Source organism: Phocoena sinus, chromosome 4 (assembly GCF_008692025.1).
Source record: "Phocoena sinus isolate mPhoSin1 chromosome 4, mPhoSin1.pri, whole genome shotgun sequence".
Lineage (NCBI taxonomy): Eukaryota > Metazoa > Chordata > Mammalia > Artiodactyla > Phocoenidae > Phocoena > Phocoena sinus.
Window position 1 is genome coordinate 58,044,480 of NC_045766.1, and position 144,179 is coordinate 58,188,658.

At 36.9% G+C, this 144,179-nt stretch overlaps 2 protein-coding genes and 1 long non-coding RNA gene across 5 annotated transcripts; 1 reads left to right on the forward strand and 2 right to left on the reverse strand.

Moving 5' to 3' along the window:
• Positions 1-35,059: 35,059 nt before the first annotated feature.
• LOC116752969 lies at positions 35,060-56,453 on the reverse strand. The gene is made up of 3 exons (XR_004349659.1): positions 56,394-56,453; positions 54,864-54,977; positions 35,060-35,208 (listed from the first exon to the last, which is right to left on the reverse strand). It is a non-coding gene; the product is annotated as an uncharacterized LOC116752969 (long non-coding RNA).
• Positions 56,454-56,515: 62 nt separating this feature from the next.
• Positions 56,516-66,544, forward strand: TTC14 (tetratricopeptide repeat domain 14). Of its 3 annotated transcripts, XM_032630243.1 has the most exons (13): positions 56,721-56,855; positions 57,167-57,296; positions 57,404-57,457; positions 57,557-57,756; positions 58,912-58,996; positions 59,095-59,224; positions 59,545-59,700; positions 60,066-60,137; positions 60,543-60,662; positions 60,767-60,889; positions 63,274-63,391; positions 64,319-64,428; positions 65,246-66,539. In XM_032630243.1, the coding sequence occupies exons 4-13, from the start codon at positions 57,571-57,573 to the stop codon at positions 66,159-66,161; spliced, it is 2,016 nt and encodes a 671-aa protein (XP_032486134.1). In that variant the 5' UTR covers positions 56,721-56,855; positions 57,167-57,296; positions 57,404-57,457; positions 57,557-57,570; the 3' UTR covers positions 66,162-66,539. The 3 variants fall into 3 exon arrangements, 2 of the variants coding, with proteins under 2 accessions (XP_032486133.1, XP_032486134.1); XM_032630242.1 differs by lacking the exon at positions 57,167-57,296 and having other exon boundaries at positions 56,516-56,855; positions 57,333-57,457; positions 65,246-66,544; XR_004349658.1 differs by lacking the exons at positions 57,167-57,296; positions 65,246-66,539 and having other exon boundaries at positions 56,555-56,855; positions 57,333-57,457; positions 63,274-63,893; positions 64,319-64,374.
• Positions 66,545-66,692: 148 nt separating this feature from the next.
• CCDC39 (coiled-coil domain containing 39) lies at positions 66,693-116,364 on the reverse strand. The gene is made up of 20 exons (XM_032630245.1): positions 116,256-116,364; positions 110,017-110,136; positions 108,206-108,352; positions 106,520-106,678; positions 105,654-105,746; positions 105,228-105,356; positions 102,024-102,215; positions 99,321-99,424; positions 98,864-98,996; positions 95,419-95,613; positions 94,178-94,342; positions 91,507-91,644; positions 89,475-89,683; positions 77,487-77,610; positions 72,903-73,062; positions 72,375-72,481; positions 71,552-71,692; positions 71,226-71,405; positions 71,002-71,087; positions 66,693-69,899 (listed from the first exon to the last, which is right to left on the reverse strand). The coding sequence occupies exons 1-20, from the start codon at positions 116,343-116,345 to the stop codon at positions 69,746-69,748; spliced, it is 2,826 nt and encodes a 941-aa protein (XP_032486136.1). The 5' UTR covers positions 116,346-116,364; the 3' UTR covers positions 66,693-69,745.
• Between the last annotated feature and the right edge of the window lie 27,815 nt (positions 116,365-144,179).

Below are 144,179 nucleotides of genomic sequence, written 5' to 3' on the forward strand. Positions count from 1 at the left end.
TATATACAGCTTGCCAACAAACACATGAAAGGATGCTCAACATCACTAATCATTAGAGAAATGCAAATCAAAACTACAATGAGGTATCTCCTCACCCCTGTCAGAATGGCCATCATCAAAAAATCTACAAAGAATAAATGTTGGAGAGGGTGTGGAGAAAAGGGAACCCTCTTGCACTGTTGGTGGGAATGTAAATTGATACAGCCACTATGGAGAACAGTATGGAGGTTCCTTAAAAAACTAAAAATAGAACTACCATATGACCCAGCAATCCCACTACTGGGCATATACCCTGAGAAAACCATAGTCAAAAACAGTCATGTACCACAATGTTCGTTGCAGCTTTATTTAAAATAGCCAGGACATGGAAGCAACGTAAGTGTCCATCGACAGATGAATGGATAAAGAAGATGTAGCACATATATACTATGGAATATTACTCAGCCATAAAAAGAAACAAAATTGTGTTATTTGTAGTGAGGTGGATGGACCTAGAGACTGTCATACAGAGAGAAGTAAGTCATAAAGAGAAAAACATAATCATATGCTAACACATATATATGGACTCTAAAAATAATTTTTTAAGTGGTTCTGATGAACCTAGGGACAGGACAGGAATAAAGACGCAAACGTCGCGAATGGACTGAGGACACGGGTAGGGGGAAGGGTAAGCTGGGACGATGTGAGAAAGTGGCATGGACATATATACACTAGCAAATGTAAAACAGATAGCTAATGGGGAGCAGACACATAGCACCCAGAGATTAGCTTGTTGCTTTGTGAGCACCTAGAGGGGTGGGATAGGGTGGGTGGGAGGAAGATGTAAGAGGGAGGAGATAATGGGGATATGTGTATACATATAGCTGATTCACTTTGTTATACAGCAGAAAATAACACACCACTGTAAAGCAATTATACTCCAATAAAGATGTTAAAGTAAATAAATAAATAAATACTCAAAGCTGGAAAGAACAAAAAAAAAGCCACAAGGAGGTATCTCCTGACTCCAGTCAGAACGGCCATCATTAAAAAGTCTATAAATAATAAATGCTAGAGAAGGTGTGGAAAAAAGGGAACCCTCCGACACTGTTCGTAGGAGTGTAAACTGTTGTAGCTACTATGGAAAACGGTATGGAGGTTCCTTAAAAAACTAAAAATAGAGTTACTGTATGATCCAGCAATCCCACTCCTGGACATATATCCAGAGAAAACTAATTCGAAAAGATACATGCACCCCAATGTTCATAGCTGCACTATTTACAGTAGCAAAGACAAGGAAGCAACCTAAATGTCCATTGATGGATGGATAAAGAAGATGTCATAGATATATATAGATATAGAGATATATAGAGATATATAAAATGGAATGTTACCCATAAAAATGAAATAATACCACTTGCAGCTACATGGATGGACCCAGAGATTATCATGCTAAGTGAGGCAAATCAGAGAAAGACATATATCATATGATATCACTTATATGTGGAATCTAAAATATGATACAAATGAACCTACTTAACAAAACAGAAACAGACGGGCAGACATAGAAAACAAACTTATGGTTACCAAAGGGGGAAGGAGATGGTGCAGAGATAAATTAGGAGTTTGGGATTAGCATATACAAATTACTCTATATAAAATAGATAAACAACAAGGTCCTACTGTATAGCACAGGCAACTATATTCAATATCTTGTAATAAACTGTAATGGAAAAGAAAAAAATGCAAGAAGGAGAGATACCAAAAGTTTAACAGTGGTACCTGTCCTTGAAGTGCTTACACTTGAACTGGTAGATACATTGAGTTGGTAAATACGTTATTTAAATCTTTTTAGCAATATGTAAGTAATATGCGATACATTACTAAATTACTTGCATATTACAGCAACATGCGAGTAATATGCTGAAGCAGAGAGGCATGACCAACTAATCATCTCTGTACAGGGAATTTCTTTTGAACTAAATCTAGAAGAATAAGTCATTTTCCAGATGGAGAACTAGTAGAAAGGCATTCTTGGAAGAAATTAAAGCAAAGCCACTGAGTTGTTTGTATCCCTGGAATACAGTTCAAGGGCTGAATATTCAATTTTTGTCTGTTGAATACACTAATGAGTTATAAAAAATAATTCATTCTCTCTCACTGTCCTTTGTCTCCCATATTTTAGTCACTACAAGTCTACTATTAAAACATAATGATATATTACAAATTTCAAAAGTGACTAATTTTCTATCTATATCTTAGGATGTTGCTTCCTAAAATCATCTTGGAATTCTTTAATTTCATTAGTAATTGATCAATAATTTATTAAATAGTTAAAGTGAGCTAATTCTGGAGACCTTCCAGAGAGCCAATCATCACCTCTTAAGAGTATTAACTCTTTTCCTTGCTTTATATCCTAAGAAACAGCTGATATTTCGACAAAGAGCCCTTTATCTACTCACCAACTATAAATCAAAAGAATGACTATAATTGATTTTGGACACCTTTTCTTCAAAAAAAAAAACCTACCACAAGGTGATCTTTGATACAATAGGCTTTTTTTAAAAAAGATTCATTTGCTGCTGTTTATTCTTAATAAAGCGATATGTTGGCAAGGCAGATTGCAAAATTTGTATTTAAAAAATCTCCACAGTTACTTAATTCCTGAGTCATTATTTATCTTTTTAACATTCATAAAGACTGAAGTCCATCATCCTTTGTCAGCAATTATGAGATAGAACGATTAGATGGAAACAATTTTTTCTAATACAATGATATTTGACAAGAAAAATGACTACTGAAAGGAAAAGCAAGGGATACAATATCAGCTAAGGCAAGATTGAAATCGTAGATGGGAACTTAATTTCAAAGAGATATTTATTTATTATTAAAATAACAGCAACTAAAAACTTCTCTTTCTAGCCATTTTACTTACTAGATACTCTAAACAGTCCTCTATATTAAAACAAGCAAAATGTTGCAGATAATGCATAGGGCTCCCGACAAGGTAAATCTAACAGAAGATCCCTACATAAATCTGGATCCCCACAGAGTCATACCCTTTGAGCCCCTGTAAGGGTGAATAGAAATAAAGAGGCATTTCTGTTAGTGTTTGGGGTAGTTCTGTCACCAAAAAGTACCTTTTAATAATGAAAGTTATTTTTAATTGTGAAATGCCCAACCTCTGTCCTAAAGAGCAGAGGTGGTCTTAATGCTTTAAAGACACACCCATGCCAAGGGAAGACCAAATGGTACATTGCAGGAATGGAGGTTTCACAGTAGAGATGACTGCTGAGAAAACTGAGTGGTCACATGCCTATGGATAGTTACCCGTGAAGACTCAAAAGACTCTCCACTATTGAAATCAGTATTAAAAATGCAATCTGTGATTTAGTTGGAAGAAAAAAACAACTGTCTTATGAAATCAATGGGGTTCATTTAAATTGTGTTGGTTTTGTATTTTTGTTTGTATTTGATTTGCAGTATTTTTATTTTTACATAAGTCTTGGACATCTAAAGGGTTTATACTTAGTTTTACGGTTGTACATATTTTAAGAGGTTTTCTTTCTTAATCTTTTTTTCCTCCAAAAGAGATATATACATTCTTTGATAGAATATAGAATGTAGGTTTGATAAGAACTGGCTTACCATTTGATTTCTTGTGTTAGTCCACCTACAGTGTGGACCTGTCACTTTGGCCAGAGTGTGCCATGGCAATTATGGTGGCCATTACAACTTGTGAAAGTTGTCTTATATTTCAATCTCTATGAACCTGTTGAAATGGTTCTGCCCTGAGGCAGAAATCTGCCTCAAGTGAATTAGGTTGAACTATGTGAAATTGCCAGTCTTATAAGTCAAAATCAGCCATTTGTAAGCATTTTCTTGTCATACAACTTAATATATACATGCTCAAGTTTCTTCTCCTTCAAGAAGAGCCTGAGCTAAACCAGTATGGAGGCATCATAATAGAAACCTCTTAACAGGCAACTGACCCTCCTTGATACTATCCTGGTTTTGGCCAATGTCATTCAGTCAATCAGAAATTAAAAGTAAAGGCTTTTTCTTTATATAAAAATAATATATTTAAAAAAGCAGGGCTTCCCTGGTGGCGCAGTGGTTGAGAGTCTGCCTGCCGATGCAGGGGACACGGGTTCGTGCCCCGGTCCGGGAAGATCCCACATACTGCGGTGCAGCTGGGCCTGTGAGCCATGGCCGCTGAGTCTGCGCGTCCAGAGCCTGTGCTCCGCAACGGGAGAGGCCACAACAGTGAGAGGCCCGAGTACCGAGGTAAAAAAAAAAAAAAAGCAACTTGGACATTGATCAAGGAGACTCTCTTCTTAAAAGACCAGAAATTAATCAATCAGGTTTTTGTATAAAACAATACAAAAAAGATTCAGAACTTCCAGGAACAGATATCAGTCAGAACAGTTTTTCAATAAAGTCCTCTTTATTTTCTATTCACTACAATACTAAGAAATAATCAAATATTACCCACACTGTTTCCTCAACCCTTTCTTGTGAGGGTCCTTTCCTTTTATTGTTTCAAATTTCCCAGCAGTAAGAACCCCCACCCACATCTAATTGTAAGATGGGAGGACAAAGAAGGGTCTGTCCACAGTTACTGCTTCCTTAGAGCTGAGGTGATCTGTCTCCCTGTTTCATACCAAACATGATTGTTAGTGACAATATCCAAGTGCCACTTTTCTGGTCTCATTTGAGACACTGAAATGTACATTCCAATCTCCTCCAACAGAAATATTTCAAAATAACAAGCATGACAAAATCCTCATGATACAGGGCAAGATATGAAGAAATATAAGGAACACCTCAAGTTCTTGTTACTCCCATGTTTAATGTTTTTAATTTATCTTTTGGGAAGGAAACATCCCAAATCTTGTATACAGAAACTTTATGTCCACTTTGTTCCCAGATAAAGGAAGGATTACCCTGTGACAAATGGCCAGTGAAGCCTGGCCTCAGAGACATGATATTCCACAACTTCCCTGTCATGGCACCAAAGGGCTGAGGCTAAGAAAGAGAATACATATTCACAGAAGAAAAAATGTGATATATCGGATCTATGAAAAAGAGCTGAGTAAAATTATAATAAATGATAAAATATTCCTGGAGTTCTGTGATAGAAAACTCATTCCTTTTTCATTCATTCAACTAATGTTTACAAGAATCTATTTTATGTAAGGTATTGTATTAATACAAATAATCAACATTCACTGAGTACTTATTATGTGCCAGGTACTATACTAGCTATTTTATATACATTATTTCAAAATTATTATGAATAGATATTCTTATTATCCCAACTTTACAGAAGAAAAATAGGAAGCTAAAGAGGTTAAATAACAAGTTCATAAGTGGCTGTGCTGGGATTTGAACTTATAACTGACCCTGTTTTCTTTCTACTACACCATACGAACCACTTAAAAACATTTGAAACTTGAAGGGATATAAATATGTAGAGTGCCTAACAATGCACAAATCAATATTCTGTTAAAATAAATATGAATCATTCTTAAGTTAGTCACCAAAATTTCATTTGGGGTCAAAAGCATAAATATTAAAGTACTTATTCTGTTGATAGCGGTATCTCCCAATCTCATCTGTAGCACCTGCCAACAGCCAACATCACAGTGAATTTTACAGGAGTAACTGAAAAACTATTATTTCATTGACCAGTGTGGAAATTTCCCGCTGGTTCCTCTGTTAGAGGAGTTACCCCTCAAATGAAAAATGCCTAGAGTCTGCATAATATCCAAGACTGGGTTCTCTCCCATGTGTTTGCCAAACAATAGCCAGGAGTTGCAGCTGGGAGACCTACTCAGTTCTCCCTCATTTTGACTTCCATGGTGGTGGACTAGAGCATGATCATTTCATAAAAACATTTGATTATTAATTTAGTTATACAATAATCTCTTACTGAGTACCTATTAATGCAATCCATGTTACAGGGACATTTGTTCAAAGAAAATGTAACCAATAATAGTTTACATATCTATCTTGAGCAAATATGGCATGTTTAGGACCCTTCTATGATTCAATTTGCATACATGCACTAAGGAAGACATGTGGAGAGAATGTATACCTACTTCCCAGTCCTCTAAATACATCAGACCTTTAACAGGAAGGACACGGGCCTTTTTCACCATTTTTTATCCCTAACCCCATGCGTATATGCCTTGCATATTGTTGGTGCTAAAATAATAATAATGTTTATTATTAGAATAAATGAACTCTATATTCTTTCAAATCCTTTGGCAGCACCCATAAAAAAATAGCAGCAGCCTGTGGGTCAGAGGCTCTGGTTCTAGTCCTGACAATATGCCAAACCCACCATCTGACTTTTTAAACAAGCCACAGCAACTGACTGCTTCCATGAGAGTAAGTGGAACTGAACGGACAGCTAGGATGTTAAGAAATGGTACCAGATGCTCCTTAGTATAACACTAGCAGATTTCAGCTCATTTCTGAAAATAATTGCTTTAGAATGAGCCTTCCACCAGAGAGCTCATGATGAACAAGCAGAATTTTGGAAGTGATGCTGGAAAGTACTTGTGGTACTAGGAACTGTGGAGAAGATGACCTAGGAACTGTGGAGAAGATGAAAAACTCTGAGACCCTGCTGTCAGAATGGGCTCAGGAGTTCCAGTAGGAATGGACTAATTGGTCCCACTTACTGGGCCTACACTAGGAGATAAAACTGACTCTGGGCAGAGAAAGGAAACACAATCATCAAGATGCACCAAGTATCCTGGGAAGTGAGATAGGTGGGTTAGATGGAAGCTTCCAGAAGTAACCACTTTGGGCCCTCCTTATGAGAGCTTGCTTAGATGGAGTCTGTGACAGCATTATACTTAATTGAAGTCTGCAGGCGAGTAAAGTCTGTAGGCTGGGTTTGGGAGAAGAAAGTCAGACTCTAGAGTCAGTAACTACAAATGGCACACGAGTTCAAGGCAGGACACAGCAAGGTTGGACTAATATTGAGTCTGATAATCACAAAATTTCCCAAGAAGAGCTCTTAAAAACACCCTGCTGCTCACTCCTTATATCAGTCCTTGAATTCTGTGAAACTGATGACTGCTTTTTGCTCAGAGAAAATCCATTTATTTGATTCTATTTTTACCTTTTTCCTCAACTCCTAAACTATCTATGGCCAATATTTTTCAAACAGTTCTGTGGATGACTCCTTTGAATAAGACTCAATGAACACAATCAAAAATGGTTACAAGATCACTCAGATCTTACATTAGTGGTCCAGTGATCAGCACAGATCCAAAGATAATCTGGTCTCCTCTTTTCATTGCCCACGCAAAGCACTAAGGTGAAGGGAAGTTGAATGACTTCCTTAACATAGTACAACCTGTTAGAGGTCACATGAGGACTAGAATCCATGTCATGAACATGCCTAGTTCAGTGCTTTGTTCCCTAAACAGTGCTCGTTCTATTATAATGTGAACACATGCAGCTTTCCTTACTTACTGTTCTATCTTGCACAAGACTTCATGAAATTATATTCTTATCAGACTATATTTCCCAAATAGCTTGCTTAGTAAATCTCTCTTACTGAAGTGAATATCTTATTTGTTGGACTTCTATGTCTTGCCTTTCACTGCTAAGAACAAAACAAAACAAAAACTGCAGTGCCCAATAGGTTATACATCTCTGACAGCATATGGCTCAAAAATTGTCAGATACAATTTATGTATGGTAGTCACTGTTAATAATCAATGATGACATTACAAAAATCTTTAAGTGGTTTTATTGATAGGGATATTAAATTTGATAGGATAGGAGAAACTAAGAAATTCAGATTAAAATAAAGGCAGAGATATAAAAAACAGTGAAAATTACACAAGTAGGCATCCCAGTTCAGCCACTAATTAATTCTGTAACCTCAGTGAACTCATTTAACCTCTGTAGTCCAGATTCCTCATAAGAAGGAGAAGAAGAAGAAGAAGGAAAAGGGGGGAGAGGGACAGTAAGGGGGGTGAGGGGAGGGGGAAAGGGAGCAGTTGGAACTAAATAACCCAAAAGATTCCTGGATTTAAATAAAGCCTCCAGAGCTCCATGTAGGTGTACTCCAATTCTGATAAAAACAGGGTCTAGGATATAAGCATGGCTTACATATATAAAAGTCTGTGTGATAATAATAGCTAAGTTAGAGAATAATAACCATATGTCAGGCATTTGTCTAAGGGCTATAAATATATGTGAATTCATGGAATAATTGTCACAGAAACTCAATGAGATAAGCACCATTATTTTCATCCTTATTTTCCAGATTAGGAAACTGAGGCATAGAGATTAAGTAATTTGCCAATGTCATACATATAGTGAGTGGTAGAATCAGGGTTTGAACCCAGCCTGGCTCCAGTGTCGTGCACTTAAAACACTGTTATACTGCCCCCTTACGATGGGTGAAGTGATAGGTTTGGGTGGCTGATGATGACAGATTAAGAGATTTTGGATGGTCTTTTAAGGCAAAATGGATAACTTTTAATTATAGCATCCCGCCTGGGGCAGTTTTCTTAGACAGTTTATAGTAGTAATACACCAATATTCATCCAGTTTCTCAGATTAAAAATCAAAGAATAATTCTTGATTTTTGCCTTTCTCTTACTCCAAAAGTCATTAGCAAGTCCTCTTAGGTCTACCATCAAAACAAATCTCGAACCCAACCATTTCTCACTACTATAGTGCTACCACTTGGTGCATCTTCATCTTCACCTTGACCTATAGTGTTGCAATTACCTCCTGAATCACCTCCCTGCTTTTACACTTACCCTTCTGCAGTTTAATCTCCACATAGCATGCTGAGTAATCATTTTTAAAACACAGATCACATCATTCCTGGATTCGAAACCCTCCTATGGCTTCCCATTGTATTTAGAATAAAATCTAAACTCCTTATTAAGGCCTAACTCTACATGATCTGGCCTTCATGCACTTGTTATCCACTTTTTTTTCCTTTTTTTAGAAACAACAGAAATTTATTTCTCACAGTTCTGGAGGCTGGAAGTCTAGGATCATAGTACTGGCAGATTCGGTGTTTGGTGAAGGCTTCCTGGTTCATAGATTATCCACTTCTTTTTTATGGAATATATTTTGCTATCTGAATAAACTTCCTGAAGTCTTTGAACTTCTCCTGTGATGTTCTGGACTTTTTTCCCACCAAAATATAACAGCTATGTATTTATTGGAAGAGAGTTAACTCATTAGCATTAAACACTAAGATAATTACTATATTAAAATCCCATGCCATGTGGAGATGCAGAAATGAAAGCTGCCCCCTGCTTCCTTTGCTCTTCACAATCTATGGAAACTTCCTAGACTGCTCTGAGAATTCTTTTTTTTTTTTAAGTGACAAAGAATACCTGCTCAGCAGGTTTTTACTCTCTAGGTATTGTCTATTCACCATTACAAATAATAAGTTGTTGGCTAAGACTGATGTTTGTCAATTCAGATAGAAACTTTGGAATAATTAATGATACCATTTATTTTTAAAACCTGTGGTAAGTTAGTGGCAAACGTACATAGTGTATGGAAAGGAAAAGTTGCTGCTTCCCAGAACCTGATTTCCTCATCATGGGAAATCAAATAGGTCAAACACAGCTAACACACAAAAGTGAAAAAAGAAGCCCTTGTTTCTAGTGATAGTTCAGGGAAGTGCTCTTGAAGATTCCATTCACATGTTCTGAAAGCATTAATTTCTCCGTTAAACATCTATGGAAGTAATGACTATCTAGTGATTTAAAAGACCATAAAATGGATATGATCCATTTTCTTTTCATTAAATAGCCCACTGCGACATCCATGATTTGACCTCCACATGTACAGACAATAATAAAACTAAAAATTTCTAAATTGGTTGATTTCTTAGCTCAGTCATAGGAGTTGAAACAAGTTAGCTCTCAATATCCAAAAAAGCATTAAGAGCAACAACCTTTTTTATGTGCTAACTAGGACTGTGCATTTAGTTCTCTAGAAACAGATTTGAAGTTGTATCCTCTGCTAACCTTCTACTAAGATTAGATCCACACATTTTAAACTCTATTTGGAGCATAGATTACAGTTTCTGTGGCTGTCATTAAAATAAACAGCACCAAAGCAAAATATAATCACAATGAACCGAGGAATTAATGTGAAATACTAAGTAATTCATTCAAAGGATAAGTTAGTTTCCTTGCTGTTAGCTTCAAAGATTGTAGATAATAAACTAAACCTATAAGCAAATTGAAATAAAGGGAGTAAACATAACTCTTGAGACTGATTTAGGTCACTTTACAACTACTTCATATCTCTCCCAGAAGATAAAAGAGACTGAACTGTTGATATCCTAACCAGGCATGATATTAAAAATATTTTACAACCAATATTGTATTAGCACTGACCTAGTAGAATAGACTCCATCCTGCCAGAATGAGGAAGTAGTGTCTTTGAGGGCCCCTTTTGTGGCAGGCATCAACCATTTAGTTGCTGATTTGGGGGAAGTCTGGTAGGTTCTGGGGGAGAGCCTAGGGTCAAGCCAGCAGGGATGAGGGTAGGGCCACTAAAGGAGCTTGAAGTATAGGCTCATTACTAATCAGTAAAAAAGTATTTTATATTTTTAACCCCTGGAAGAGCCATACAATGCATACCAATTGAACATTACCCTTAATACTGCCATGAGCTTTGGGTAATTGAAGAAGGGAAGGGGGGAGCAATGAACATATTGAGGCATGGGATAGATGGACTCCAGGATAGACATTTACAACCAGCCTCATGTTTATATTTCTAGATAGAAATAACAAGAGGAACAGGGTAAATGGCTGGACTTTGTCTCCTGTGGACACTTTAAGATAACAGTAATGGCAGGGGAGAGAGGGGTTAAGCCCTGCTTAGGTAAAAGATCAAGATGTCATATATTTCTCATCCTTGGGGTCATGGAGAGCTGGACTGCTCATGCACAGAAAGGCTCCTGGGGGGTCAAAAAGGAAGGGGATGCCAGACCATAAGTTTTGCTAACTTCCCAAAGGCCCTTGTGCTGAAATCCACCTTGGCTAAAGGATGCATGCACGTATTGGGAAGGGCCCTGAGTCAAAGAACATAGCAAGACAATTGGCCAGAGGAAAACAAAGACCCAGAAGACTGCCCCCTTATAAAGGATTTAAAGGTGTGACTTTCCCTTTCCCAAAGGTGTGACTTTCTCTGAGCTTACTCATGCATCTGTCAGGATGTACTCCACTTTTCTAATAAACACCTTACTTTCCTCTCTGTCTCTGTCTCCTTGTCAACATTTTTTTGAAGACAGACAAGAACTGGTGCCCAGACTCTAGCCCATGGTGTAGTGGTTAGGATTCAAGGCTCTCATCACCTCGACCAGGGTTCAATCCCTGGTCTTGTTTCCAGCTGTGCTCACTACTGTCTCCTGAAATCAATATCAGTCCTTCTAAAATATTTTTTTTATCTTGCTATTTCTCTTCCCTTAGTGAGATCCTACTCATCCATCAGAACTCAATTCAAATGTCACTTATAAAGTCAAAAGCTCCCTCCCAATTCCCCTCCCTCCTGTCCTCATTCTCCCCTCACTATAATTATATATGTGTGTAAATGGGTATTTGCTCCATGTCTCTTTCTCACATTAGACCAAAGCCCTGAGGGGTCTAAGGCCTTGACTTACACCTTGTCCTTTGGCTCACCATTTTCTTCCTAGCGATTAGAAAAATACTAGAGGGGGGACCTTCAAGATGTCAGAAGAGTAAGACGTGAAGATCACCTTCCTCCCCACAAATACATCTACATGTAGAACACCTCCTACAGAATACCTACTGAATACTGGCAGAAGATCTCACACTTCCCCAAAGGCAAGAAACTCCCAACGTAACTGTGTAGGGCAAAAGAAAAAAACAGAGACAAAATAATAGGGACGGGACCTGCACCTCTGGGAGGGACCTGTGAAGGTGAAAAATTTTCCACAAACTAGGAAGCCCCTTCACTGGTGGACGGGGGGGTGGGTGGGGGGGAGGCTTTGGAGCCGCGGAGGAGAGCATGGCAACAGGGGTGCAGAGGGCAAAGTGGAGAGATTCCCGCACAGAGGATCAGTGCTGACCAGCACTCACCAGACTGAGAGGCTTCTCTGCTCACCAGCCAGGGCAGGTGGGGGCTGGGAGCTGAGGCTCCAGCTTTGGAGGTCAGAGCCCAGGGAGAGGACTGGGGTTGGCTGTGTGAACAAAGCCTGGAGGGGACTAGTGCACCACAGCTAGATGGGAGGGAGTCCGGGAAAAAGCCTGGACCTGCCTAAGAGGCAAGAGACCATTGTTTCAGGGTGCACGAGGAGAGCGGATTCAGAGCACTGCCTAAACGAGCTCCAGAGATGGGCACGAGCCTCAGCTATCAGCACGGACACCAGAGACAGGCATGAAACACTAAGTCTGCTGCTGCAGCCACCAAGAAGCCTGTGTGCAAGCACAGGTCACTATCCACACCTCCCCTCCCGGAAGCCTGTGCAGCCCACCACTGGCAGGGTCCCGTGATCGAGGGACAACTTCCCCGGGAGAACACACAGCATGCCTCAGGCTGTTGCAATGTCACGCGGGCCTCTGCAGCCACAGGTTCACCCGCATTCTGTACCCCTCCCTCCCCCAGGCCTGAGTGAGCCAGAGCCCCCCTAATCAGTTGCTACTTTAACCCCATCCTGTCGGGGGAGGGGAGGGACAGATGCCCTCAGGTGACCTACACTCAGAGGCAGGACCAAATCCAAACTTGAACCCCAGGAGCTCTGTGAACAAAGAAGAGAAAGGGAAGTTTCTCCGTGCAGGCTCAGGAACAGTGGATTAAATCTCCACAATGAACTTGAGGTACCCTGCATCTGTGGAATACCTGAATAGACAACAAATCATCCCAAAATTGAAGCAGTGGACTTTGGGAGCAACTGTAGACTTGGAGTTTGCTTTCTGCACTGAATTTGTTTCTGGTTGTATGTTTATCTTAGTTTAGCATTTAGAGCTTACTATCATTGGTAGACTTGTTTACTGATTTGGTTGCTCTCCTCCTTTATTTTATTGTTTTTCTTTTATATATGTATTTTTTTTCCTTTTTCTCCTTTTGTGAGTGTGTATGTGTATCCTTCTTTGTGTGATTTTGTCTGTATAGTTTGCTTTTACCAATTGTCCTAGGGCTCAGTCCGTGTTGTTGTTGTTTTTTTTTTTGTATAGTTTTTAGCGCTTGTCATTGGTGGATTGGTGTTTAGGTTTGGTTGCTCTCTTCTTTCTCTCTTTCTTTTTCTTTATTACTTTAAAAAAATTTTTTTATTTTAATAACTTTATTTTACTTCTTTCTTCTTCCCTCCCTTCCTCCCTCCCTCTCTGCCTACCTACCTTCCTTTCTTTCTTTCTTTTTCTCCCTTTTCTTCTGAGCCATATGGCAGACAGGGTCTTGGTGCTCCAGCCAGGTGTCAGGCCTAAGCCTCTGAGGTAGGAGAGCCGAGTTGAGGACATTGGTTCAACAGAGACCTCCTGGCTCCGCATAACATCAAACGGCAAAAGCTGTCCCAGAGATCTCCATCTCAATGCTAAGACCCAACTCCACTCAATAACCAGCAGGCTACAGTGCTGGACACCCTATGCCAAACAACAAGCAAGACAGGAACACAACCCCACTCTTTATCAGAGAGGCTGCCTAAAATCATAATAAGGTCACAGATACTCCAAAACACACCACCATAAGTGGTATTGCCCACCAGAAAGACAAGTTCCAGCCTCATCCACCAGAATACAGGCACCAGTTCCCTCCACAAGGAAGCCTATGCAACCAACTGAACAAACCTTACCACTGGGGGAAGACACCATAAACAACGGGAACTGAGAACCTGCAGCCTGTGAAAAGGAGACCCCAAACATAGTAAGTTAAGCAAAATGAGAAGACAGAGAAATACACAGCAGATGAAGGAGCAAGGTAAAAACACACCAGACCAAACAAATGAAGAGGAAATAGGCAGTCTACCTGAAAAAGAATTCAGAGTAATGATAGTAAAGATGATCCAAAATCTTGGAAACAGAATGGAGAAAATACAAGAAACGTTTAACAAGGACCTAGAAGAACTAAAGAACAAACAATGATGAACAACACAATAAATGAAATTAAAATCTCTAGAAGGAATCAATACCAGAATAACTGAGGCAGAAGAACTGATAAGTGACCTGGAAGATTAAATAGTGTAAATAACTACCACAGAACAGAATAAAGAAAAAAGAATGAAAAGAATTGAGGACACTCTCAGAGACCTCTGGGACAACATTAAATGCAACAACATTCAAATTATAGGGGTCCCAGAAGAAGAAGAGAAAAAGAAAGGGCTGGAGAAAATATTTGAAGAGATTGTAGTTGAAAACTTGCCTAACATGGCAAAGGAAATAGTCAATCAAGTCCAGGAAGCACAGAGAGTCCCAACAGGATAAATCCAAGGAAAAACACGCCAAGACACATATTAATCAAACTATCAAAAATTAAATATAAAGAAAAAATATTAAAAGCAGCATGGGAAAAATAACATACAAGGGAATCCCCATAAGGTTAACAGCTGATCTTTCAGCATAAACTCTGCAAGCCAGAAGGGAGTGACAGGACATATTTAAAGTGATGAAATGGAAAAACCTACAACCAAGATTACTCTACCCAGCAAGGATCTCATTCGGATTTGACAGAGTCATTAAAACCTTTACAGACAAGCAAAAGCTAAGAGAATTCAGCACCACCAAACCAGCTTTACAACAAATGCTAAAGGAACTTTTCTAGGCAGGAAACACAAGAGAAGGAAAAGACCTATAAAAAAAAACACTTAAGAAAATGTTAATAGGAACATACATATCGATAACCACCTTAAATGTAAATGGATTAAATGCTCCAACCAAAAGACATAGACTGGCTGAATGGATACAAAAGCAAGACCCATATATATGCTGTCTACAAGAGACCCACTTCAGACCTAGGGACACATACAAACTGAAAGTGAGGAGATGGAAAAAGATATTCCATGCAAATGGAAATCAAAAGAAACCTGGAGTAGGAATTCTCATATCAGACAAAATAGACTTTAAAATAAAAACTATTACAAGAGACAAAGAAGGACCTTACATAATGATCAAGGGATTAATCCAAGAATATAAAACAATTGTAAATATTTATGCACCCAACATAGGAACACCTCAATATATAAGGCAAATGTTAACAGCCATAAAAGAGGAAATCAACAGTAACACAATCATAGTAGGGGACTTTAACACCCCACTTTCACCAATGGATAGATCATCCAAAATGAAAGTAAATAAGGAAACACAAGCTTTAAATGATACATTCAACAGGATGGACTTAATTGATATTTATAGGACATTCCATCCAAAAACAACAGAATACACTTTCTTCTCAAGTGCTCATGGAACATTCTCCAGGATAGACCATATCTTGGGTCACAAATCAAACCTTGCTTGGTAAATTTAAGAAAATTGAAATTGTACCAAGTATGTATCAATTGTATCAAGCATCAATAGTATCAAGTATCAAACAAGTGACAATGAAAACATGACAACCCAAAACCTATGGGACGCAGCAGAAGCAGTTCTAAGAGGGAAGTTTATAGCAATACAATCCTACCTCAAGAGACAAGAAACATCTCAAAGGAACAACCTAACCTTACACCAAAAGCAATTAGGGACAGAAGAACAAAAAAAAACCAAAGTTAGCAGAAGGAAAGAAATCATAAAGATCAGATCAGAAATAAATGAAAAAGAAACAAAGGAAATGATAGCAAAGATCAATAAAACTAAAAGCTAGTTCTTGGAGAAGATAAACGAAATTGATAAACCTTTAGGCAGACTCATCAAGGAAAAAAGGGAGAAGACTCAAATCAATAGAATTAGACATGAAACAGAGGAAGTAACAACTGACACTGCAGAAATACAAAGGATCATGAGAGATTACCACAAGCAACTATATGCCAATAAAGTGGACAACCTGGATGAAATGGACAAATTCTTAGAAAAGCACAACCTTCCGAGACTGAACCAGGAAGAAATAGAAAATACAAACAGACCAAGCACAAGAACTGAAATTGAGACTGTGATTAAAACTCTTCCAACAAACAAAAGCCCAGAACCAGATGGCTTCACAGGCGAATTTTATTAAACATTTAAAGAAGAGCTAACACCTATCCTTCTCAAACTCTTCCACAATATAGCAGAGGGAGGAACACTGCCAAACTCATTCTACAAGGCCACCATCACCCTGATACCAAAACCAAAGATGTCACAAAGAAAGAAAACTACAGGTCAATATCACTGATGAACATAGATGCAAAAATCCTCAACAAACTACTAGCAAACAGAATCCAACAGCATATTAAAAGGATCATACACCATGATCAAGTGTAAACCCCCAGGAATGCAAGGATTCTTCAATATATGCAAATCAATCAATGTGATACACCACATTAACAAATTGAAGGAGAAAAACCATATGATCATCTCAATAGATGCAGAAAAAGCTTTCAACAAAATTCAACACCCACTGATGATAAAAACCCTGCAGAAAGTAGGCATAGAGGGAACTTACCTCAACAAAATAAATGCCATATATGACAAACCCACAGCCAACATCGTCCTCAATGGTGAAAAACTGAAACCATTTCCTCTACGATCAGGAACAAGACAAGGTTGCCCACTCTCACCAATGTCATTCAACATAGTTTTGGAAGTTTTAGCCACAGCAATCACAGAAGAAAAAGAAATAAAAGGAATCCAAATCAGAAAAGAGGAAGTAAAACTGTCACTGTTTGCAGATGACATGATACTATACATAGAGAATCCTAAAGATGTTACCAGGAAACTACTAGGACTAATCAATGAATTTGGTAAAGTAGAAGGATACAAAATTAATGCACAGAAATCTTTTGCATTCCTATACACTAATGATGAAAAATCTGAAAGAGAAATTAAGGAAACACTCCCATGTACCACTGCAACAAGAAGAATAAAATACCTAGGAATAAACCTACCTAAGGAGACAAAAGTCTTGTATGCAGATAATTATAAGACACTGATGAAAGAAATTAAAGATGATACAAACAGATGCAGAGATATACCATGTTCTGGGACTGGAAGAATCAACATTGTGAAAATGACTATACTACCCAAAGCAATCTACAGATTCAATGCAATCCCTATCAAACTACCAATGGCATTTTTCACAGAACTAGAACAAAAAATTTCACAATTTGGTTAGAAACATAAAAGACCCAAATAGCCAAAGCAATCTTGAGAAAGAAAAATGGACCTGGAGGAAACATGCTCCTGGACTTCAGAGACACTATGATACTGGCACAAAACCAGAAACATAGATCAATGGAACAGGATAGAAAGCCGAGAGGTAAACTCATGCACATATGGTCATCTTATCTTTGATAAAAGAGGCAAAAATATACAATGGAGAAAAGACAGCCTCCTCAGTAAGTGGTGCTGGGATACCTGGAGAGCTACATGTAAAAGAATGAAATTAGAACACTTCCTAACACCATACACAAAAATAAACTCATAATGGATTAAAGACTTAAGTGTAAGGCCAGACACTATAAAATTCTTAGAGGAAAAGACAGGCAGACACTCTATGACATAAATCATAGCAAGATCCTTTTTGACCCACCTCCTAGAGAAATGGAAATAAAAACAAAAGTAAACAAATGGGTAAAGAAACTTAAAAGCTTTTGCACAGTAAAGGAAACCATAAACAAGACGAAAAGACAACCCTCAGAATGGGAGAAAATTTTTGCAAATGAAGCAACTGACAAAGGATTAATCTCCAAAATATACAAGCAGCTCATGCAGCTCCATATCAAAAAAACAAACAACCCAATCCAAAAATGGGCAGAAGACCTAAATAGACATTTCTCCAAAGAAGATATACAGCTTGCCAACAAACACATGAAAGGATGCTCAATATCACTAATCATTAGAGAAATGCAAATCAAAACTACAGTGAGGTATTGCCTCACACCTGTCAGAATGGCCATCATCAAAAAATCTACAAACAGTAAATGCTGGAGAGGGTTTGAAGAAAATGGAACCCTCTTTCACTGTTGGTGGGAATGTAAATTGATACAGCCACTATAGAGAACTGTATGGAGGTTCCTTAAAAAACTGAAAATAGAACTACCATATGACCCAGCAATCCCACTACTGGGCATATACCCTGAGAAAACCATAATTCAAGAAGAGTCATGTACCACAATGTTCATTGCAGCTCTATTTACAATAGCCAGGACATGGAAGCAACCTAAGTGTCCATCAACAGGTGAATGGATAAAGAAGATGTGGCACATATACAATGGAATATTACTCAGCCATAAAAAGAAACGAAATTGAGTTATTTGTAGTGAGGTGGATGGACCTAGAGACTCATACAGTGTGAAGTAAGTCAGAAAGAGAAAAACAAATACCATATGCTAACACATATATATGGAATCTAAAAAAAAAAAAAAGGTTCTGAAGAACCTAGCGGCAGGACAGGAATCAAGATGCAGATGTAGAGAATGGACTTGAGGACACGTGGATGGAGAAGGGTAAGCTGGGATGAAGTGAAAGAGTGGCATGGACATATATACACTACCAAATATAAAACAGATAGCTAGTGGGACGCAGCTGCATATCACAGGGAGATCAGCTTGGTGCTTTGTGTCCACCTAGAGGGGTGGTATAGGGAGGGTGGGAGAGAGATGCAAGAGCGAGGAGATATGGGAATACATCTATAAGTACAGCTGATTCCCTTCATTATAAAGAAGAAAATAACACACCATTATAAAGCAATTATATTCCAATATAGATGTTAAAAAAAGATAATTGATAAAATAAATATTAGAGCAACAGGAAAAGAGAGATTTGGTCATAAAATGAGGTTAGCTAAAATTTAATAAGGTGTGCCAGGCTCTTTATGAAAGTTTTAGATTTAATAAAGGTGTTAAAACTATGGAAAATATATATATATAGTAGCTGAAATCTAAAAAAAAGAAAAATACTAGATACATATTAAATATTTTTTAATAAACAAATGAATGGAGAAGTTAGTTTGATTTTAAAATGTTACATAACATACAAGGCCAATTACTGTCTACTCACAATAAAGGAGAAAGTTGTGCAAGTAGAAAAAGAAAACGATAAAAATAGATAATATTTACTGAGTTCTTACTATGAGATAATCACTGTGTTACAAATACTATCTTATTTAATTTTCCTAAAACCCTATGCGGTAAGCACTATTTTCACTGTCCTCATTTTGTAGATGAGGGAACAAAGGCTTAGAGTAAATTGCTGAATTTGAGAGCTAGTAAGTGGTAGACCAGACTTTTAAGCCAGGCCTATCAAATACCAGAGACCAAATTAATCTCCATACATTTGGTTTCCCCATGTTTAATCCATGTGACATAGGCCCCCTTCCTTTTGGGTGAATGAACCAGCAAGTATTGTACTTCTGTGCTTCTGTACTGGATTGGATTAAGTATGCATAAGAACCAAAGTAACGCACTGTAAGAGAGATAACTTGACAAGAAAAACTGCCACAGACTTATTCTGTATCTATTTGATGAGCAGATGGTGTGCTTCTGAGAAATATCAGGATATATGAAAGAAAACATTTAGGCAACTGATGTTTATGTGGGTGCAATTTTCTGGCTACAGCAGATGCCTATTGCTTCCTGACATCTGCCCTATTCCACTCTGAGTACAAAAAAGTATAGCTGACAAAGTTGAATAGACTGTGGCTTTGTATATCAGTAAATTGTACTTACTGGTCCTATAAGGCATCATTTAACCAAGAATTCAGAAGTTGAAATTGATCTCTCAGGTACTATGGCACAGTAGAAAGAACATAGACTGTGAAATCAAACAAGCCTGAGCTCATAATTCTGCGCCTGTCATTTACATGCTGTATAACCTTGACCAATGTTTTTAACTTCACAGAGCTTATGTTTCATTATCAGTAAAATAATACAGTATTGCATAGCCTGCTAGTTGCTGCATGATTCAAACAGGAATAAAGTGTCTGACAAACAGTAGGCACTTAACAAATGCTAGCTATATATCCAAATCAAACCAAAGTCTGGCATAGTTAATATAAAGGTTAATTTAATGTAGCAACTTGGAGGGTGTTTTTGAATGAGATTAACTTTTAAATCAATCAATTTTGAGTAAACAGATTACTTATGTGGGTGGGTGAGCATCATCCAATCAGTTGAAGGCCTGGATAGAACAAAAAGATTGCCTCCCCAAGCAAAAAGGAATTATCTAGCAGACTGCCTTCTGACTTCATTTGTACCACTGGCTCTCCTGGGTCTCCAGCCTGCCAGCCCTTCAGATTTTGGACTCACTAGCCTAAATAATCATATGAGCCAATTTCTTCTCTCTCTCTCTCTCTCTCTCTCTCTCTCTCTCTCTCTCTCTCTATATATATATATATATATATATATCAGCCAAGTTGACACAAAATTAACCATCACAAACACTTTGGGTCATTATTCTGGGGATCATATTTCTAAGACCTTTTAAGAAAACTTGTAAATTTGAAGACTGGTGATGCTGCTAATAGAGGGTCATGTAAACTGTTACAGTCTAGGCCAGGAAACTTTTTCTGTAAAGGGCCAGATAGTAATATTTTAGGCTTTCCAGGTCATAAGGTCTCGGTCACAACTATTCAGATAATACATAATGAAAAAGCATGGCTGAGTCCCAATTAATCTTTATTTATGGACACTGAAATTTGAACTTCACGTAATTTTCACATATCACAAAAGATATTTCATTTTCTTTTATTTTATTTTTCAACCATTTAAAATGTAAAATCTGAGACTTCCCTCATGGTCCAATGGTTAAGAATCCACCTTCCAATGCAGGGGACGCAGGTTCAATCCCTGGTGGGGGAACTAAGATCCCACACGCCGTGGGGCAACTAAGCCCACATGCTCTAGAGTCCGCGCGTACCACAACTAGAGAGAAGCCTGTGCACCACAATAAAGAGCCTGCAAGCTGCAACTAAGACCCGATGCAGCCAAATTAATTAATTAATTAATTAATATTTTAAAAAATAATTAAATAAAATGTAAAATCTACCCTTAGCTCCTGGGCCATACAGAAACAGGTTGCAATTTGCTAACCCTTGGTCTAGGCTGATAATTCTTAAACAGTTGTCTTTGGTACCTTGGGAGTTGCAGTCTTCTTCCTGATGGTATGTGATTCAAAATTGTGAGTTCCTGCTTTGGTTGGTATAGGCTGAATAAATGACATGAAATGCTGCAGACTTACTGTTATGTATGTGTGAGCCTACTTACTAGTAGCCTACTAATAACTTATTAAACATTATTTATATTTATTATAAAAAACTAAAACTGATCCAATACTAGAATTTTCCCCACCTCTTAGCCTTTTTAGCTTTTACAAGGATTATATGTTATATCACCCAAATTACCTCACAGACATTGTACAACATCATAACCATAACACACTGTACTTTTACTCCATACCACTTACCATAATTGTAATTAATTTCTTTAATTAAAGTATGTCACTCCCACTAGACTATTAGCTCTGTAAGATCAGTGGTCATGTCTATTTTTTTCACCACTATGTACCCAGTCCATAGCATAACTGGAAAATTGTAGGTGTTTGGTATATATTTGTGGGCTGAATGAACAAAATGAATTGCTTCTGGTCGTTAACTGTTTCAATTCTTATTTTTTAATTATAAAGAACTTTTCATTTAGCTTTAACATTATCAATCCAGTTTGTTAATGGTTGTTTACCCTACTGCTCCTAATGATGTTATGCTTATACTAACAGTATTTTGGGTCTATAATTTTGAACTGACAGGTCTTAAGACAAGAATGAAATGTGGTTCTAATATAAGTCATTCACACTTGCACTGTTAAACAGTTATATGAAATTCACTCCTGAGGGGACGGGGTGAAGGATAGAAGAGGGTAAGTTTAACAAGGACACTTTATTATTAGCTACAAGTTCTTATTCCAATGGAAAATGGTCAAAAGGTTTGAAAGCCTTTGTATTTGCAAGAAATGTACTTTGTGGATGATCTCTTTTAGTCTACACCCTTTGGTTCAGGGACGTTTAACTTCTAGATATTCTTGCTTCTTCTCTACCTCAAGGCTAGACTTTCAGAACGTTTCTGCTAAGCCTCACCTCAGCTCCACTCGGGGTAATGCAACTTTTACTAGCTTGTTTCCAAGACAAGATGTGAGAAGGAAGGAGCTCTCCCAGCTCATGATAATGCTTCGAGGTCATTAGCCCTCCGTGTGCTTTGTTTTTACAAACATGCAGGTGCAAAATGGAACCCCAGGGATGATGGTGCCAACCTCCAGGTCTTAAAATACAGGGCTAATGTGAGACATAAGAAAGACTTCCTTGGAAAACAGGACCATTGATGTGTACTCAACAGCTTTAGATACAGTTTTGGTCTATTTAACCTCAATATTTCTAGCATTTAAGCAAGAAAGATCCAATTCCAACGACTCTTATTTTAAACTATTTCACTAAAGGCAGCATTAAGGCAATTTAGGTAAAAACAAAATGTAAACAAAACAAGGAAAAAGAATGTTAATTACTTTAGGGAAATGTGTAAACTTCCTCTTCATTGAATGCTCAATGGTTATTTGTTCTAATTGCTCTTTGGTGAGTATTTATTGTGCACACTGGCAAGCTGCTCATTAGAACTGCTGATTCAAAGATAAGAGGAAAACTGCAAAACTACCAAAAAGTTCACCAGATCCTGAAATCCTTTATGCCCTTAACTCCTTTGGCAGCCTCTGCACAGTTGTCAAGGAATCTAAAGACCCAGTACTGCCAACCCCCAACCTGATACTCTGATATGTACTCAGAATTTAACCTGCAAGTTCTACACAGATTGACCCAATTTGCAAAGTTGAAAAAGGTGGCTAAATTGTTTCTGACACTATAACAAGTCCTTGAAAAAAGATAATCTTGTCAAGCTGTGACGTCTAGTTATGTCAAAAAGAAAACAAAGGGCTTCCCTGGTGGCGCAGTGGTTGAGAGTCCGCCTGCCGATGCAGGGGACACGGGTTCGTGCCCCAGTCCGGCAAGATCCCACATGCCATGGAGCGGCTGGGCCCATGAGCCATGGCCGCCGAGCCTGCGCGTCCGGAGCCTGTGCTATGCAACGGGAGAGGCCACAACAGTGAGAGGCCCGCGTACCGCAAAAAAAAAAAAAAACACAGAAGAAAACAAAAACTTGGAAAGGAAGCTTTTTTTGTGTGTGTGGAAGTGTTTGTAAAGGAGAGAGCTTTAGCTTCCAGAGAACTGCTTAGATTTAAAGTGTCTTTCTTTCTTTCTTTTTAATTTTTTTTGAGAAAAAACAGTCTAGTACTGGCAAAAAAAATCTGTTTTGCCTTCCATCTTTGGCCTAACTTACACAAGTTAACATCTCTCAGAGAGCCCCTTTCCACCTATCCAGATCCTACCTGTTCTTCCAATTCCAGCTGAAGTCCTTCCCCTTGCAAATTCTGCCTGAGTCAGTTTCCAAATGCATCAGCCCATATCGACTCCCTTTTTCTCTAAAGCATCATTGTCTCCACCACTTATTATATCTTTTGTTTCTTGGTTGCTTTACTTTTATTGAACTGTTCCTCTTCTCCATAATCAAAGAATTAACTCCAGGAAAGCTAGAAGAGTGCTTTATCTCCATTCAAACTAGGAGAGGGATGTTATGAGGAGCTACTGGTAGGGTGTTGTGACAGCACTAACACAGACTGGGGGGTTTGGAAAGACTACCCAGAGGAGATACCACAAAGCAACATTCTCTCATTCCTAGGGCTCTGCTTAACCCAATGATCCAGCCAAAGCTCTGGCTCTCTTTATCTTCCTTCTGACTATATTTACCTCTCTTTTTGAAAGCACATACACTTTATACTCAATCCTTTTGGTTCTGCTTCAACTGTAAGTCTTTCTTCGTTTCTTTCTCATAAGGGCAGAAAGGGCTGAGCTAGAAACAAATCTGCTTCCAATTTAATGGGTACTCTGATGTATTTTTATTTTTCTCTTATACCTCTGTATTATGTATGCTGTGGTGCTACTGCATATGGATTGGTTCCAGGTCACTGGTTGGCAAACCTGTACTCTAGTTCCAGAGTGGTATTTCACTTTCAGACTTCACTGTCTGTTGAGCAAGTATGTTATTTGTGTCAGGACAGAAGATAAATAAATAATATTGCAGCAGACATTCACCCAGGGATTATTGTGTTCTGCAAGGTAGTGGTAGTATTATATGCACTCTATGAGTAGGTGGCTAAGGATAAAGAAACTTTATATATCTAAAAAGCATAGAAATAAACTTACAGGGTTCTTTTTCTAAATTAGAAAAGGGGCTTTCTCCTTCAAACAGATATCTGTATACCAATGTTCATAGCAGCATTATTTACAAGAGTCAAAAGGTGGATGCAACCCAAGTGTCCATCAACAGATGAATAAACAAAATGTGGCATATACACACAATGAAATATTATTCAGTCTTAAAAAGAAAAGAAATTCTGGCACATGCTACAACATAGACGAATCTTCAAGATATTATGCTAAGTGAAATAAGCCATTCACTAAAGGACAAATATTGTACAATTCCACTATATGAAGGACCTAGAGTAGTCAAATTCATAGAGACAGAAAGTAGAATGGTGGTTGCCAGGGGCTGGAAGGGAAGCAGGAATGGGGAGTTAGTGTTTAATGGGTATATAGTTTCAGTTGGGGAAGATGAAAAAGTTATGGATATGTAAGGTAGTAGTGACTGCAAAACAATGTGAATGTACCTAATGCCACAGAACTTTACATGTAAAAATGGTTAAAATGGTAAATTTTATGTTATGCATATTTTACCACAATAAAAAGGGGGGACTTTCTCAATAATACTTCTCTCTTCCTCAAAAGTAACAAAAAGATGAAAGCGAAACTAAAGATGGATTCTGCCCATCTCTTCACTTGGCTAACCCCAGCCTAGCTGTTCCAATAATGAGTTATACAAATAAGACTTACCTGATTGTTTTCTTTTTAAGGTGTTAAAAAAAAAGATATCTAGAGGAAATACACATTTTAATATCATTTTAAAACTTTTCTTTAAATCACTTAACCTTCACATACCAGGTAGATTTTTACTTATTCTGCCCCTAGATGTTTCCCATACCTTTTGATATCTGAAATTCCATGTATAGGGACATAAAAATTGTATTCTACAATAGAAAATAGGAATTAATATGCACAGACAACTTAGGAAAGGGAACACATTTTCTTCAATTAACTAAGCCAGAGCTGCTGACAGTATGATCTTATGGCGTCTTGCATTACAACAACTAGAGAACCTATTAACATTCTTATCCTAAGCATACTGAATCAGCATCTTTGGGCTGATGACTTGTAACCTGCATTTTAAATTAGCTCCTCTAAGTTAAATTAATGTACACTGAAGTTTGAGAACCACTAAACTAACACAAAAGTAAATAATACCAGTTATATCTCCTTAGACAAACAGGAAAAGATGATAGACAGGTGGGAATCCGATCAGAGGGCAGAAACATGAGACTGTATAAACCGAAATCAAAATTACAATGTCTTTGCCTGTACTCGCTGATTCTTTAACTAAGATAGACAACATCGGGATGATGCCACAGATTTAAATACCAGAACAACAAAGAAGCAAAAAGTTTCATGGAGAGGTACACTGAAGGGAACAATTTGTCTTTGTGAAGTGTTTTGTAGAACTTGAAGTGTGTAAAAATTAATAAAACAGAAACCTCAACTAAAATAGAGTCAGAAGGCCAGACAATAGCAGAGCACAACAGGAAGAAGAAAGACTTCCTCTTCTTGCCAGGCAAGAAGTCAGCCAATGAATGACTGTCACAACTCAGCCAATGAACAGCCACTATACTTTGAGCCCTCAATTCCTCCGATGTACTCATTGTTTACTACAGCCCTCCCGACTTCCGTTTCCCACTGTTTGAAAGCATTCTCTCCTTGCTGTGTGGAGATTTGCACCGTGGTTCCCCACAACTGTAGACCCTGAATTGCAATTCTTTGTTGATTCCCAAATAAACCCGTTTTTGCTGAAGAAATATCTGGCAGTCTATTTGTTTTAGGTCAACATGTTTCAATGGTAGGAACAGGAACAGGGCACAGTCCCTAGGCATTTTCGTCTTTGACCAGCCAGTCCAAACTCAGATAGAACTTTGCATTATTATATAGTGTTTACATTTTATTTGAATTCTTATGTAACTTCTATCCAGGGCCACCCAAAGATCTTTATGCTTTGCTTCCTTGAAGTTTTCTGTCTCACATCTTTGAGAATTGTTGAGTGTCTTCCTGGGGCCAAAAAATACCATATATGTAGAAAGTGTCAAAGGAATTGAAAGAATGCATGAAATGGTTTTTATCTTTCTAGGAACAATATTTCTGTTAAACAAAAAAAAGAGAGGGGGAAGGAGGGCTTAAAATCCAAAGCAACAAAATATTAAATAGTTTAAAATACTGTCAGTAATGCAAAAGCCTTAGTATTCAGTCTTTTTCACAGTCCCAATATGTATCCTATAAAGAGGATTTCAGAACATTGAGACTGCAATATGTTTCATAGTCAATGTGGTTTGAGTGATAAGGCTCATTTCTCTCCTCTTCAACTTTTCTAATGTCTATACTATGCCTTCACTCTGTCTTTTCTGCCTGTATGTCTACATTTAACTCTTTACCTCCAAATAAAGAATGCTGCCCCTGATTGTAACCATATAAGAACAGTTCCTTTCTTTAAATTGTAGTTTCATTGATGAGATAAAATGATATCTGTTAGCATTTTTTTTTTAAAGTACTGTGAATAAATCACTTCGGAGCAATTATCTAGGAAATGGTCATCATTACTCCCCACCCAATCCCTTGGTGTTTCATACCCATGCCACATTCCCAGGTACTCTGGGTTCAGAAAGAAGCAGCTGCCTGAGCATGATGTGAGGACATCCATCTGTGGCACCAGACAGAAGGAATGGATACATGGGAATCCATTAGGAAGAAAGAGCTTTCAGTTCTTTCTGGCTGAATTGATAGGAGAGGCTAGAGAGAGGGGAAAGAGTCCAACTTAATCAGAGGTTTCAAGCTGGGAAATAAAGAGAATCATGACACCACCAGCAGAAATAGAAAAGACAAGAACTGGTTTTGAGAGCAAAATGATGCATTTTCTTTGAGGTAGAATTTTAAAACTGATGACTGGATGTTCAAATAGAAATGTCTAGCAGATAACTGCAGATACAATATTGCAGCTAAAGACAGGGGGCAGGCCCAGAGAGGGTGATTTGATCATTTTCGTTTTTGCAGTGGTTATGGCATTATGATGAATGAAACACCTCAAGAGAAGGAGCGAAGAAAGACGAGCAGAGCATATGGATGGACATTTAAGGTATGAAGAAGAAGAGAAGCCAGTGAAAGGGACAAGAGAACAGAGATCAAAGAAACTGGATAAGAACTATACTGACTCAGAGTTATAGAGGTCAAGGGAGAAAGAATATCAAGAAAGCAGGGATCCCCATTGCGGGAAACACAAGAAAAAAGACCAATGAGAATGGGAACCAAGAAAAAAAATTAGGTTTAGAAATTCAGAGGCTATTAATGAGCCAGATTTTAGGGTAATGAGGAAGTGGGCAAGACGGGTGATGGCACTGACCAATAGAAAGATAATATGCATCACATATATAATTTAAAATTTTGTAGTAGCCACATTTTTAAAAAGGTAAAAAGAAATAAATGAAATTAGTTTTAATAATATATCTTGTTTAACCCAATTTCAAAATTTAAATTGGGGGGCTTCCCTGATGGCGCAGTGGTTGAGACTCTGCCTGCCGATGCAGGGGACATGGGTTCGTGCCCCGGTCCGGGAAGATCCCACATGCCGCGGAGTGGCTGGGCCCGTGAGCCATGGCCTCTGAGCCTGCGCATCCGGAGCCTGTGCTCCGCAACGGGGGAGGCCACAGCAGTGGCCCGCGTACCGCAAAAAAAAAAAAAATTTAAATTGGAAAATTTCAATCTGTAGTTAATATAAAAATTATTGAGAATTTTACATTCTTTTTATCTTTTTCCATCTTCAAAATTTAGTGTGTATTTTACACGTTGCATCACATCTCAATTTGGTTGCTATATTTCAAGTGCTTAATAGCCACATATGAATAGTGGCTTCCTTATTGGACAACTCAGAGTCAGACAATGTAAATATGCCCCATGTAACACAGTGAAGACAGGAATGGGTTATGGAAGCCAGTAACCAAAATTCCAAGTGGGGATAAGGTATCCTAAATGGATTATCTGAACCTCAGATGAGAAGTGGGATGACAGTGGCTGATAAAGGTCCTAGAAATGACATTTGGGAGCTAGAAACCCACCTCCGTCATGTTCAATACACTAGGAGGAGAATGAGAAATGAGGATGAGTTCACTGTAAGGGTTTAAGGGGAAGGTAGTCCTATCAGGAGAGAGTCATATTTGAGTTATGTTGAAGGGAATATTTGATTATGAGGAACAGCAGTGTGGAAATAAAGATCAGCCAAATTAAGACAAGCAAAGGCTATTATTCAGAGCTTGCTATAGAAAACGAGTTAGCCACTGCTACTTGCATTTTGGCTGAGACTCAAAGCAGGCAAAGGAGTGGGGAAAGCTTTGTAGTAGAAAAAGGGGAAGGCTTCAGGTATGCCTTGAATGGAGGCTGTTGGCATGGGGAGGTTGTAGGCTGGCTAACTAGAAGTGGGGCATCCTATGTGATTCGTTAGAGGTACATATTTGGCTTTTTCTGGTTGGTCCTAAATTGGAATCAGGGGCAAAAATTAGGGAAGCTATCAATTATTAATCAAGTTCTGGGCATTCTGGGCAGATTGTAACAGGGGTTATTGTTTGGTTGTGGTTTTTTTGTTTTTTTGCTTTTTACTAGTTACAGCCCCTGACTTCCTACCAGTCTGATTTATAGCAAACTGGCTTCCTGGGCTGCTTACTATAGATAATGAGTCAGTTTCCTGGGCAGGTTGCTGCAAATTGTGGGTCAGAGATCTATTCATATATATGGTCTGGCCATCATCCATTTGTATATTCAGTCTCTCAGTAGCCTTGCTTCTGTTATTCATTGTAAGACTGTACTTTTGAATTTAGTGTAGCTCAGGAATGTCACATGTTAGAAGTCAAAAGACCTGAGTCATAATCTCCATTCTTTCACAATTAGTAGTGTGACCCCAAACTCATCATTAACCTTTCTGTACCTCAAATTTTCTCATCCAAAACTGAAGAGAAATCAAAAGTTTTCAGCTGCAGAAAATACAAAAGGAAGGCAGAAAGCAAAAAGGAAGACGCCAACCACAGAGCAGAGAAAACTAACAACGCTTCAATATAAATTAAATATAATTAAACAAGAAATTGTAGATATAAAAAATATTAAAACTGAGTCTAGAAATGAACAAGGAACAGAGAAATGTGAAGTCATAGTTAGCCAAACAATGGGAAAAATTGGGGGAAAAAAAGTACCTCAACAATTAAAACTAAATTACAAGATGTCTATGCACCAACACAGGCAATAGGTGAGAATCAAAGAATGGCATCTGAAACTCATAAACAAAACAGAAGCTTAAGTAAGAAAAAGTGGTACTAAGGGCATTATATAAAGAAAATTATTAGAATTAGTATAAAGGTAACCACTGAATAAAAATACAAACCTTCCTACGTACCAAAAGCAATATAGAGAAAGAACAAAGAAAACATAATATAATGTGAATGTCAGAGACCAAAATTATCAATGACATTAACAAATTCAAACTCATATATTAAAAGAAAAAGTTACATTAGCTTACAGGGTAAAAACCAATGCTATACCATATATAAGAGAAATCCCTATAAGTTATTCAGAAAGCTTAAATATAAAGAGATGGGGGGCTTCCCTGGTGGCGCAGTGGTTGAGAGTCCGCCTGCCGATGCAGGGGACACGGGTTCGTGCCCCGGTGTGGGAGGATCCCACATGCCGCGGAGCGGCTGGGCCCGTGAGCCATGGCCACTGAGCCTGCGCGTCCGGAGCCTGTTGCTCCGCAACGGGAGAGGCCACAACAGTGAGAGGCCCGCGTACCGCAAAAAAAAAAAAAAAAAAAAAAATATAAAGAGATGGGCAAAGGTACACACACACACACACACACAAAAAGCAAACAAAAAGAAGGAAGGAGTTGTGATCTTAATATCTGACAAGCTAGAATTCAGTACCTTAAGCATTAAAAAAAGTGACAATAAAGGACATGTCATTATGTAAAAAAATACGAATATATAATAGTTTTGAATATTTATGCACCAAATTTCATAGCAATCACTTTATAAAGCAGAAACTACAAGAGCTGTAAGGAGAAATAGCCAGAAGCACACAGTAATGCACAATTTTAATATATCACTCTTAGTCCAAGAGGAGTTGACAAAAAATAAAGATATAGAAGCCCTAAACAACATAAGCAATAAAGTATGTGAATATACATCAGACTTTGCATCCCAAATACTGATGCATTTTCTTTTCAAGAGCACATAAACATTCATGAAGATAGACAATATATTATGGTCCAAAGAAAATCTCAATGAGTTTAGCAAAGTAGAATGATACAAAAATAATTTTCTCATATAAAAAATATAGAAATTAATAGCAAAATTAAAACATAAATAGGCCTTTCTATCTAAAGTTAAATAACTCTCTATTAGACAACTCTCAAGGCAAAGGGGAACTGAAATTTCAGAATTATTTGTAAAAATAATGGAAATGATGACACTATTTGTCAGTATTAATGAATGAAGATCAGAGAAAAAAATCATAGCCTAGAACAAACGTATGGACACCAAGGGGGGAAAGTGGAGGGGGTGGTGGTGGTGGGATGACTTGGGAGATTGGGATTAACGTATATACACTAATATATATAAAATAGATAAGAATAAGAACCTGCTGTATAAAAAATAAATTCAATAAAATTCAAAATAAATAAAATGTCCTTTTACATTAAAAAAAAAATCATGGCCTTAAATGGTTATACAGAAAAAAATGAAAGGATGACAATAAATAAATAACCACTTGAATTAACAGAAAGACATTCCTTGTTCTTAAATAGGACTTATTTAATATCACAAAGGTGTCAATTCTTCACAAATATATAAAAATTTTACTGGGGAGCAGTCAAAAATAAACAGAAAACAGAAAAAATTGGAATATTAAAAATAATGGCAAAAAGGGACTTCCCTGGTGGTCCAGTGGTTAAGACTTCGCCTTCCAAGGCAGGGGGTGCGGGTTCAATCCCTGGTCGGGGAGCTAAGATCCCATATGCCTCGCGGCCAAAAAACCAAAACATAAAACAGAAGCAATATTGTAACAAATTCAATAAAGACTTTAAAAATGGTCCACCTCAAAAAAAATTTTAAAAAACAAGGCAAAAATAATGAGTTATAAACAGAAAAAAGATTTAATTAAAAAGCTAAAATGTTGGTTTTTTGGAAATATTAGTAAAATACAGAATCCACTAGCTAATTAATCAAGCAAAAAAAACCCACAAATATACAAAATAAGAAATGACAAGTAAACAACCATAAAAACAGGAATTTTTTTTAAAAATCATGAGAGTTTGCATGGTACAACTCTGCTAATAAATTGTAACACCTAGATGAAATATATACATTCAGAATATTAACCCTGGTGTATATAAAATGTCAAACAAACTAATTTTCATAAAAGAAATAGAGACAGTTTTTCAAAACACTAGCCCACCAAAAGCACAAAGCCAAAATGGTTTCACGAGGGAATTCTAGCAAACCTCCAAAGATCAGATTATCCCAATGCTTCTATGTTCCAAAACACAGAGGGGAAAAATATCTGCCTACTCTCCTCCTAAATACCTTTTTAACTATGATCCATGCCCACTACCATTGCCTGAGCTCATAATCTTTTGCCTGGATGCTCCATTCCTTTTCCCTCTATTTTTTTCCTGCAATCTGATGCAGGAGTGTTACTTTTTTGAAAATGCAGGAGTGTTACTTTTTTGAAAATGAAAATATGATTACAATTTTATTTACTTTCCCAACTTAAATGTACTGGTAATTGAAGTCGTAGGTGTGAAAATTACAATGGGGAAAATTCTGCTATCATCTTAAACATGCTCTGTCTAATAAATCTGATTATTGATATAGTTTTTGGGTATGTGGGGCTTAAGGGGCCTTTGGTATATCCAGGTTGTTTCTTTGGAAGACGTTATGGAATTGAAAAGATAAGACAGCTGAAGATGGAATTCTAGATAATATATCAAAGGAAACTAAAGAAAAGTTGAGACAGATCTTCCCAGTGATTTTGTGGGGTAGTCAGATAAGTAACCACCTTCATTTTGAGAACCTTGTCTCAGGATATTTAGTCAAGGTCATATAACTAGCATATGATGTAGCCAGAACTAAAGCCCAGATTACCACCATAGCCAGCAGTCTGCACACACTGCCTTTCTTCATCTAATAGTCCTCAGCAAGTCTGTCCTTTGAAATGTAAAGGCTTCTTATACTGCCTAGTGTCGATAGCTCACTTCTCTTAAATTTTATTCTCCTTAAAAGCAGGAACCATATTTTATTGTACCCTTTAATCAACAAGGGTGCCCAGCACAGTGAAGCACTAATTCATGCTATAGAACTCTTGGGTATTATTAACTATTATTATAACACATATTTTCTTAAATCTGTTAGATTTCTGTGGAGATTGGTACATACTTTTAAAGCAGTTGTGCTGTTGAAAATGTCAAACAATAATCAGTATTGAGGCTGCAAAGAACAAACAGCTTTGGAGTCTTAAGAATTGCAATTTGGGAGACACAGATTCGGATGAAACTGAAAGACTGCTCCGAAGAAGAGAATCAGTCAGGAGTTTAAAAAGACAAAAGCCACAAGGTTGTTAACTTGCGAGAGAATTGTGATTGACTCTGATGCAAGTCAGGGGATATTTGTGCTTAAGGAATCATGAGTTGTTTTAGGGTAAGGATTCAATAAGCAGATAGGTTGTCACAAGTTATTTTAGGGTACATGACGGATAAGTATCTTGAGTAGGACAATAAGTGTTCAAAAGGTGAGATTCCATCTGGGCTGAGATGCACATAAGTCACACTTCCTCAATGGTCTCCCAGCTCCATTTTAGAAAGCTCTCTTAGCAATACTGACTCCATTCTGATTTTCCTTTCACAAAAGAGACTGAGAGGAAATGTGTTACATGTAAAACATTGTACACATAGCAAGCTTATGGCTTAGATATTTTTTCCTTAGGTCGGGGCAATTTCAAATATTTTGTTCCATTATCACCATAAACAGATGTTATAGTTTGAAAAAATATAGCAACCATATACTTATTATTAGTTTGAACTGCTGTCCAGTGTAAAATTTGTGCTGTAAGTGAAGAGTCAGGAAAACCTAGATGAGGTGGAAAGTATCTTGAGTGACTTAGTAAAGTGTTCTCAACTTAAAAGTATAAATAATATTTTGCTTCATCTTGACTACTGAATATACTCCATACCCTCAGGTTAATAATGAATATCTACCTGCTATAACTCTATTATGTATATTCAGTATGGTTAATTCTTTTAACACTTTATCACTAAAAAAGCTCATCAGTGCTCATCATTCAGACTAACTGAAGAAAAGGCTAATGTGGTAAAAAGTTTAAAAGATAAATTACATTAAAGTAAACTTACTACTTAAAATACATGCAGTAATTATATGATACCTAGTTGAGAAATTACTTCAATGAATAATTTGAAATTGGCATATTTACAGCTATGTCCTTCTGAAGTATATAAAGACCCATGGAAGGTTTGTTCTCCTGAGTAGTTTTTAACATAAACCTGTTAGTTTTATTAATATTGTTAATTTTCTCAGGAAACCCTTTTTACATAGATGGTACAAAAAAAATTAAAGCAAATAATCACAGGATATAAAGTCAATGAATGTAAATGAATGCTTTACTTGCATATAGATTGCTGCCATTTAATTTGGTGTGCATTTCTAGATTATTTCTTTTTTCATTTATTCACAGAAACTCAAGTAGCCCTCTTTTTAGACCTGCAGAAGTGAAAATGTAAGTTTGTGAGAGCATTGTGATGCATGCTTAGAGCTACTATGGATAACAAAGAAGAATCCCACCATGGTTGCACTAAAAGGTAGTTTCTGGGAGTGACAGACTGGAAAAGAATCCAAAATCTTAAAGTAAGTCCTAGCTCATACAGATGCCAACAGACCTCAGTTCCCTTTACCAAAGACTTCCTTTAATGCATTGCAAAAAGTCTAAAGCCTTGCTGTGATATTCAATTGAGCATTCACCACCAAGCAATAAATTATTCAAATGGCAAGTCTGATTATGTCTTTTAAAACTACCTCATTTTCCTCTATTTTGAAGACCAAATGGAGTATGTAGCACTCAGGTTCTGGCAGAAAGAGATGGCTCTGGATTAGCCTCAAACTGGATAACTGAGGAGAATTTAATAGAGAGACTACAAAAGTATGGGAAAGGTTACAGGAAATCAATTAAGCATAATGCTTTAATCCAGGACTAGCACTTGTAGGGAGGTACTACTCCCCTACATCAGATGGTGTGAAGGGAGAAAAAAACTACTCAAACCTGGAGAGAGAAGGACACTTGACAGGATCTACAGCCTCTGCAAGAAGGACCTGCCAACCCATTCGTATCTACCAGTGAGAGCCCCTAGGAATAAATGGGGAATAATTGCCCTGACTTCAGTCTCCAGAGAGACTTCCATTGGCTGAACACAACCAGAAACCAGAGGGCAACAGAACTCTTTGATGCAATTCAGATAGGTTAGTCCCCTGGGGCACAGAGAGGGTGGAGAAGAGTAGAGAGTGAATTTGGAGGGCAAATGGAAAATATCCAATATAGTACTCTTTTGGAGGTAATATAAAATCTAACTCAAGGTTATCTAAGCAAACAAAAGTATTTATTGACTTAAGTATCTGAAAACTATAGAGGTAGCTCTATCTTCAGGCCCAGCTTCACCCAGCATTTCAAAGGACGTCATTGGGATTCAGCATCTTTCCATCTCTCAGCTCTGTTCTCTCATGTGTAGACTTTATTCGAAGTGTCAAGATATCTGATAGCAGTTTCAGGTTGAAGTCCAGAAAAAATACTAAAAGAATAATAAAATAAAATAAAAATAATAAAGTAAAAAACACAAGGTCCTTTCAACAGTTTAATCAGAATTCCTGGGCTTAACTCTCAGTGGACTAAATCAAGTCACCTGCCCATTCCTAAACCAATCAATTTAATCAGAGGAATGAAACATGATGATTGGCCTATACTGAATCACATGCCTATTCTTAGACTCAGTTGTTTAGGCCACACAAAGCCCAAGGACAGAGGGTGGGGAAAAAGTGGGTACTGTTACCAAAATTAGGAAAAATGGATGTTAGGTAGCCAAAAGAAAACAAATGACCACTGAGGCCTATTTGGTAATCTAATTCACTTCTCAGCTCTAATTATCATGATGTTCAGGAATATATGAATCTACCAGTTTAGGCTGACCACATAGCATTAGAAAAATATGGTAAAAACTTCCACCTTTCTTCCAATTTCCACATTTTATGCCAATGAAGCCATGACACACTTATTCATATATATATATATTTATATGAACATATATGTAGATACTGCTATCTATGTATGTATATAAAACTTCTCATCTTGCAATAATTTGATTTGTTGTGCTATTAAACATAAATATAAATATATTAGCTTTCTAGATCTATAAGTAGTGTGTACAACATGAGCATTCTTTTTAGGTCACCAATTCTTGAAAAAAAGGGAGACATTTCTTTTTTAGTTGTTAGTGTCACTTCTTTCCAAACTATTGGCATAGAAGGATGAATTAATGAGTCAATATGGTGTTTGTTTTTTTTTTAATTTATTTGTTTATTCATTTTTGGCTGCGTTGGGTCTTCGTTGCTGCGTGCAGGCTTTCTCCAGTTGCACCAAGCAGGAGCTACTCTTCATTGCGGCACAAGGGCTCCTCACTGCAGTGGCTTCTCTTGTTGTGGAGCACAGGCTCTAGGCACATGGGCTTCAGTAGTTGTGGCACACGGGCTTAGTTGCTCCGCGGCATGTGGGATCTACCAGGACCAGGGCTCGAACCTGTGTCCCCTGCACTGGCAGGCAGATTCTTAACCACTGTGCCACCAGGGAAGTCCCAATTTGGTGTTAATAATGATAAAATTATACTTTGAGGTATTTTTTCTTTGAAAAGGAAGTATTTTTATTTTCAAACATAAATCACACTATCACAGAAATTTAAAGCTGGAAAGGCCTGGATTATTTTAGAAACTGAGAACCAACAAAGTTCAAGTGACCTAAAAACTAGATAACATTTTAAAATCAAATCTTGAAGAAATGAAAGTCTATGTCCCAGGGAAATTATAGTATGATGAGGTAATATTAGTAGAGCTTCTATATTTTAGCCAGGGACACTACATGAACTTGCAATCCACAGTAAATTTAACCATGTGAGTGGCAAGGGACTACTAAGGCTGAGCCTAGATGTATATTCCTCTTAAATCATCCTGTTTTAAGGAAGAAAAGCTTTAACCAGGTAGACACAGGATTTAGTTCTTTCAGATCACATTTATAGGGTAAATGGAGTTTTTTTTTATTGCAGCTGTGTATTTGCTGATAAGACAAAGCAAAGAATGCAAGTACTTAATCATCACATCTCGAAAATGATACAGAAAATCATCTATTTTTAGCTTTCTACTGTGCCCTTTTACCTTTCCTCTCAATAATGTACCTACATATTAGTTTTTAAATTGCTTATCTACACAAAGCACATTAACTTCTCATAGGTTTATAGGCTGGCTTCACATTTATTCCTCTACAGAAATGAGCACATCTCTAAAATTATCCAGTGACAAATCTAAAGCTAGATGATTAGAAAAGCAACTGGGGAGCAGGAAATCATTTTTTTAGCCTGCTTGACAAAAAACTAAGATGTACCAAAACGAAAACTCATTCCTATTTAAGATTACTTTCCCTTTGTCCTCTTCCTTTACCCTGGTTGTTGCTGAGCTGGGGAACTTAAATATGCCACTATGACATCTGGGTAGAAGGGTTATCCACTTTGTATTTTAATTGGTCTCCTTTTTGGAAACTGGTATCCTTGGAGATGTTTCACCACTGTGTTGTTGATAATCCATTGGGATGTGGCAGCGTCCTCTTCTTATCTTCTCCCATCTCCCTGGGATTCTTCTCACCCAGGCTGAAAGACTGGTAAACCTCCTGCAAGTCTGCTGGGTGTTTCTTTCTCACCTGTATTCTGGGCCCTTTCTTTCTTGTGGACACAGAGAAATTCACTGTTTTTTCATATACCTCTTAGACCACAAAGGTTCTATGGCTGTCAGCAGGCACTTGCTGTGATATACCATCTCTTCAGAATTCTCTGTTCCATTGCCCTCCAGTTGTCATAGTGTGGTGAACCTCAGCAAACCTACCAAAGTCCCAGAAAGCAAGGGTGATTCATAGAGAGTAAACCCATCGGAGGAGGACAGGGAGAAGGATTTACCACCATTCTCTCCTCTCCTTATACTTGCCCCAGAATTCATTCCAAGGGAATTCATTTCATTTACATAGAAAATGACAAAGCTCCCTTTTCTTGCCTCTATCTCCATTACCATTACAAATCTTTATATATATTTATAATAACTGCTTAAAGCGTCCTTGTCTGTTAATTCCATCATCTCTGTCATTTCTTGGTCTGGTTCTATCGATGGATTTTTTCACCTGGCTACGGGTCACATTTTCATGATTTTCCACATGTCTAGCAATTTTTGATGAATGTTGAATATGATGAATTTTATTGTTGAGTAGTTTTTGTGTTTCATTAAAGGGAATTGAGTTTTGTTCTGGTAGGCAATTAATTTACAGGCATACCTTGTTTTACTGCATTTCACTTTATTGTGCTTCACAGATACTATGGTTTGTTACAACTCTGCATTGTCAGATGATGGGAAGCATTTTTTCAGCAATAAAGCTTTTTTTTTTTTTTTTTTTTTTTTTGCGGTACGCGGACCTCTCATGGTTGTGGCCTCTCCCGCTGCGGAGCACAGGCTCCAGACGTGCAGGCTCAGCAGCCATGGCTCACGGGCCCAGCCGCTCCGCGGCATGTGGGATCTTCCCGGACCGGGGCACGAATCTGTGTCCCCTGCATCGGCAGGCGGACTCTCAACCACTGCACCACCAGGGAAGCCCAATAAAGCATTTTTTAATTAAGGTATGTATGTGGTTTTTTAAGAGTTTTTTTAGATTTCACACTTAATAGACTGCCGTATAGTATAAACATAACTTTTACATGCACTGGGAAACCCCAAAATGCATGTGACTCAATTTATTGTGATATTCACTTTAGTGCAGTGGTCTAGAATGGAATCCACAATATCTCCGAGGTATGCCTGTACCTGAAGAGTAATATGATCATTTTGCAGCTTCTATTTCAACTTTATTAAGGTGGGTCTAGAACAGATTTTACTCTAGGGATAGTTTTAGCCCTTCTTCTTAGGAGTAAAACTAATGGTATAGCCCTTTGGGGATCTCTATTGAATTCCCTGAGTGTGAACAGGCCCTTCCACCCTAGTTGGTCAGAATTCAAACATCTCCCAATGCTGTGAAACTCTGATGGATTTTCAGCTTACAGCTTTCCTATAGTTGTTCCCTCCCTGGTAGGCATTTATCTGGTCTCACCCCATATATGTACGGCTTAATATTCAAATACTCAAAGGGACATCCATGCAAATTTCTGGAGTTCTTACCCTGCTTAGCTCCTTTCTTTTTGGTCCTCTCCTCCATAAATTAACTTTCTTAAGCCTCTCTAACTCTGATATTTGCTCCCTCAGTTTAGCAAGGCCGCCATGTTTTGTCTGGGTTCCACCTCTATGCACCACTGTCTACGAAGTGCCTCCAGCCAGAAAACTGGGCAATTGTAGGGCTTATCTAGCTTGATTTCCTTCTCTCAGACACTGTAGTCTTGCACTGCCTGCTGTATAATGTCTGAAAACAGTTGTTTCATATATGTTTTCACGTTTTCTTTTTTTTAGTTCTTTATTGCATAAGCGTTAGTCTGGTACCAATTAATCAGTCATAGCTGTAATACAAGTCAAGGCTTTTGATTTTCTCCATTGATACTATTATTGACAATCCCTAATATAATGGATATCCTTCTATGTAGGTGTCAACTGAGAAGAGGATCACCATTTAATCATTTATACCAGGAAAAAAATCAATTAATAATTCATAAATCATACTATCAAAACATCTCAAATTTCTACAGGTATGTAAACTAGATTGTATAGTCAAATTTTATTACCACTGTAATGACTATAATTCAGATACTTCACGTAGGGAGATCAGCTAGAAGATTTATTCATAAAAGAGGACAAAAGAGAAGTTACTGGAAGAGAAGAAGAAGACGGGAACTAAAAATGACTTCCTGGAGAACAAAGGAAAAGCAATTTCCTAGAGAACAAAGGAGAGATTAAGTTCTCTTCTTTTCTAATAAAACTGAAAAGTTTCAGAATTTAATAATACAGGACTCTGCAGTCAATGACAGGATAGGGAACTGGTGTTTGCTCACTTCATGGCCTTGGGAGAATAAAATATAATCCATTGAAAGAGTGCAAGTAGAGGCCCAAGTGACGAAGATCTAAGAGGATTTTCATGGTTCTCTCAGAGACTGAAGATGTGATAAGTTCAGGCTAGCCTTAGAGAAGTGTATCACATGCCAAAGGTGAGTATGGGTCTTGCATGGAACTGAAATGAACACTTACGACAGAGTTTCAGGAAAACTGGGAGGGTATACAATCTAAATGGGCAAGCATGCCAAAAAGTCTCACACATGAGCTCAAGGTTTGAAAAAAGACAAATAGGAAAACAGGCTGTAAATAATGAGATTGCCCAGAAAATTTCAGCATTGACATGCTATTAATCCATTTAGTAGCAATATTTCTTGTATAAAATGTATTTTTTTTAATAATTTTATTTATTTGTCTTTGGCTGTGTTGGGTCTTTGTTGCTGAGTGCGGGCTTTCTCTAGCTGTAGTGAGCGGGGGGCTACTCTTCGTTGTGGTGCACGGGCTTCTCATTGTGGTGGCTTCTCTTGTTGCAGAGCACGAGCTCTAGGCGTGCAGACTTCAGTAGTTGTGGCACGCGGGCTCAGTAGTTGTGGCTCGCGAGCTCTAGAGCACAGGCTCAGTATTTGAGGCACACGGGCTTAGTTGCTCCACGACATGTGGGGATCTTCCCGGACCTGGGCTTGAACCCGTGTCCCCTGCATTGGCTGATGGATTCTTAACAACTGCGCCACCAGGGAAGCCCTAAAGATATGACTGTGTTTCTGTTTTGTAATTTAGTGCACATGTAGCCATTTTTAGATTCCACCTATAAGTGATATCTTATGATAAGTCTCTTTTTCTGTCTGACTTGTGTCACTTAGAATGATAGTACCTAAGTCCACCCAAGTTGCTGCAACTGGCCTGATTTCATTGATTTCATGGCTGAGTAATATTCCATTGTACATAAGTACCACATCTTCTTTATCCATTTTTTCCTTCCAAGGACATCTAGGTTGTATCCAAGTCAAGACTCTTGTAAACAGAGCAGCACTAAACGTTGGGGTACCTGTGTCCTGTCGATTTTTGGTTTTCCCAATATATATGCCCATGAGTGGAAGTGCCGTATGCTCTGTAGCTCTGTTTTTTAGATTTTTGGGGAAACACAATACACTTCTCCAGAGTGGCCGTTGGCAATTTACATTCCCAGCATCAGTGTAACAGGGCTCCCTTTTCTCCATGCCCTGACCTCCACTTCTGGTTTTTACTCTTCGTGGGAATGGCCATTCTGACTGGTGGGAAGTGATACCTCTTTGTAGTGTTGATTTGCATTGCCTGCCTGTGCGTCATTGGCAAAGTTCAGCCGCTTTTCATGTGCTTTAATGGCAAGTCCAATCTACCTCTTGAAATCCCTTTCCTGCAATTCTGCCTTGCTTACAAGTCCTTTTCGATGACATACCTCAAGACATTTTTCGTTGATAGGTATCATTTACAACCCTGCAGGTTTGTGAATTGTAGTGTCCCGAGCTCCATTTTTCAACTTGTTTTTTTTGGGAACTGGCCACAAAACAGCATGTTTGCTTCAAGCCCTATTCTGGTTACGGGGGCAAGCTGAGCCCTTGGTCAATTCCTCTTCCTGATTGGAAATTAGAGTGTCATGTGCCTGTCCAAACACCTAGGGCTTGTCTCTCATTGGTTACCCCCTTCCGCTTCATGCTCCGGACAAATTCCAAACTGTATGAAAAAGGATGTTGAAGGTGCTGACTTCCCCAAGTGGGGAGATTGTAAGGCAAGAGGCTGGAGGGGGGAACCCGACCACCCGGAGATGAGGAGATGAGGTGCCTTTTCCAAATTCTTCCCGATCAGACAGTGTACCATCCTCTAGGTGTCCCATGCATGTTTTAGCTGTAGGAAGGGTCCCCTGCACCTGGAGATTTGGGACCCATGGAATGGGGACCAGGCAGTATTACTCTTAAGGGGCTGCATTTGCTGGCCCATCCTCACCAAGCCTCTCAGCCCCATGAGTGTCCAGCCTTAGGTCCCATCCAGCTGTGGGTCTAGATGTGGTCAGTCCAGGTTGCATCACAGCCCCTGAACAAATTCTGTAAGAATTTCTGTCTTTTTTTTCTTTTTTTTGTATTTTATTTTTATAACGGTGTGTAGCTGATTTTCAATGCTGTGTTTCTTGCTGCTGTACATCCACTTGATTCACTTACAGAGAGACATCAATAAATTCTTTTTCAGATTCTTACTACTCTTATTTTTAAAATAATTTTATTTATTATCTTTGGCCGTGTTGGGTCTTTGTTGCTGTGCACGAGCTTTCTCTAGTTGTGGCAAGCAGGGGCTACTCTTTGTTGTGGTGCACGGGCTTCTCATTGCAGTGGCTCCCTTTGTTGCAGAGCACGGGCTCTAGGCATGCGGGCTTCAATAGTTGTGGCTCGCGAGCTCTAGAGTGCAGGCTCAGTATTTGGGGTGCATGGGCTTAGTTGCTGTGTGGCATGTGGGATCTTCCTGGACCAGGGCACAAACCCGTGCCCCCTGCATTGGCTGGTGGATTCTTAACCACTGCGTCACCAGGGAAGCCCCATAAAATGTATTTTTGTTTAGTCATTTTTAATAAAACCTATCATAAGAACACTTGCTCAAAATTCAACACTCTCTCTCTCCATGAACACTGGGAAAGGGGGCTATGTCAACTCAGACTATTCCATAAAATAAATTTCGTAGTAAATGGTATAAAAATTTCACCAATTCAGTTCTTATTCCACTAATTCCAAGGATCCTACAGATACTCGTTTGTTATATAGTTCAGGAAATGAGTTATCCTTAATTTGGCCAGAAATAAGAGCCAACGGCAAAGGCTTGGAAACATTTTAATTATACAGAGATAATCAACATAATGATATGTGTTATTGTAAAATTATACTATACTATTGTGAATTTTATTCTTCTTTACACTTGTTTATTCTTTACTCTTGTTAAATTTTAACAAGAGTACTAGTGCTTTTATTCTGTATAACTGATAAAAGCTATAGAAATAATTCACTTTTCTTTCATATCCAGAATTATAGAATTAAGGAAGATTCATCAGGATGAAAGCAAAATATCAGCAATAACCATTCATGCTACCTTTTTCAATTATGATGTTTCTGTGACTTGTTCACCACTGAATTCCCAGCACCTAGAGGTGCTTGGCACAAGTAGATATTCAGTAAACACTAGGTGAATGAATGAATGAATTACAACTCTTACATTCATACTAGTCACCACGATGCCAATAATGAATACAATAAATTATTTCAATACAAAAATGAATACAATAAAATCTGGACCAACAGCTAATGAAAGGTCTAAGTGTCACAGAAAAATAACAACAAAAACAAAACCAAAACTTTCCTAACAGGATGATGCTTGGTTTTGTTTATTATTGCTGGGGAAGGGGTTGAAATATGGCCACAGAAATGGGCATGAGACAGTTAACAGTAAATCCTTAGCTTGTTACAATTAGGAGAGATGTTTTATAGCTTAAAAACGGAAGTCACCTGGGGTCAATGATTCATGCAAAAGGCAGAAAATTTTTTACTCAATGCTCAACATGGAAGTTATTTTGCAGAAATCACCAGGCTGGATAAGAAATCTCCTTATGTTCTAGATATTAGAAATAGTAAAATAAAAGCATTACTAGCTTAGATGTTTTGTTGATAAAGGCCCTTAACTGAAATTAAAGCAATTTCAAGCCAAAGGATAGTGAAATGTCTACAATTCATACTATAACTCTGATATAAGTAAGACATAATGATTCAACTCAGAAAGACACTGGGCATGGACAAGTGTAGAGCCCAGTAGTTTGAACAATGCAGAATTTCTATGTTTATTTTAACATATTTATTGGGAGCATAATTGCTTTATAATGTTGTGTTTCTGCTGTACAACAAACTGAATCAGCTATATGTATAAATATATGCCCATATCCCTTCTTTCTTGCATCTCCCTCCCACGCTCCCTATCCCACCCCTCTAGGTGGTCACAAAGCACCGAACTGATCTCCCTGTGCTATGTAGCTGCTTCCCACTAGCTATCTATTTTACATTTGGTAGTGTATATATGTCAATGCTACTCTCTCACTTCGTCCCAGCTCACCCTTCCCCATCACCATGTCCTCAAGTCCATTCTCTACATCTGCATCTTTATTCCTATTCTGCCCCTAGGTTCATCAGAACCTCTTTTTTTGTTTTTTTTTAGATTCCATATATATGTGTTAGCATATGGTATTTGTTTTTTCTTTCTGATTTACTTCACTCTGTATGACAGACTAGGTCGGTCCACCTCACTGCAAATAACTCAATTTTGTTCCTTTTTATGGCTGAGTAATATTCCATTGTATATATGTACCACATCTTCTTTATCCATTCATCTGTCGATGGACACATAGGTTGCTTCCATGTCCTGGCTATTGTAAATAGTGCTGCAATGAACATTGTGGTACAAGACCCTTTCTGAATTATGGTTTTCTCAGGATATATGCCCAAGAGTGGGATTGCTGGGTTGTATGGTAGTTCTATTTTTCGTTTCTTAAGGAACCTCCGTACTATTCTCCATAGTGGCTGCATCAATTTACATTCCCACCAACAGTGAAAGAGGGTTCCCTTTTATCCACACCCTCTCCATTTATTGTTTGTAGATTTTTGGATGATGGCCACTCTGACTGGTGTGCGGTGATACCTCATTGTAGTTTTGATTTGCATTTCTCTAATGATTAGTGATGTTGAGCATACTTTCATGTGGTTGTTGGCAATCTGTATATCTTCTTTGGAGAAATGTCTATTTAGGTCTTCTGCCCATTTTTGGATTGGGTTGTTTGTTTTTCTGATATTGAGCTACATGAGCTGCCTGTATATTTCGGAGATTAATCCTTTGTCAGTTGCTTCGTTTGCAAATATTTTCTCCCATTCTGAGGGTTGTCTTTTCATCTTTTTTATGGTTTCCTTTGCTGTGCAAAAGCATTTAAGTTTCATTAGGTCCCACTTGTTTATTTTTGGTTTTATTTCCATTTGTCTAGGAGGTGGGTCAAAAAGAATCTTGCTGTGATTAATATCATAGAGTGTTCTATGTTTTCCTCCAAGAGTTTTTAAAATATCTGGCCTTACATTCAGGTCTTTAATCCATTTTGAGTTTATTTTTGGTTATGGTGTTAGGGAGTTTTCTAATTTCATTCTTTGACATGTAGCTGTCCAGTTTTCCCAGCACCACTTATTGAAGAGGCTGTCTTTTCTCCACTGTATACTCTTGCTTCCTTTATCAAAAATAAGGTGACCATATCTGCATGGGTTTATCTCTGGGCTTTCTATCCTGTTCCATCGATCTATATTTCTGTTTTTGTGCCAGGACCATACAGTTTTCATTAGTGAAGCTTTGTAGTATAGTCTAAGTCAAGGAGCCTGATTCCTCCAGCTCCGTTTTTCTTTCTCAAGATTGCTTTGGCTATTTGGGTTCTTTTGTGTTTCCAAACAAATTGTGGAATTTTTTGTTCTAGTTCTGTGAAAAATGCCATTGGTAGTTTGATAGGGACTGCACTGAATCGGAGATTGCTTTGGGTAGTATAGGCATTTTCACAATCTTGATTCTCCCAATCCAAGAACGTGGTATATCTCTGCATCTGTTTGTATCATTTTTAATTTCTTGCATCAGTGTCTTAGGGTTTTCTCCATGCAGGTCTTTGGTCTCCTTTGGTAGGTTTATTCCTACTTATTTTATTCTCATGTTCCAATGGTAAATGGGAGTGTTTCCTTGATTTCTCTTTCAGGTTTTTCATCATTAGTGTATAGGTATGCAAGAGATTCCTGTGCATTAATTTTGTATCCTGCTACTTTACCAAATTCATTGATTAGCTCTAGTAGTTTTCTAGTAGCATCTTTAGGATTCTTTATGTATAGTATCATGTCATCTGCAAACAGTGACAGCTTTACTTCTTCTTTTCAAATTTGGATTCCTTTTATTTCTTTTTCTTCTGTGATTGCTGTGGCTAGGACTTCCAAAACTATGTTGAATAACATTGGTGAGAGTGGGCAACCTTGTCTTGTTCCTGATCGTAGAGGAAATGGTTTGTTTTTCACCATTGAGAATGATGTAGGCTGTGGGTTTGTCATATATGGCCTTTATTATGTTCAGGTAAGTTACCTCTATGCTTACTTTCTGGAGGGCTTTTATCAATGGGTGTTGAATTTTGTCGAAAAATTTTTCTGCATCTATCGAGATGATCATATGGTTTTTCCCCTTAAGTTTGTTAATATGCTGTAGCACATTGATTTGCATATATTGAAGAATCCTTGCATTCCTGGAATAAACTCCACTTGTTCATGGTGTATGATCCTTTTAATGTGCTGCTGGATTCTGCTTGCTAGTATTTTGTTGTGGATTTTTGCATCTATGTTCATCAGAGATACTGGCCTGTAGCTTTCTTTCTTTGTGACATCTTTGCCTGGTTTTAGTATCAGCGTGATGCTGGCCCCATAGAATGAGTTTGGGAGTGTTCCTCCCTCTGCTATATTTTGGGAGAGTTTGAGAAGGATAGGTGTAAGCTCTTCTCTAAATGTTTGATGGAATTCGCCTGTAAAGCCATCTGGCCCTGGGCTTTTTATTGTTGTTGGAAGAGTTTTAATCACAGTTTCAATTTCAGTGCTTGTGATTGGTCTGTTTATATTTTCTAGTTCTTCCTGGTTCAGTCGGAGAAGGTTGTGCTTTTCCAAGAATTTGTCCACTTCTTCCAGGTTGTCCATTTTATTGGCATATAGTTGCTTGTAGTAATCCCTCATGATTCTTTGTATTTCTGCAGGGTCAGTTATTACTTCTCCGTTCTCATTTCTAATTCTGTTGATTTGAGTCTTCTCCCTTTTTTGCTTGATGAGTCTGGGTAGTAGTTTATCAATTTTGTTTACCTTCTCAAAGAACCAGCTTTTAGTTCTACTGATCTTTGCTATTGTTTCCTTCATTTCTTTTCATTTATTTCTGATCTGCTCTTTATGATTTCTTTCCTTCTGCTAACTTTGGGTTTTTTTGTTCTTCTTTCTCTAATTGCTTTAGGTGCAAAGTTAGGTTGGTCATTTGATATTTTTCTTGTTTTCTGAGGCAGGATTGTTTTGCTCTAAACTCCCCTCTTAGAGCTACATCCCATAGGTTTTGGGGTCATAGTGTTTTCATTGCATTTGTTTCTATTTCTTTTTTTGATTTTCTCTTTGATTTCTTCAGTGACCTCCTGGTTGTTTAGTAGCGTAAGAATTCTTTAGCCTCCATGTGTTTGTATTTTTTACAGTTTTTTTCCGGTAATTGATATCTAGTCTCATAGCATTGTGGTCGGAAAAGATACTTGATACGATTACGATTTTCTTAAATTTACCAAGGCTTGATTTGTGACCCAAGATACGATCTATCCTAGAGAATGTGCCATGAGTACTTGAGAAGAAAGTGTATTCTATTGTTTTTGGATGCAACGTCCCATAAATATCAATTAAGTCCATCTTGTTTAATGTGTCATTTAAATCTTGTTTTTCCTTATTTTCATTTTGGATGATCTGTCCATCCATGAATGTGGGGTGTTACAGTTCCCTACTATGATTGTGTTACTGTCGATTTCCCCTTTTATGGCTATTAGCATTTGCCTTATGTATTGAGGTGCTCCTATTTTGGATGCAAAAATATTTATAGTTGTTATATCTTCTTCTTGGAATGATCCCTTGATCATTATGTAGTGTCCTTCTTTTTCTCTTGTCATAGTCTTTAAAGTCTATTTTGTCTGATATGAGAATTGCTACTCCACTTTCTTTTGATTTCCATTTGCATGGAGTATCTTTTCCCATCCCCTCACTTTCAGTCTGTATGTGTCCCTAGGTCTGAAGTGGTCTCTTGTAGACAGCATATATACGAGTCTTGTTTTTGTATACATTAAGCCAGTCTGTGTTTTGGTTGGAGCATTTAATCCATTTACATTTAAAGTAATTATCAATATGTATGTTCCTATTACCATTTTCTTAATTGTTTTGTGTTTGTTATTGTAGGTCTTTTCCTTCTCTTGTGTTTCCTGCCAAGAGAAGTTCCTTTAGCATTTGTTGTAAAGCTGGTTTGGTGGTACTGAATTCTCTTAACCTTTGCTTATCTGTAAAGGTTTTAATGTCTCTGTCGAATCAGAATGAGATCCTTGCTGGGTAGAGTAATCTTGGTTGTAGGTTTTTCCCTTTCATTACTTTAAATATGTCCTGCCTCTCACTTATGGCTTGCAGAGTTTCTGCCGAAAGATCAGCTGTTAACCTTATGGGGATTCCACTGTATGTTATTTGTTTCTTTTTCCTTTCTGCTTTTAACATTTTTTCTTTGTATTTAATTTCTGATAGTTTGATTAATATGTGTCTTGGCATGTTTCTTTTGGATTTCTCCTGTATGGGACTCTCTGCACTTCCTGGACTTGATTGACTATTTCCTTTCCCATGTTAGGAAAGTTTCCAACTGTAATCTCTTCAAATATTTTCTCAGACCCTTTCTTTTTCTCTTTTTCTTCTAGGACCTCTATAATTTGAATGTTGGTGTGTTTAATGTTGTCCCAGAGGTCTCTGAGACTGTCCTCAATTCTCTTCGTTCTTTTTTCTTTATTCGATGCTGAGTTTCTAACCATTCCCTATCCCTTCAGCTGTTCTTCACATAACATGGTCTGTAGCTGCTTTGCCATCATGGGGTTGTACTATTCCAATTAAGCATCATTGTCTTAAAATGTGGCACTGAAGTACAACACATTTGTGATAGTTATTTCGTGTCAATTTGGCTGGGCCATGGTGCCTGTATATGTAGCCAAACATTCTGGATATTTCTGTGAGGGTGCTTTGTGATGAAATTAACATTTAAGTTGGTGGATTTTTTTTTTTTTTTTTTAAGTTTTATTTATGGCTGTGCTGGGCCTTCGTTTCTGTGCGAGGGCTTTCTCTAGTTGCGGCAAGTGGGGGCCACTCCTCATTGCGGTGCGCGGGCCTCTCATTATTGTGGCCTCTCTTGTTGCGGAGCACAGGCTCCAGACGTGCAGGCTCAGTAGTTGTGGCTCACGGGCCCAGTTGCTCCGCGGCATGTGGGATCCTCCCAGACCAGGGCCCGAACCCGTGTCCCCTGCAATGGCAGGCAGATTCTCAACCACTGCACCACCAGGGAAGCCCCCTAAGTTGGTGGATTTTTGAGTAAAACAGAATGCCCTCCATAATGTGGGTGGGCCTCATCCAATCAGCTGAAGGCCAGACAAACACTGTAGACTGACCTCCCTCAAGCAAGAGCGAATTCTGCCAGCAGAGAATTCTGCCTTCAGACTTGAACTACAGCATCAGCTCTCCTGCCAGCCCACCCTGCATATTTTGGACTTGTCAGACGCCATAATCACGTAAGCCAATTCCTTAAAATAAATCACTTTCTATATATATACACACATCCTAGTGTTTCTGTTTCTCTGGAGAACCCTAATATAACACGCATGCAGATATTTGTCCTATATGCACAGAATACTGCAGAGCGATTATTCCTAGTCACACCTCAGAGAGGGCAGTCCTTAATCACAGATACAATGAAATCAACAAAGATTAATACAAGATAAAAGACAATAACCAAATGTAAACCAGGGAGAAGAAAAATATAAAGGGAGGAAGAAAGAAAATTACATTTGCTTTTTTAGTTATCATACCAAGTAACTCATAATTGAGCAAAAGGAGAAAAGAACTCCTTTGAAGGTTTTTTAAAAAATGAACCCATCTGCTTCTGGAGTATCCAGTTACCATGCTCCCTTCACCCGTCCAGAAAACACTTTTATTCCATGTTGAACCAATAATATGAACCACTTTTTTGGAATACCACCTTTTGTCTGCTGCTATAATTTCCAGATGACATGTTTTGCTTGCCGTAACTACCTCCCAAGGCAAAAGGTGGTCCCATGGCCCAGAATTGGAAATTATTTCCAGGTCCCCTTCAGCAACCAGGTTAATTTAGCCTTGCTCAGCCATATATGTGACATATATGACATACTATGTCTCATCCCTTACTCTGAGTGTGATATCTGCATGTAAATATTTGTATATTGTCATTCATTCATATGTGCCAGGCACTGAGCTAGCTATTTAGTACACAGTCATGAACAAGATAGATATGGCCCTGTCCTCATGGACTTATATTTTAGTGGGTAAGACAAATAATCGGTAAGAAAATAAACTATGATAACTGTTATGATGGAAATAAATGGAGTGCTGTGAGACAGAAGAAGTCTCCTTCAAACTAAGACCTGAATATTTAAAAAAACAAAATAAAGAAAAGTTAGGGAAGAGCATTTCAAAAACAGCAAGTACAAAAGCTCTGAACTGGGAAAAACTTGGGAGTGTTTAGAAAATATCAGAAAATCCATGTGGTTGAGTCCCGATGATGATAGAAAGGATTGAAAATGAGGTAGGATACGTAGGCAGAGACCGGATCATAAAGGGTTTCATAGTGAAATTTATTAGGGCAATGGAACACTCCTGAACTTGGAAACCAGATTACTTTCTCAAAAAGTGAAACCAGGAAGAATCAAAGCACAATGAACAAGAATCACCACTTGTGAAAGTGGTTACAAGCAGAAAAGAAAGTGTGTGTATGGCTGGAAAATTTGAAAAATATACAATTTCAGAGAGACTACAGTATAGACATAGAGAACAATGAGTAGAATATGATAATAACTTAAGCTGAAACATAATCAATGATATTGAACCCTGCCTGAAGAAGTAATCTGCTAACAAGTCTGAGATATTCCTTAAAGGTACCTCTCCAGTCATGGCAGAGCAGGGAGAAATGGGGGAGGTGTTAATAGATTGCTGAATATCTTCCTGTCAATTGTTCCAACAAAGATAGTTCTGTTGTTACCTGTTTTGTACATTGGGCTTCCATTTCAAAAAAGGTTAAAAAAAATCTTTGAAAACTGCTTCAAAAACAGAAACTATAATTACATATATATAAAATGACATATATGGAGAATATAACTAATGTATATTATATATATGGAGACTATAACTATAAATATGTGTATATATATATATATATATATATGAGGCAGGAAGAGAGAGAGAGAGAGGGAGAGAAAGACAGGGAGAGAAGGAAAGAGAAAGAGGGTGGGGGAGAGAGAAAGAGGGAGAGACAGAGGGGGTTCCTAGGTGAGCAGAATATCAGACAGCCTTAGCAGAAATACTCATATAGAGGAAATAAATGCATAAGACTACATAGTTTGATGGGATTAGTCATTAACATCACCCAACAGCCTGCTTTTGCTCTGATTCCAGGCTCACAAACAAACTTCTACTGACAAGAGCTGGCTTCTCATGGGAGAATATATTGATACTCCATGAGTTTCTGGTGCACATGACATTTATATTTCACCATTAAACATCATCAATGAGGTTTCTAAATCAGCGTCTAATTAATTTCTGCACTTGAAAAACAGGATCCCCCAGTGCAATGACTACCTCATGGAACTGTCACACTCAGGTTTCCTGAGAGTGACCAACCAATGTCTGTGACTTCTGTGGCTGGTCTCTTTTCTATCCACAACCAATTGGAACTAGAGAAACTCATCCATTTAAAGGGACTATCCACAGTAGGAACCCACACTTACCAGCAATGCAATACGATAGGAAAAGAACTTCCTACCTTCTTCATAGAAAAAGAAGCATAGTGGCTTAAAGACAGATATGCAGTTTTAGCACTTGGACTGTTTTTATCACAGACAGAGAATGTTAAAGGTTAGATCTGAAAGTTCATTGTGTCCAACCCCTGAGTTTTAAAGGTGACAAGAGAGGCTTGGGAGATTAGATGGTCTGCTCCCAAAATACAACCAGGACTCCTGGGCTAAACTGTTCCCCCTATGATAACTCCCTACATCGTGGTAATAGTTGCTCACACTCTTAATCTTCTTGCAGCCATTAAAACTTTGTATTCTCATTCTATGCAATCATGGGTAAACTTTAAAAAGAAATTATGTTTTCCAAGAAATCAAAGATAGCCTTCTATAAAACTTTTTCCTTTCCATTAAGAGCAATAGGTATTTAGTTAACTCCAGCCTATATGGCAGCCAAAACTTTTATAATGAAAGTCATAATACCTTTCTGCTTAAAACCCTGAAACAACTCCTATTCCACAAAGAGTGAAAGCCAGTTCTTCCAATAGCCTACAAATCCTGCACCTCCATTCTCACCCTGTTCCTGCCACACTGTCTTGCTTGCTGTTCCCAATATACTAAGTACTCACCTGCCTTAGGACCTCTGTGCTGGCTGTTCCCTCTGCCTGGAACGTTTTTCTTCCAAATAAGCTGAATGACTAATTCCTTCATCTCCTTCAAGTCTTTGCTCAGATGTCATCTTCTCAATGAGACCTGCCCTGACCATTCTATTTAAAAGTACTACACCCAACCCTCTTCACTTCCAATGCCCCTAACCCTGACTTTCTTCTTTTTCTATAGGATTTAACACCGTCTAACATTTACTTATTATGTTTATTGCTCATTGTCTGTCTCTTTCCACCAGAATGTAAGCTCCATGAAGGCAGGAATCTTGGTGTATTTTTCCACTATTATATCCCTAACATTTGAAAGAGTGCCTAACCCTCAACAAATATTTGCTGGATGAATTAATTCATTCAATTAATTGCATTTGGAAATTTGACCACTTTATGTCTACCAATAATAAAATGTCATATCTAAAGTGAGTAGGATCAGAGTTGAATCTTTACCCAGATAGGCTGGCTCTTCCAATGGATTCCATTAAGGAGGGAAATATACTAACGCAATAATACATTTCTAGTCTCTGAAATTCTTCTTTGGTGTTGCCATCAATAAAATGAAAAGGAGTTACTGTTTAATAATTAAAAGATGATCACGGACTTGAGGATATGGGGAGGGGGAAGGGTGAGTTTTGACAGGGCGAGAGAGAGTCATGGACATATACACACTAACAAACGTAGTAAGGTAGATAGCTAGGGGGAAGCAGCCGCAAGGCACAGGGATATAAGCTCGGGGCTTTGGGACAGCCTGGAGGGGTGGGAGGGGGAGAGTGGGAGGGAGGGAGACGCAAGAGGGAAGACACATGGGAGCACATGTATATGTATAGCTGATTCACTTTGTTATAAATCAGAAACTAACACACCATTGTAAAGCAATTATACCCCAATAAAGATGTTAAAAAATAAATAAATAAATAAATAAATAAAAGATGATCACAACAAGGATTTACTGTATAGCACATGGAACTATATTCAATATCTTGTAAAAACCTATAATGGAAAAGAATCTCAAGCTGTACACCTGAAACTAACACAATATTGTAAACCAACTATAGTTTAATAAATAAAATAAATTTTTTAAAAAAGATGATCAGGGAATTCCCTGGAGGTCCAGTGGTTACGACTCTGCACTCTCCCTGCCAAGGACACGGGTTCAGTCCCTGGTCGGGGACCTAAAATCCCACAAGCTGCTCAGTGGGGCCAAAAAGAAAAAAATTAATAAAAAGATGATCAACTACTCTTTTTCAAAGAAACACCCAAATGCATTAAAAATGAGTATCAAACCAACCCAGAATGTATTGACAAGGAATACTATTTATTTAGCATCAATTAAGCTGTCAATTTTTCTTGGTGATAACCTTGACATGTTCTCTTGCACAGTATTCTGAGCAACTGCCACAAAATGAGAATCTAAGAAGTGTGTGTGTGTGTGTGTGTGTGTGTGCACGTATCTTTATAAGCAGTCATGACAAAGTACCTGAGAGTAAGCATACTGACCTATCTATTCCATGCAAGTATTCTACACATCTTTCAACTGGTTTGTTTTTTCAACAATCATGATGGATTTTTTCTTAAATATCCTCATTCATTTCCAAGTCCTTTTTGTAAACAAACATGGATAAATAGCTGGCTGAGAATAGCAATGCAGGTGGCCACTGTGTATGGTCAAGCACTGCACATCTCTGCAAGTGCCATGTGTATTGTACATGGATTATGATGTAAATGCACCAGTACCACCACCACCACCCTTCCCTGGAGTTGTGCAGTATTCACCCATGGGTCTGTTCAATCTAACCAGCCCAGACTGGAACTAAAACCAATGATCTTTCCTCTTGGAGAAAGTAATTCAAAATGACTGAGCTAATCAATCCTAGACATTGATATATGAACTGATTTACATTAAAATAATATCCTCAAAACATTTACCAGTAATTAAAAAATGGAGAAGGTGTTAGAGACACAGCTATCTTAAAATGACTTTATATGATAGGTCACAGTTTCCCATCCCTGAATCTTTGTTTAATTGGCAGTTGGTTTTCTGGTAAAGGGTAGAAAATCTGATACACATAATGATCTTAGAGCACACTCAAGTGGATAAATACTAGACTAGCAATGTTTTCCTTAGAGATGTCTTGGTCTGTGATAGAAAAAAATGAAAAGAGAAGGTGGTGGAAACAAAGATTACTGAATGAATGAAGATGTACCAGCCCTCATCACAAGGGCTTGTAGTTTAAATTATTTCTTTAATAACGAGGATGGATTTTTGGCTGGTCTAGCCATACTTTCCATTTAGTCTTCTTCACTCTTTCTTGAGTCAATTTGGGGGACTTTGAATAGAAGTTTGGGATTTTTTTGGGAGAGGGTGTTTAGTTTTTTTTTTTTTTTTTGGCTGTGCCGCAAGGCATGTAGGATCTTAGTTCCCTGACCAGGGATCAAATCCGTGTCCTCTGCAGTGGAAGCTCAGAGTCTTACCACTGGACTGCCAGGGAAGTCCCTCGAATAGAACTTAGAATAGAACAAAGCTACCTTATATGGTAACAAAGCTGTAATCTAAACCTCTTGCACCTCGTACTTATGAATGAAACCAAGTGGCCTCGTTATAGGAAAAATACCTGAAACGACACACTTAAACAACCAAAATGTCCATAACTAAAATATCCCTACCTAACTCAATTTCAATCTTGCAGTCTCCAGAAAGCATTTTGCTTTTTCACATCTCTACTCCTTTAATCCTATTGCTCCCTCATCCTGAAGGGCACATACTTGCCTCCTCCTCTTCTCTCTTACCTTCATCAGTTCCCACTACCTCATCTCCGAGAAAAAAAAAGGGGAACTAAGCAGACACATAGCAGGTATCCACAAAAACAGTACTTACCACTGTGCCATATTTGTTTCTTCTTATGTCTACTCCTCCATTGAACTGTGTGCCAGGCAAGAACCAGGGTTTTTTTGTTTTGTTTTGTTCTGTTTATCTTTATATCTCCAGGGCCTAGAGAGCATTTGTTAAAAGATGTACATATATGTTTATTTAGAAATGGAATTTGACATCACAGTAAAAATAGGCCCAGGGTGAAGACACCAAAGATATGATTGTCTTGAATGCCCTGCCCTCTCTTACCTCCCATATACCCACTTAATCACTCGTACTGCTTAATGTGGAAAAATTACTTGGAAAATATTTTTTAAATACTTTTAACAGTCAAACCAGTAACCAAAAAACTTAAATCAAGAAGTGAAAATAAAAGTGTCTTCTTTCTATGTCCACCTTGAGAAGTTCCATCTGTGGGACTGGTTTCTCCAAGATAAGAAGCAAAACTAGTTCCTCACTTTCTCTCCTCACTCCCTCCAGTCCTACCTCAAAGATCACATACCCTGTCCCCTTTAAAGTCAAAGGTACCTATCCCAGCAGAAAATGAATTCAAATACACCTGTAATTGTAAACCAAAATAGTGTGAAGGCATTCACTATACTCTGGCTGGGTGGGGAGACAACGAAAGGCAAACTAATCTCCCCAAATATGCAAAGCTGCAGAAGGTGACAGAATAACTGCTATTTATTTTTGTTCAGGAGGAGTAGGCTAAACTACACAACTTAAATAATACAGACTTTAATATATTGTAATAAAACAAAGCCACATTATTTCAATATTAAAGTTAGACCTTCTATATGATAAAAAATACTTCAGCAACTCTGTCAGTGAAGATCTATTCCGTCGTAGGTTGAAATTCAAACTAGCCTTTTGCCAGCTGGTGATATTGAGCAAATATATTGAGAGTCTCTGGGCCTGTTTCCTCAATCTCCAAAATGAGAGTACGATGAGGTACAGTGGTTAGGTTACCAAGTCAGTAAGTAAGGTGGGGGGGGAGGAGGGGAGCCTGTCACAATTACCTTTGAAAAATCACTTTAATTACGCCTAAGTATAGCATATTGACTTTAGTGTACACACTATACAGTAAACCTTATGGGCACTAAATTTTGAGAAACCACTTAAACTGAAGAAATAAAAAAGAATGTATATATGCGTACATGTAGGCATTAAGGCCATTCTGGTTTTAACTCTAAAAGCACTAATAGTGAACAGGGTATGGCTAGAGAACACAGCTCCAGAGTTTAGTAAATGTTAGTGTCCTGCCTTTCTTCTGCCCTTTAGCCTACCAGGAAATCTCCCAGAGCAGTCGTTTTAACGTGATTATGCCTGAGGCGCAGGTAGTGACTTATGCAGCGAATACTTCGAGGGAAGAAACTTTGTAACCCGTTTCGAGTTCTCCTCCTAACACTCGCACTTTGAAGTGCCTCGCTAAATAAGAGGATGAATTATTATCTACCACAGATTAGAGCTCGGGCCATTTCAATGTACTAATACCTCGGAAATTTTACAAAGCAAACTTGCTACACACATCACTACCTCAAATCCGCAGTCTTCCCTTAGCTCCAGAAAAGCTTGGCCCAATCCTTTCGGCTTCCGTAACCTCGCTCAATTTCGCGAGACTAAGGCTGAGCTCCGCGAGACTAAGGCTGAGCTCCGGCACTGCCGCTGGGGGCGGCTCCAGAACACTTCCGGGAGGCTCCTGTGGGGAAGTGTCTGGGTGTCTGCTTCCGGCGGCTTCCTGGCTGCTTCCTCAGCCTGCCGGACCATCGGGCTGAAGTAGTGGGCACGGGACGGCGGGCTGGCAACCCCCGGTCGTTGGGCCCGTCAGTCTCTAGCCATGGACCGGGACCTTATGCGGCAGTCACTGAATTTCCACGGGCCGTCATTGCTCTCCCTGCTCAGGAGCGAACAGCAGGACAATCCGCACTTCCGGAGCCTACTGGGGTCGGTGGTCGAGCCTGCCCGGGGCCCGCCGCCCCAGCAGCAGTTACAGGGCAGGTAATGGTTCAGCGGCGCCGCTGCGAGACGGGGGAGGGGAGGCAGCTGCGGGCTCCACTACCGCAGTCGGGCGGCTGAGTCCTGAAGGAGCAGAGCCGAGGCCGTGAGCCCGTGAGAACTGCGGCGCTAGTTCCGAGGGCAGGATGGAGGAGGGTGCCCACTCCTGGTGTGAGGGCAATGCAGGATGCGGGCTGAACTTTTTAAATCTGGTACTGCACTACCAGAGGCGCGGATTCTTTAGCTAAAATCCCTTGGGCTTGTGTATCTGCCGCGGCTGTCTCTTTTTAAGTTTCCGCGCCCTCCACCTACAGACCGGCGAATGAGGGAATCCTTGGTTAAAACTTTTTTTCGGAGGATGTACGGCCAAGAGCTTAGGACGGACCCGATTGGGCGATGAAAAAGCACTGAGCAGAAGCTTGGACTTACTGAAAGGTTTTGCAGGTAAACCAGTTTTCATAAATTTTGTTTCTTTTTAAGAAAAGAGAAGAAAGTTGAAAACATTGAAATACAAAAATTCATTTCCAAAAAGGCGGATCTGCTTTTTGCAGTTTCCTGGAAATCAGATGCACCTACAACTTCTGAAGTTAATGAAGACGATGAAGGTGAGTTTAATCGTAAAGTCGTTTGATTGCGGTTTGGTTTAACAGCACTTCAGATGAACACAAAACTATTGTTAGTAATTTTGTTAATTATTTTTTCAGAACGTTATGCAGTCATGCCACCTTTAGAGCAATTCATGGAGATACCTAGTATGGACCGGAGAGAGCTCTTTTTTCGAGATATTGAGCGTGGTGATATAGTGATTGGAAGAATTAGTTCCATTCGGGAATTTGGGTTTTTCATGGTGTTGATTTGTTTAGGCAGTGGCATTATGAGAGATATATCCCACTTAGAAATCACAGTAAGTTATTCACTTTTCAGTTATTTGATTGTTTCTGTTTTGGATAAAATGTCATCTCAATGCAAAACTTATGTCTTTGCATCCAGTTGTAATTAAGTGTACCCTACAGACATAGTTTTGAGAATTAATTAATTAAATAAATATTAAGTAAAAAGTATAAATATAAAGCACCTTTTTTTTAAAAAAATAATCAGCAGTAATAGAGTTACTTACAGTTTCTGGCACCATTTCTAGTTTTGGGGGGTTTTGCTCCCTTTGGGTGGCAGGGGTGGAGTCCTTTTTTAAACACTCAAAGAGATATCAGTGGAGATGGTGAGATTGATTAGTAGACTGGGGTTATTTCTTCTAGTTGAACATGTCTTTAATTATTTAGTATTAGATACTTGTATGTGGATAATTTAGAAACAAATTCTTATTTATTCAATATGCATTTACAATAATTAAATTAAGTGGTTTGTACATTATAATAAGATGCTTTGCCCAAGGTGAATAGACCTAAATTTGAAATAGTATGTCACTTTAATTTAAAAAGTTAGATATTTACTGTGTGTTAAGGCAGGTAAGAAAGGGAAGAAAAGCAGAAGGTATCACAAACTGGATAACAGACCTAAACTTTGAAGAATTCACATTTCATTTTCTTTGGAACTCAGAGGCGCGGATTCTTTAGCTAAAATCCCTTGGACTTGTGTATCTGCCGCGGCTGTCCCTTTTTAAGTTTCTGCGCCCTCCACCTACAGACAGGGGAATGAGGGAATCCTTGGTTAAAACTTTTTTTCGGAGGATGTATGGCCAAGAGCTTAGGACAGACCCAATTGGGCAATGAAGCCGGTCTACTTTCTGGACAAGCTTTTAGTTTTATATTTAACAAGCACAAAATAATTTTTTGTTTCATCATCCATACTTATATGTGGTTTCTAAAACTAATTGCAAATTTCATGAGATTTTAGTTTTTGACCTGAACCAGAAAACTTGTTTTATTATGTTTAGGCACAGAAATTATTAAAGTCCTTATTTAAATTTAGACTCTAGGGTGCTAGTTGTTTTCTTAATGTTCCTGTCAACTATTAGCTGTTTATACTGAACAGCTAGAATAAAAGAAGACACTTCTCACCAAAGAATAGAATGTCTGGTGTTTTACAATACTTCTCATTGCAGGCTCTATGTCCACTAAGAGACGTGCCTTCTCTCAGTAACCATGGGGATCCTTTATCATATTACCAAACTGGTGACCTCGTTCGAGGTAATCAGTTTCATCATATTAATAAAAAAGTAACAGTTGTCATATTTATGTTAGTTTGCATTGCCTTGTTAATCAACTCAATTTTCTTATTTTTTAAGCTGGAATCAAGGATATTGACAGATATCATGAAAAGCTTGCTGTATCTCTATATAGCTCATCTCTTCCACCACACCTATCTGGTATTAAATTAGGTGTAATTAGTTCCGAAGAACTTCCTTTGTACTACAGGTAATTTATCCACATTGTCTCAACAAGTTAATTGGAAAACAATTTCTTTGCTAAAAAATAACAAATTTTGCCCAACTTCTAACAAAGTAGAATTGTAGTTTCTCTTATTTCAAAATATGCTAATTTTATTTTTATAACCCTTAAATTTCTTCAAACTTGGCAAAAGGAACCAAGTCATTATTGCCACACCTTCATGTACAAAAATGGTCTGAGTATTTAAATCCCATGTGATAATGTTATTTCCTTAATTAAAATGGGACATGCTAATCATGTTAATCATTTTTATATTTTTGTTGTGACTTTTTTTTTTTTTTTTTAAGGAGAAGCGTTGAACTAAATAGCAATTCTTCAGAATCCTATGAGAATATCATGCAGAGTTCTTTGGGATTTGTTAATCCAGGAGTAGTTGAATTCCTTTTAGGAAAACTAGGAATAGATGAATCTAATCCACCATCTTTAATGCGAGGCCTGCAAAGGTATAGTAAATCAGTATTATTATATTAAGTGGTGAGGTCAGTGGTGCTGAAGTCAAAAGCTGCATAACTGAAGAAAATACTCAGTTATCCTAAGCTTGCTGCCAATGTTTGAATGAACTAGGTGATCCCCTCTTTTTGGAATGGAGTCTTTTATCAGTGATAGATGTGTGCCATGTGACCAGATGCAGAAAAAGATGCAGAAAAAAATAATATTTAACAATAATAGTCATTCCTGAGAGTTCAAGAATTTTGCTTTGTAAATAAAATACAAATTTCTTGCTTGGGATTCAGTCTTTATCTGTCAGGTGGAGAGATATAGTTACCTTAAAAAGTATTTACAGTTTGACTTTTATTTTCTTTAATAGCAAAAATTTCTCTGAAGACGATTTTGCTTCTGCATTAAGAAAGAAGCAGTCTGCATCTTGGGCTTTAAAATGGTATGAAGACTGTCTTTCAACACTTGCATTAGTCTAAAAGGTTAGGTTAAGGCAAGCATGCTTATGTCATCTTTAAGACCAAATTTGTTTATAAATGAATTTAAATGATACCTTTTTGACATTAGCTTTTTTAAAGGTGTAAATGGTGTTATGTTGTAAACTTTAAAGATTTAAGTTTTAGCCAATATTTTTAATTTTTTTAAAAAGGAATTCGTATATCGATATCTGGATTTCATAAGTATTTGTTATGAAATTATCCAAAGACAATACTTCTTAGTTATATTGAGAATATCAAAGACTAAATATTAACCAAATTTGATTTGCTTTAAAATTTTATTCGTGCTGACATTTTGTTTGGATATTCTGTGAAATATTTTTATGTATGCTTTACAAACACCTTTTTAGTGTGAAGATTGGAGTTGACTATTTTAAGGTTGGACGCCATGTGGATGCTATGAATGAATACAATAAGGCTCTGGAGATAGATAAACAAAATGTGGAAGCTTTGGTAGCTCGTGGAGCATTGTAAGTGGATAATAGGTTTTAAGGAATATTTACAAGGTAAATGTGTATAAGATTTATGAATAGCTCACAAAATAAATTCCTCTAATTTTGTCTCATATCTATAGATATGCAACAAAAGGAAGTCTGAACAAAGCAATAGAAGATTTTGAGCTTGCATTGGAAAACTGTCCAACTCACAGGAATGCAAGAAAATACCTCTGCCAGACCCTTGTAGAAAGAGGAGGGCAGTAAGTGTCAGATTTTGTTAAACAGCAGAGATCTAATATTCAACCAGCTACTATAAAATCTTGAACTTAACATAAGGAAATAGCATCTCTAACTCAGTTCAGACACTCTTAGTTTCAATTTTGGTTGAAAATGTTTTTTAAATATAGTCCTCTATACATTTTCTAGTTCTTTTTTTCCTTATTACTTAGGTTCTTTAAGATTGGAGATATTTTAGTGTCTTGACTTCACTTTTCTGAATATTTTCATTACACAGAAATATAAATGTAGATACAAGAAATTAGGTAAATATTCTTTTCCTGGACATACACTAGAAGTTTTTGTTTAATAGACAGAAATTTCTAATTCATTTCATCATTTTAGTAATTATAATGCCAGAAATATAAGTTGAGAACTCTATAGTTAATTGTGAATTAGATTTCACTATCGTATTCAGCTTATTGCTCTACTTTGTCCAGTGAAATCCACAAAACTTAGATTAAACGAAGAGCAAAACATTAAGAACAAATCCTATAACCTATCTTACTGTCCTGAGATACTGGCATAATACTTGGCATAGTAGTTTTATCATAAATATTTAGTGACTAATAGACTAGTCTAATTTATAAAATATTTTGAAGAAACATAATACTTTAAATATAAATAATTTGCTAACAGTCTGCTTTAATAATTAAAGACCAGTTTATGATTAAAAGCATTTTTTTTGCTGTTAATTTTTTAAATAGAATCATCTCTTTTCTGATTCATGAATTTGCCTGATCGTTCCAGTTTGTATGATCATTCCAGAACTCCATATAAATGAAATTTTGTAATATTTGTTTTTAACTGATAACGAACTTCTAGTTGGACCCAAGTGTTTGGAGCAGCTTTTTACTTTCTCACTAGGTACATAAGCTAGTACCTACTTAAATGTGGTTGTCTCATTTTTCACATATTGGTGATTTTTAGATCAGTGAATGACAACACCATCTATTCCATCATCCAGGCCAAAAATGTTGATCGTCTTTGGTCCCTTACTCCCCTCATCCAGTCTGACACAAGTGATTCCATTGAACCCACTGGTTTTTAAATTTGTTTTATAGTAGTTACTTTTTCCTACTTTCCAAAACCTGAAAATATTTTGCAAAACCCTTTCACTGCTGTGTATCTAAACTTTCTAATTCTCATTTTTCACAACATAGACTTGTGAACATCATCTAATAATTATCCTGTCTACAGGCTGGTTGGGTTATACACGTATGCCTTGGTATTTCCAACTTTAGCAGTGAATTTTCTGGGAAAATTTTTCTGTAGAAAGGAAAGTTCTTCATAAATTACTAGGAAAAGCCAGCCTATATAATTCTGTACTAAAGCTCAAGATCATAGTAAATTTACAGAGGATATCAGTTGATCATGTGTTTTCACGTATTATACTAAAATGCCAATGCTTGACCTACAGTATGGCTTTAGTTATCAGTAATAGATTCCTATTCGTATTTTTGTTTGTTTAATTAAGATGTAATTAACACATAACTTTATATTAGTTTCAGGTTATGTGCATTAATGTGATTAGATATATGTAAATATCATGAAGTACTGACCACAGTAAGTCTGGTTAACTTCCATCATTGTACATAGTTAAATTTTTTTTTCTTGTGATGAGAACTTTAAGATGTACTCTTTGCAACTTTCAAATATACAATATAGTATTAACTATAATCACCATGATGTACATTACATCCCCAGGACTTTTATCTTATAACTGGAAGTTTATAAGATAAATCACTTTCACCTACTTTGCCCCCACCCCCCCCCCACCCCCACGTCTGGCAACCACCAATCTGTTCTCTGTATCTTTGAGTTCAGTTTTTCTGATTTGTTTTATGTGGTTTTATATTGTCTTTTTACCAAAAAAAAAAAAAAATAGCTGTAAAAGCACAATATTTAAGTATTGTTCAATTTGAAAATAATTTGCTGGGCTTCCCTGGTGGCTCGGTGATTAAGAATCCACCTGCCAATGCAGGGGACATGGGTTCAAGCCCTGGTCCAGGAAGATCCCACATGCCGCAGAGCAACTAAGCGCCACAACTACTGAACCTGCACTCTAGAGCCTGCGAGCCTAGAGCCCGTGCTCTGCAACAACAGAAGCCACCGCGATGAGAAGCCCGTGCACGGCAACAAAGAGTAGCCCCTGCTCACCACAACTAGAGAAAGCCCGACACAGCAATGAAGACCCAACACAGTCAAAAGTAAAATAAATAAATTAATTTATTTAAAAAAAGAAAATAATTTGCTGAACGTGGCTTTTCCCCTAATAAATTCTCTCATATACGCCTCTGCCCTATATGCATATTTGAGGACTTCTAATTTTTACCCGAAAAAAGCTAAATTTTCCTTTCTGATTTAGGTTAGAAGAAGAAGAAAAGTTTTTAAATGCTGAAAGTTACTATAAGAAAGCTTTGGCTTTGGATGAAACTTTTAAAGATGCAGAGGATGCTTTGCAGAAGCTTCATAAATATATGCAGGTGATTCTTTATTTCCTCTTAGAAATTTAATGAGATTTGAAATTAATGCCAAAACTTAACTTTTTTCTGGGGAAAACTATTCTAGATCATTTAAGTAAGGCATTATGAAAAGTTTTTTAGATAATAGCTTTTCTTAATTGGGTTTGACATTGCTTCATAGTTTTGTTAATAGTCAAAAGTAAAAATAGCCCTGTGAGAAAATTCCCATTGCCTAAATTTGGTATGTGGATTTGAGAACTGTCCTTGTAGTGAGCTTTCCTGGTGGTTACAGAATTCAGTATTGTTACTGTAATTGAGCCAATTTTTAAAAACCTTTTTGAGAAATATTTTAAACTGTCTTTTCCTGTAATACTGATGATGATGTTTTCTCATGCATTTTCTTCTGAATTGGACCATTGCTGCTGTGTCTGTGACATCTGGTGCTGCTCATCCCCATCCTCAAACTGGAAAATGATTTCTTATATAATCATGCATCCAACTGGGCTGTGCTATTTTTTAAATGGTTTGTATTTGAACATGGTGATTTCCCCCTCAATTCATCTTAATGGAATTTCTTTATTTGAATTTTATTTATAAAATTTGTGTCCTGTTTAAATTTTTAATGTTTTTTAATAATTTTTCATGTATTTTATTTTTTCCCTTTCTTGCACTCTGGGTCATGGGTTTCGATGCAATGGCTTCCCCTTTTTTCATGGAATACCAACTGCAATTGGTCCTCAATACTGTTCTGGCTGTTCCAATGATTAATGCCAAACACCTGTGTGATTAATTTTTATATGTAAAAAATATTTGTTTAATGCTGGATATATGGTGATTTGGGTATACCACATTTGGTTTCTGGTTGGGGGGTTGGTCTTTTGAAAACTGGGTTTTATATGTTCTGCTATTTTTAACGTGTGGTTTTTTCCGATATCTGGGTTGTAAAAGAAATCTTTGGAATTAAGAGAAAAACAAGCTGAAAAGGAAGAAAAGCAGAAAACAAGGAAAATAGAAACAAGTGCAGAAAAGTTACGTAAGCTTTTAAAAGAGGAGAAAAGGTAAACTATGATATTCAGTATTCTTAAACTTAAAGCAAGTACTGAGTTGAACCAAAGTGCCATGTGGGAGGTAAAGTAAGTAAAACATAAAAGTGTTTCAAGTTGTAATCAATGATTCTTAGCAAGTATGTATACCATAAATTTTTCTATAAAAGAGATAAAGCAAAGTGGAATGGAAGGCTAGAATTCTGCAAAAAAAAGAAAAATTTAATCTTAGAATTAAAATATGTAAGTCATTTTAATTATCTGTATTTTAGGGAGAAATTTTTTAGAACTAGAGCAGTAATTTTCAACTGGGAGCGGTTTTGTCCCCCAGAGGACATTTTTGGTTGTCATAACTGGTAGAGTGCTGTTGGCATCTAGAGGGTAGAGGTCAGGGATGCTGCTAAACTTTCTACAATGATGTAGGATTCCCCCACCACCACCCTACCCTCCCAGCAAAGAATTATTTGGCCAAAAATGTTAATAGTACTGAGGTGGAAAAACTATTAACTAGAGGTAGCCAAATATAAAACCTCAATTCTCTCCTTTATGTATTCATATGGTCTTAAATTTTTAAGGTAATATGGGAAATGTCACTGTGTCTTTCAGAAATGATGGATTTGCTTACAGTGACAACTGTCTACACACGTATTTTTTTCCAAAAGTCATGACATGGTAAAATTGGATCTTGTAGTAGCTAGGATTATTATTATAATTCCTTATCTAAGCCACAACTTTTATGAAAATCTTTAGAATAAAATAGAACTAAAATCTTTATGGATAATTAAACACTTTTATACTCAACATATCTGATGAGTTAACTACATTTTTTTAGGCTAAAGAAAAAAAGAAGAAAATCAACTTCTTCCTCTTCGAGTGTTTCTTCTGCTGATGAATCAGTTTCTTCTTCATCCTCTTCCTCTTCTGGTCACAAAAGGCATAAGAAACATAAGAGGAATCGCTCAGAGTCTTCTCGAAGTTCCAAAAGGCATTCAGCTAAGGCATCCTCAAATCAGGTAGATCAGAATAAGAAAGATGAGTGCTTCCCAGTTCCAGCCAATACTTCAGCATCTTTTCTTAACCAAAAACAAGAAGTGGAAAAACTACTGGAAAAGCAGGATAGGTTACCATATCAAAAGAAACAGGTAAAAGAAAAAGATAGATGCCCTCTTTCTTCATCTTCAGTTGAAATTCCGGATGATTTTGGAGGTAGGTCTGAAGATCCAAGAGATTTTTATAATAGCTATAAAACTCAGACAGGTAGTAGCAAAACAGAAAAGCCACATAAATCAGAAAGACATTTTTCCAGTAGAAGAGATTCCTCAGATTCCTTCTATAGGAATTCAGAGGACAAGATAAAAATTTATGGTTATAGAAGATTTGAGAAAGATACAGAAGGAAGAAAAGAACACTATAGAAGGTGGGAGCCAGGTTCCATGAGATATTCCACTTCACCAGCAAGCTCAGACTACTCTTGGAAGTCAGTTGAAAAATATAAAAAATACACTTATTCTGGATCACGTGATTTCAGTAGACATGAGCAAAGATATCAATTAAATAAAAATCAAGGAGAATATGAAAGAGAGGGTAATTATGAGGAGGATATTAAAACAGAGGTTCCAGAAGAGGGACTAAGTAGCAAAGAGCATTCAGAAAGTGGAGTTAAAAAAAATTTACCTCAAAATTTACTCAATATATTTAATCAGATAGCTGCATTTGAGAAAGAAAAAGGAAATAAGCCAAAAAATTAATATGCCAAGGGGATCAGCACCATTAACACTAAAGGCTTTTAATAAAAGGTTTTGGTCTTTTAGTAATAACAGTCCAGTGCAGAAATATCTGCTCCTGCGGTTATTTTATTTGTAGAGACTACAGAAATCAAGTGCTTTTTATAGCGATCCTCAAAGTATATTTGTTTCAGTTGTAGGTCCCCTTTTCATAGCTTGATTTTTTTCAGGTTTTTCTTGTGTTTGTTTATGTATAGTTATTTCTTACTCTGATGATTTAAACTTCTTCACCTGAAGATAACACTCTCAAAGTATTGTTTCTTCATTGTATTATGGTGTGTGAGAATTTCTTGGGTCCACCTTATCCTGCTGTTTGAGAGAATATTAAATTTGTGCAGTGAACACTTGGATCGTTTTTATCAAAACTTATTTCATTCTCTCCTCTGTTAAATTAAAAGCTCTTGACTTTTGAAACAAATATATTTGAATGTTTCATAAGTACCATTTTCATTTTTAAATATTAAGTTTTTTGCATAACTTTTATCTTAAAATGGTAGATTATCTGTCTTGTCTAATTGACCTCTAAACCCTGATTTAATTAAAATGGTTTATGTATCAGCTGTTTAACAGGTACCTTAGGAATAAAGCCATGAAAGTTGACTAGGGGCCCATTTTACTTCTCTTTTTCTCCCCCCTTCTTGCTAGCAATATAGCACTAAGAAATTTCTTTAAATATTGGCAAGACCCTAAGAGACTACATTCCAGGCAAAAATAGATCAGAGTAGGAAAGAGTTCTTTTAGCAAAAACAGCAGTGGCAAGTGAAACACACTATAAATCTGGTCTTCCACTACGGGAAAGGAAGTTAGGAAACTGTCCTAGTATTGCAGATGTCCAGTTGGGAAGGCACTGGGCCTGTTTCTGAATAGCCTAGAGCTGGCCTGCATTTCTGCTTTTCTTCCTTAACACCTCTCCTCTGATACCTCCTTTCTTAGAGTCTGAATAAATGACTAGGCTGACAGAGCCTGGGCTTAGAATAAATTTCAGCAACTAGAGCTGAAGAAGGAATGGACTTGGATCGTAAGGATCCTCCCCGAATTATTGAAAACAGTATAAATAGGGATAGAGATAGATATAAATAGAAGTCATAGGTGTTTATAATGGGCTTTAGAATCTTTCCAACTCATGATGACACTGGATGGGTGGATTGGAGGGTAGTGAGTATCCATCTACAAAGGTCTAAGTGACAGAGAATGATAGAGGAAGAAGACAGTCTTTGTTCTGTCTTGGAGTTTCTGCCAACAGTAAAATACCAAAAGTTAGTATAACTGGATGTGTACTATTTGTGACCTTCAGACTTCAGTGATGGGAGCCTAATGAAAAAGCTAAAATTTGTTTTGCAGTGGAACAGAAAAAGAAACTCTGGTCAAAAACAATAGGTAATGGCAGTAGAAATCAGTCAGTCACTTGGGCATTAGTCTTTGCACCAAGAAATTTATCTGAAAAGAGTCCCTAGTTCTGTGTATTAATAGTTCTGGTATCATCCCTATGTAATCCTACACAGTGGTGTTTTTAGAGTGGAAACTCTTGTGACATACTATGCCTTGACCTTTAGGAATTGCTAGCACAGCTTCAGGATTTTACACACACTTTATTTAATAAAATCTCTTTGAGCATCACTATCAACCAGCATTGTCATTTTCCAAAGCGTTTTTATGGCTTAATGTTACATTCAGTTACAAAAAATTAGGTTAGTATCTTATACAACAGCCTGCCTGAATTTAGAAATTCCATCTTCCCCAAAGCTTCTTTCCTGGGATATATTAAGCAGATTATATAAGACAATTTATAAGGATATATTGAGGAAACCCATCACAGAAAAAAAATATATTATTGGAGATTTACTTGTGAAGAATCCCTAGTGGTATCTTCAGCACTTTTTTTCCCTGAACATTATGTCTATAGTTTGTACGTACCCAGGCAGTATCTTGGTTTGCATAAGTAGATGACTTTCTAACACAGCAGGTGAATGTTAGGATAACTCTAGATTTGGAGATAATAGGGTTGATCCCTTGTTTCACCATTTAACATTATTACACTGAACTTGGAACTATTACTTTAAGAGTTAAATGTAGACTTGCATGCTGGCTTGAGAACCTAACCATTCCACAAATACTGTGCTAGGCTTTGGTTGGTGACTCAATAATAGGTAGAAGTTACTGTGCAATTCCGATGTATCAGGCCCTGTGCACTTTGTATATATTATCTGATTATTTCAATAAACTTTTGATATAGATAACTCTTACTGTCTTTATATTACAAATGAGGAAAAAAGCATAAAGTAACTTTCCCAAGGTCAGAGAACTATTAAGATACAATTCCTGCCTTCATAGAATACAGTGTTTAATATTTCAACTTCCAAGTAATTTACAAAGTAAAAAAGGGCAGAGAATGAGAACTCTGAACATTTGAAGTGACCATAAGGTCAATCAGTTTTTAGATCTTATAAATCTCACTTAGCAGAACAGTGTTTTATGAAACAATATTCAGCTTTTTACCCATCTTATTCATTGGACTTGGCTATGCCTTTTGCTGGCTATTACTAAAAATGATAAAATATTCTAGTGATCAGGAGAAACCACTACTGCCTTTCAGAAGGAATTGCAAGTGACAGTTCTAAACAATGACAATTGTCTGTATAACAAATATTTTTTTCCAAGGTTTGAAGGAGACAATACTCATTTAGGTACATAGATCCTGATATTTATTTGAAAACCAGTTTTATATCATAGTAATACTTCAGGAGTTCAAACTGTTGGGCACATGTTATGATAAAGTATTGACTGAAATAACATTCTTAATCTGGTAGTCTACCTTCACTGCAAATTTATGGAATTCCTATTACAAATCTAATTACGCATAGCTTTCTTTAAATTGTTTATTAAATCAAGGAAATCTTGAAAACACATTCTTGGTTGTATCTTGAGAGCAAAATCTTTAATGTGTTTGACTTCTTTCAAGATCAGAATGGACTACTTCCTAGAAATTTAAGCTGCACTTTTATTGATACAGTGGTTCTCTTTCCTATCAATTGTTTTCTTGGTGGGAGGGGGAGAGATAATGCCATTTTTTGACTAAAAATTTTTTAATTATACTAAAGGAAGAAACTGCAGTTTTCTTCCCCCAAAGTCTGGGAAGTATGTTTCTTTTAATAAAACCTAATTTCAGGATCTTCCAGGGTAAAAGAGATATAACAAACAAAATAACAGTGGAAAATATAACCCTATGCTTGTATAACACGTATCCTTGTTAAGAATCTGTTCTTACTGCTTTCCCTCTATGTGAAAAAAAATAGTAGGCAAAAAGTTAAGAAAATTAAACATTTCTTTGGCTTATTTGGACCCAAATAGCTTGAATTTTTTCTTTAACAGTTTTTATATTTTCCACTGGATAAAACTTTTGTCTGGTCATATTGTATTTCTAACACTATTTCAGTAGGGCTGTATATCAGTATAAGGCACCCAAAAGCATAGAGTGGGATATACTATTTTTAAATTATGAGATTTTTGGTTTTGTGTTTACAACTTGTTCAAAAGAGAGATTAAAATGTTTATTTGCTGCTCTTTTTGTTTTTACCATTACTGGAGCCACTGCTAGCACTAGTTGGTGTAGAAGTGCTGCCAGTTAGTGAAGAGGCTGGGAAGTTCAGCTCTAATACTTTAACTGAAGCCTGAGAAGCAGAAGTACTTGTACTCTTAGATGACCTAGAATAAAACCAGAATTACTGTAACTTAATTCAAAATTTTTATTTTAGTAGAGACCCCCTCATTAATGGCAAACGATGCCATAATCCCACAAGTAATTAAAGAGATCAAAAAAGATATACTATTAATAGTGCTAATAATTTTAAAAGCATCACCATTAGTAATATCAAGAAATTAGTTTAAAAAGGAAAAGCTGATAAAGTTTCAAACCAGTAGAAAAATAGTTTGACAAATATATTTCTATTGATACATGAAAAATGTTTTCAACTATAACCAATTTAGAGATAAAATCATTAGGTATTAAAAGTTTGCAAAAATCATTAAACAAAAGGTAACAAAAACAGGCATGGGAAGTTGGGTGCTGGCAAGAGTGATTAAAATGATAGGTTATATAATTTAAACCAAAAAGAAGAAAGTGAAGGGCCTATTGACAGGATAAAGTGGTGGTAACTATCCATACAACTGTAAATACTAAGATTTTTAAATATATATTTTTATGAAAGTACTGGGATGTTCAAGTGGCTGCTCACCGTGTTTACATAGAAAGTGTTTTTGTTTTGTTTTACTTAAACACTGTCTTAGGAAATCCTTTCATGACATCTCTTCACAGAGTATGAAAAGTAATATGGCTGCTGTGTTGACAAAATGTCTACTTGATGATAGAATTCTGTATAAAACTAAACTGCAGAAGTAAAGAATAATTTCCTTTTTAGCAAAATTAAGCAGCATAAATAAAATTCTGACTCCTGAAGATTTTACAATGGATTTTAATAATAAGTCTGTACAACCAAGTTGCCCTTTTATGGTTTAATAAATTCTCCCCATACTCAGGGATGACCATGCTAAACGTACCCTCCAGAATCTCACCCTGCTTTATCCTACTGAGATAGCTGCTAGTCACAAAGCACTTATGCCAAAATGAAAATAACACCAGACAGAAGTCAGAAGGAAAGAGTCCTGCCCTGCTGGCTGTTTTCTGTATATGTGACCCTGACACATGCCATAGCTGTGGCATGTGGAAGTAGCTGAGTTCACTTAGGATGGAAGCTGTAAGAGTTGTAGGTAAATAAGTAAGGAGACGGTGTTTTCTCCTTCCACTTACCTTGCTGATACCAGTGAAGTCTGGGAAGAAGATCTAGAACTGTGACGACTCCCTTTAGTACTAGCTGTAGGTAGTGCTAAACCACTCTGGAAGGATAGTCAATAGCAGTCAGTACCACTGCATTTTATAATATTTTTCATTAGACTTCACTTTATGATGAATACCATAAATTTTTTTCGTGAAATGTTTAAGAAATATATTTAACTAGAAGATACTCTTATTACCTGTTGAAAGTATGTTTGAAGGATAATACCAATCTCAGCATTTTCTTCTGTGATATCAACTAACATTTCATCAATGATCTTGTGAAGCTGTTTCACTTCACGAAGTTTGATATCTTGTTCTTCTAGTGTTTCATCTTTCGTGTCTTTCAAAAGACGGATTTCCTTGATGAGTTTTGCACACTGTTGGTCAACAGTAGTCAGTTACTATTTAAACCTGTTTTCTAGAACTTAATATTTTTTAATGGGTGAAGGAGGATTTGGGGTTACCATTTGGAACTCCAAAAAAATATAAATATGACAGGTCAGTTTTTAAAAGTTACCAATACCTGTTTAGTTACTCTCTCTAATTTTGGCTTCTGCTCCTCAGTTTCTCTCCTTAGTTGAAGTGTGTAAGCTTGCTTCTCTGATATTTTTTCTTTGACATTATTTGTTAAATGTTCTATAACTGCTAAAGTATTTTCCATGCTCTGCAGAAAATAAAGGTATTAACATACTTATTGGTTAGGATCAGAAATAACTTTTATAACTTGCCAAGTATTCATTTAATTTCGATTCATTTATTTTTGTATACAATGTACATTCTGTTGGTAGATAATAAGTATAATGGCTCTATGGATTAAGTTTTATATATAATTCCACTGGAAAGTATTTTTATGGTATTTGGGAGAAAAATAAACAATTCAAACAATGATTGTTGAAAGCATACAATTTTCAAAGATTCCTAATTCATATCACCTGTTCCTTCCACTTTATTAGTCAAAAAAAATCTAAATGTTTATAGAGCCTGCTTATTACCAAGCACGTTGTTTCCTTATCTTTCAGACTTTTAAGGAACAATCTTTAAGGTGATATTAAAGGATTTAAGTGAAATAAAGTTCATTAAATAAAAGGTTAGTGGATAGATCATAATTAGCTAGCTCTGATTCATCAGCTAATCAACAAGTAATTGTCAGGAGTCTAACCTACACTTTAGCCCTGGGATTTTAACTAATTTAGTTAATACTTCGATCACTTATTTTTTTTCTCATTTAAATGAGACATCTCTCACTATCTAATTCTCTAAAAAATTGTCTTTGTACAAGATAACAAGAAAGAATAATGATGGTTAACTTTTACTAAGGTCTTATTACTAAAGCCTGTAGAATTTACCTGGATATCTTCCTGTAGTTCTCTGATTTGTCTTTGTTTGTATCTGTGTTTTTCATCAACAGCTCTCTTTTGTTCTTCTAGTTGAATTTTTACCTCATACTCAGCACCTAGAATTTAAAGAATTTTTGCTCTAAATTTTTAACATGCTGTGTAGAAAGCAAGCTTAAAGTCTTACATAAGTTAAACTTTTAACTTTTTTTTATGAAAGGTTAAATTCCTTATGTCTAGTTGTTGAAAAACAGGACATGAAATAACTATTTTTATTTTGTCAGCATAGAGCAGCCAATATGCTGTTCTCTTCAGATTTGAAATTAATTCCCTAGAGAAGTGATATGCCATATCACTAGAAGTAATAATGGAAATAACACCTTAGCACTTATTTTAAAGGAGGGGGATTAGTTTTTCCAACTGAATCAAACATGATACACTTTTGTTTTCCTTGTCTCATAGTGTTCCTCTTTTGAAGGTAAATAATTCTACAGTTTTCATTGCATGTATATTTTTAAAGTTTTAATAATTCCTACATACTAGATGGAGTCACTTTCTTAAAAGATTGTTTGTAATTGTTGTTGCAGCTGTTCAGCACTTGCAAGGTGTTTCCTAGAGCATAGATTTCTTTTTCAGCTTTGTTGATCTTAGCATCCAAACTGTCACCTTCCCTTTGAAGTTCTTCTTTTTCTTGAGCAGCCTATGAAAAATGGAATAGATTGGTTAAAAGTATCATGGGGGAGAATGTCTGTTTTCAGGGCAGGAAATAGTTAACTCACAACAATACCAGTTTGCCGTGGGGCCTACATGCAGCACCAAGCATTTATTTCTTGCACCTGATTTAAAGTAAAAGACCAAATCCTCAAGGCCTTCCAAATATAGCACATAGGCTACAAAAGCATGATGGCAGTGTAGTAACCAACCAAAGCTTACATGAAAACTCTCCAACAAAAATGAACGAAAAGTTAAGCCGGTATAAACTTTACTGAGAAGATAAATAAGGTTAGCTAGAAGCGGTTTCAAACTAGATATTAAATAAAAAGAATGTATGTTTCTCACCTGAAAGCGGCTTGGCACACTTTCTCATTTTAAGTCTTAGTGGTAAAAGAGGTGAACAAAGTATACCCATAAAGTGTCACATATTTTTTAAAGGAAAAATACTGCATGATCCTACTTATATGAGGTACCTAGAGTAGTCAGATTCACAAAAACAAAGTAGATTGGTGGTTGCCAGGAGTTTTGGAGAGGGAGAAATGGGGAGTTATTGTTTAATGGGTACAGTTTCAGTTTTGAAAGATAAAAAAAGTTCTGGGGATGGCTCTTGTGTTGACTGCACAGCAATATGAATATACTTAGTACCACTGAACTGTACACTTAAAAATTATTAAAACAGCAAATTTTATGTATAATCACATTTTTAAAAGTTTTAATTAGATGATTGTGATAAATATGGCTAGAAAAAATGAAGTCTGTAAATTGCTGAAAACCAAAAATTCCTCAGTGAGTGAACATACCCAGTGACTTTTTCCAGCTTAACTGTCACTGAGCTAAGCCTTCTAGAGTTGTACCCAAACAGTTCCAAGGAACTGCAATTAAGGGTTGAGAGGGATAGCATGCATATATATTTAAAAGTGCCCCCGTGAAAAGATGCTCAGCATCACTAATCATTAGAGAAATGTAAATCAGAACTACAGTGAGGTACCACCTCACACCAGTCAGAATGGCCATCATCAAAAAGTCTAAAAATAACAAATGCTGGAGGGGGTTTGAAGAAAAGGGAACTCTCCTACACTGTTGCTGGTAATGTAAATTGGTACAGCCACTATGGAGACCAGTATGGAGGTTCCTTAAAAAACTAAAAATAGAGCTACCATATGATCCAGCAATCCCACTCCTGGGCATATACCCAGACAAAACTATAATTCAAAAAGATACATGCACCCCTATGTTCATAGCAGCAGTATTCACAATAGCCAAGACATGGAAACAACCTAAGTGTCCATCAACAGATGAAAGGATAAAGATGTGGTACATGTATACAATGGAATATTACTCAGCCATAAAAGAGAATAAAGCAATTTGCAACAACATGGATGGACCTAGAGATTATCATACTAAGTGAAGTAAGTCAGAAAGAGAAAGCTAAATATCATATCACATATATGTGGAATCTAAAATATGACACAGATGAGCATATCTATGAAACAGAAACAGACCCACAGATATAGAGAACAGACTTGTGGTTGCCAAGGGGGAGGGGAGTGGGGGACGGAAGGAGTGGGAGTTTGGGATTAGCAGATGCAAACTATTACATATAGGATGGATAAACAAAGTCCTACTGTATAACACAGGGAACTATATTCAATATCCTGTGATAAACCATAATAGTAAAGAATATTTGAAAAAGAATATATATATATAGCTGAATCACTTTGCTATACAGAAGAAATTAACACAACATTGTAAATCAACTATACTTCAATAAAATTTTTAAAAAGTGTCAAAACCCATTTTTAGTCAAAATCAACTAATAATTTCATTGGTAAATTTATTCAATCCCAAGTATCTATATTTAAACCAGAATGTGGTCACTGGAATTTTTTTTGGTAATGTTTTAATTCTTAACATTTTCAGTTGTTTTATTATGCTTCAAGATACGTTACACATTTTTATAGCAAATAGTACATAATAAAAAATTAAGCTTAGCAAAGAAAATAACGTTCTTAGGTAAATTACATCTAATTCTTTCAAGTTGAGTCTAGAATTAGCAAACATTTCATTCAAAATATAGTGTAGGGAGAAAGAGCTAGAATGAATCAAAACAGCTAGATTTTAGTTGTGGATTTCCTACTAGTAAGCTGAGTAACATTAAGTCATTTACTTCCCTACTCCAAGGTCAGTTTGTTTGTCAAATGAATGAGTTGAATTTGTTCATTTATACAAAATCCTGATCTAATTCCATAAATACCTTAGACTTCTAAACAGTGGTAAATAGAAAATCAGTCAGAGGTGTGCACTCCTGTAGAATCAGATAATCCCTGTAGGGCCCACTAGAAAATGCCAGGTCTTTGGTGTCACCATGCAGTGGCATCATTGTACACCCATTGATTGCTTTTGTCCATTTTCAGACCATGGATAATTTTTCTCAACATAAGCCAGATTGACTTCAGTTATAAAGAAAAGTTTCCATTTTACACATCTGGCACATGTGAAGTGTTATGAGTAAAACATTTAAATATGCTGACAACAAAAAATGTGAATAACTGTGTGGCAAGCTATGGACCCTGGAGGAAAGTGAAGTATGACATCAGGAAATTAAGAAGGGCAACTGATAGCCTTGATTAATTTCACATATTCACTATAGTGGCACAGAAGGAATACTCTTCCTCATAAAATTTGCCTGTTTTCCTGAGAAGTGGATACTTCATCATCATCATCATAACAGCAATAACGGTAATGATAGCTAATATTCACTGAGAGCTCATTTTGTTCCAGACACTGTTTAAGGGCTTTACATATATTTTCTCATTTACTTCTTAAAACAAAAGTAACAATATTACCCTAATATTTTAAGTGAGTAAACTAAGACCCCAAATGGTTAAATAACTTATTCAAGGTCACCTACCTAATCAGTGATAGAACCAAGGCATGGACAAAAGCACTCTAACACCAGTGCTTTTATGTAACTCATCAAAGCCCTTGTTGGTAGAGAAACTTAGCTGGAATTGCAACATCTATCTACTTCCCATCATTTAACAGACTAGAGCCTACAATTCACCCCTTGGGAACCTTCAAAACCTGAGAGGAGGAAAGTCCTGTTAATAGTGGGCAGAAGCCTCACATACTAATAAAGACTGATGAGTTATAAGAAGGGTTTGAGAGCTGGGACTCATTTCTCATATAGGTTGGGTGGAATTTCCTGAGGCAAAGTGGCAGACATATCACACAGTGTAGTAGGTTAGGGGCAGCCTTAAGGGCTACAGAAGGAAACTTAGAAGATTAAGTAGAAGTCCAAATGGAGGGTGCATCCACAAGGGCCATCCTCTAAAGATGTGAATTGGAGATCTCTTTCTCACTCCTATCCATGTATGATACAGGAAAAATGACCTAAAGTTACAATCTCCATTACTTCTTTGAACTGTTTAGAGTAACTTCCCAGACCTCTCTGCAAAGGAAATCACACCTGTTCAGGGTATTTTCTACAAGGGAAAGATGAATATAGCAGTAGTCAGGAAGGAAATTGCATCCAAGTCCTGATCACTTCTAAATTTCCCTTTAGGGTTACAAGGTACAGATAATCACGAGATGGCAGACAACTCTCAAAACATCAGAAAAAAACAGTAGATTCGGGCTTCCCTGGTGGCACAGTGGTTGAGAGTCCGCCTGCCGATGCAGGGGACATGGGTTCGTGCCCCGGTCTGGGAGGATCCCACATGCCACGGAGCGGCTGGGCCCGTGAGCCATGGCCGCTGAGCCTGCGTGTACAGAGCCTGTGCTCCGCAATGGGAGAGGCCACAACAGTGAGAGGCCCACATACCGGACCAAAAAAAAAAAAAAAAAACAGTAGATTCACCTGATCTGTTTGTCTCCCACCTAAAACGAAAGCAAAGGAACAGCCCTCTTCCTCTCTAGCTATCTGCCATACCAGGACAGCAATGATAAACTGGAGTGTAAGATTCAGAGGTGGTGTAGCTCTAGGTGACAATAAAGTCTAGGCTGTGGTCACATGAGTGCATGACTACAGTGAAGTAAAGCTTTGAGCCTGAGGTTTTGAACAGGTTGTCACAACATGTTAAGGACACCCAGAGTGACAGTGGGTCTTAGAGTAAAAGAGATTATGAACCTTGAATAAATGAAGGAAAAAGACATGACACAAATGATAGCAAAAAAACAGTGTCAGGGTGGTCCAGACCTCTCTTTGACCTCGTGTATAAAACTAATAATGCTTCAGTACCTCCATCTAGCAAATCATGTTTTATGACCTAATTAAGTGTAATAGCTACTGGAGTACTATGAAATTTGAAATTTCATGGCAAAAATAAATTTGCCATTTTGGTTTTTAACAAAGAGCTAAGAAAGAATGAATACTTCATTCTATCACAACTGTAAATCCATTAAGATTACCTTTATTACGTAATAGGCCTGCGTTTTCTCCTCTTCTCCCTCAGGAGGCAGCATAACAACAGTAAGAATTTCATATCTATTCTTCAGCTTATCAATTTTACTTAGCCGCTCATGAAACTCAGCACTAGTATGAAAAGGAAAAGAAAAATTAAACACTGAAAAACAATATACTTTTAAAGGACTACTGTTCTTACAGAAGACAGTTTTCTGTTACTACTGAACTCAAACAGTTTAAATATATTCTCACGTTGCAATTTTATAATTCAGTGTGAAGGGTCTCAGATTTCACCCAATTTGAAAGCTAACAAGTTAGCCCGCCACAGTTTCATGGATGCTGGCAAAAAAACACAAGATTTATGGGTCAGAGGAAAAGGCCTTTATCACTCATGGCACATACCAAGTAGCATGAGCTTCCTATTTGCATTAGTTCCCCTTGCTCCCAAAGTGCCATGCAGGTGAGGAGGAGCTCAAATGGATGCTGCACATACAGCAGGTTTATGTCACAACTGAAGAACCTCAAGCTTAGTTAATCCAAATATTTTATAATGGAAAATAAGCAAACATACCTAACCTTTGCTGCAGAGGGAGATACTATCTCTAGCTCCCAAGGCTGCTCACTATCCAAACATCTTTTAAAAGATGGTCCAGTGCAAATCAAAACCACAATGAGATGTCACCTCACACCCATGAGAATGGCTACTATCAAAAAGACAAAAAAAAAAACCAACAAAGTATTAGTGAGGAAGTGGAGAAACAGAACCTTTAACCACTATTAGTGGGACAGTAAAATGGTGCAAATGCTATGGAAAGTATGGCAGTTCCTCAAAAACTTAAAAATAGAAGAGCCATATGATCCAGCAATCCCACTTCTGGGTATATATCCTAAAGAATTTAAAGCGGGTTCTCAAAGAGATACCTGCACACCAATGTTCATATATTATTCACAAAAGCCAAGATGCGGAAGCAAGCCAAATGCCCATGGACAGACGAATGAATAAGATACATAAAATGGAATATTATTCAGCCTTAAAGAGGAAATTCTGTCACATGCTACATGGTGAACCTTGAGGACATTATGCTAAATGAAATAAACCAGTCACAAAGAGAAATACTACATGATTCCACTTATGTGAGGTATCTAAAGTAGTCAAATTCATACAGAAAGAATAGTGGCTACTAAGGGCTGGGGGAAGGGGGAAATGGGAAGGTAATATTTAATGGGTATAGAGTTTCAGTCTTACAAGATGAAAAAGTTCTGGAGATCTGTTGCTCAACAATGTGAAAATATATAACACTACTAACTGTACATTGTAAAATTGTTAAGATGATAAATTTTATGTGTTTTTTACCAAAAAGTTTTAAAAGATAGTTTCAGTTTTATAAGATGAAAAAGTTCTGGAGATCTATTGCTCAAAAATGTGAAAATACTAACCCTACTAACTGTACATTTTTAAATGGTTAAGATGATAAATTTTTTTTTTTAACCAAAAAAAATTTTTTAACATCTTTATTGGAATATAATTGCTTTACAATGTTGTGTTTCTGCTGTATAACAAAGTGAATCATCTATATGCATACATATATCCCCATCTCCCCTCCCTCTTGCGTCTCCCTCTCATCCTCCTTATCCCACCCCTCTAGGTGGTCGCAAAGCACCGAGCTGATCTCCCTGTGCCATGCAGCTGCTTCCCGCTAGCTCTCTATTTTACATTTGGTAGTGTATATATCTCAACACTACTGTCTCACTTTATCCCAGCTTACCCTTCACCAGCCCCCATGTCCTCAAGTCCATTCTCTATGTCTGTGTCTTTATTCCTTTCCTGCCCCCTAGGTTCATCAGAACCATTTTTTTTTTTAGATTCCATATATATGTGTTAGCACATGGTATTTGTTCTTCTCTTTCTGACTTACTTCACTGCATGACAGACTCTAGGTCCATCCACCTACTAAAAATAACTCAATTTCATTTCTCTTTATGGCTGAGTAATATTCCATTGTATATATGTTCCACATCTTCTATATCCATTCACCTGTCGATGGACACTTAAGTTGCTTCCATGTCCTGGCTATTGTAAATAGTGCTGCAAAGAACATAGTGGTGCCTGACGCTTTCTGAATTATTGTTTTCTCAGGGTATATGCCCAGTAGTGGGATTCCTGGATCATACGGTAGTTGTATTTTTAGTTTTTTAAGGAATCTCCATACTATTCTCCATAGTGGCTATACAATTTACATTCCCACCAACAGTGCAAGAGGGTTCCCTTTTCTCCACACCCTCTTCAGCATTTATTGTTTGTAAATTTTTGATGATGGCCATTCTGACTGGTGTGAGGTGATACCTCATTGTAGTTTTGATTTGTTTGATTTGCTCAACATCACTAATCATTTCCCTAATGATTAGTGATGTTGAGCATCTTTTCCTGTGTTTGTTGGCAATCTGTATATCTTTGGAGAAATACCTATTTAGGTCTTCTGCCCATTTTTGGATTGGGTTGTTTGTTTTTTTGATATGGAGCTGCATGAGCTGCTTGTATATTTTGGAGATTAATCCTTTGTCAGTTGCTTCGTTTGCAAATATTTTCTCCCATTCTGAGGGTTGTCTTTTCATCTTTTTTATGGTTTCCTTTGCTGTGCAAAAGCATTTAAGTTTCATTAGGTCCCATTTGTTTATTTTTGTTTTTATTTCCATTTCTCTAGGAGGTGGGTCACAAAGGATCTTGCTGTGATTTATGTCACAGAGTGTTCAGCCTATGTTTTCCTCTCATAGTTTTATAGTGTCTGGCTTTACATTTAGGACTTGAATCCATTTTGAGTTTATTTCTGTGTATGGTGTTAGGAAGTGTTCTAATTTCATTCTTTTACCTGTAGCTGTCCAGTTTTCCCAGGACCACTTATTGAAAAGGCTGTCTTTCTCCATTGTATACTCTTGCCTCTTTTATCAAAGAAAAGGTGACCATATGTGCCTGGTTTTATCTCTGGGCATTCTATCCTGTTCCATTGATCTATATTTCTGTTTTTGTATCAGTACCATACTGTCTTGATTACTGTAGCTTTGTAGTATAGTCTGAAGTCAGGGAGCCTGATTCCTCCAGCTCCGTTTTTCTTTCTCAAGATTGCTTTGGCTATTCAGGATCTTTTCTGCAATTTTTTTGTTCTAGTTCTAAGAAAAATGGCATTGGTAGTTTGATAGGGACTGCATTAAATCTGTAGATTACTTTGGGTAGTATAGTCATTTTCACAATGTTGATTCTTCCAATCCAAGAACATGGTACATCTCTCCATGTGTTTGATCATCTCTAATTTCTTTCATCAGTGTCTTACAGTTTTCTGCATACAGGTATTTTGTCTCCTTAGGTAGCTTTATTCCTAGGTATTTTATTCTTATTGTTGCAGTGGTAAATGGGAGTGTTTCCTTAATTTCTCGTTCAGATTTTTCATCATTAGTATATAGGAATGCAAGAGATTTCTGTGTGTTAATTTTGTATCCTGGTACTCTACCAAATTCATTGATTAGCTCTAGTAGTTTTCTGGTAGCATCTTTAGGATTCTCTATGTATAGTATCATTTCATCTGCAAACAGTGACCGCTTTACTTCTTTTCTGATTTGGATTCCTTTTATTTCTTTTTCTTCTCTGATTGCTGTGGCTAAAACTTCCAAAACTATGTTGAATAATAGTGGTGAGAGTGGGCAACCTTGTCTTGTTCCTGATCTTAGACGAAATGGTTTCAGTTTTTCACCATTGAGAATGATGTTGGCTGTGGGTTTGTCATATATGGCCTTTATTATGTTGAGGTAGGTTCCCTCTATGCCTACTTTCTGGAGAATTTTTTATCATAAATGGGTGTTGAATTTTGTCAAAAGCTTTTCCTGCATCTATTGAGATTATCATAATGGTTTTTATCCTTCAGTTTGTTAATATGGTGTATCACATTGATTGATTTGCATATACTGAAGAATCCTTGCATTCCTGGGATAAACCCCACTTGATCATGGTGTATGATGCTTTTAGTGTGCTGTTGGATTCTGTTTGCTAGTATTTTGTCGAGGATTTTTGCATCTATATTCATCAGAGACACTGGCCTGTAGTTTTCTTTTTCTTTTTTTTTTTGCAGTACGTGGGCCTCTCACTGCTGTGGCCCCTCCCGTTGCGGAGCACAGGCTCCTGACACGCAGGCTCAGCGGCCATGGCTCACGGGCCTAGCCGCTCCATGGCATATGGGATCCCCCTGGACCGGGGCACGAACCCGTGACCCTGCATTGGCAGGCAGACTCTCAACCACTGCGCCACCAGGGAAGCCCTGTAGTTTTCTTTTGTTGTGACATCTTTGTCTGCTTTTGGTATCAGGGTGATTGTGGCCTCGTAGTATGAGTTTGGGAGTGTTCCTCCCTCTGCTATATTTTGGAAGAGTTTGAGAAGGATAGGTGTTAGCTCTTCTTTAAATGTTTGATAGAATTCGCCTGTGAAGCCATCTGGTCCTGGGCTTTTGTTTGTTGGAAGAGTTTTAATCACAGTTTCAATTTCAGTGCTTGTGATTGGTCTGTTTATATTTTCTATTTCTTCCTGGTTCAGTCTCAGAAGGTTGTGCTTTTCTAAGAATTTGTCCATTTCTTCCAGCCTGTCCATTTTATTGGCATATAGTTGCTTGTAGTAATCTCTCATGATCCCTTGTATTTCTGCAGTGTCAGTTGTTACTTCACCTTTTTCATATCTAATTCTATTGATTTCAGTCTTCTCCCTCTTTTTCTTGATGAGTCTGCCTAATGGTTTATCAATTTAATCTTCTCAAAGAACTAGCTTTTAGTTTTATTGATCTTTGCTATCGTTTCCTTTATTTCCTTTTCATTTACTTCTGATGTGATCTTTATGATTTCTTTCCTTCTGCTAACTTTGGGTTTTTTTGTTCTAATTGCTTTAGATGTAAGGTTAGATTGTTTATTCAAGATGTTTCCTGTTTCTTGAGGTAGGATTGTGTTGCTATAAAGTTCCCTCTTAGAACTGCTTTTGCTGCATCCCATAGGTTTTGGGTCATTGTGTTTTCATTGTCATTTGTTTCTAGGTATTTTTTGATTTCCTGTTTGATTTCTTCAGTGATTCTTGGTTATTTAGTAGTGTATTGTTTAGCCTCCATGTGTTTGTGTTTTTTACAGATTTTTTTCCTGTAATTGATATCTAGACTCATAGTGTTGTGGTCAGAAAAGATACTTGATACAATTTCAGTTTTCTTAAATTTACCAAGGCTTGATTTGTGACCCAAGATATGGTGTATCCTGAAGAATGTTCCATGAGCACTTGAGAAGAAAGTGTATTCTGTTGTTTTTGGATGGAATGCCCGATCAATACCAATTAAGTCCATCTTGTTGAATGTGTCATTTAAAGCTTGGGTTTCTTTATTTATTTTCTTTTGGATGATCTGTCCATTGGTGAAAGTGAGGTGTTAAAGTCCCCTACTGTTTTTATGTTACTGTCGATTTCCCCTTTTATGGCTGTTAGTATTTGCCTTATGTATTGAGGTGCTCCTATGTTGGGTGCATAAACATTTACAATTGTTATATCTTCTTCTTGGATTGATCCCTTAATCATTATGTAGTGTCCTTCTTTGTCTCTTCTAGTAGTCTTTATTTTAAAGTCTATTTTGTCTGATATGAGAATTGCTACTCCAGGTTTCTTTTGATTTCCATTTGCATGGAATAACTTTTTCCATCCCGTTTCACTCTGTATGTGTCCCTAGGTCTGAAGTGGGTCTCTTGTAGACAGCATATGTATGAGTCTTGTTTCTGTATCCATTCAGTCATTCTGTGTCTTTTGGTTGGAGCATTTAATCCATTTACCTTTTAGGTAATTATTGATATGTATGTTCCCATTACCATTTTCTTAATTGTTTGGGATTTGTTTTTGTAGATCTTTTCCTTCTCTTGTGTTTCCTGCCTAGATAAGTTCCTGTAACATTTGTTGTAAAGCTGGTTTGGTGGTGCTTAATTCTGTTAAACTTTGCTTATCTGTAAACTTTTTAATTTCTCCTTCGAATCTGAATGAGACCCTTGCTGGGTAATCTTGGTTGTAGGTTTTTCCCTTTCATCACTTTAAATGTGTCCTCCCACTCCTTCTGGTTTGCGGAGCTTTTGCTGAAAGAACAGCTGTTAACCTTATGGGGACTCCCTTGTATGTTATTTGTTGCTTTTCCCTTCCTGCTTTTTTTTTTTTTTTTTTTTTTGCGGTATGTGGGCCTCTCACTGTTGTGGCCTCTCCTGTTGCGGAGCACAGGCTCCAGACGTGCAGGCTCAACGGCCATGGCTCATGGTCCTAGCCACTCCGCGGCATGTGGGATCTCCCTGGACCGGGGCACGAACCTGTGTCCCCTGCATTGGCAGGCAGACTCTCAACCACTGCACCACCAGGGAAGCCCTCACTTGCTGCTTTTAATAGTTTGTATTTAATTTTTGATAGCTTGATTAACATGTGTCTTGGTGTGTTTCTCTTTGGGTTTATCCTGTATGGTACTCTCTGTGCCTCCTGGACTTGATTGACTATTTTCTTTCCCATGTTAGGGAAGTTTTCAACTATAATCTCTTCAAATTTTTTCTCAGACCCTTTCTTTTCCTCTTCTTCTTGTGGGACCCCTATAATTCAAATGTTGGTGCATTTAATAGTGTCCCAGAGGTCTCTGAGACTGTCCTCAATTCTTTTCATTCTTTTTTTTTTATTCTGCTCCCTGGCAGTTATTTCCACCACTTTATCTTCCAGGTCACTTATCCATTCTTCTGCCTCAGTTATTCTGCTATTGTTTCCTTCTAGAGTATTTTTAATTTCAGGAATTGTGTTGTTTGCCACTGTTTGCTCTTTAGTTCTTCTAGATCCTTGTTAAATGCTTCTTGTATTTTCTCCATTCTGTTTCCGAGATTTTGGATAATCTTTACTATCATTACTCTGAATTCTTTTTCAGGTAGGTTGCCTATTTCATCTTCATTTATTTGGTCTTGTAGGTTTTTACCTTGCTCCTTTGTCTTTCCAGAACAGGAAAGCCAGTGCCTCTCCTTGCAAGGCATGCAGAAATATGAGAAACCTTTGGAGAATTGTCTCCTAAGATTTTGATTTTTAAATCTCCTTGTTACTTTTTTCCTTCTATTCCAGTAAATTTATATTTTTAAACTATTTTTTAACTTATATAATAATAATACTAAGAATGTTAATATATGCACAGCAACATGGACAGTGACTTGTTTGCCTGCTACAACTTCGTGAAAATAAGCCTTCCAATCATGGTGAAAAGAAATCTTCAACATACCAGGTTCCTACTCCTAAAGAAAGTTGATGGTAAAATATATTAAGTATCAGAAGTTACAGCTTTACTTATTTTGAAGTATTATTATTGTTTCATCAGAAAATATGTACTCGTCCTTTATGTGATTTTAAAAGACAAGTCTTGTTGCCCTTCTAGCTTAAGATGGTAGACTGAGCACAAGAATCTCTCTCCTCCTTCCTAAAATGGAAAAGATTAAAAGAAAAATAAACCAAAAAACCCACCACAGCTCTGGGAAAAGAAAGAAAATTTTTTCATGAATTCATGAAAAATGGAAAACAAATGGAATATGATTGACAGGATGAAAAAAAATGGAGATTCAGAAGATTATATAGTAATAAGAGCCATTTTTCACCAAAGAAGTCTGGAGAAAATCCAAACTCAGTAATAAGAAATAAAAAGAGCAAGAGTGATCTCTGAGGCTACTGTCAAGGTAATTAATAAAAGGATTGCCTATAGAACATCTGGGCCACGCTCCTCAACCCCTCAAAGTACATAGAAATGTTGGCAGGAATTATTTATGCTCCAGTGATAACCCTCAAAATTACCAGAGTTCCTAACATTGTATGTTGAAGCTGGAGAGAAAAGCAAAAAAGAGCATGAAGTAATTCCAGGCCTCCACAACAATGGAGGTTAATAAAAAAGAAAGGCAGTGCCAGCCAGAAATGAAACCTTTCATTGCCCAAAATAAACCCCTTATGCTCCTTACAGGACAGACTAGCCCAGAGTTTACAGTCAGCCCTCCCAGTTAGGGGAGAGACCTGTTAGAAAAAGCAATCTACCTAATTGCAGAAGGAACCCATACCAGCCAGCTATACCAATCACCATGATTATTAATTAAGCATTTGTTAATAAATATAACAGAGCCAAAGATTATCAGCATTTATGAAAAGCTAACGGTATGAATGAAAAGAACAAAATGAGCAAAGACAGAATAGACCCTAGGAGAAACAAAGATAATGTATGGGATAGAAAAAAACTTTCAAAGTATTCTAATTAGTATCTTCTAAAACATGAAAGGATATTACATCCAAAAATGCCCGTAAAACAAGAATGGGCTGCTATGAAAAGAAAGAACCAATGAAAGAATAAGAGTTCTCTCAAATAATCTCCACTTTTTAATTTAAAAGTAGTAAAGAATACTGGGCATGGTGGGCACAAGCCTGTAGTGACAGCCACTCAGGAGGCTAAGGCAGGAGGATCTCTTGAGCCCACGAGCTCTGTACTGTAGTGTGCTATGCCAACTGGGTGTCCGCACTAAGTTGGGCCTCAACATGGTGACCTCCCGGGAGAGGGGGACCACCAGGTCGGAAACGAAGCAGGTCGAAAGACTGAATCAATGATATAGAGAGAGGAGAAAGACAGAGGGGCAGGGTATGGGGAGAAGACAGAAAGGATGCTAATGGGGCGAGAGAGAATACCTTAAAAAGTGGAATAAAAAGAATAAAAAATTAAAATGAGAGAAAAGTTAAGAAATCTAGAAGACTAAGCATCCAGTCTTAGTCTTGAGCAACAGATGGAGAGCAACAGATGGAGAGAGTGGAGCAACAAAAATGAGCAACAGATGGAGAGAGTGGTGTGAGAAAAAAAAATTGAAAAACTAACAGAAAAATATTTTCCTGATATGAAGAAAGACTTGAATGAAATAATTGAAGGAGCTCACCAAGGGTCAAACAAGAAAAAGGATAAAACACCCAGACACACCCATGAAAGTTCTGAAATCCCCCAAATAAAAACATTGTCCCAAAGCTTCCAGAAAGAAAACAAAAACCAGGTTCCCTATCTGGAACCAGACCTCCCATAAACAACACTTTAATCTGGAAGAATATGAAACAACACTTTCAAACTTCGACTGTAATTCAAACATGGGGAAGAATAAATATGTTTTAAGCATACAAGGACTCGAAAATTTCAGAAAACATCAGTTCTTGAGAAAAAGTTTCAAAACATATTCCAGAGAAATGAAATAAGAATCCAAGGAAATAGAATAACAAAAGATACATGAAAGAATATTAAACCAAGAAACAAGTAAAACACGTAGCTAGGTTGAAATTATTGCTGGCAATTGGCTGTACAGTTTAATGCAAGTTATAAGAAAGAGTTCTTTTCAAAGCAGAGACATAACATTAAAAACAAATAACAACCCGAAACTATAATCGGTGATTTCAATAATAAATGAAAGATGGAGAAAGGAAATACAGCAGTAAAACATGCTAAAAGTTGTAACTATTTTAGGAAGGAAAAAATAATAGTAACTAATCTTCAGTATTCAGAGAGATAGGAAGATTAGAATTTCTTTTGAATTTAAAAATAAAATAATTTAAATTAGAATATACATACTACAAACAAAGAGGAAAAAAGGGGAAAAATTCAGTAAAACCAATGAAAGAACAGAAAGACAAAGAGAATACCTACCATATGATCCAGCTATTCCACTTCTAGGTATCTACTCAAGAGAAAAGAAAGCATATGTCCATACCAAGAACACATATGTTAATAGCAGCTTTATCTGTAATAGCCCCAAACTGGAAACAACTGAAATATTCATCAACAGGTAAATATATATATAAATTAGGGTAGACACATACAGTGGAATGGTACCACTTAGAGATAAAAAGCCAAGGTCAGCAAACCATCCTATACCTGCTACTTGTTTTTGTACAGCCCATGAGCAAAGAATGGCTTTTACATTTTTTAATGTACAATGGTTGAAAAATCAAGAGAAAGTTTCTATTTCATGAAATACAAAAATTCTATGAAATTCAAATTTCGGTGTCCATAAAGTGGAACACAGCCACACTCATTTATTTGCATTTTGTCTAGGGCTGCTTACACTCCATAGTGGCAGAGTCAAGTTGTTGCAACAGAGACTATATGGCCAGCAAAACCTATAATATTTACTATCTGGCCGTTACAGAGAATTGTGTGGGATACAGCTAGGTAATACTTCAGGGAATTGCTTTAGCCTTCAAAGTGGAAAACTAATTAGCTAAGCATCTTATCTCAAGAAGTTAGGAAAAGAACATAAAAATAAATCCACAAAAATAGAAGAAAGAAATAGTAAATGTGAGAGCAGCAATTAATAAAATAGAAAATGAATTCACAATAGAGAAAAATCAGCAAGAGTTTATTCTTTTCAAAGAGTAATAAAATTCATTAACTACTGGCAGGACTTATCCCACCCAAAAAAGAGAAGTCACAATAACCAATATCAGGAATGAAAAGCTACAAGCACTGCAGCTATTAAATATATAATAAAATAAAATAAAAATATTGTGAACAACTTTATGGTAATAACTTTGAAAATTTAGAAGAGATGGAAAATTTTTCCTAGGAAAAATATATAACTTACTAAAATAGATTCAAGAAAAAAATACAAGATCTTCATTGTCCTATAACCAATAAAATGATTAAACCAACAGTTGAAAATCCCCCTCAAAAAACTCCAGATGTCCAATGGCTTTACTGGTGAGGTATTTGAAAATTCAAGAAAGATATAATTCTGCTCTTTTACAAGCTTATGCAGAGTGTAGAAAAATAAGAAGCACAAAGATCATTTTATAAAAGTAGATGTAACCTTAATAACCTGATAATTTGACAAGGGCAGGAGAGAGAGAATTATAAGCATAGATGCAAAAATTGTATAAAAATATTAGCAAACCAAATCTAGATACATACAAAATGTAATATGTAACAAATAGCTGTATTTATTACAGGAATGTAAGTTTGTTTTAACTTTGAAAAAGCAATCAATATATTCAATTATATTAACAGACTGAAGAAGCTACATCATATCAGTGAGTACAAAAAAAGCATATAATAGTCAACATTCATTCCTGATTAAACAAATTAAAACAACCTCTTAGCAAAGAATGAAAATAGATGGGAACTCACTTAATATTATAAAGAGAATCTCAAAAAAACACTATAGTAAACTTGATACTTAAAGATAAAACAGTTAAAACTTTCCCTTTAAGATCAACCACCTGCAAGACAAGGGTACCTGCAATCACCACTGCTATTCAGCATTGAACTGGAGGTTAGATAACAAGGACAATAAAGTAAGAACAAGAAAAGTTATAAAGATTGAAAAGGAAGACACAAAACTGTTATTTGCAAATGATGTCAGTGAAATACCTAGAAAGTAGAATCTACAGATCAATTGTTAGAATTAATAAAAATTTAAGCAAGGCTGCTGAATACTTAATATACAGAAATCAACTGCATTTCTATACACCAGCAACAAACCAAAAATGAAATGCTTTAAAAGGAGATAACACTGATAGTAACATTAAGAAAAAATAGCATGTATCCAGGAATAAATCTTATAAAAGATATGCGAAATCTCTAGGGGAAAACTGCTTCAATAAATGCAGCTGTCGGGTATCCATAAGGGAAAGCATGTTATTGGACCCTTACCACAAACCATACACAAAAATCAGTTCCAAGGAGATTAATGATCTTAAGGTAAAAGGATAACTCTAAAGAATGAGGAGTTAGCCTAAGGAAAGAGAGGGAAAAGCATAGATTTGTAGCTAAAATATGGCCTATGTATTATATTAAAAGCTTTTTCAAACAAATAAGAAAAAGATGGACATCCAGGGTGGTGGAGGGAGCAGTCAGTTCTTCTGACATTACTCTTAACGTTTTTAAAATTTGTGAGCAGGATTTTAAAACTCTAATTGTTACCTTATATTTTGCCGTTCTTGATCAACACATCTTATTTGTGATGCAAGCATTTTTTTGTGAACCTTAATTTCTTCATTCCGTTCTTCCATAGCAGTGTGTAATTGCTGTTTTCTTTCTTCCAGAGAAAGAACTTCTTCTGCCTTACTGTGAAGCATATCTCGAATACGTTTAACCTCAAGTTTTAAAAGATTGTCTTCTATCATCAAATCCTATCAACATAACAAAATCGTCAAATATTGAAATAATAATTTGCATATCCAAACCAAAATATATTTCCTTTTTATTGCTACAAAAGTCAAACTTGAAAATATAACATTTTCTAATTTGACCATTGACCAAGATATTAATTAGGGTTAAATTTAGATTGCTCTGAGTCATGACTGATTTTCCTTTTATTTTTATTTTAAGGAAAGGGTTTATGGTTATTCCAAGTCTTTTATTATAATTCAATTTTAAATTCAAGTTTACTAAAAAAACAAAAAGAAGAACATATAAAATTGAAAGTTACAATGTCCAGCAAATATATGAAACCCAATGGATGAGCATTTTTATATTCTAAACTAAATCTTACAAAATAATGTGTAAATACCTTTTTATTTTAAAACAGTTCAGTCATGAGTAGAGTGCTGACACAAGATCACACTAATAGATCAGTTTTCAGAATAGAAAGCCCAGAAAAAACACTCTAGAATATAAGATTTTGTGAATTCAAAACAAAGCTTGTTAGCTGGAGAAACAGATTAGATCCCCATATCTCATATGTACCAAAAATAAATGCCAGGTGAATGAAAGAACTTAATGTAAGAGATTAAACCAGTGCAGCCACTAGAAATAGTAAATATCTGTTTGATTTTTAGTGTGATGAAAAAGTTTCTAAGCATAAAAATTATACAGGGAAAAATACTCAAACATATAATGTTAAAAAAAGTTTTTATGTCAAAAAAAACTGAATAGAAATTTAAAGACAATGGGACAAATATTTATGAGTTAATATTTTAACATATGAAGATCTTTTGCCAAGCATTTAAAAAATATAAACCACCTGGGGACTTCCCTGGTGGCGCAGTGGATAAGACTCTGCACTCCCAATGCAGGGGGCCCCGGGTTCAATCCCTTGTCAGGGAACTAGATCCCACATGTGTGCCACAACTAAGAGTTTGCATACCACAACTAAGGAGCCCACGAGCCACAACTAAGGAGCCCACCTGCCACCACTAAGACCCAGCACAACCAAATAAATAAAGAAACATATAAACCTCCTAATGGAAATATGGGCAAGAAAATGAACTAGAAATCCAAAAGAAAAATTATGGAATATAATAGAAAAAAATGTTTAAACATTTTAATTGAAACATAAGTATTTTAAATTTTATGTTTAAACATAAAATGCTTTAAAATGTCACCAATTTCTAAAGTGCAGACTAAAAACAATGAGATACCATGTTTGCCCATCAAATTGACAATAATTTTATAAATTATATTATCCAGCCCTGGTGGTGGTGAGTAAAATAGAATGCTTACACACTGCTGGTAGGAGTATTAACTGAACCCTCTAGAAGGCAATTTGGCTTGAAAATAGTTTCAAGACACTGAAAATATTCATTCTTTTTGAACCATAATTATACAGCTAGAAATTTATCCTAAGGAGATACATGAACAACTGTACAACGAAATATGTGCACAGTACATGATAGCACCATTTAGAATAGCCAAACACTAGAAACACATATCCAAAAATAGGAGATGGTTAAATAAATTACGGTAACTTCATGCAATGGACTGTAGGAAGCCTTTAAAGATAATTAATGTTTAGGAGACATGTGCAATATACTTTTAAATTTTTGAATATAATATATAAAGCCAATTTTCTTTAAAAGACTGAAAGAAAATAATATACTATAACACTTTATCTTCTCTACAGTGATTATAGTGACTTATTTTCTTCTTTATAATTTGGTATTTTAAATTTTTCTACAATTAGCATGAAAATATGTGTTTTTTAATATTATATATACATATGATTCTATTGCACCTGTTTCAAAGCTTTGGCTTTATTAAGTTCTTTCTCTGATCTGTCATTGAAGAGGTTTAGTTCATTTATTTTGGTCATGAGGGACTGTTTTTCATCACGATTTTTACTATTTGACTTCTTGATAAAGTAAAGATCATTCTGTAAAGAGGAAAAAACGGTACATAAATACATATTTTAAATAACAATATTAAATACATACTACTAAACATGACTTACATTAAACCATATGCTCCATTAAATATTTATAATATAATATTATAAATCTCACCCTTCATGCTCTTATGTCTCTAATAGAATATACATGGATGTTCACATAGAAGCATTTTCATTTTTATTATCTATTGATGTTTGGGTTCAGTTTGAGTTCAATAATTCTAGGAAATATTATGTATGATTACAGTTCAAACTGAACTATTACGTCCTTGCCATTTACGGGGAGAAATGGGAGGGTGGAGTTCAAGCTTTGGTTAAATACATGGTTCACCTTCTGGAGTTCATTATTTGATTCAACCCAAGTCTCAGAAGGTAAAAACATTAACAGTCTGAGAAAGCATAGGGTCTTGGTTAACTACAAGCTCTGGAATCAGACAGCCTTAATTATATATTAGCCATCCAACCCCAGTGGGCAACATACTCTTCCTCAGTTTCCTCAGTTTCCTCATTTCCAAAATGGAGATGATAACTATACCTACCTACCTGGGTTGTTGTGAGGGTTAAAGAATTTACTGTCAAAGAATATGTGCAACAATGTTTGACACATGGAAGTGTCTATTATTATTATTATTATTACATATATAATCACATACTGCTGGAGAGAAAAATGCTAGATAAGATCTAATTCCACTGAATGAATAAATGGGTCATACATACTCAGATATTAGTTTTCTAGCTTTATACCAGTTTGTATCCTCCCTCCCACTCAGAACCAGAACAAGGTTTGTTCCCTTTGTCCCCCTTAGCCCCTCTTAGGGGACATAAAGCAAAACGTTTCTATTGCCAAGATCTGTCTCCCTTCTCTCTCTCTCTTTCTCTCTCTCTCTTCCTCTGTCCCTTCCTTCTTCCCTCCCCTGCCCTTCTCACTGCCTGTATTCCTCTGAACTATCAGGACTTAAGATTGAAGCAAGACATTAAGAATTTTTTTTCACATAAAGATGTGATTTCATAAAATTAACTTTTAGAATGAAATTTTTAATTCAAGGTAATTTTCAACCAGAAGAAATTTGTCTCTACTATTCAAAATAATAGATGGAGTGGCATGGGAAAGAGAATGCAGAATGACTTTACAATCTAATGCTACTATTGAGAAGAGAAAACCTTCATTAGAAGCTTAACTAGCTTTAATATCTTTATTAATTTATTTACCTCTCTGTCAAAACCAGCTGGGATAGGCATAAGTACTAGCCAACTGCATAATGGACAGAGCCCCAGGGTAGCTAAAAGGAGGAACACTAGAACCATCCTCACACAGGAAAACAGACACAGTTCAGGCTAGGGTCAAAAAACATGTCCAGATACAAATGTCACCCTCCTATTATTCTGTAGCACTAATATTCTCATATTCTATGTAATTAAAAAAATACCATTTATTGAGTACCTACTAAAAGCACTGTGTTAAGACATACATTGCTTCTAATTCTCCCAAATGCCCTAAAATAATATTAAATATTGTTTTCCATTTTAAAATGAGTAAACTAGGACTCAGAAAAGTTAAAATATCAGTTAGTGGTGTAACCTTGACATTCAAAACCGGTTCTGCTCTTTTCCACTAAACCAAGGAAACAGTCTTCTAAAAATTTAATCAGGCTACAAACCACTCCAAACCAATATTTTGTCATGTTAATTTTTTTTTCCCCTAATTTAAAAAAGTAGTAGCTCCCTTTCACCTTTGTAGCCCTGAAGGAATTCAGGGCAATTCTTCTTAGAACCACTAGAGGACACTCATCACTAGCCTTTCCAGCTGTTTAACTTTTAAACCTCTGGAGTTCTCCCCCTATTCAGGTCCATGTTTTCACTCCTTCACTCTTCCCACTGTAAACTTCCCAGTTACACTTTAACATAGGTTTTATATTACACAGATTCCCCTAACACAGGTTTTATATTGCCATAAACATTAAAGTACCTAAAGATGAAGAACATTTTTACCGTATTAACAAAACTGAGTCATCTGAAATATGTAACTAAGTAAATATTTGAATAAAAATAGATGACCCATAAAAGAGCAGCTTCTTTTAGATGCCACTTCAGACATAAAAAGCAATCAAGTTATTATGGCAGATACATAATAGAAAACTGGAATTTATCAATTTTTTAAATCATGTACTATTTAAGACTATTTTTAAGTCACATGGACCACGGATCAAATCCTAGCTGTAATCATGGACAAGTTACTTAATCTGTAAAACAAGTATTATCTTCATCACAAGACATTTATAAGGATTAAATGAAATAAGATACTAAAGGCATATACTTAGCATACAGTAAATGCATAATCAATAGTAATGTTACATTCTCATAGTCAGTATAGAAATATAAGCATTAGCTCATACACTTGTTATACATATGGGTAGCTTGGCAATTATCCTATCCAAAGTCAAGTCTTAGGAACACGTTGACTTAAAACAAAATGATGACTAGGATATTTGAAGCATAAAAAGTATTTTAACTAAGTTACATGAAGCTTCTTGATCTGTGTTTCCAAAAGGTTAAATGTAGATTTTTTCTCTTCCAATGTCTTTTGAAGTTCAACAGTTTTTGCTTCAAGGGCTTGTTTTTCTTCTGAGTTAATTTCTCCCTTTAACCGTGACATTCGGCGTTCCACTTGTTGAATGTAAAAATCCTGTTACAGGTTTTAAAGGTAAGTTAGTAAGAAGAAACGGTTAAAACCATTTCTATAAATGCAAAAACACTGTAAATACTTTCTTATGAATTTGGCCTGATGTCACCATTTACTAAAGTCACTTTCACCCTTCAGTGATTTATAGGATGAAATCCTTCTTACTGTAAGGGAAGAAAGAGCAAACTATTCTTCAACAACCAGAGTACGTGATAGTAACACAGAACTAATCTGAAAATATAATAAAGCAGCTAGGTGGTCATTTATCATACTCCCATGATGGAACATCAGTAAATCCACTGGATTTACATGGATATGGATTTTGAGGGTACATTTTCTAAGGAGTACAAAAAAAGAATCACAAATTGTTAGCCATGAAAGTCTCAAATATGATGAACTTCTAAAGAATTATTCTGAAAATTATACTTTAGAGTCTAATTTTGAGAAACTAAGAACACATTAGATGGGGAAATTAAGACATAGAGAGGGAGGACATTAAGAAATTAACATGAGACAGAATATATAAATAGAACAAAAAAGGAAAAAAATTTAAAACATTTTTTGGTCTAGGGTTGGGGGTGGGGATGCCGATGTTTGCACAACATACAGTCATAGGGGTTTGGGGTTTTGTTTATTTGTTTGTTTGGTCACGCTGTGTGGCATGTGGGATCTTAGTGCCCTGACCAGGGATTGAACCCGCACCCCCTGCAGTGGAAGCGTGGAGTCTTAACCACTGGACTGACAAGGAATTCCCAACATACAGTTTTTCTAGGTTTCAGACATCCCATTCCTTGTTTTGTTTTACTCCAGGTCCAGTTGCTCCAGGTTCCTTTAAAGCATGGTCTCCCTCACTAGAGCTGTCGATCCTCTTCTCTATTTATTTCAGATCAAGAAAAAAAAATAGCTTTTAAGGCCCCCTCACCCTTCGCTGACCTAACATGATATCCCATCTTCAGCATCTGTCTATCCCCCCACCCCAAGAGTTCTTAGAAATCTTTGTTTTCTTAGGACACTGCAGTATCTTGACCATCACAATTATAACAAATCAATATGAAGACATTCATAAGAGTAACATCTACCTGATTGTACATAATTTCTTGCTGCTGTAAGGTTTCAAAGTCCAGTTTATGTAACTGATGGTTGAGGTGCTTTAGAGAAGAACGTGTTCCTTCAATTTCAGATACAACAGCTTTTTCTTTCATTGTCTCAGTCTGTAATTCCTGAACTTTCTTAAATAGCACATCCTTCACTATGTTCAACTGAACTTCTACTTCCTGATAATAAGAATAACAATGATTAATGAAATATAATACCTTGTAATGTTTTATTGCATGAATATTATAATTTGGGGGTCATAAATGAACCCTCATTTTAGCCCTTAAGAATATAAAGCCCTTCCCACAGTTTCAACAAATCCCCAACATTGCTTGTAGTCTACTCTAGTCTAGTAGACTAGAATAGTAGTTTTCTATTCCTGTGTCATGCACCTTGATCTGTCATCTTAATTCTATCCTATGTCACCTTAGCCTTAGAATTTGACCATTCCACTGGTCTCCTTAGAACATAAAATATACTGAAGACACACAGCTTCTAAGCTCACAAAGTTTACTAAAGTATTGAGAGTGTTAAGGGAAGAAATCTCCCACCTTCTTTTTGGTACTATCCAGTGGTGAGCAGATAAATTTTAACCATCAGCTTTCTAGTAGATGGGAGGTTACAGGGAAGAGGCTGATTTCTATGATTATTTTATTCCCACTATGGCCAGTTTCAAGCTACTAACATGATTCCTCTAAATGCAGAGCTAGGAAGAGATATGCCATAGCAGACCATTATGTAGTATATCTACTAGACAGATATAACAGATGTTAATAGTCTTAAGTAACCTTAAAAGCATAGATAACAGTAAAATGCAGTAAAATAATTTGCAAGTGATATGTACTGAGTACATATTACTTTTATTTTTAATATAATTTATTTAATTGTAAGTCTATATAATTTGATTTTTAATAGTAGCTATGTTTAGCATTTGACTTTAAAAATTCCAGAAAATTTAACTATCAGCTCTTGTGAGCTGGTGAGAGCTGGCCCCAACACACTACTGGCACTATCACTATCCCTTACTCACACCTTGCCTGCAGCTGACTTCCCTACATGTGCAGCCCTCTAGCAAATAGAAACTGGTACCCCATTCCCACTTCTCCTTTCTCAGGAGGCAGGTCCGTCTTGATCTCACAGTGCCACATCAATATATTCTAGGTTTCAAACAGATCTCCCATGCCAAGATCTATTGAAAGCTCTCATTTTAAAATGTTGAAATAATTTCCCTCTGTGTTCTTATACCCAGATAAGCATATTTCCCTTTGGCATCCAATGAACCTCAATATGAAACAAAAGAAGTCTGTGACTGGCACATTTAAATTTTCACAAATCAAGAAATATCTGATATAACCTTATAAAATGCATTCTTTTTCATATAATAGACAATTTTCACTGGGTTTAAGACCTTCTGAGACTGCTTGGCAGAGTTTTAAAGTCAGTGCTTGGTGGTGAATAACAGCAAAATATATAGAGTTGAGATTTTTTTCAAACAAACAAAAACCCCCAATAACCACAAAAAACAAGATTATGAACCCAGCCCTGCTACAGCACAATCAGTACACATGCTGCCAATCTCATTGTTTTCTAATTCAGCTAATTTCTTTAAAAATATCACTAGTTTTTAATTATGTCTTCAGAAGGTGTATTTCATACAAACTTCAGTCTTTACAGACTTCAAATAAGTTCTAATACTATCCCGTTCCATGTACTACAGAAAATCATGCTCTTAGGGGAAAAAAATCCACAACTTTTTTTTTTTAATAATGTTGTATGATTTGGACTCAAATACCACTCAGGTCAAGACTGTTGCATGACTTCGCTACTCAGGAATTTTAAACATACAACAGCACACTGAGGAAGCTAGATTCTCCAAATACAAATGAAACCATACTTCATATAGGCCTCAGCAAATGGGGGATTTTACCACCACCTTCAGCTACCCCTCCTCTTCCCCCATCATAAAAAAGAGTAAGGGCTTCCCTGATGGCGCAGTGGTTGAGAGTCCGCCTGCCGATGCAGGGGACACGTATTCGTGCCCCGGTCTGGGAAGATCCCACATGCCGCTGAGCGGCTGGGCCTGTGAGCCATGGCCGCTGAGCCTGCGCGTCCAGAGCCTGTGCTCCGCAACGGGAGAGGCCACAACAGTGAGAGGCCCGCGTACCGCAAAAAAAAAAAAAAAAAAAAAAAAAAAAGAGTAAAAGCAGAAAGTAGTGCCTACAGTGATAGGTCACACAAATAATTTTGAAGTTTTCAAAGAGGGAACGGTGAACCAGCCTTTTCCAGTTCCTTAAAAATCGGCTTTAATTCTACCAGAATGCCAAAGAGCTTAAGGTAGAAGGGGTATGCCAGTGAAGTTAGTAAAAGTGTTAGCATTTAAAAGTCTGTTTACCAATAAATGGTGCCAGACTGCAAGAGGTTAAAGAGATAACAGATGATGAAGAAATACATGCAACGAATGTAGACCACTGGGGGAAACTTGATCACAAACAAAAAAGATGATAATCTGGTGGAAATAAGTTGTAAAACACGGGCATTTTTCAAGATGCATTTGCAATGTGAGAACATATATACAAGGACTTCCCTGGTGGCACAGTGGTTAAGAATCCACCTGCCAATTCAGGGACACATGGGTTTGATCCCTGGTCCGGGAAGATCTCACATGCTGCGGAGCAACTAAGCCTGTGTGCCACAACTACTGAGCCTGTGCTCTAGAGCCCGTGAGCCACAACTACTGAAGCCCGTGTGCCTAGAGCCCGTGCTCCGCAGCAAGAGAAGCCACTGCAATGAGAAACCCGAGCACCGCAACGAAGAGTAGCCCCTGCTTGCAGCAACTAGAGAAAGCCTGCACGCAGCAACAAAGACCCAATGCAGCCAAAAAAAAAGTATAGGAATGGCAAACAGGGACAGAGACACAGTAGGCATTGAAAAGACATGGAATTTAAGATAGAAGGGCTATACCTCTAAAAGAAGACAAAGTTAAATGCTGAAAGTGAAACAAATGGAGAATTAGGAGCTGAAGATAAAAAGAGGTACAACAACTCAACAATCTAATTACAAATGCAATCACCCCAGAAATCAGAGCCTCGTAAAAGACCTTCTCCTCTGATCTCAAGAGTCTAATTTATTCACTATTGCTAAATTTGCTGTGATTTTTTTCTTTAATTTATTTATTTTTGGCTGCATTGGGTCTTTGTTGCAGTGTGCAGGCTTCTCATTGCGGTGGCTTCTCTTGCTGCGGAGCACCAGCTCTAGGCACGCAGGCTTCAGTAGTTGTGGCACACGGGCTTAGCTGCCCCACGGCACGTGGGATCTTCCCGGACCAGGGCTCGAACCCGTGTCCCCTGAATTGGTAGGCAGATTCTTAACCGCTATGCCACCAGGGAAACCCTACTGTGATTTTTTTTAAAAAAACGAAACTAAACTTACTTTCACACCTCTTTCTTCCTCCTTTAGCATGTCTTCCAAGTTGGTAGCTTTCTCCTCTACAGACGTAGTTTTCTCAGTTATCTGCTTTAATTTTTTTCTTACAATCTGATTATGATTTTTAATTTTGTGTAACCTATAGAGAATTTATAAGGAAAAAATAGAAAACATGTCTAAAAGATATTTAATGCAAACAAATAAGGAATAGTTTATCCTAAGATTTCTTCATATAACTTGAAAATTTCTTTTGCCATAAATCTTTTTATTATCAATGCGTATATAATAAGCCATAAAAATATTGCTCCTAAGCCTTCGTACTGAAAAACCCAGGAAAATTTTTTTAAGTTTAATAATTTAGTAGCTATAATTTTACAGTTATTTAACCAAAAAATCAAATATTCAATATTTTTTCTAGAAATAGTCAAAAACTATAAACATATTTAAATACCTTTTTTCTTACCTTGTTGTTTCTTCATTAATGTCCTTCTTTATTTTGGAAATATTTTTCCTCAGAGCTTCTAAATCACTAGAACTTCTATTCACAGTGGCTTTTAAAGTATCCAGCTATTTATTAGTTAACAGAGAGAAATTATATATTTACTCTACATCTTATAAATTAATATCATTTCTGAGAAGTTCTATTATGAACACATTAATTTCTAACTTACATCACAACCATAAACATAATAACCATGTTGCTGTAATACATATTTAACAATTTTTCTTTTTGATCTGATATTAAATTTTAAATAACTTGTAAATCCTGGCATATTATAGAGAACTACATATATGAGTTAAAAGTGCATAGAACAAAAGCTTCACAACATTGTATGTGGCAATGATTTCTTCAATATGACACCAGAGGCACAGGCAACAAAAGAAAAAGTAGACAAATTGGACTTCGTTAAATTAAAAACTTTTGTACAACAAAAACAGTAACAGAGCAAAACGGCAACCCAAAGAATGGGAGAAAATATTTGTGAATTATATATCTGGTAAGGGATTAATATCCAGAATATATAGAGAACTTCTAAAACTCAACAACAACAACAACAACAACAAAAACCCAGCCTGACTCAAAAATGGGCAAAGACCTTGAATAGATATTTCTCTAAAGAAGAGATGCAAAAGGCAAATAAGCACATGAAAAGACATGCAACATCATTAATCATTAGGGAAATGCAAATCAAAACTACAGTGAAATACTACCTCACACCAATTAATACAGCTACTATCAAAAAAACCCAAAATAACAAGTATGGACAAGGATGTGGAGAAATTGGAACATTTGTGCACTGTTAGTGGGAATGTAAAATGGTACAGCCACTGTGGAAAACAGTATGGCAGTTCCTCAAGAAATTAAAAATATAATTACCATATGATCAGCAATTCTGAAATAATTGTTCACCCATGTTCACAGCAGCATTATTCATAATAGCTAAAACATGGAAGCAACCCAAGGCCATTGACAGATGAATGGATAAGCAAAATGTGGTATATACACACAATAGAATAGTATTCAGCCTTAAAAAGGAACAAAATTTTGACATATACTGTAACAGGGATGACCCTTGAGGACATTATGCTGAGTAAAATAAGTGAAATAGGCCAGTCACAAAAAGACAAATACTTTATGATTCCATTTATATGAGGCACTTAGAGTACTCAAAATCACAGAGACAGAATGTAGAATGGTGGTTTCCAGGGGCTGGGAGGAGGGGGAAATGGGAAATTATTGTTTAATGGGTACAGAGTTTCAGCTTTACAAGAAAAGAGTTATGAAGATGGGTGATGGTGATGGTTGTAAAACATTAGGAATGTATTTAATACCACTGTATACCTGAAAACAGTTAAGATGGTAAATGTGTGTTATATTACATGTATTTCACCACAATAAAAAAATTTTGAGGAAAAAGAAGTACTCTTATATGCTACAGCTTGTATGAACCTTGAAAGCATTGTGTAAGTAAAATAATCATGACACAAAATGCACCATATTGTATGATGTCCAAAATAGGCAAATCATAGAGACAGAAAGTAGATCAGGAGTTGCCAGGGCCTGGTAGGAGGGGAGAAAGGAAGGTGATTGCTAATGGGTATGGGATTTCTTTTTGAAAGACAAAAATATTCTAAAATTAGTTAGTGGTAATGGTTTCACAACTCTGTGAAATACTAAAAACCATTGAATTGTACACTTCAAAAGGGTGTATTTGATATGTGAATTCTATCTCAATAAGCAAATTATAAATGAATGAATACCTGGATTCTTTTCTGTAATTGGTTTAAACTTAAAAATTGTTGAGAATGAGCTATTAGCAGTGACATTTAATTTATGCAAGAAATTCATTTATTTTACTTTTTCAAGATCTCAATTATTCTCTTCAGACAGAAAAAAAAATCTTTCCTTCTTTATCAGGAATATAAAGTATAACAACTTATAGAATAAAATGCTCTGCAATATTACAATTTCCCACCCAAATAGCAGTAACTTCAGATAACATGGCCTCAAGGCACAAATTTCATAAAGATCCCTTTATTGCTAACTAAGGGGATTGCTAACTCTCCCTATGGAATAATCTAGTTGGCATGTATGCTCAAAAAAAGAAAAGAACAAAGCAGGAGAATTTTATTCTCTCTTAGTCTGTTTAAAGACATTATACCACTACATTGTCCCACTACCACATTGAAATATTTTCCCTTAACAAGGTAAGAAACTGAACTTCAGCAGGTAGTTCCACCTAGAATTTGAGAGTTAAAACCACCATACACATGTAGCACTGGAAGGACATTTCAAGTTACCACCGATGTCAATAATTCATCTTCACATTTGCTCATTTGCCGGTTATCTTATAATTATGATTTCCAGCCTAGACCCTTCAGGAGCCTTTTGCCTTGGGTCACTTACAGAACACTATGTGTGACAGTCAAGTTAGTCACTGCACAACTCCAGGGGGAGCCCTTCACACCACCTGTGATGTGAATGACAGCCCCCTGTTGCCTTCATCCAAGCAAGGTCTCATTAGAGTATCCTAAAAGTGCCACAACATGAAGGGATGTAACAAAAAGAACTAGAAGGCAGTTTCTTAATCAAAGGAAAGGCTTTATGCTTATTTGTATAGTAATTTGTTATAAACACACAAACCAGTCTTTTTAGTTGACATACCTCTTCCTTCAGCTGAATTCTCTTAGTTTCATGACATTGATATTCCGTTCTACATTTTAAAACTTTACGATCAGCAACAGAAATTTTTTTCTCATACTCTGTGTTATTCCCAATCTCACTTTCCAAAAACTTGATCTTTTCTTTAACCAAATTTTCTTTTTCTCTCATTTCCTGTTTTATCTTTGCTAGTGCCTAGGATTTAAAATACATGTTAAATATATATTTAATATAACAAACAAAACTAAAACTAAAAGGAATTTAGTTTTTCTATAGCATTTATTTTACCAAAACTTAAGAAAATGTTTTTTAAAGACAGACTAATTTATATTAATAAAATAAAATATTAATATGCCACACACTAATATCTATAAGCTCATTTTTTAAAGATCTCTGTATTTTATTTCATCCATCTGGTACTTTGCTAAAGGGATGAAAAAAATGTCAATTTTTCATCAACAAAAGGTGACATGTAAAAAATATAACAGTATTGAATAGTTTTCACATGGAAAGTTGGATTTCAATGAAATTTTCCAAATATTTCACAAGACCAGTTTCTTTCATTTTTTGAGAATTTTATTTTTGTTATTGGTTTCTGTAAGAATGTCTTCACGCAGGCTTTTTGCTAGTCTTGGGGATACAAAATAACTAGAATATACAACGTAGTAACTGAGGTATGGACAAAGTATTAATACTATGGGAGCAAAGAGATAATGAAATCTACCCAAGAGAAATCATTAAAAGGCTTTACCTAAGAGCCTTCATTTGAACCGGGCCTAAAAAGATAAATGGGGGGCTTCCCTGGTGGCGCAGTGGTTGAGAATCTGCCTGCCGATGCAGGGCACACAGGTTCGTGCCCCGGTCCGGGAAGATCCCACATGCCACGGAGCGGCTAGGCCCGTGAGCCATGGCCACTGAGCCCATGTGTCCGGAGCCTGTGCTCCGCAACGGGAGAGGCCACAACAGTGAGAGGCCCCCGTATCGCAAAAAAAAAGATAAATGGGGATGCATAAATACTCTAACATGGTTAAGGTGCAGGGTGGGAGGACGGGTATGGAATGGGGACATAATAAGAAAGGTTGGAGACAGATGATAGGGTTTAGGCTGGAAAGGTAGAGGTTAAGGCCAAATGGTGAAGAATTCAATTTTTCAATTGCCATGTTAAAGAGGGTCAGCTTTTAAGCAACATGGAATAAAGATTTTAGAGCTGGGGAAAAAAAAGATCATATGTGGTTTTCACGGGTGATTCTGATGGCAATATGTTAACTGAATTGGAGGGAGAAGGAAAATTTACCCTAAAATATATTTCTTCCAATTTTTCTGAAATAGGGTCCCATCAAACAACTAATCCCAGGAGATTGGGTCAGGGGAGAGTATGTGTTCTAAAATCAGTAAGTTTTAGAAATGCTGCATGTAATATTGTACATAGTAGCATATAAATCAATATATATCTGAGATTTACTGCATTTTAAAAAACATTTTAAATTTGTTTAATCTAGTATTCCCATCTATATAACAATTAACATTCTATAATTGTAACATTCCATCTATCTACTATGTTCATTCAACCTTAGGAGGTCAAAACTTCCTAAGTTTATATGTGTCAAATGATTATTCTAGAATTTCTTGCTTTATATTAATTTTTCTACCACTTAATCAGATGTTTTAATTCCTACTTCAGCGTTCACATTTTTTAACAGGGCAATCTATTCACAGTTAAGTTTTCATACAGGTGATGCCACAGAAATCAGAAATACCACAAATTGAGAGCCAGCTGTTAAACACTTAGAAGCATCCCACTACCTATGGAACAATTTCTTGTTTCCCTTCCTAGTCTTTTTCAATACATACAGCCAGGAAATGTCACCCCATAAATAAGGAACCACTGAGGATATGACCAGAGAGCTACAAGCTGTGGATTCCGCCAAATCAGCAGGCTGAGTCAATTTAGCTGCAGGGTTGTATGAGAATTTGATTATGGATCTGCAGTCTTAGATCTGACACATTTGATTTACACAGAGGAAGCAGTCAGGACTTGATGTTTGAAAGCAGTATGAAGCCAAGAAAGAGAAACCAACATCAGCATTAAGAAATAAGAGGAACTCATAGTTAACATTGGGTCTCCCAAGTCCCTCCTTAGGGAGGTGTAGGCCATTTTGTTGACAAAATGTTGATTACTTACAGAAGTTTAAAATAAAGAAATCACATTTTACATATAAGTTACATTTAACAAGTAAACCACATCCAGATATGGATGTGGTTCCAAACTCCCTGGGAGTTCCAAACTCCCAGCGACCTGAGCTGCTTGCCAATGCCTTTCCATGGAGTATATTCAGAATGGAAGTTCGCCCATTTTCTCATCTGCCTTCTTTCCTCCTCAATTCCTTCTCCTTCCCAGCTTTCCATCATCTTCCCATTTTCACTCACTACTATTTTACCCCTTAATGATTTCCCAAAAAAGTTCTCCTGGGCTTCCCTGGTGGCGCAGGGGTTGAGAGTCTGCCTGCCGATGCAGGGGACACGGGTTCGTGCCCCGGTCTGGGAGGATCCCACGTGCCGCGGAGCAGCTGGGCCCGTGAGCCATGGCTGCTGGGCCTGTGCGTCTGGAGCCTGTGCTCCGTGACGGGAGAGGCCACAACAGTGAGAGGCCCACGTGACGCAAGAAAAAAAAAAAAAAAGTTCTCCTAAATTACCTCTGAAAGTAGCAAAAGATAACACTAGGTCTGTGTTTAATCAGTGTGGTGTTCCTCCCCTTCTGAGCTTTCACCCCATCATGGGTACCTCAGTTTCAAAAGGGAAAATTTATTGCAGTCCTTCTGTTTTGGCTATCCATGAGGCTCCTTTCCCTACACCTTTGATTAGCACACAAATAGCACACATATTAAATCCAATGCACCTTGGACAACCATGTATAAGTCAGGGCATTGGTTTTACTGCAATAACATTATCTGTTGATCTTCTCTTGTCCCACATTTCAGAGATGTCAGGATCCAGTCTTTGGCATTATATCCATAAGTAAATAATCTTCATGAAATCTCATTTCTAAATGGATACAGGGTCAGCTTTGAAAAACATTTACCAAAATTATTGAATCCTGCTACAAAAGTGACTTTCAAATAACAGTGTGATTTACATTTGAAATGAATGAGTTAAATACAAAAGAGATAAATACAGCTGAACGCTGCAAGGACCAAACAACTACTTTACCAAGGCACAGTTATCAATGTCTCGATCTCTCTTCTGCATCTGTTCTATTGTGTTCTCCCACTGTTGAATGAGTTCTTGCCTTTCATTATGAATCTTACGAAAATCTTGGGCTGCTTTATCCAATTCAAACTGTCAAATGAAGACCAAATAGTATTTCTGTGAATTTAAGTGCTTTTTAAACATCACTTTGACAACTAAGAAATAAAAATCTTTACTATAGGGAGGGTGGGAGGGAGGGAGACGCAAGAGGGAAGAGATATGGGAACACATGTATATGTATAACTGATTCACTTTGCTATAAAGCAGAAACTAACACACCATTGTAAAGCAATTATACCCCAATAAAGATGTTAAAAAATAAATAAATAAAAATAAATAAATAAATACATAAAAACAAAACAAAACAAAAATCTTTACTAAACCAACCTGCGCACTTAGAGTCTCTGCGAATTCATTGTCAAGTACCTTTCTTCTCTGATTACATTCCACAGTCAGTCTTTCTAATTGCAGGGTCAGTGCCTATGATGTAATTACATGCAAAAATATTCATAATTATCATTTTATTAACATAAAAGCTGTTAGCATATCTCACATTAAGTATTATATTATACATATACATATTATATTATACATATTTATTTGACATCTAAAATAACTACAAAATAATACATATATTCTTTATCTTCTAGACCCATAGTGCTGCAATGATAACACAATTCTTTCTAAAAAGACTTTTAATACTTTTTAAAGTAAATTCGAAAAAAGATTAAACAATAATTTTCCATTTAAAATTATTTTAACTAACGTATGTGGCATTAATCTATTAGAAAATAGCATGTTTCATGATACTAAAATATTACCAGATTTAATTACAAGTAGATTTTTAAGTAATGGTTATAATAATATATTAATCAATAGCACTATAGTCTCAAATCAGCAAAAACTATCTGTAACATTCAAACTATTACACAAAAGAAGTTAAAATACTTATACATAGTTCTAGTACAAAACTTTATTTTCTGAAATGCTTTTGAGAAACCTTCTCAATCAGGATTCTTAACTGGGAGTCCAGAGATCCCTAAATGGACAAAGGGCTTCAGAGGATCTGTAAAACTTGCAGCAAAATTTTGTGGATATTTGAGTATAGTCATTTATCTAGAGACAGGATAGTTGGCTTTATTAGACCCAAAATGTTTAAGAACTACTTTAAAATTATAAGTACAATTTAGATTAAATGGTTGATATATTACAGATTCCGAGAAAATCTAACACTACAATTTATAATATCTCACCCTAATTTTATTATCATCTTGTCGTGCATACTTCTGAAGAGTGAGGGCATCACTATCTTTATGAGCCGATTCTTCCAGCCATGCCTCCAGTGCTTGCTGGTCCCAGTTCATCTGACATTTCAAACTATCCAGTTTTTGAGTAGTTTTAAATATGTAATTCTAATTTCCAAAGAGATGGGGCATGGGGAAATTACAAAACATTATTTACTGTACAAATTAAAATAAAACATGTGCTTCCCTGGTGGCGCAGTGGTTGACAGTCCGCCTGCCGATGCAGGGTAGACGCGTTTGTGCCCCGGTCCGGGAAGATCCCACATAACGCGGAGCGGCTGGGCCCGTGAGCCATGGCCGCTGAGCCTGCGCATCCGGAGCCTGTGCTCCGCAACGGGAAAGGCCACAACAGTGAGAGGCCCGCGTACCGCAAATAAATAAATAAATAACACTACATATTACAGGACATATTTAAAAGGAAGAAAGACATCCTGTCTCTGTCCTTGGCCAGATGTATATAAATGCCATATTTAATTGTATAACTATCATACTAATATTTTAATTATTCAGTTGTGAAATAGAGGGGAGATGATTATACAAAGTTGAGAACAGTGGTTGAGCCAAAGTTTGCTTTAAAAGGCTTCCGGGGGCTTCCCTGGTGGCGCAGTGGTTGGGGGTCCGCCTGCCGATGCAGGGGGCGCAGGTTTGTACCCAGCTCCAGGAGGATACCGTGGGCCATGGCCGCTGGGCCTGCGCGTCCAGAGCCTGTGCTCCGCGGCAGGAGGGGCCACAGCAGTGAGAGGCCTGCTTACCGCAAAAAAAAAAAAAAAGGCTTCAGGGTAGCTCCCCTAGAGCAATCTCATTAGTCACTCCACCAAAACTACCCCAAGCTGATACACAACCTTAATAAAAATAATGTACTTGATATGCTAACTCACGCCCAAGACAAGTCCCCTTCAGCCCCATTTCCAATCAGATTGCTGCGTCTAAAAGACCTCTTATATAGAAATTTTGAAAGCATGTCTAATTAAAATATACTAGTTAAGCAGATAAAAATATTTCTGTCAATGTATTCATTTAACAAATCTAGGTTCACAAGAAGAAAACAGATCAATATGCAAACACATACAAATTAATATGATGTGTATGCATATGTATACATATATGTATACATATAGAGATACAGATATATACATTTCCATAAGTATATGCATATGTAAAGATAAGAATTGAATTTGGAAAGAGCTCCCAGCCAGGTAACTAAAAACTAAGAAAGAAAAAAATAGGTTATAGTAGTTTAATATTAGAATCACCAGCTGATAATATGAAAAGTAAAAATTTTAACTGAAAAATGAAATTCAAAATCACAAGTGACTTTTTTAATGTAGCTTTTAAAAATGTAGCACTTATAAATTATGCCTAGTGTGGTATATAACAGGCAGCCGGCATGGTACTTTGCACATAGTAAGGCTCAATGACTATTTTGGTAAATGAATATTGAGAAAATAAATGTAACATTCTATCACTGTTGATTCAAATTACAGCTCCACGTCAGTTTCATTGTCCAAAAAAACAACTTAAGTGAATGTCAGGAAACTAAAGAATGCCTTTGCCATAGGGAAAAAAAAGAAAGTTTATTTGGTGAGGGAAGAAGGAACAATAGCACACAATTTTAAGTAACATTTCAACACATACTTCCTTATCACTTTTCTTTTCCCGTATTGAAGTTATCTCATTTTCCAGTCGTTGCATTTCATCCTTCACTCGTCCCAGTTCTCTTTCAGCAATCATCTTAAAATGTTCTTCACTTTCAATCTCATGCTCCCTGGCTTTGCAAAGAGACTACAGAATAATATACAAGACAGAAAGACTTTTCAAATTTTAATATTATAAACTATTCATAATAATCCACTAGACAGAAAATAACAAAGTTCCCACAAAATGCTTAGATCAAGTACTATTAATTCCACTTCTCGGAAACCTACACCACATTAGACTTTGTGATTCAGTGTAGTCGGTGTTGCTTACTAGTTGTAAGAAGTCAGTTCATGGAATGTGCTAGGAAAAAATGTTGTCAGCAGTTTTCAGTTTTTATGTTGGTCTAAGGAAACTGCTGAAAACCAAAATTTATATACTGAGTCTTTTAAAAGATATAATTCATTTATTTAAAAATAAAAAATGAAACTAATTAAAAATACTTAGGAAATGGTATGTTTATAAGAATTGATCACATATTCTAATTAACAGAGATAATTTTAAAGTAATTATGTAAACAGTGATCGTTATAAATATGTCCTAGAGTATATTAATATACAATGATGACTTTGTGTTAAGTTTTACTTAATAAAATCGTATTTGTTGACTACTGATCTTGTAGGGCTTCAAAGTTATCACCATTTGTATTATTTTTACATTATTAAGGCTGTTAGTGTTGAAGGAAGTTTACTGTCTTTTGTCTCTATTGTCCTACTTAATTGAGGTTTGGCTATAATGAAATACACCTACAGAAAATCTCTGTTTCTCAATTCCCCAACTCAGTGGTTTAACAACTTGAAGAAAAGATGTTGTTCCAAACTGCTTATTAGTTACTAAATCACATCAGGATACAAAAATCTTGAGATTGTTTTTAAAAGTTCATTAAATTTATAACTTTCTAATAAAACTTGTAAAAACCCATAAAACAGTTACTTACCTATATTAAGTATAAATTGGTATTAAAAACATGACTTTTTTCATTTTTAAGAATTACACACTTCTTCAAAGGAAAGTTGATGCATTTTTTGAAAAATAGTTTCAGATGGAAGTTAGTAAACTCTCCAATGCTGATTTACAGAGCTTTCTGATTTCCTGGGCATCATCAGGGAAAGAGATTCTACACATGAATAGATTGTCCATAAAACAGATGTTTACTTAATTAATCACTCTAAGTTTTAATTTTTATTATTTGTGTTAATATTTCTAAAATGCGTTGTACTGTTCCCAGTTACCTTAGTTTCCTGAATATAATTTAACTTTTCTATTACCTCAGAATCGCCATTATAAAATTCAATTCTTAAACTATGCTAAAATACCGTCGTGTCCTAAGGGCTACTGAAGTGTGTGGACTATTTACCTCCACTCAAAATGGCTCCAGGTGGTTGTGCTGAAAAATTTAAAAGTAGACAGAAACTCTATTGTGTGTTTTATTAGGTCTGCTTCCACTTAACGCCATAGTTTCTCACTGCCATCGCTGTATCCTTCTCATATAATCAGCTGACTTATATCAGACTGTTTGAATGAGGATTTCTCTTTTCAAATGAACTAATTATTCCTTGAATTTTGTGGCAGTAGAGTTCCTAAAAGTCTTTTTCCTACCTACTTTCAGGTTCAAGGTTATGTTCATAATTATTGAGTTATACGAAAGTTTCCTATAATATCTCTGAAATCAAATCATAGATGTAAATGCAATGTGAAATGTTCCATGACTACACATGATATAATCAATGTGAATTTCAACATTATTGTACCTGGGTAAATAAGAACTCTTGCTTAACATTTTTGAAGTGAGAAGTCATAGCATTAATTCGATCTTCATAGTCACGTAGCTGATCTTGAAAGCTTGACCTTTCATCCCGCAGCTTTGACAACTGTAAATAATAAACTCTATGATTAACCAAAGTCCTACTAAGTTTTTACCATATTAAAAGGATCTAAAATCAAAAGAAAATTAAATCCTCATTTACTTTACTTCTTGCAATATCCATTTAAACTTCTAAAATCTACTAATCTTTTAAATATTATAAAATAGCTCTGTGGGAAAATTAGCACCATATTAAAAGAGAATAGAAATCTCTCTCAGATTTACAGCGTTAGCAGGTCCACTGCTAAAATGCACTTTAATAAGATTCTATTCTGTAATTAAACCACAAGATAGCTAAAGTAGACAGAGCATAGCAACAAGATGTAACAAAAACCCACAGCATGAAACATAAATTTGAAAAGTAGCTGTACATGCAGCGTAATAGCTCCTCCCTGAACTCCTATTCAAAACCAACAGACTTAGGCTAAGCTTAACAGAACAGAACAGCTAACTCTCACATGCTTAAAACCTGTTTCTTAATAAATTTTGTGTGTCTTTTGAATAAGAACCCTGAGTAGAAACAAAACATTGTAAATGCAAGCAAACAAACAAACCTTTAGGAAATTATAACACACATTCTCAGGACCACTAGAGTATGTCACCCCTCGAAGCAGTATAAAAGCTCAACAACAAAAAATATGCTTCCTTAGTGTTTGGAGCTGTGGTTCCCCATGTTGGGGCTACAACCCAGGAGGTACACAACACCATCCACTAAAATGCAGAAGAAATATTTGAATTTTTAACGAAGGAAGAAAGAAAATAAATACTAATTTACTCATTTGTTATGTCCTATATTTTATTAAACTTACTAAGTACAGTTGACCCTTGAACAACCTGGGTTTGAACTGTGGTTTCACTTATATGGGGATTTTTTTTCAATAAATATAGTACCTATATTTTCATTTTACAGATCTTTAACTAAGTGTGGGGAAAAGTTTGTGTTTGCTTAGAGATCACACACAATATGGGGAATCAAAAGAACTAAGGTTTGATTCCTGATTCTATCCAAACTGTTTCAGCTTCCTGCCCTTGGGTGAATCATTTATCAATTCCCTGTTTTTGAGACAGAGATAGCAGTACTCAAATTTTCCACTGCTGGGGGTGGGGGGGCAGGTAGCACCCCCTAACCCTCACACTGTTCAAGGTCAACTGTAATAATAAATATGTATTTTTTGCTGTTTATTTCATTAATTTCAGTTTTTATTTTAATTCCCTTTTTTTTACTTTATTGTTCTTTTTTTTGGTTTGTTTTGTTTTTGCGGTATGCGGGCCTCTCACTGCCATGGCCTCTCCCGTTGTGGAGCACAGGCTCTGGACGCGCAGGCTCAGCGGCCATGGCTCTCGGGCCCAGCTGCTCCGTGGCATGTGGGATCCTCCCGGACCGGGGCACGAACCTGTGCCCCCCGCATCGGCAGGTGGACTCTCAACCACTGCGCCACCAGGGAAGCCCTATTGTTCTTTTTTAAAACTTATAAGAGGAGTTCTTAGTTTCTTTACTTTTTGTCTTACTGATTTTTATGACCTAAATATTTGTCACCCCCAAATTCATATATTGAAACCCTAATCCCCAATGTGATATTATCTGGAGGTGGAGCCCTTGGGAGGTAAGTAGGTTTAAACTATGACATGAGGGTAGGACCCTCATGATGGGATTAGTGTCCTTATAAGAAGAGGAAGAGAGACCAGAGCTCACTCTCTCTCTCTTAGCCATGTGAGAACATAGCCAGAAGGCAGCCATCTACAAGCCAGAAAGAGGGCTCTCATAGGTACTCAGCTATGATAGCACCCTGATCCTGACTTCTAGCCTTCATAATTGTGAGAAATAAATGTCTGTTTTTTAAGTCACTCAGTCTATGTTACTCTGGTGTAGTAACCCAGGCTAAGACACTGATCTAAAATAAAGGCAGTTAAGGCTATAAGTTTTCTCTAAGATTTTTGCCGTTTCCCGTGGGTGTGGGTATGACGCAGTCCCCTTTTACTGTTTTCTAAAAGGTGATTTTTTTCCTTTCAATTTCTCTTTGATATAAAGTTACCCAGAAATATATTTCTGAGAAACTCACTTAAGTATCAATATTTAAGATGGGTCTCTTAGTCAGCTCAGGCTGCCATAACAAAATATCATAGACTGGGTGGCTAAAACATGGAAATTTATTTCTCACAGTTCTGGAGGCTAGGAGGTCCAAAATCAAGGTACCAGACAATTCCGTTCCAGTGAAATTTCTCTTCCTGACTTGCAGATGGCTGCCTTCTCAGAGTCCTCATATGACAGAAAGAGCCCTGGTCTCTCTTCCTCTTCTCATAAGGACAGTAATCCCATGCTCTCCCTTCCCTGCCATCACGACCTCATGTAAACCTAATTACCTCCCAAAGGCCCCACCTCTAAATACCATCACACGGGGGGTTGAGGGGGGTGAGTAGGGCTTCAACATATGAATGGGGCAGGGGTGGGGGGGTGGGGAAGGCACGCAAGTATTCAGTTCCTAACAATGGCAGGTAATTTTTTTAATTGTTTATTATAAATTCTATTGGCTTATGATCAGAAAAGTGACCTATAAATTTTCCATCACTCATTTTTAAATTGTTATAAAATATATATAACATAAAATTAACCATTTTAACCGTTTCTCAGTGTCCGTTAAGTACAGTGGCATTATGTACATCCACGTGTTGTGCAACCATCACCACCATCCATTTCCAGAAATCTTTTATCTTCCCAAACTGAAACTCTGTACCCATTAAATACCAACTCCCCATTCCCCTTACCCCCAGCCCCTGGAAATCACCATTCTACTTTGTGTCTCTACAAATTTGACTACTCTAGGTTATCTCATATAAGCGGAACCATACAGTATGTCCTTTTGTGTCCAGCTTATTTCACTTAGCCTACTGTATTTAAGGTTGATCACTCATTTTCAGGTTTTTGTTCTGGTCTAGTACATAATCTACCTTTGTAAATGTTTTATGAACATATTCTACTTAAGGGATATATGTTCTCTATGTTCTTATTTTTGTTGTATTCGTCATATCTTTTATATCTTTATTTTTGTCTATTAGAGTTGTCTAATTCTGAGGAAGTAAATATTGAAGTATCTCACTACATATTTTTGTCAAGGCCTACTTGCATTTATAAAAGCTTTTACTTTTACATATTTAGCTGTTGTGTTGTTTGGTGCTTTATCACTTTTATTTTCTTCATCAATTATGATTTTTATCATTGCATAATGAACCCAGAGCAAAAGCATCTGCTTTTTAAATGAAAGCATAATGATTAACTCAGCACAACTTGATAATTCCTTCCCCATAGACTTCCCAAACAACATTTTATTGCCTCTTTCTTCTATATAAAAGGACATGCAAGGACCACCAGATATATATTGAAAACTTACATAATGTGAGGGACATCAAGATAAACAAACAAAAAGATCCCAAAGAAAACAGATAATTCAGGACACAAAAGACAAGAACTAAACACACACACACAGACACATACACACTCAGAGAGATTGTAAATGATAATGTACTCCTAAAACACGACCATGTGATACAAAAAAGCAAGAAGCAAATAACCTGAAAATTAAAAATATGATTGATACAGTTGCCAAAATTAAAATTTCTATGTAAAGATGAAATAAAACCCTAAAAGCTTCCAGAGATTAAAAAAGTAAGCTACAAAGAAATGAAAATCATTTTAATATCAGATTACTCACCAACAACACTGCTGGCAGATAATAGGGCAATACTTTCCAGATTCTGTGGAAAAATTATTTTTATTCTAGGATCTTCTACCCAGCCAAATGACCATCATATGTGAAGATAATCACAGTGTTTACCTCCCATAGACCCTTCTTAGGAAGACACAATAAAGTATTTCATTAAAATAAAAGAATAATAATCTGAGAAAAAAGAAGCTATGTGATGTAGGAAATAGAGCATCAACCCAGTAAAGGAAAGGGAATTCTCAAGTTAACAGCTGGGAAATAAGTCTGTGGGAAAATAGTCCATACTGGGAAACACAGGACTCCAGGAGGAAGGAGTAGGGGGAGAGAGAAAGTATCTTGAAGATCTGATACTACAATTTAAGGACTATAAATGTAAAGTTGGCAATGCAAGGAACCAGACTGGCAGCCAGGGATGTGAGGAATTGAAAGCACAGTACTGTGGGTCCTTCTTGAAACCCACACATGGATAGTACCCAACCAGTCAAAAGATGAATCAAAGTGAAAAATTCAAAAAAAGGTAAACTTAGTAAAAGTGGCTGTATGAACAACCATTAAATCATTTTAAATATAAAACTAAGACTAAACACTTGCAGTAAATTAAGGGCACTGAATAGAATGAAAATAAAATAAACCTTGATATTATAAAAATAATAAAACCACTATTTTTAATGGGGAAAAGAAGGTGGCAGGAAGGGTAAAAGAGCTAATTTCTTCATTTCAAAGATGAGAAATGAAAGAGCAGGGAGTCAACCCATACTGTCTACAAATGAAGCAAAGAAGTTTTTTAAAAACAATTAATTTAACCATTTAGTTTTTCTTAATGTTAAAGAAATCTTTCAGCAACCATTATCTCTTATAACCAAGTAATACTCACTGAAATTCAACAATTCCGTTCATTTTCTCCTTTAAACACAAGTAAAACTAAATTTAAATTTCTATGTTAAAAGCAGCACATGTAATAGGATCCCAGTTTTATAATACTCCTGTCTTTTCTATCTGTATACCTGTAGACCATGATGTCTGGGATATTTGTTTAAAGCCATGATAGCCACTTCTACGGTCAACAGTGAGTACTTTGGGGAGGGAATATCTTGAATTTTTTATTTTATACCCTTCTCTTCTGTTTGAATATCTTAAACTTTCAAGAGTTGCTTTTTTAATATTGGAGTTTATTCAGATGAAGTGATTATGGCCCTCAATATTCTTTTTATTGCTCTTTCATATTTTTTTAAATAGCTAATACAAGTAATATGTATATAAAGTCCTGTGAAACAAATATTATGGCAATAATACCAAAAACTAACGTTTGAATAGAACTTAACCTATATTAAAGTCCTTAGAGCTGTGTAACAACCCTGTGAGATAATTATTTTACTTATCTCCAGTTTACAGAAGAAGAAATGGACTCAGTGCTCGTAAGCAGGATCAGAACCCAAGACTGGATACTTATTATTAGTCCTCAGTACTCAGTGCTAGATCTCTTATATTTCCTAATGCTGTCCTTCACTTAAAAGAAAAAACAAAATCTGAAGCCATCTACATTAGATATAAGTAAATAAGTCAGAAGAGTTTGAAAAACATATTTTCAAAAAACAAAGTGGAGGATTTTCATTTCTCAGAGGAACCTTCTCTTCCATTCTCTAAAGTAGTGTAAACATCATCGGTCTTCTTGGACCCTCTTCCACACAACACATTGCCATGTGATGGAACTTTAGACTGACTGCTAACTGGTTTTCAAAGTTTCCTGAGCTGGTTGCAATTTTATTTTTAACAACTACCATGCATTGGTTGCAAGCTGGTGTAAAATACTCCTTACAAAAATATTTTATATATTTCTGTGACAACCTAATCCTCACTTTGAAAAGCTGTAAATTGCACATTATACATACTTACTAGAACATCCCTCTTAAAAACATTTCTTCGAGTCACTTTAAACATCATAGGCAGTAACTCAAAAAGAAATGTCAACCATAACATGTTTTGTTTACAAACATCCGCAAATAACTGTTGCTACGCAAACCTCAGAAGTCCCTTTGCAAACTGAGCTTAATTCTGAGGAAGGAAAAAGCGGGCGCGAGAACCAGCCTTTCCTCTACTGCTCAGGAGGCTAGAAGTGAGTGCAAGGGGTGGAAGAGGAGGAGGGAGTAAAGTTTCAAGCTTTATAGTTGTGAATGTCTATTATAGTTTCAGTTTGATTGATTGATTGATTGATTTTAATGCTTTAGCAAGTACCGAAAAGGGCTAGCAGGTGAGGGAAGAAGGAGATGCTGCCGGAGAGAGGTAGACCGAGAAGAGATGGGATTAGGGAAAGAACGGAGAGAAATAAAAGGGTTGGGGTATTTCTGCCAACTAGGAAACGTCCCCCAACAGATCCCTTCTTTCCCCGCCTTCTTCACCTGATCCTTACCAGATCTTCCAGTATCTTGTTCTCCTCGTTCGCCACCGGGATGGCGAACCCTTCCTCCCAATTCAGCTCCGCCAGGAATTCACTACTCATGATGACAAACAGATAGGGGACCTCAGAAAAGGTGCAGAGGTAAGATCCACCTTCTCGTATCGCCCGTGAGCGGCACCTGAGGCAACCCAAGGAACTCGCAAAGCTCCGGGGTAGTTGCTATTGGAGCTCTAGCAACCGTTTCGCGCCCTTAGTTACCAAACAGGAAGCGCCCAGGCAAATCTTCCGGTTGAGAACTCCTTCCCAGGATCCAGTGCAACTTTTTCTTCTTGGGCACCCAGAGAAGCGAATCAACTTACTCCTCCAGAGGTTCCTTGGGATGCCAGGTACCGGCATAACAGTCCTTCAATGTGCGGCTCCGGTTAGCCCCTTCGGCGCTCCCGGGAGGTATAGAATCGGTGGCGCCTGCAGTCTCCCGGGGACCACAGGGCACCGGACCTGCGTTGCGCTACGCAGCTGCGATCGCGGGCGGAAGATGAGCGCTAACGAAAAGAATAAACCTAGCTTTCCTTTCAAGTGGCGTTTGTTGAGTTTCATTAGTAGATGAAATCTTGTAGGCTGAAGTAGACAGGTATTTTGAAGCATAATTCACTCCCTAGAATCATTGCTGGATGTTTTGATCTTCGTCTGTTTTAACTTCTGGTCTCCCACCCAATGGTCTTCTGCCCGGTTGCAGAGTCCTAGTTGACCGCAGTCGTGAACTGCCCCGAGATGGCAAACCTGCAGCGCAGAGTTCCCACACCTTTATTTCCTTTTTTTTTTTTTTTGGCCAGGCAGCATGTGGGATCTTAGTTCCCCCACCAGGGATCAAACCCGTGCCCCCTGCAATGGAAGCGCAGTGTCTTAACCACTGGACCGCCAGGGAAGTCCCTATTTTCTTTACATTTTCATTTGTTAGCATTTACACATCTTTAATTCCACACAAAAACCTATATTTCTTCCTAAACTCGAAAAAGTCTAACCGCTTTAGACTGGCAAGCACTTTACCAATTCACTCATTTGAATTAACTGTTTGGCACCGGTAGGAGTTTGAGTTTATGACCCGTGTTTTATGTACCCGCTTCTCAGAACTGGGAAGCACAAAACAGTGAACTAACCTAATCCTTTCATTTCCTAGATAAATGAAGTGAAGCTCCCTGAGGTGAAGCGGGTAAAGTAAGCAGGGCCTAAACTAGGAAACTGGTCTCAAACTATGCACTCTGCAATGAGGGGTGTTGTTGGCTGGAATACTCTACCACTTCATTGTGAGGACCAATTAATTTTGCTTATCCAATAGTCAAATATATGTAGCTTTTTTTGCCCTTTTGAATTTTATTTTACCTGTTCATTGTTAACCTTTTTTATTATAAAAAGTTTAAATATATGTAAGAATAGAGAGCAGGGTATAATGAACCCCTATATACTCATCACCTTGACTTAACATTCTTTCTTTTTTTTTTTTTTTGCCATATTAGTTTCATCTGGATCTTTTGCTGAAGGATTTTAAAGTAAATCACAAACATAACATGTCACCCATAACTACTGGAGCATGCATCACTAATGTTTTACGTTTAATGTTTTATAACAAACACAATATCATTATCACATCTGACAAAATTAACAGTATCAAAATAACTCTTCATGATCAGTATCTTTTCATATTCATATTTCCTCAAATGTCTTGAAAATGTCTTTTTGTACCCTTGGTTTGTTGCTATACTTTTGAAATCTTTTGTAGCTTCGTCTCTTTGTGCTTACATGATTTTCCATATATTTAGCATTATGGACTTAGAAATAGTGTCTTCAAAGTCTAGAGTTAGCAAGGCATTTTACTCTCCAGTTCTACAATGCCTAAATTTCCAAGGTGGTTAAGAGAAAGAGAGCTTGTAGAGGGAATGTTGACCTATATGGAATAATGGACTTTTACAGCTTAAATAACCTTAATAGAGATCATATTTTATTTTATAATAGTTTAGTCAACACTACTAATGAAAATGTTAATATCCAGCATATATTAAGATGACATATTGTTATTTATATTTAAACATTGTTATGGCAATGTCCCTTGTTGAATGATTATTTTAAAATGTGAATACTGAGGCAACTGCCTTCGCCTGTGCCAATCTGTTGATCCACCCCTCTCAGTGTCAGCTGTAGCTGCCAAATGTATGACTGCAGCTGTCTTTGCTGGGTACTTCTCTAGGCCCCAAGGACATAAGAGCTTTGGCAGCCAAATCCCTGCAAAGAATCCCATTTCCCATATCTCAAGGCTTCTATTTCCTGAATTTCAGGATAATGATTATACAATGTTGAATTTTGGACAAAATGTCCATGCATCCTCTAAATTCTACCTTTCTGCCTTTAAACAATATCCCTGCTTCTCCCCCTCATCACCACAGTATTCCTATCATCCATTTCCCACTTTTATAATTCTACAGCTTCCAGATTCTAACCCTATCATTATTCATTCAGATTTAGAAATAAAGCCCAAAGTTTTACAAGCCTTGTCACTAACCATGAAATAATCAATTTAATCCCCAAATGCTAAGGTAGATGTTACCCTTTTACTATCTCATTCCCAAATAGATAACTTCATCCAGATCAGGTTGTTAAGGCTAAAATATGAAGAGATTTTGGGTTTTGCAAAAATAACGTGATCTTTGTTTTATAAGAAAGAAAAATACATATATGTATGAAGTAAAAGGAAAAGATATCCTCAGCTCCATGCCAATCTCATTCTCAAAAGTTGCCCTATTTTGGTGTTTATCCTACTGGCATTTTTTTTTTTTGGTGGTACGCGGGCCTCTCACTGTTGTGGCCTCTCCCGTTGCAGAGCACAGGCTCTGGACGTGCAGGCTCAGCGGCCATGGCTCGTGGGCCCAGCCGCTCCATGGCATGTGGGATCTTCCCGGACCAGGGCACAAACCCGTGTCCCCTGCATCGGCAGGCAGACTCTCAACCACTGCGCCACCAGGGGAGCCCCTACAAGCATTTTTTTAAATGAAGCTGTAAGTATATACATATATTAATTTTTTCCTATAGAAATAAAGCCCTAAATATTTTGCAACTTCATTTTTTCACTTAACAATAGTGGCTATGTTTCCATGTCAGTATATTAGATCTTTGGTCTTTTAATGGCAGCTTAAAATTCAGTATCATCAATCAATTTTAACTTTATAAACAATGCTATAATGAACACCTTTCTAATACTGTATTTCATCAATTCTAGACTATGCTTATTTTCACATTTTAATATCTCCAAAATTGGAATGCATCTTTCAGTTAGTGTTATATTTGGTGAATAAGATATAATCTTGAACACCTATGTAAGTATTTCTGCATGACATTTTCTTAGAAGTAAAATTAATGGAAAACAGGTATAAGCAATTTTATTTTGATAGATACCACTAAATTATCTTTCAAAATGTCTTTGCATACCTACAAAATATGACAGTATTCTTATGAAGTATCAAATATTTTACAACCTAAAGAGTAAAATATGGTTTTTCATTGTTTATTGACAATTATATAATTATGAGTGAGACTAAACATCACATTCCTTCTGCTAAGAATTTCTTTATCATATCCTTTGTCCATTTTTTCCCATTAGGTTGTCTCTTCTTATTGAATTATGGCAGTGTTTTTTATGTTATAGTTTCTTTGTGCATGTTTGTGTGTGTGTATGAGTATTTTTCTCCTAATTTGGGGGGGGGGGTTTAACTTTTTTTAGTGTATTTTGCTATACAACACCTCAGAAACTGCTCTCATTGCCATCAGTATGCTTCATATTCCAGTGTATACGTTCATCATCAACTTACCTGATCTACGGGCTACATTCAGCTCAACTATTCCTTCCCTATTAAAACATTTTCTTCTCTTGGCTTTTATGACTCCCTTCCAAGTCCACTGCCGCCACTCCAAACAATCATCATCTCTCACTGCACTACTGCAATGGCATCCTCAACAATCTGCTTCTACTCTTGTTCCCCCGAAATCCATTCTCCCTCAACAGTTAAGGTAATCTTTTACTTCCAACATCTAATTCTGAAATATTTCCCACATATAGAAAAGCTGAAATAATTTTACAGTGAGCACCATTATTCCCCTGATCTAGATGTTTCCTAGGTCCTACCATGAATGTTTGACTATTCTTGCTGTTACATACCCATCTATCCATCCACTCATCAATTCATGTTATTTATTGATGCATTTCAAAGTAAATTACAGTAATCAGTACACTTCCCCCCTAAAGACTTCACTATGCATATGTTTGCTTTTGTTTACATTCTTCCCTCTATAGGTAAAATTTATATACAAACAAATACACAAATCTTGAGTTTGGACAAATGCATACACCAGGTTAACCTAAACTATGCTCAAGAGGTGGAACATCACCACTTCCCCAAAAAGTTTCTGCCTGCTTCTTTGCAGTCAATCCCTGCTCTCACATCCCCTAACCCCCCAGAGGCAACTTCCTGTTTTGATATTTTCTCTATCATACATTAGTTTCCTCTCTTTTAAAACTTCAAATCAGTGAAAAGGTACTGTATTGTGCTATATTTCCTAAATTTACCATTTATTGCCTCTCAGCTCCAAATTCACCCATTTTGCCTGCTCTGTGAAAACAGATACGGGCCTTTTAAATATTTCTCTTTCAACAGCTGGCACAACATCAAGCTTTATCAATCAGGGCACAGGAGAGACACTGCAGGAGGAGAAAAGCCTTTTTTTCTCCCTGGTTCCAGTGTGCTCACCTGGCAGCACGCACAGCTTCTTCAGCATCCAGTTCCTGCATCTCAGGAAGTTCTTCCAGCATCAGGCTCCTGCAGCGCTTGTGGCTTCTCCATGCCCAGCTCCTGCTGTGTGCAGCAGCTTCCCTTAGCACTCACCCCCACCCCAACTTGGGTAGTTTGGCAACAGAGTGCCCCCAGTGAGACATCACCCCCTTAATAGATTTCCCTGGCACCACAGAGAACAGATTTCCAGCAAGTTCGACCAGCACAATGATTTCTCTGCCATTCATTTAGCTGGGGGACAGGGTGGGGAGGCTCTTCCCTGGACACACTGTCTCAGCTTTAAGGATAGTAACTGCTCCTTATTTCTGCTATATCTCCATTCTTTAGAGTTTTCTTTACTTCTTAACGGCCAGCTGCTTGTTACTCCATCCTCTGTTACAGTTAACAATTCTTTATATTGAGCCTTCCCTATTAAATTGCTGTGTGGTTGCTCTCTCCTGATTGCACCCAGACTGATAAAAATATGTACTTTTTGATGTTAGGCTTTTTTTCACTCAGCTTCACGTTTTTGATATTCATCCATAGTGCAGTATCAATGGCTCATTTCTTTACATTTTGTTATAATTTACAATTATGTAAATATAACACACTGTTTACCTCTTCTCCTAATGATGAACACCTGGATTGTATTCAGTTTGGGGAAACTATGAATAGAGCTATTATAAACATTCCTGTACAAGATTTTTTTTTTTTTTTTTTGCGGTACGCAGGCCTCTCACTGCTGTGGCCTCTCCTGTTGCGGAGCACAGGCTCCAGACGCGCAGGCCCAGCAGCCATGGCTCACGGGCCCAGCGGCTCCGCAGCATGTGGGATCTTCCCGGACCGGAGCACGAACCCGGGTCCCCTGCATCGGCAGGTGGACTCTCAACCACTGCGCCACCAGGGAAGCCCCTCCTGTACAAGATTTTTAATACACTTTTTATTTTAGAATAAGTTTGATTTACAGAAAACTTGCAAAGATAATATCCCATATATCCCTCATGTAGTTTCAGTTTCCTCTAATATTATCATCACACATTACCATGGTACATTTGACAAAAGAAAGAAGCCAACACTGGCCCATTACTATAAACTAAACTCCAGATTTCCAGTCTTTCCATCCATGTTTTTTCTGTTTCAGGATATAATCTAGCATACCACATTGCATTTTGTTATCATGTCTCCTTAGTCTTCCTTGGTCTGTAACAAGTTCTCAGTTTTTTCTTGTTTTTTGTAACCTGAACAGTATTGAGAAGTACTGGTCAGTTATTTCATATAGAAGTTCTCTAAATGTCTCTTAATGTTTTATCTGATGGTTTTCTCATAATTAGTCTGGAGTTATGGGTTTGGGGGAAGAAAACCACAGAGGTGAAATACACTTCTCATCACATCTTATCAGAGGGCTCGTGATGTCATCATGGCATTACTGGTGATTTTACCTGTGATCATTTTGTTAAGATAGCATTTGCCAGGTTTCTCCATTGTAAAGCTACTATTTCCCTTTCCATACTCTAAATGATTCACTGAGTTCGGTCTGCCTTCGAGGAGAGAGATTACACTCTACCTCCCAAAAAGAGAGTATCTACATGTATTATTTGAGATTTTTCTGTAAGTAGGAGTCTATCCTCTCCATTTATTTATTTATTTATTCAATTATTTATTTATATTACTGTGGACTCATATATTTTATACTTTGGATTATAATCCAAACTATGCTATTTTGTTACCCAATTTGTTCCAGCTCTGGCCATTGGCCCCTGTATCTTTGACATGCCTTCATCTTTTTGTTTTTTGAGCACCTCCTTACTTTCTGGCCTACAAAGTGCTCCAGGCCATCTTGTATTTTACCTTACACAGCCTGAGAATTAGCCATTTCTCCAAGGAGCTCTGATTCCTTTTATTGGAGAATGGCATTTAGAAATCAAGATCTGGGCTCTGGGCATGTTTGCTGTTAATGGGTTGTCAGTGCTTCTGGACCCTCTCAGCAGACAAAACTAGATAATATATGATGTATACTAACCCAAGAATTCATACAAATCTATAATCATCTTTGTGTCTATCTGTATAAGCTAAACATTAGTACATACTGATGTCTCTGACTCCAATCTAGTACCACAGAGTTTATTCTAGCCTTCCCTTCTTATTTATTTGAAACTTCCCTCCTGACAGTGAGAAACCCTGCTCCCACTATCCATCAGCCATTTACTTATTTTTGCAACCCCAAAGTACATTTAAATGTGTTTCAGAATTATTAATGTGTACTCTCAGTACAAGCCTTTTCAAGGACATATGTTTTTATTTCTCTTGGATAAATACCAAGGAGTACAATTGCTGACAGCAGGGCATGTTTATAAAACATTCCAGACCTTTTCCAAAGTTGTTGTACCATTTTAAGGGCTTTTAAAAACTTAAATCAGATTTCTTCTAAGTTAAAACTCTTCAGTGGATTCCTGGTTTAGTTGGAATTAAATCCAAAATCCTTAATCTGGTCTACAAAATCCTATGTGATCTTATCCCTGAAAAATTTTTTCCAAGCTCATCTCTTGCCACCTTTCCCCTTATTCACTATGTTTCAGCCACCTTGAATTTTTAAAATTATTTCCTTAGAGCTTCAAAAAACCAAGGAGTCTCCCAGCCTTCATATATACTGATCCCTCTGCCTGGAACATTTTCTTCCATAATGTCTAGTTCTAGAGTATTCTGCAGGGCTCTGTATTCTTCAGTTTATATATAACCTCCTTAGAGAGGCCTTCCTTGCCCATTCAATCAAATATAGCTTTTACTTGTTACTCTGTCTTATAGCAAAATTTTCACATTTAGTAATTACATTGAGACTAATTCACCATAATTAGTACTTATATTTTTATTTTGTTTACTTATTTTCTATATTTGCCACTAGACTATAATATGCATGACAATAGGAACAATATGCATTTTGTTCACACTATATTCAGAAACTAGAACAATACCTGCACATGGTAATGCTCAATAAAAATCTGCTGAGAGAATAAATATATAAATGAAAAGAGGAGTTTTAAATTTTTAAATGGTTAAATCTGTCAGTCTTTTCCTTGATAACTTTTGTTTTGCATCTCACTAAGGAAAGCCTTGCCCGGAAGACTATAAAAATAAACTATTTTATATATTATTTATTTATATATAAGTATTATATACAACATAAAATTTAATTTATTTAAATTTTACTCTTATTAAAAGTTTAATATATTTAATATTAAAGTTTATATTAAGATTTAGTATTTATTCATTAAAATTTATTGTTGTTTATTCATTAAAATATTTATATATAAGTTATATATATATTTTTCTAGTACTTTTTTTCAGCTTCCCAAGAACTTTATTTATTTATTTATTTATTTATTTTTTTTTTTTGCGATACGCGGGGCTTTCACTGTTGTGGCCTCTCCCGTTGCGGAGCACAGGCTCCGGACGCGCAGGCTCAGTGGCTATGGCTCACGGGCCTAGCCGCTCCGCAGCACATGGGATCTTCCAGGACCGGGGCACGAACCCATGTCCCCTGCATCGGCAGGCAGACTCTCAACCACTGCACCACCAGGGAAGCCCTAGAACTTTATGTTTTTAATTGAAATATAGTTGATTTGCAATGTTGTCTTAATTTCTGCTGTACAGCAAAGTGATTCAATTATACCTATATATACATTCTTTTTTTATATAGATTCTTTTCCATTATAGTTTATCATAGACTATTGAATATAGTTCCATGTGCTATACAGTAGGACCTGGTTGTTTATCCATTCTATATATAATAATTTGCATCTGGTAACCCCAAATTCCCAAGTACTTTTATAATTATATAATTACTTTTATAATTATATATTCTACATTAAAATTCTAATGCACATAAATTTTATGTTTGTGTATGACAGGACATAGATTCATAGTTCTTTTCCAAAACAAATAGGAATTTTCTCAACACCATTTGTTAAATAGTCTGTCTCACTCCTGTGGTTTGAAATGTGTCCTTTTGTATACTAAACTCTCATATATATAATGGTATGTTTCTAGATGTCTGGTATTTCATTGATTTATTTATCTATCTCTACAAAAGAACCACACTGTTTTAAGTAGCATAGCTTCTAACTATGGTAGAGCCAAGCACACCATCTATCACCACCATCACAACTACTCTTATTTATTTTCAAACACTTCCTTGCAATCAAGTTGTGAAGTTCAAAAAAGGTCAAAGAACCCTAGGATTTTTCATTGAAATTTCCTTGAATATACATAATAATTTAAGAAGAAATTAAACTTTTATTGTATTGTCTTCCTACCGAGAAATATGGTAAATGTCTCCATTTTCTCAGATTTTCTTTTATGTAATTCATTCTTAATATTGTTCCATATGACTAGATTCAGAGCATTTATATAACCTCAGAATTAGAAGAAACTTCCAAGATAGCCCCTGGCTACAACATGCACCTCAGCAACATGCAATGCTTTTACACTGCTATTGTATTGCTGAGGTACTCACTCCCTCCTGAGGAAATTCATTTTATTATGAAATAGTTAATGACTTGGATAATGAGATAACAGTCTCATTGAAAGGTCAGAAGGGTCTTATAATTGTTCTGTTCCACAGTTTCCCTCCCTATACAAAACATGTTTTTAGTGCTGAATATTTTGACCAGTATCTATAATATTTTGCAAACTTGTACATTTTACAAAGCTATATCGGATAATTGGCTGCTCAGTTAATGAAAGAGATGGATGTAAGTCTTTACAAAGGAACACTTACCTCACAGCCAAATATTATGCAATGTTTCTGAAATCACTCTTCTGTTTTTTCAATGTTCTTATCATTGTTGCTGAAACATAGTAATCCCTTGATTAATACTTGTTGAATTAATGAATTATTGAATGGATTATTTTTAAGGATTTATTTCTTCTGATAACAGGAGGCCATAACTATATTTAAAGAAAACATTTTCTACTGCAGAGAAACAGTAAAGGAAAGACCTCCTTAATTACAGACTTTCTAATATCCTTTTCGGGGAAACTACATTCACAAAATTTCTTTTGCAAATGGCAACCACTGCCTTGTAAAAAAAATTACATTATTTAGTTGGGTACAGTGGGATATGCGTGTGTGTGTGTGTGTGTGTGTGTGTGTGTGTGTACACGTGATGCAAAAAAAAAAATTTCCTAGATGCAAAGACAGAGGGGAAAAGAAGGCCCTATATAGCAAAGTACTCTCATCTACTGGTAAAACAATCATCAGAATCAAAAGAGTTGGCTAAACCAATTCCTATCAAGCTATAGGAAGCTTTGATATTCATAGTTTCATACTTTTGCTAGTGGAAATACAGATTTTATTCATTTATTCTAATCCAGTAGATGGTGCTACATGTCTGTCTATGTAAAGTACCACAAATACCTCTTTTTTTCAATCTTTTCTTTCTTTTTTAGCCAGAACTATCATCAAGGTCTACTTTATAATGAAGCTCATTATTCCTGACATCTGAGTCAAATCTCTGGGTGCAGTATTAAAGATGTTCTTAAGGAGAAAACCCCCCAGAAATAATTGTGGCCCAAATACCAACCTAACAATCTATTAACAACTATTTTCCCCCAGCTCATTCTCACTGTAAAATGACAAAATCTTTGGTGTGACACAGAACTCTGTGTCATTCCATTAAAAAACATCCAGATGCAAAATCAGAGTCCCTTTTATTCTTCTAAACACTGTTAGTTGCTATTAATGTGAAGTGACCATAACAATGATAATAATTAACAATGAAAGTTTAAATGTAAGATTGTCTTGGATAGATCAACATGTAAATTAACCATTTAGAAGATAACATATGCTAAAAAACTTAGGTATATGAAATTTTATAAACAAAGTTTGTTGAATCTGATTAAGTGAACCATACAAATTAATGTTTCATTGTGAATCGTGAAAGACTGAAAGTTTTAGAAAAGTAGGGACTCTAATTAGGTATCAGGAAAAATAATCCATATCACCCACCACCCTACAAATAGTTCATTTATGTTACTTATTTACTAGAAACACAATAATGAAAATTGACATATAATCTGAATCAGAAGTTATCAATTTTTTTGGCTTTTCATATTTTTGTAGATTTGTGATATGTTATTAGCTCACAAATTTATAATGCTTTGAAAGTGTCATTGTATATAAAATAAGGATAAGAAGAAGACATCTACTACTAATATTAAATTAGAACATTTTTACTATTTTATTAGTTTATTGTATTAAATTTTGATTAACTGTGATGTTATTTCACAAAGTCCTCTCACATACTTTGAAAATTCTTTTACTCTTTTCGTTGTATCAAAAGAAAAATGAGAGCTATAATTACTAATTTTAGATGAGTTCTATATATAATATAGGTATTAATAATCTGCTGACCAAAGGCTTAATAAAATGATTTTATTCAGTGAATTATATCACTTTAATGACTAGATTCTAATACAAATACAGGGAAGTCAGAAGTAACCTTTCAGATGACTATTTTATCATTTATGCTTTCCTTAATTCATATCTTCATTAACTCTTTCACCAGTCTTTGAATAAACAGAAAGAGTCAGAGTTGCATGGATTATTCTTAGGTAGGTTATGCAACATGGAAAAGCCATGATCTTAATCCAGGAATGACATCTTCATGAAAAAGCCAAAAAAATGCAATTTAAATGGTCAGTTATAATATAGGCAAGGTAAGGTAATATAAATCAACTTATGTATCTATCACGAGCAAGGTCAGGGTGGAGGTGCCACTAAATCTCCTTTGTGTAACTAGCTTACCTGGAGGTAGTTATATTGACCCAATGACTAGATGAGCCACAGGGGATGCAACTTCTTAAAAGAAGGGGCTTTTTTATTTTTGTTTTTCTGAGGTATGATAATTGACATATGTAGAGTTTGTTATTCATTAAAGAAACATTGACCTAAGCCCTTAATTTACAAAATTGAAAAAGTGATTATCCTTCCCCTCAAGGTGTTTACCATCAAGTGGAGAAACCGCCGACAAAAGCCGTCTCCTAACAGGTAACTGCCTCCATAATCGATCTCTCTAATACCATCTCCACGCCTCAGCCAAAATGAGTTTTTTAACCCACAAATCTTAGCACGTCATCCATCCCCAGCTCTCCAAGGCCTCCCTAACATGGATTCTGAGGCCCTCATGAACTGGGCCTTCTCCCTCCCCCCTCTCGTCTCTCACTCTTCTTCATCTCACACTGGGAATTCTAGCCTGAGTGAATTTGTTTCCTTTTCTTCAAGTTCTCTCTCACTTTAAGCCTTAGCACATCTGTTCCTGCTGCCTGGGCACTCTTCCCATATTTTCCCAGCTAATGTCTACCTTCCCTGACCTATATAATTTCCCCTGGCATCATATTTCGGCTATCATGACATTTCCTCTGTTTACTTCCCTGAGTCCCCCTATTACATTGTAAGCAACATAGGTCAGAGAGGTCTAGCTGATTTAACACTGGCTCCCCAGCACTAGGCACACAGTAGACATTCATCATTCCTTTATTCACTCATTCTCATTGTATAGTCATTGAGCACCTAATGTGTGGCATGCTCTCTGTAGTAAGTGATAGTGATATGTATCAGTGAGAAAAACTAGTAGGATGCTGCCCTCCAGAACTTTTGTTAAATGAGCTAAAGCATACCAAGTGCACACAGTATGGCAAAGCTATCAAGACTCATCAGGGAAGCATGTCTGTCTCCAGGTGGGAGGGGGATCAAGGGCAGAGCAGTCACACCATTAGAATAAGGACTTACCTCCTAAATGTAAGACCAGATACTATAAAACTCTTAGAGGAAAACATAAGCAGAACACTCTCTGACATAAATCATAGCAAGATCTTTTTTGATCCACCTCCTAGAGTAGTGAAAATAAAAAAAAAAACAAATGGGACCTAATTAAACTCAAAAGCGTTTGTACAGCAAAGGAAACCATAAACAAAACGAAAAAACAACCTACAGAATAGGAGAAAATATTTGCAAACAATGCGACTGACAAGGAATTGATCTCCAAAATTTACAAACAGCTCATGCAGCTCATGTGAAAGAAACAAACAACCCAATCAAAAACTGGGCAGGAAACCTAAATAGACACTTCTCCAAAGAAGATGTACAGATAAATGGCCAACAAACACATGAAAAGATGCTCCACATTGCCAATTATTAGAGAAATGCAAATGAGGTATCACTTCACACAGTCAAAATGACCATCATCAAAAAGTCTATAAAACAATAAATGCTGGAGAGGGTGTGGAGAAAAGGGAACCCTCCTACACTGTTGGTGGGAATATAAATTGATACAACCACACTGGAGAACAATATTGAGGTTCCTTCAAAAACTAAGAATAGAGCTACCATATGATCTAGCAATCCCACTCCTGGGTGTATATCCAGAAAAAACAATGGCTTGAAAGGATACATGCACCCCATTGTTCATTACAGCACTGTTTACAATAGTCAAGACATGGAAGCAACCTAAATGTCCATTGATCGATGAATGAATAAAGAAGATGTGCTAGGGCTTCCCTGGTGGCGCAGTGGTTGGGAGTCCGCCTGCCGATGCAGGGGACGTGGGTTCGTGCCCCTGTCCGGGAGGATCCCACATGCCACGGAGCGGCTGGGCCCGTGAGCCATGACCGTTGAGCCTGCGCGTCCGGAGCCTATGCTCCGCAACGGGAAAGACTGCAACAGTGAGAGGTCCGCATACCGAAAAAAAAAAAAAAAAAAAAAAAGATGTGCTACATATATACAATGGATTATTACTCAGAAATTAAAAATAATGCCATTTGCAGCAGCATGGATCGACCAAGAGATTATCATACTAAGTGAAGTAAGTTAGACACAGAAAGACAAATACCATATGATATTGCTTACATGCAGAATCTAATAAAATGATACAAATGAACTTATTTACAAAACAGAAACACTCACAGACTTAGAGAACAAATTTATGGTTACCAGGGGGAAAGGGTTTGGGGAAGGCTAGATTGGCAGTTTGAGATTGACATGTATACACTACTATATTTAAAATAGATAACCAACAAGGACCTACTGTATAGCACAGGGAACTTGGCTCAATATTCTGTAATAACCGAAATGGGAAAAGAATTTGAAAAAGAATGGACACTCATATGGGTATAACTGAATCACTTTGCTGTACACCTATAACTAACACATCATTGTTAATCAACTACACTCCAATATAAATTTAAAATTTTTAAAAATGTAGCCAATGAGAAAACAATAAAATATATGCACTCTATAAAAAAAAAGAATAAGGTCTTATCTGGAACTCCAAAGATGGGGATATAAATGTTCCTGGCGAAAAGCTGAGGTGAAAGTGTATTCCAGGTAGAGAGAATAACAATAAAAAGGTAATAATATGGAAAATCTTGAGCCTGAGAGGTGAAGAGAAGTGAGAAATTACAAGTAGTTCAACCACTACTGAATGCGGAATGGGGTGACTTTTGAGGGTAGCATTTGCCTGGGAGAGTAACATGAGATGAGGCAGGGAGAATTGAAAGGTACCACAACACAAAGATACTTTCTTATAGACAATAGGGACACACTGAATAATTTTAAATGGGGGAGATGAATGGAAAAGGGATCAGTAATGAGGGTCTGAAATAGGGAAAGAGAAAAAAGGCAGAAGATAAGACTTTGTGACTGTTTAAAAGTGGGACCAGGGCTTCCCTGGTGGCGCAGTGGTTGAGAGTCCGCCTGCCGAAGCAGGGGACACGGGTTCGTGCCCCGGTCCGGGAAGATCCCACATGCCGCGGAGTGGCTGGGCCCGTGAGCCATGGCCGCTGAGTCTACACATCCGGAGCCTGTGCTCTGCAACGGGAGAGGCCACAACAGTGAGAGGCCCGCGTACCGCAAAAAAAAAAAAAAAAAAAAGTGGGACCAACCAAGAGGATGGTCTTCTCATTCTGTGAGAAATATTGGGGACCAGTGGGCTTGGGATGAGAAAAGCTAGCTCCAAAATCTGCCAGCAATATTGTGCCACAAGTAGCAGAGTTTTCAAAATATCCTTAACATTATCTCATCAAAGTGTAAATGCGGTTTTGCTTAGCCTTTCCAACCTTATATATTCTCTCACGTGCTTGACAATCCCACTCTACGTCATCAGAATATATAGCATCGCCTACAGGTACCTGCATGTTTTTGCACATCATTAGAATGTTATTCTCCCGGGACCATGGTAAACACAGAAAAACAAAGAAAACAAATTACAGGAAGTAATATGCTGTGTCTTATGCTATCCCAGCATTTAGTAAAGAAAATATTGGTATTGGCTTTCTTTGCTTTCAGTACTGCTCTTCAAAACAATACCAAGATTCTTTCATTTCCTTCTTTGTTCTTCTGTGAACTTTTTTTCATATTCTTTACAACAAGCTTGAATTTTTTATAACCAGAAGAAAAATACTTTTTAACAACAATAATACCACCCCCCCCAAAAAAAAATCCTTGGGAGGTAGTGGGGAGTGGTGAAACAGCAAACAAAAAACACACCCACCGTATAATCACTATGTAGAAAAAGGTGGGGTAAACATACAAGAAAATGTGTGTTGTCATGATACTGTAACACACCATCCATTTGAGCGCAGTATAAAAACAAAGCTGGTTCAGAGCTGCAGCTTGAACCTTCCATGCTTCTGTACGGAAAAGCACCACTCCACTGGGCTAACAAACTTGGCTTTTTTATAGTTGAGGCTTTACGAGACACTGCAGAGAGCTGGCTTACTTTAATTCAGCGAGCTATAGCTCCCCACAAAATATATGGGTAAGTTTACTCAAAGCACTTTTTATCAGTTGTCAATCTGTTTCCTAGCCTGCATTTGGCTACATTTCAGGTAGCAAAGGAGAAAGCAGGTATTATCCTAATGTTTTTGCCCTAGGGGAACTAATTGTTGCCTATTACTTTAGTGAATTGTATGTGAAGTAACTGCTGTTCTTCTACTATGTTCTGTAGTATTATTCACATAAATCTTATGTAAAGCTAGGTCTGTATACAATCTACTCAGTTTAGTCAAAAGTGGGTGATGTCTATATACGTGTACCTAGATAGTTGGAAATGGTGGTTATGTCATTCACCCCATGTTGAGACATCAGTGAAGGTGTATTGATTCCTTCCTCTTGGAATCTGTTCAGTGTGTCTGCCCACATTCTAAGAATTTTATGTCATCCATTGTTTTTCTTCTCTACACATTGAAGGCTGATCTCTTGGTATTCCTACAGCATTACCTTACTCCAAAGTCTTGTGAATGAGTTTCTTAAGTTTCAGTGAGTATTTCTGAAAATACAAACTATTCTACCACCTTTTTCTCATCTTTGAACTCTTTCACTGAGGTTCATGTAAGGGTGGCTAATAATGGTAGGACAGAGAGAGTGAAAGAGAGACAGGTGGGGGAGAGAGAGAAAGAGATGCACACATTAACTAACAGTTTTCTCTTATGAACAAGAAAATTGGCCATTTTCCTACTAGCATATGAGGAACCTAAGACTGTCCTTTGTTGTCAAGGCAACAGCTGTTCCTTGGGTAGCCTCAATAGAAAAGAAGCCAGAGCAATCTTTATAGGATCAAGTCTTTTTTATCATCAAATCATAGAAAGGAATCTTGAGAGTCTACCCAGCCTATTCTCCTGCCTTTAGTTAAGACCTACGAAAATAATTTGAAACTAATACAAAAAAGTCTTATTTTGAATAATTCTGAAAAGATTACGTAGTTTTACTTGGTAATCAGTTGCAGTGTTTTACATTTCACACTAATTATAAGTTTTTTTTAATCATTCTAACTTAAAGCTTCCATGCTGCAGTTTGAAATCCACTTCCTATTGTTCTAATCTCAGTGGAAATAAACAACTGTATACTTCCTAAGAGAGTCTTGCCTGTACTTAAAAAAATAACAAAAATGTCTGACAAATTCCTCCAAGTGAATAATGCGGTCTTTTTTTTTTTTTTTTTTTTAGCCATTTGTATTGTAGGTCCCCTCTGATGAAGTCCTACACTCTGCAAGACCATCCCTCGTTAGGGAACCCAATCCTATCTTGTTACTTATCTGAAAGGCTGATCAGTGGTGCCCCAAAAGAGCAGGACACCACCTTGTTCTCAGTCTATCTGCTCAAGGCTTTCAGGTTAACTTAATCTGTAGAATTACATTCATCATACAGTTGTTTTGCACAGATTGGCTGATAGAGCTTTTTCTTCTTGGTTTGAACATAATCATTCATTTCGCACGTGGTACTTTGGCAACTGATTTTTGTCTTCAAGTAGACTACTATCACATTTCCTGGTAGAATCATATTTTCTTGGTTCTTTCTTTCAAGGTGAAGCTCATGCCCTCGCTCCCTCACATTAGCAGGTTTAATGAGCATACTTTCTGTGCCACTGTCCATGTCACTAATGAATATATGCTGAGCGCTAACCACAGGAAGGCATCCTGGAAATATATTTTTTTTAAGATATCCATATTGGTCAGCAAGGCACAAAACAATTTATCACCTCGAGCCAGAAATATCCTTCTCACTGGATTTCCTGTATCATTTTGGCTTATTATTTTAGTCCTTCAGCCATGGATGACATACTTACTGGTCCTAATTTTCCTTATCTTTAATGTGGAGGGACTGCAAACATAGACTAATAGTTCGCATTTATTGATCCCTTTCTCTATGTGAGGCACTGTGCTAATCACTTATAACATCTCATTTCAGCTTCCTAACAATCCTAAAAAGTAGATACTTATTGTCATTCCCATTTTACAGAAAAAGAAAGTGACCCTTAGCATGGTCAAGCAACTTTCCCAGGATAACACGGCTACTGGACAATGGAGCCAGATTTTGGCCTGACCTCCCACACTCTTAACCCCTCTGCCACGGGAGCAGGAAAATGGGTACTCCACTCACATGCTGTGCTCTAAGCATATCAATTGGTAGACTTTCTGGAAGGTGAGAAAAGAATCCAGAAAGAATTCTTTAAAAGGTGCACATACTTTTCTCTGGTATTTATTTTATAATATTATGTGCCAGGCACTGCCCTAAGCATTTTTCAAATATTAAAAATAAACCTTTATGGCAACATTATATTGATATTATCTCTATTTTACAAAAAAGAAAATTGAGACACTTAGAAACTAAACAATTTTCCTAAAGTTTCACAATTCATAAGATGTGAAGCTGGGTTGTGGCTGCTAAATCATATATTAATATATTGACAGGAAAAGACAGTAAATGAAATAATATTATGGTGTATCTAATTTTTATTTAAAAATAGAAATTTATGGGACTTCCCTAGTGGCACAGTGGCTAAGAATCCGCCTGCCAATGCAGGGGACATGGGTTCAAGCCCTGGTCCGGGAAGATCCCACATGCCGCGGAGCCGCTAAACCCACGAGCCACAGCTACTGAAGCCCGTGCACCGCAACGAAGAGTAACCCCTGCTCACCGCAGGTAGAGAAATCCCATGTGCAGCAACGAAGACCCAACGCAGCCAAAACTAAATAAAAAACTAAATAAATTACAAAAGCATAGAAATTTATGTATGAACACACAGAAACTAGGAGAATATAAGAACAGACAAAATTAAACAGTGATGGGGTTATGGATGGGTGATTTTTTTTCTTGAATATATCTATATTTTTCTTTTTTTTTTTACAGTGAAAGTATATTTCTTTTCTAAATAGCAATTCTTCATTTAAAAGTAACCTAAAGAGATTGTAGTAAGGTTTCTCTGGGGTCTTTTTGACAGTGGGATGGTGGTTACCTTATATAAGTTTATAGGAACAGCCATGCTTGGAACAAACTTTAACTGGAAATTTATCTCCCTGGCCCATCCTTTATAAATATCAGCCTAGCAAGCAAGGAGGATTACTTGATTTACTTTAATGAAGTTATGTGATCTACTGAACAACCCCAATTTATGAATTTGGAAAACCTCATCCTAGATCCATCAATATGACAAGTCTTTTTGGGCCTCTCACTGTTGTGGCCTCTCCTGTTGCAGAGCACAGGCTCCGGACGCGCAGGCTCAGCGGCCATGGCTCACGGGCCCAGCCGCTCTGCGGCATGTGGGATCTTCCTGGACCGGGGCACGAACCCGTGTCCCCTGCATCGGCAGGCGGACTCTCAACCACTGCGCCACCAGGGAAGCCCAATATGACAAGTCTTTTAACTCCTCTTGCTACGTCTCTGGGTTATGTTGAAGGTGTCTGTGGTTCTAGAATAGAGTAACGCTTAAGAGCCAGGTTCCAGGGATCAGGCTTTTATAGGTTCCATTCCTAAATCCACCACTTATTTTAGCTGTGTGAACTTGAACTCTCTCGGCTTCACGGGGATACTAACAGCATTAAGCATTAAGCCCTATGGCTTTTGAGAGAATTAATTAAGATAATATATGTAAAACACCACTATGTCAGGTACACAGTAGTTAGTCAGTAAAGGGTAGCTGTTTTATTATTACTGTTTATTATTGTTTAATGTTCATTTTAAAAGTACAGTTGAATTCTCTAGTAAAAGTTACTGTGCACTTTCTTCAGGTATGCTCACCTGAAGAATTTAATTTTTCTTCATAAGGAGATGAGGAAAAGGGCATCGCTTATTGATCTGATCTATTTAAACTTGTTAAACCTCAATATTTTAAATGATCCCTATGGTTTTCTAAGATCAGTTTTCTTTTTTTTTAATTTTATTTATTTATTTATTTGGCTGCATTGGGTCTTTTTGTTGCTGCACGCGGGCTTTCTCTGGTCGCGGCGAGTGGGAGCTACTCTTCGTTGTGGTGCGCAGGCTTCTCATTGCGGTGGCTTCTCGTTGCAGAGCACGGGCGCTAGGCATGCAGGCACATGGGCTTAGTTGCCCCGCCTCATGTGGGATCTTCCCGGACCAGGGATGGAAACTGTGTCCCCTGCACTGGCAGGTGTATTCTTTTTTTTTTTTTTTTTTTTTGGCAGGCAGATTCTTAACGACTGTGCCACCAGGGAAGTCCCTAAGATCAGTTTTCATAATCAATGTGATTACTATACCTATATTGATTAATAATGATTGTATGAACTGTTCAGAATTCATAGTCAATCTATACTTGTTTTGGCTATGCCACAGACTGTTTGTTTTTGCATATAGTCTCAAATTAAGCTGTGGACCCTCATACACCCTAATCCTCATCAGACACCCATGCTATATGGTTTGAATATTGCCAGTTTCCATGGGAAAGGAACATCAGATTAAATTCTGTGTGTTATGGACAAGAAAAATATCAATGAAATAGCTTTGTCCTATAGCACTGTATGGCCATTTCCAAGAGAGACTCCTTCCATGTTTCCATGCCAGTGTAGGGAGGAATGAATGAGTGCACACATGTGTGTATACACACACACACACGCACACACTTAAACTTCTTTTTAATAAAATAAATTAAGAGAATAGTATTTACATCCTTCTAGCACTGTTTCCTCTGAATTCTGAAGAAACAGCTTGGGGAAAACCCTTGCTGTCTTTTGCCAATAGAGTTGTTACACTAAAATCTGAACCGGCTTTTCAGCTGGATTTGGTCATGTGAGTCAAAGCAGAGCTTGTGCTGTTATATGTGTCCCTGCCTCTCTCCACTCCCCCACATTAGTTGAGCCTCACTGCTCTTCCCCATAATCCTCCCAGCCCCACTCTCCAGGTTTGCTGAGCCTCACTGCTCCAACAAGTAATGCACTTCTGACACAATGGAGGACAGCAGGGGCAGTGTGGGGGAAATCAGATAATGCAGACACCAGCTTGACACACTTGCTTCCCTTTGAGTGCCACATTATAAACTGACCAAGTGAAACATGAAGGTATTATCCTGTCTTATCTGGTGGTTGAAAGGGGTGCAGCCTCCTTAATGGTAAGGTTTTGGGCTTGTTGCCAAAGGATTCTCACTTTCGCTGCTTCCCATGTTCACCCAGAGTGCTCTCTCCTCCCCTCTGTTAGCTGTTTTGACTTGAACATGCTCCCGGATGAGATGATAACCTGTCAGGACCAGGTGTTGTCTCTGCCACACAAGTTTTATGAAGAACGGGTCAATTCCAAAGCCAATTTAGAAATGAGCACAACTGGAGGGAGAGTTTAGGGACTCCAGGATACCTTACAGATAACCTAGATTTCATAGAGTTTCCCACACTCATGCACCGCCCCTGGACTGGCTTTAGTCTTCTCCCAGGGAAACCTGTCATTCTTGGATCACGATCTTCCTATCTCAGAGAAGAGCATGTAAACACACACACACACACACACACACACACACACACACACACATCTTCAGAGTGAGAATCTACATGAAATGGCTCCAGGGTTGGTTTTTCTCAGCAAGCTTCACAAGTGAATCTGATGCCTAATCTGTACTTTGAGAAAGAATGCCCACAGCATTCCTATAGTCCCATCTAGAGACAAACTCAAGGGCTAACTTTTTAAATTTATGAGCCATTCTGATACAGCAAAAACATGCTGAAGCTCAAAGTTCCTCTTATTGCTGACAGTAATCAATAATAAAATGTATAGCACTACTTTTGGGAAAATGTCCAAAACAGGCACCTAGTTTTTATTAACTGCTATGAGTAAATGGCTTAATATGCCAACACCAAAAGCACAGCCTTCCAACAGCATAATTAATTTTACAAAGACCAGCACACAGAGCATCAACCAGTTGTTGTTTGTGTGACCCTGAAGAAAATTATTTAAGGTATCTGAAGTTTGGTCTCATTATGGGCAAAATGTGTTCTCTATTTATCTCATAAAATTTTCGAAGGATTACAGATAAGTAAAGACCCTTGCTTAACACGCAGTTCGCGGAGAGGAGCCACCAATTCAGGGTGGCTCCCTTCCCTCTCCTGTTTCTGAGCCTTTCTTACAAACACCTAGACTTTGCTTTCCACCACGCCAGAGGCCTTAATTTACCTGTTCGTCCACGATGCTACATGGCCACTCTATTTAAGAGCTCAGGAAAGTAAGGCACACCATCCTCAGAAATCAAAGGCGTGTACAGGTAATATTTCATTAAACCACGTAGAAGCCTGATGTTGAAGGAGGCAAAGATTGTCATCTTCATTTTACAGGCACTTGAATTTTTTAAGGTTGTATGCTTCTAGGAAAACAACCAATCTGTGACCAAGATGTAATTAAGACCCACAATTTCTAATTCCCAGGCTTTGACTCCAACCTCTGAAAATGCTTCAATTCAATGAAGCTAATGGCACTTTGGTCTCCGGCATTAGATCCTGTTATCAATGACTTCCACATGGAAAGATCATTCCAAAATGTGTAATTAACCAAGAAAATGCAAATAAACCAATTTGTACCTGCTATTTAGAGGTAAGACACAGAAATGGCTTAAGTTCATTATTTGAAAACTAACCTTTTCTGCTTCGAATGTAGCTTATGTTCTCCACTTGTGCACATATTTTTCAAAAATTACATTTTCAGTGAAATATTGTAGATAATTTGTGATTCTATTACCAGTGCAGAACCTGAATGGAGAGAGAAATACATGTCATCAGACACAATGGGAAGAAAACCCTTCTTTGAACAACATTTAGCAATTCAAAGTAATAAACATTTTTAAAAATTCTACTGTGTACTAGGCACTGTGCTGAGTGGGGTATGAGACATGCTTCCAGTCTAGCCCAGTGGGAAACATGGTAACACTTGGCAAATGTTACTGAATGATTGAACCTAGTGGAATAAGTAAATACTTAACTATACCTTTGGAAAAAGCAGATGGTAATTGTATAATAAAGCAGGTCTATAAGGTTACAGTCTAGAAAGGCTGCATAGAGGAAGAAATATTTAATGTGGACCTGAAGACTATTCCTTTCAAGCGACAGAGACGCAATTCAAAGTGGTTTAAGGGGAAAAAGGAGATTATGGTTTACCACTATTAGAACGGGGGCTGGACCACCTTGACTCCCTTAGTCTCCCACCTCTCTTATCTGATTCTTTTTGCATGTTGGCCTCATTGTCTCCTACTACATGTGAGCTTTCTCCTTGTCACGGTCACTGGCAGCTTTGGGCTAAACGTCATTCCAAAGTAATGATTCAGAAGGAAAGGGTGTCCCTTACCTACCTTCAACCTTGGAAGGACTCCAGCTGGCCCAGCTGGGGTTACTTGCTCACCCTTGGATCAATCATTGGGGTCACAAGCATGATGATGTATACGGCCTAGGTCGGTGATTGGCAAGGCTTTCAGAAACACATCATTGCAAAGGGAGAGAAGCAGGTTCTCCTAGAAAGAGGAGTTCTGGGTAAACCAGAAGAATTAAATCCATTGAAGTCTAGAAAAACAAATTGGCTACCCCCATGCTAAGATGGAAACTAAAGTCATTCCAAGCAGAGAGTTTGAGCAAAATCAAGAAGAGGGAAAACTCAGTGCGTGTTGAGGGACTGGATGGTATCGGTGGTACACAGTGGGAAAGAATGGAAGGTTGCTGAGGTCAAATAGTGTGCATATTTGAAGCCCTGTAAAGAAGTTGGTGCTATGTTCTCTAAGCAGAGTATAGTTTTTTAAGGTTTTGAGAGTTACATAGTACATTCTACATTTTAGAAAAATAATCTTATCTCATGGAGGATATGCTGGATAGAAATATTGGAGACAAGGAGATTGGGTAGGGAAGGTATAGTGGGCATGTTGTTTTGTCTGAAAGTGTTCATTTCCTTGTGAGAACTTCCTCTCCACTCTGGGCAGTCTTGGTGGGACTGTCAATCAGTGTCCCACAGAACCACAGGGTTGGGTCAATTTTAGTGCTGCATTTCCTGGGACGCACAATTGGTTCATGGATAAGCATGTGATTCAAGCAGAGCCAATGGATCCTTTCAGTAAACATAGTCTAAAGATGTAGGCTGAGAGTTCCCAACAGCCATCCTGCCATTACACAGAAAGAGTCTGTGTAAAATAGAGGGCAACATATGAGAAAAAACAGAGGTGAAAGGGAAAAAAGAGCTCTACAACATTGTGTCAGCCCTGGGTGACAGTGTCCTGAAATTCCCAGTTACATGTGTCAATATCATTCTTCTTTTATTTGTCTCTTAATTGCATTTATTTCACACTACAACTGCATACAAAACAGCTATTACATACTAGGCATGGTACTGGGTACTTTATGTACATTATAATATTAAATCTTTACAGTAACCCTGAAAGTAAATATTATGATTCCTCATTTTACAGAGGGAAAAATCATGACCCAAATAAATTAAGTAACTTCAAAAAATTTATTTAAATATTAAGAGTTGGAAATGATATTCTAAAGGTTTGTTCAACTCCAAAGCCTATATTCTTTTTACTTTACCATATCTATGCTACATTGCTCTGTAGCATTAGAGAGCAATATTCTCAATAAGAAATAATAAAAACGTGAACTAAGGCAATAGCAGCAAGAATAGGAGGAAAAGGCAGATTCAAGAGACATTCAAGAAAGAGAAAAAATAGTTCCTACTGATTTTTTTTTCAAAGAATTTTATATGTTGAGGAACAGTAAGAAATCTAAGGAGATTCTGAAATCCAGTTAATCTAAGTACATATAGGAGTAAAGGCTGATTGGAAGGGAACAAATCATGTTTCATTTAAAGTGTGTGTTGACTGTTGGTGGAAACATAAACTGGTGCAGCCACTGTGGAAAACAGCATGGCGGTTTCTCAGAAAACTAAAAATAGAACTACCACATGACCGAGCAATTCCACTCCTGGGTATATATCTGAAAAAAAACGAAAACACTAATTCGAAGAGATACATGCACCCCAACGTTCATAGCAGCACTATTCACAATAGTCAAGATACGGAAGCAACCAAAGTGACCATCAACAGACGAATAGATAAAGAAGATGTGGTGTATATATATACAAATGGAATACTGTTCTGCCATAAAAGAAGAAATTTTGCCATTTGCAGCAACATGGAAGGACTTGGAGTTATTAAGTGAAATAATCAGACAGAGAAAGACAAATACTATAGGATATCACTTATATGTGAAATCTAGAAAATACAACAAACTAGTGGATATAACAAAAAAGAAGCAGACTCACAGATATAGAGAAAAAACTAGTGGCTACCCATGGGGAGAGGGAAGTGGGGAGGGGCAATAGAGTGGTAGGAGATAAAGAGGTACAAACTATGATGTATAAACTAAGCTACAAGGTTATATTGCATGGCACAGGGAATATAGCCAATATTTTATAATAACTATAAATGGAGCGTGACCTTTAAATATTGTGAATCGCTATATTGTACACCTGTAACTTATATAATATTGTACATCAACTATAATTCAATTAAACAATAATTTAAAAATAAAATAAAGTGTGTGCTGAATATCCAAGTGGAGCCATCCAGTGAGTTAATATAGTTCTGGTGATCCAATAGATATATAGGCTTGAGACTAATATATCTATACCAGTGTTTGCCTCTGGAGTGGATAAGACTATTGGCAGATAGCCCATAAAGTGAGAAATAAAAGATAGCAGAAGGTGAACCCTCTAGATTTGAAAACATCAGCATTTAAAGAGTAGGGCTTTGTTCCTGCTACCTCCCTCTGGAGTGCTCTTCTCCTTTGTGTACCTTGTGTATGTACAGTCATCTGTAACAACATTACACAATCATAATACCTCTTCGAGGTTTGGTTGGCTCTTCCATTCTTCATCCTCTAACAGAGAGATGTTGTTATGTTCATGAGTTTGTTATATTTTTTAGATTCCACATATAAGTGATATCGTACAGTATTTGTCTTTGTCTGTCTGACTTATTTCTTGGTGGAAGTATATAAGTCAAACATTTGATCATGTATTGTCTAATTTACTCTCCACTGACCATATAACAAAATGATAAGATCATTTCATACTAGAGCTCTTTCACTGTCTCCACTTTTGTTAGGCTGTGGTAAATGCTCTATGTTCAGTTGGTGTGAAGAGACACTAAGTACTTGTTTTTTATGGCAGGTATATCTACTGCTGCTTTTCAAGTGAATAACAAAACCCATTTTCCCATAACTCAAATATCTGTTATGTACTCCTGATTTAAAGACATTTTTTCTGAAATGTTTCTGCTTTCTGGGAACACTCAAACACAATGTTCCCGGAACACAGGGAACACTCAAAATATTGTTATAAAGTATAAGGTCAATTTGGCATTATCTATTAAGAGACTTCAAGATGTGAGTAACTTTTGATTAAACAATTCCACTTCTAGGAAGGTATCCTAAAAAACAATCAAAGGCTAATATTACATTTTAAAATGTTCATTGCCACAGCATTTATTATGGTGAAAAAAAAACCCTAATGCTCTTCAATAGGGAAATGGTTCAAAAATTATAGTACAGTGGATTATTGTCCTGTCAGTACAATCACATTTTTAAAGATTATATGATGACACAAGACAAATGTATACAACAAAATGTTAAATAAAAAATTGGGACACAATTACACATATAATATGAAGCCAATTTTGTGACATGTACACATAAGAAGATTGTAAAGAAATACAGATATTTCATGCTATAAAAATTCAGTTCCTGAAATCAGATAATAAACTTTCAGACAGTTAGAAATATCCGTATATTAGAGTAGCAACTATCTCTAAGTGAGAAATGACATTATTTTCTTCACCTACTTTTGCAGATTATGCACATTTACTAAATTAAAATGCTTTCTTGGGCTTCCCTAGTGGCGCCATGGTTGAGGGTCTGCCTGCCGATTCAGGGGACACAGGTTCATGCCCCGGTCCGGGAAGATCCCACATGACGCAGAGCGGCTGGGCCCGTGAGCCACGGCTACTAAGCCTGTGCGTCCAGAGCCTGTGCTCCGCAACGGGAGAGGCCACAACAGTGAGAGGCCCGCGTACAGAAAAAAAAAAAAAAAAAAAAAGATTTCTTTATACCTAAAAAGTTATTATGATACAAACATTTCTATTTTTACAATAAGAAGAGATTAAAAGCATTTTTCTTCTAACCTCAGCTTTTAGAAGGTCACTGCATCCCTGTGACTCTATATCATTTCAAATCTAAGTTAAGGTACTTTTTCTTCTTTGCTGTCAGGTAGTTAAAGAAATAACCTAAACCAAATATAACTAAGTAAGGTAGCCTACCGATGCCCCAGCCACATGAGTCATCTACAGTCATCTCTCTTCCCAGTCCACACAAGTCTTCCATCCCTAAGAACTGTATATGCTGCCTCCTTAGTGTTCTTCAAACTGTCCACTTGTTTTCATCTCCACCACTACTATGTTCAGTTCACCACCATTTTTCTCCTAGATTATTTCACAGCCTTTTAACTTGTCTGACAAAGTAAAATCCTTCAGAGGCTTCCCATACCCACTGTTCAGGGGATAAAGTCTCAACTCTTTAACACAGTTCAGGACAGCCTCATCTTCTGGTGTCTACTTAATTCTCCAGCCTTGTATCTTCTAGCCTCCTTGTCACACTCTATGCCCCGGCATATGCAAACGGTAGCACCAGAATCCCTAGAACATGTCATGTCCTCATTCAACTCTTGGTCTTTGTACATTCTAGTCTCTATGCTTAGAATGTTTTTTCTTTCTCCCTTTCCCATCGTGCTTAACAATAGCTGACATTTGGTTATATCCTCCAGATCATAGTTGAGCTAGTTCTTTCTATCAGGAGGCTTTCCTTGACCTCTTGGTCTGTGTAATATGCCCTTCCACTTGCATCCATGGCATCCTGTTATAAGCACTTTTGTGTATTATGCTATCAGAAAATATGCTACGATAATATGTGGTATGGAATATAGTATAATGTATTTTATTGTAACTATTTTTTCTTTGTATGTTTGTTAACTTGTTCATAATTGTTTATTTGTTTGTTATTTGGTTCTCCCTGACTAGACTCCTTGAGGAGAAGTGCTCTACTTATCTACTTCGACAGTCTCAATGCCTAGCACAGTGCCTGATATATACTAGGGGCTCAATCATATCATTACATGATTAAATAGACAAATGAATGAGAATATCTCAAAGCCAGATAAAAATGGCTCTTGGGTTACCAACTAGACCCTGAGTTAACGCAGATGGAAAGCAGCCACTATTCCACTATCAGCATGGATGGACGAGCACACTCTTTTTAAATAAGACATAGTG

Bases quoted from the DNA above. Each gene is read 5' to 3' on its own strand.
- TTC14 (XM_032630242.1), top strand. From the start codon at position 56,695: ATGGACCGGGACCTTATGCGGCAGTCACTGAATTTCCACGGGCCGTCA. The intron at 58,997-59,094 runs GTAATCAGTTTC...TTATTTTTTAAG, and splicing joins AACTGGTGACCTCGTTCGAG to CTGGAATCAAGGATATTGAC. The intron at 64,429-65,245 runs GTAAACTATGAT...ACATTTTTTTAG, and splicing joins CTTTTAAAAGAGGAGAAAAG to GCTAAAGAAAAAAAGAAGAA.
- CCDC39 (XM_032630245.1), bottom strand. From the start codon at position 116,345: ATGAGTAGTGAATTCCTGGCGGAGCTGAATTGGGAGGAAGGGTTCGCC. The intron at 105,357-105,653 runs GTTGGTTTAGTA...TTCATTTGACAG, and splicing joins CAGAGACTCTAAGTGCGCAG to TTTGAATTGGATAAAGCAGC. The intron at 72,482-72,902 runs GTATGTAGGAAT...TTTAAATTCTAG, and splicing joins TAAGAAAGTGACTCCATCTA to GTGCTGAGTATGAGGTAAAA.